This window comes from Bufo gargarizans, chromosome 7 (assembly GCF_014858855.1).
Source record: "Bufo gargarizans isolate SCDJY-AF-19 chromosome 7, ASM1485885v1, whole genome shotgun sequence".
NCBI classification, from domain to species: domain Eukaryota; kingdom Metazoa; phylum Chordata; class Amphibia; order Anura; family Bufonidae; genus Bufo; species Bufo gargarizans.
The window spans coordinates 92,716,594-92,839,814 of NC_058086.1; the positions used below are offsets into that span (position 1 = coordinate 92,716,594).

The window sequence follows — 123,221 nt, forward strand, 5'->3', positions numbered from 1 at the left end:
TGCCAACAGAATGCCTGCCGGCCCCATTAAGTATAATGGGGTTGGCCAGAGATCTTTCCGCATTCCGGCAGACAATGAAGAGGATCGGCTGGACACAAATCCTGCATGCTGCAGTTTGTGTCCGGACAATTCCCAGCATTGTCTGCCAGAACAGCCCAACTTGCCTAATGCAGACATTGATCCTCTTATATATTAACCTTGATATCTGGTGAGAAAAATGTGAGTTCTCACATAGACTTATCTAGATCTAGGGCTGACCTCTTGATCAACACACCGGTGTCGCTGCAGAGATGCCTCCTGCATATTCTAGTGCAGGGATCAGCAACCTTCGGCACTTCAGCTGTTCAGTCACTTCTATGGGAGCTAGAAGAATAGTTCAGCATGCTTGCATGCTGGGAGTTGTAGTTTCACAACAGCTGGAGTGCTGATCCCTGTTCTAGTGGGTATATAAGCTCATTCCTGCAGGCTTATTGCTTGTCAGTAAGTGTGATGAGTAAAAGACACCCTTCTTGTCTATGTGAATTTTAGTTAAAGGGGTTGTCCGATATAATTTAAAATATCGGGCAAGCTCTGCAATAGCTTAAAATAAAACATTATCTTATATTCCCCCCTTTCTTCAGAGTTGTTCTCTGCTGGTCCGGTTCTCCTGCTGCTTTTTTACAAACTTGCCAGTATATGCCACGTGACCACTGCAGCCAATCACTATTCTCCGTGGTCAGTGATCTGCTGCAGCGTTGACTTTCTGTACACCTGCATGTCACTGTGCACATTACAGGTGTACAGAACTGCTGAGGACAATGATTGTCTGCAGCGGTCACTTGTCATATAGCGGCACGTCCCCCTAGTTGCAGTTTGTAAATAAGCAGCAACAGGAGGAACAGATCAGTGCTGCAGAGAGCCACCCTGGGAAAACGGGTGAGTATAAGATGATTTATTTTAGGCTGTTAAAGGGCTTGTTTGAGATTTTCAATAATTATGGACACCCCCTTTAAGAGCTGAGAACTTTGTAAATATACCTTTAAAATGATTTGCTGTTCATGGTTTTTTTTCACAGCAGAACCCGGTCAGTAGAGGATGTGAGTGAATGGTAATTTGTGACTGTGCTCACATATGAAGTGGAATTCCTCAGAGATGTATCAATTTACCTATTTGAGACAAGTATTGCCCCTGGTCACAAACTCATTTTCAAATTAGATCTTTGAATCCTGAAAATACAGATATGGATATAATCTTACAGCCTGAGAATACTGCAGCTGTAAGCATCAGCTTTACATATTCATTTCTATTTCATTTGTAATTGCAATGAATGTTTTTTTTATTGCAAACGATAAAATGTAATTTTATATTAAAGGGCAATCAATAAAAAAGTCCCTTTTCTTGTATGCACCACTGGCTGCAGGATCCTAGGTCTGTTATCCCACAGTCAGATATCCACATGTTACCAGAGTTCTTCCCGATGTGGAACAGCTGCTATCCCAGGAACATTCCACACAGCGCCGTTCACTACCTTCAGTCTCCACTAGTCTGTTAGGCAGTGATGACCATTTCGCAGTGTTCGTCTGCGAACACATGCGGGCTGCCATCTTAACTCACAAGTCCGGCAATGCACAGGTAAGTCCTTACCTGTGCTGCGAGCCGGTCTGAAATCAAATGCGGTCACCGGGAGCAGGCAGTTCCGAGAACAGTCCGATGAAGGCCCCCGGCTGCTGTTCTCGGAACTGCCTGCTCCCGGTGACCGCATTTGATTTCAGACTGGCTTGCGGCGCAGGCACAGGTAAGGGCTTACCTGTGCATCGCTGGACTTGTGAGTTAAGATGGCAGCCCGCATGTGTTCGTTGGCGAACACTGCGAACTGGCCATCACTGCTGTTAAGTCCTTTTTTTTTTTTGTGCTTTGTCTCAGACTGGTATTCCTCGATCAAGAACAATACCGCATAGTGACGGCCCCAATGCACGAATTAAGCAAAACACGTTTATTCAGTCACAAGATAAATGCTTGTAAAATAGCATATAAAATGGGTTTCACTCCACTTCATCAGGGGCAGAAACTCACAACTAATCAAGCAGGGGGAGGTACTTATGTGTCTCTTCACCTATCTCCACCAATCACATCATTTTCTCTAAAACTTAAAAAGAGTCTGTCTCACTTCAGGAAATGGCATTTATCATGTAGAGAAAGTTAATACAAGGCACTTACTAATGTATTGTGATTGTCCATATTGCTTCCTTTGCTGGCTTGATTCATTTTTCCATCACATTATACACTTCTCATATCCAAGGGTTACGACCACCCTGCAATCCAGCAGTGGTGGCCGTGCTTGCACCCTATAGGAAAAAGGTCCAGTTTATGTGCACTACCACAGCCCAGGCCACCAGAGAGGCTGGCCCTTTTGCTATTGTGTGCAAGCACGACCACCGCTGCTGGATTGCAAGGTGGTGGTGACCATGGAAACAAGCAGTGTATAATGTGACGGAAAAATGAATCCAGCCAGCAAAGGAGGAAATATGGACAATCACAGTACATTAGTAGGTGCCTTGTATTAACTTTGTCTCCATGATAAACGCCATTTATCATGGAGATTGTCAGGAAGGAACATTTCTTCCAGACAATCTGTTATAAAATGCTTGTTCATCAGGTGAAATGACCTGAGGTGTGGACACCTGGGGCATCGTTTCGGGGCAGCAGATTGTGCTGTCTGAACTGCACTCTGCTACCAAGAAACTATAGAGCTGAATAAGGACAAGCAACAGCAGCAGCCATTGCGCCTCCTCATACAGTGGAGAGTTTACTAGACATGCTGTGCGGGGGTCATTGTGCAAGGAAAGAATAAATAAACTCTCACAGTCACCTATTGTGAATGGAGGATCCTGTCTTATCTGTCATTCTAATGCTGCCTGTAATGATATCACCTCTGTGTATAGATAAGCAGGTAACTGCAGTAAAGTGATCTCTACAGATCAAGAAGTGGCACCCATCATTAAAGGGGTTTTCCCATCACAGATGAAAAGGGGGAGAGTGGGGTCAAGCCACTATCAAGCTCTCTCCCCATACAAGTGAATGGGAGCGCACCGTACTTGTGTGGCCACCGCTCCAATTCATTTCTAGGGGGCCGAAGGAAATAGCCGAACCAGTGCTCGGCTACTTTCGTTGGCCCCATAAAAATGAATGGGGGCCGGCTGCGCATGCGCAGTGTGCTCTCCACCACTTTCCCCCCTCCGTTTTGGTGAAGCGATATGCAATGTTGTCTGTGATGGGAATACCCCTTTAAGCTAGCAGCAGATAGGGGTAAGACAATATAGCATTATGTGAATTATGTGAAGATATAAAACACATAAAGTAATAAATATTAATTCATAGTATAAAATAAGATACATGTGAAGTATTGTGCACATTGGCATCTCTACAATATTGTCTCTTCTTCCTTTCTATAAATTCACATCTGACCTTGATCTTCACGCGGATAACTTTTAGTTGATCATTTCTGTATGTTATGTTATTTCAGATACTGAATTGTGCTTTATCAGATAAGATATGGGACTTTTAAGTTAAAGGGAACCTGTCACCGGGATTTTGTGTATAGAGCTGAGGACATAGGTTGCTGGATGGCCACTAGCATAACCACAATACCCAGTCCCCATAGCTCTGTGTGCTTTTATTGCTTTAAAAAACCGATTTGATACATATGCAAATTAACCTGGGATGAGTCCTGTATGTGAGATGAGTCAGGGACAGGACTCATCTCAGAGTAATTTGCATATGTATCAAATCGTTTTTTTTCCACAATAAAAGCACACAGAGCTATAGGGATTGGGTATTGTGGATGTGCTAGCGGCCATCTAGCAACCCCTGTCCTCGGCTCTATACACAAAATCCCGGTGACAGGTTCCCTTTAAGGTCAGATACAGCTGAAACCTTTTGCTAAAATGCAGCGAATGTGATTTTTAGTGAGCACTGAGCACAGTGGGTAGGATTTTTCATAATAAATGATTAGAAGGCAGATTGTTAGAATGTGAAAGTATAGCACCGGACAGACTAATGATGCCCAGACCCTAGACCTACTATCTTTTCTACTATCACACAGTGATTTTCTACTTCAATATACACTCACCTAAAGAATTATTAGGAACACCTGTTCTATTTCTCATTAATGCGATTATCTAGTCAACCAATCACATGGCAGTTGCTTCAATGCATGTAGGGTTGTGGTCCTGGTGAAGACAATCTCCTGAACTCCAAACTGAATGTCAGAATGGGAAAGAAAGGTGATTTAAGCAATTTTGAGCGTGGCATGGTTGTTGGTGCCAGACGGGCCGGTCTGAGTATTTCACAATCTGCTCAGTTACTGGGATTTTCACGCACAACCATTTCTAGGGTTTACAAAGAATGGTGTGAAAAGGGAAAACATCCAGTATGCAGCAGTCCTGTGGGGCGAAAATGCCTTGTTGATGCTGGAGGTCAGAGGAGAATGGGCCGACTGATTCAAGCTGATAGAAGAGCAACGTTGACTGAAATAACCACTCGTTACAACCGAGGTATGCAGCAAAGCATTTGTGAAGCCACAACATGCACAACCTTGAGGCGGATGGGCTACAACAGCAGAAGACCCCACCGGGTACCACTCATCTCCACTACAAATAGGAAAAAGAGGCTACAATTTGCACGAGCTCACCAAAATTGGACTGTTGAAGACTGGAAAAATGGTTTCTTGAACATGACAATGAGTTCACTGTACTAAAATGGCCCCCACAGTCACCAGATCTCAACCCAATAGAGCATCTTTGAGATGTGGTGGAACAGGAGCTTCGTGCCCTGGATGTGCATCCCTCAAATCTCCATCAACTGCAAGATGCTATCCTATCAATATGGGCCAACATTTCTAAAGAATGCTATCAGCACCTTGTTGAATCAATGCCACGTAGAATTAAGGCAGTTCTGAAGGCAAAAGGGGGTCCAACACCATATTAGTTGGGTGTTCCTAATAATTCTTTAGGTGAGTGTATTTTGTGTACGTAGACAACAGATCTGCCCTGGCTTGATGTTCCAGTAGGCAATATCTGTAAAAGGTAATTACAGGAACTGTATTCTACAAAATCTGTGTGTGAATCTGTTGGCCTGGTTTATATAGACATACAGATATTTTATGTTACATTACAAAGTATGTTAATATGTTAAAATAAAATGTTATAATTGTAATAGATCCAGAGCAAAAGAGAGCAAAGTCTCATCAAAAAAATGCCTGAACATTTTGTATAAATGTCGGCAGATTTGTGCCTATAAAGCTGGCTGACCTGTTACATGTGCACTTGGCAGCTGAAGGCATCTGTGTTAGTCCCATGTTCATATGTGCTCGCATTGCTGAGAGAAATAAAGTTTTAATATATGTAAATGAGCCTCTAGGAGCAACAGGGGCGTTACCATTACACCTAAAGGCTCTGCTCTCTCTGCAGCTGCTGTGCACTCTCCACTTTGACAGGGCCAAGGAGTGAAAACATCATCAAGCTGCCAAGTGCACATGCAACAGGTCAGTCAGTTTCATAGGTACAAATCTGCTGAGAGGTGCCCTTTAAATAGAAGCTGTCACCAAAAAATGCAATGCAATCTGAAAGCACCATGTTATAGAGCAGGAGAAGCTGAGCGGATTCATGCATATACTTGTGGGAAAAGATTCAGTAAAAGCTGTAATTTATACATTTACTTCTCTGCTTTTTCTACTTCCTGTGAACAGCTATTGGTACAGGAGGGAGGAGTTACCAGTGATTGATAACACTGTGTGTATAGAGAGAGCTGTCAGCCAATGATGACCCCTCCCTCCTGTACCGATAGCTGTTCAGAGGACTGCAGATATAAATGCATGAATCACAGGTTTTACTGAATATTTTCCCACTAAAATATATATCAATCTTCTCAGCTTCTCCTGCTCTATAAAATGGTGCTTTCAGATTGCATTAGATTTTTTGGTGACAGGTCCTCTTTAAATGTTAGCTTCCAATGCGTTCTGTATAATGCTGCATCAAACTGGGTTGTACAGGAGAAGTTGCCAAAACAATGTGTACTGTGCACATAATACTGAGAACTCTTTGTCCACTTTTGCTAATTTCTACTTCCTTCAATCCTGCTAGACAAGGCACATTACAGCTTATCCTCCGCAGATCTCATAGGGGGAAAAGGGCTTTCTTAACCAGACAACTATCTAAGATCTATCTATCTAAGATCTATCTATCTAAGATCTATCTATCTTTTTCCTCTTGCCATCGTATGTGGAAAAATAAAAATGTATGAAAAGTGACTTTAGATAGTAAAGGCCAGACACCATTGTGTTCATGTAGCTTAAGGATTTGAGGAGTACTATCTCTCCTTGGGGCAAGCGCCTTAATCGGAGTGAGGAGACTTATAGGCCATTCATGCCCCTCTGGAATTCTGGCAAAAAAGGGATGGAAATTAGCACTTAGCAAGCTTTGCCTCTGATGCCACCAGATGTAAGTCCGCTATCCTATAAGTCAATGTTCGGCTCTTTAAATAGGCCTTGAGACATGACTCCGATATTAAATAAGCCAGGTGCTGACGAAAAGTCACAAAACTGGTGCACGTCCTGGCCGGAGTAGATTTCAGTTCTGGAGCAAGGACAGCAGAAGATGTGACAATTTTATTAAGATGTGTGCACCACTTAATACATTGGTTGGATCTTCTGTCAGTAGGGTTTTTAGTAAATTACCTACAAAAAGCTTTGAAAACATAAAAGAGTATAAAAATATTTTTCTATGAAAAGTTAATATTGCCAAATAATACCTAAACTCCATACCCCATATATCAGTGTAAAGCTGCAAAATGATTTTCCTATAATGTTCTGAATATTTACTGTTACAATAATGAACCTGTAGCCAAATGCTTCACCCAGAAAACACTTCCATTGTATTCCTGAACACACCGAGCAAAGAACCCCCATAATGTAGAGTCGAGACATGTGGGCCAAGAACGACACTACTTATCTAATATCTCTTAATGTATAACTCTGGGCTAGATGCTTAGTCTCAGATTAAGTGGTTTACATAAAATGTTATAATAACCAGCGCAAAAGAAACTAAAAAAATCTCATAATGTGGAAAAAGAAAAGAAGAAGAAAAAAGTTATATACAAAAAACGTAAAAGTCATCTGTCAGCAGATTTGTACTTATGACACTGGCTGACCTGATACGTGTGCACTTGGCAGCTGAAGGCATCTGTGTTGGTCCCGATGGTCATATGTGCTCGCACTGCTGAGAGAAATACGTTTTAATATATGCAAATGGGCCTCTAGGAGAAACAGGGGCAGCTATCTATCTATCTATCTATTTCATATCTATCTATCTATCTCATATCTATCTATCTATCTATCTATCTATTTCATATCTATCTATCTATCTATCTCATATCTATCTATCTATCTATCTATTTCATATCTATCTATCTCATATCTATCTATCTATCTATCTATTTCATATCTATCTATCTATCTATCTATCTCATATCTATCTATCTATCTATTTCATATCTATCTCATATCTATCTATCTATCTATTTCATATCTATCTCATATCTATCTATCTATCTATCTATCTATCTATTTCATATCTATCTATCTATCTATCTCATATCTATCTATCTAATATCTATCTATCTATCTATTTCATATCTATCTCATATCTATCTCTATTTCATATCTATCTATTTATCTATCTATCTCATATCTATCTCTCTATTTCATATCTATCTATTTACCTAATATCTATCTATCTATCTATCTATCTATCTATCTGATATCTATCTATCTATCTATCTATCTATCTCATATCTATCTATTTATCTATCTATCTATCTCATATCTATCTATCTCATATCTATATATCTCATATCTATCTATTTACCTAATATCTATCTATCTATCTCTTATCTATATATCTCATATCTATCTATTTACCTAATATCTATCTATCTATCTATCTATCTATCTGATATCTATCTATCTGATATCTATCTATCTCATATCTATCTATCTATTTATCTTATATCTCTCTATCTATCTATCTATCTATCTATCTATCTATCTATCTCATATCTATCTATCTCATATCTATCTATCTATCTCATATCTATCTATCTATCTATCTATTTATCTTATATCTCTCTATCTATCTATCTATCTATCTATCTATCTATCTATCTATGGCTCCTTTCACATCACCGTTTCTCCTTTCTGTTCTCCATTGAGGAGCAGGAGAACAGAAAGGATGGATTCTGCAGATAACTGAGACCTAACTGAGCGTAACGGAGCCTAAAGACCTCGTTCGGTGTCCACTCAGAACAGGATTTTTGAGCAGAGACGAAAGTCCTGCATGCAGAACGGACCCCATTATAGTCTATGTAGTCTTTAGGCTCCGTTACGCTCAGTTAGGTCTCGGTTATCTGCAGAATCCATCCTTTCCGTTCTCCTGCTCCTCAACGGAGCCGGAAAACGGAAAGGCGAAACGGTGATGTGAAAGGAGCCGATCTCATATCTATCTATCTAATATCTACAGGGAGTGCAGAATTATTAGGCAAGTTGTATTTTTGAGGATTAATTTTATTATTGAACAACAACCATGTTCTCAATGAACCCAAAAAACTCATTAATATCAAAGCTGAATATTTTTGGAAGTAGTTTTTAGTTTGTTTTTAGTTTTAGCTATTTTAGGGGGATATCTGTGTGTGCAGGTGACTATTACTGTACATAATTATTAGGCAACTTAACAAAAAACAAATATATACCCATTTCAATTATTTATTTTTACCAGTGAAACCAATATAACATCTCAACATTCACAAATATACATTTCTGACATTCAAAAACAAAACAAAAACAAATCAGTGACCAATATAGCCACCTTTCTTTGCAAGGACACTCAAAAGCCTGCCATCCATGGATTCTGTCAGTGTTTTGATCTGTTCACCATCAACATTGCGTGCAGCAGCAACCACAGCCTCCCAGACACTGTTCAGAGAGGTGTACTGTTTTCCCTACTTGTAAATCTCACATTTGATGATGGACCACAGGTTCTCAATGGGGTTCAGATCAGGTTAACAAGGAGGCCATGTCATTAGATTTTCTTCTTTTATACCCTTTCTTGCCAGCCACGTTGTGGAGTACTTGGACGTGTGTGATGGAGCATTGTCCTGCATGAAAATCATGTTTTTCTTACCTTGCAGACTTCTTCCTGTACCACTGCTTGAAGAAGGTGTCTTCCAGAAACTGGCAGTAGGACTGGGAGTTGAGCTTGACTCCATCCTCAACCCAAAAAGGCCCCACAAGTAGGGATGAGCGAACTCGAACTGTATAGTTCGGGTTCGTACCGAATTTTGGGGTGTCCGTGACACGGACCCGAACCCGGACATTTTCGTAAAAGTCCGGGTTCGGGTTCGGTGTTCGTCGCTTTCTTCGCGCTTTTGTGACGCTTTCTTGGCGCTTTTTGAAAGGCTGCAAAGCAGCCAATCAACAAGCGTCATACTACTTGCCCCAAGAGGCCATCACAGCCATGCCTACTATTGGCATGGCTGTGATTGGCCAGAGCACCATGTGACCCAGCCTCTATTTAAGCTGGAGTCACATAGCGCCGCCCGTCACTCTGCTCTGATTAGCGTAGGGAGAGGTTGCGGCTGCGACAGTAGGGCGAGATTAGGCAGATTAACTCCTCCAAAGGACTTGATTAACTGATCGATCTGCAGCTGTGGATCATTGAGCTGCTGATCCTCAATTGCTCACTGTTTTTAGGCTGCCCAGACCGTTTGTCAGTCACATTTTTCTGGGGTGATCGGCGGCCATTTTGTGTCTTGTGGTGCGCCAGCACAAGCTGCGACCAAGTGCATTTAACCCTCAATGGTGTGGTTGTTTTTTGGCTAAAGCCTACATCAGGGTGAAGCTGTCACACCAAGTGCATTTAACCAGCAATAGTCTGTTCATTTTTTGGCCATATACAAAATCAGGGGCAAGCTGCGCCTGTCACCAAGTGCATTTAACCCTCAATGGTGTGGTTGTTTTTTGGCTAAAGCCTACATCAGGGTGAAGCTGTCACACCAAGTGCATTTAACCAGCAATAGTCTGTTCATTTTTTGGCCATATACTAAATCAGGGGCAAGCTGCGCCTGTCACCAAGTGCATTTAACCCTCAATGGTGTGGTTGTTTTTTGGCTAAAGCCTACATCAGGGTGAAGCTGTCACACCAAGTGCATTTAACCAGCAATAGTCTGTTTATTTTTTGGCCATATCCCAGTCTAATTCTGTCACTAAATCCATACCGGTCACCCAGCGCCTAAATACTAGGCCTCAAATTTATATCCCGCTAAATCTGTCCTTAGTGCTGTAGCTGGGCGAGTTATTTAGTGTCCGTTCAAGCACATTTCTTGTTCTGGGTTGAAATACAATTCCCAATTTAGCAATTTCATAATTTAGTGGTTTCTGCTATATCAGAGCTATTTGAAATCTATCCCTAAAAGGGTATATAATATTCAAGGTGCACATTGGGTCATTCAGAATAACTTCACACACACCCGCTACTGTGTATTTCCAAGTCTAATTCTGGCACTAAACCCATACCTGTCACCCAGCGCCTAAATACTAGGCCTCAAATTTATATCCCGCTAAATCTGTCCCTAGTGCTGTAGCTGGGCGAGTTATTTAGTGTCCGTTCAAGCACATTTCTTGTTCTGGGTTGAAATACAATTCCCAATTTAGCAATTTCATAATTTAGTGGTTTCTGCTATATCAGAGCTATTTGAAATCTATCCCTAAAAGGGTATATAATATTCAAGGTGCACATTGGGTCATTCAGAATAACTTCACACACACCCGCTACTGTGTATTTCCAAGTCTAATTCTGGCACTAAACCCATACCTGTCACCCAGCGCCTAAATACTAGGCCTCAAATTTATATCCCGCTAAATCTGTCCTTAGTGCTGTAGCTGGGCGAGTTATTTAGTGTCCGTTCAAGCACATTTCTTGTTCTGGGTTGAAATACAATTCCCAATTTAGCAATTTCATAATTTAGTGGTTTCTGCTATATCAGAGCTATTTGAAATCTATCCCTAAAAGGGTATATAATATTCAAGGTGCACATTGGGTCATTCAGAATAACTTCACACACACCCGCTACTGTGTATTTCCAAGTCTAATTCTGGCACTAAACCCATACCTGTCACCCAGCGCCTAAATACTAGGCCTCAAATTTATATCCTGCTAAATCTCTCGTTACCGCTGTCCTGTTGTGGCTGGGAAAGTTATTTAGTGTCCGTCAAAGCACATTTTTTGTTCTGGGTTGAAATACAATTCCCAATTTAGCAATTTCATAATTTAGTGGTTTCTGCTATATCAGAGCTATTTGAAATCTATCCCTAAAAGGGTATATAATATTCAAGGTGCACATTGGGTCATTCAGAATAACTTCACACACACACGCTTCTGTGCATTTCCAAGTCTAATTCTGTCACTAAATCCATACCGGTCACCCAGCGCCTAAATACTAGGCCTCAAATTTATATCCCGCTGAATTTGAATACAATACATTGGGCCAAATAATATATTTGTTGTTGTGGTGAACCATAACAATGAGAAAAACATCTAGTAAGGGACGCGGACGTGGACATGGTCGTGGACATGGTCGGACATGGTGGGTGACGTGAAGCCTCATTCTCTGCTATGACATGCAGACTGATTCTCTGCTGTCATGAAGCCAGATTGTCTGTTACGGGACCTCTCTGCTCTGCCTGTGTGCTAGGCCTAAATATATGCCAATGGACTGTTGCAGTGGTGGGTGACGTGAAGCCTCATTCTCTGCTATGACATGCAGACTGATTCTCTGCTGACATGAAGCCAGATCGTCTGTTACGGGACCTCTCTGCTCTGCCTGTGTGCTAGGCCTAAATATATGCCAATGGACTGTTGCAGTGGTGGGTGACGTGAAGCCTCATTCTCTGCTATGACATGCAGACTGATTCTCTGCTGACATGAAGCCAGATTGTCTGTTACGGGACCTCTCTGCTCTGCCTGTGTGCTAGGCCTAAATATATGCCAATGGACTGTTGCAGTGGTGGGTGACGTGAAGCCTCATTCTCTGCTATGACATGCAGACTGATTCTCTGCTGTCATGAAGCCAGATTGTCTGTTACGGGACCTCTCTGCTCTGCCTGTGTGCTAGGCCTAAATATATGCCAATGGACTGTTGCAGTGGTGGGTGACGTGAAGCCTCATTCTCTGCTATGACATGCAGACTAATTCTCTGCTGACATGAAGCCAGATTGTCTGTTACGGGACCTCTCTCCTCTGCCTGGGTGCTGGGCCTAAATTTATGACAATGGACTGTTGCAGTGGTGGCTGACGTGAAGCCTGATTCTCTGCTATGACATGCAGACTGATTCTCTGCTGACATGAAGCCAGATCCTCTGTTACGGGACCTCTCTCCTCTGCCTGGGTGCTGGGCCTAAATTTATGACAATGGACTGTTGCAGTGGTGGCTGACGTGAAGCCTGATTCTCTGCTATGACATGCAGACTGATTCTCTGCTGACATGAAGCCAGATCCTCTGTTACGGGACCTCTCTCCTCTGCCTGGGTGCTGGGCCTAAATTTATGAAAATGGACTCTTACAGTGGTGGGTGACGTGAAGCCTGATTCTCTGCTATGACATGAAGACTGATTCTCTGCTGACATGAAGCCAGATTGTCTGTTACGGGACCTCTCTCCTCTGCCTGGGTGCCGGGGCCTAAATATCTGAGAATGGACTGTTCCAGTGGTGGGTGACGGGAAGCCAGATTCTCTGCTATGGAACCTCTCTCCAATTGATTTTGGTTAATTTTTATTTATTTAATTTTTATTTTAATTAATTTCCCTATCCACATTTGTTTGCAGGGGATTTACCTACATGTTGCTGCCTTTTGCAGCCCTCTAGCCCTTTCCTGGGCTGTTTTACAGCCGTTTTAGTGCCGAAAAGTTCGGGTCCCCATTGACTTCAATGGGGTTCGGGTTCGGGACGAAGTTCGGATCGGGTTCGGATCCCGAACCCGAACATTTCCGGGATGTTCGGCCGAACTTCTCGAACCCGAACATCCAGGTGTTCGCTCAACTCTACCCACAAGCTTATCTTTGATGATACCAGCCCAAACCAGTACTCCACCTCCACCTTGCTGGCGTCTGAGTCGGACTGGAGCTCTCTGCCCTTTACCAATCCAGCCATCTGGCCCATCAAGACTCACTCTCATTTCATCAGTCCATAAAACCTTAGAAAAATCAGTCTTGAGATATTTCTTGGCCCAGTCTTGACGTTTCAGCTTGTGTGTCTTGTTCACTGGTGGTCGTCTTTCAGCCTTTCTTACCTTGGCCATGTCTCTGAGTATTGCACACCTTGTGCTTTTGGGCACTCCAGTGATGTTGCTGCTCTGAAATATGGCCAAACTGGTGGCAAGTGGCATCTAGGCAGCTGCACGCTTGACTTTTCTCAGTTCATGGGCAGTTATTTTGCGCCTTGGTTTTTCCACACGCTTCTTACGACCCTGTTGACTATTTTGAATGAAACGCTTGATTGTTCGATGATCACGCTTCAGAAGCTTTGCAATTTTAAGAGTGCTGCATCCCTCTGCAAGATATCTCACTATTTTTGACTTTTCTGAGCCTGTCAAGTCCTTCTTTTGACCCATTTTGCCAAAGGAAAGGAAGTTGCCTAATAATTATGCACACCTGATATAGGGTGTTGATGTCATTAGACCACACCCCTTCTCATTACAGAGATGCACATCACCTAATATGCTTAATTGGTAGTAGGCTTTCGAGCCTATACAGCTTGGAGTAAGACAACATGCATAAAGAGGATGATGTGGTCAAAATACTCATTTGCCTAATAATTCTGCACGTAGTGTATCTATCTATCTATCTATCTATCTATTTATCTATCTATCCATATCTATCTATTTATCTCATATCTATCTATCCCTTTTTGCTCCTATCCTCATATGTGGTAAAACAAACATTTATAAAAAATAAAAATAAAAAAAGACTTTGGCTAGTATAGGCCAGACATCAAAGTGTTCACGTAGCCTAAGGCGACATAATGTAGCGCGCTGCTGAGGATGGAAAATCTGTGAATTTACCATTTCTTTTCATTAAAAACTTTCATTTACCTAAACCAATATGCAAATCAAAAACGAGTATTTTACAGTTGCTCAACATTGTTCTATGAAAAGTTAATATTGTCAAATAATTCTTAAACTCCATACCCCATATATCAGTGTAAAGCTGCAAAATGATTTGGGTTTCCTTTAACATTCTGAATATTTACTGTTACAATAATGAACCTGTAGCCAAATGCTTCACACAGAAAACACTTCCATTGTATTCCTGAACACACCGAGCAAAGAACCCCCATAATGTAGAGTCGAGACATGTGGGCCAAGAATGACACTACCTATTTAATATCTCTTAATGTATAACTCTGGGCTAGATGCTTAGTCTCAGATTAAGTGGTTTAACATAAAATGTTATAATAACCAGCGCAAAAGAAACTAAAAAATCTCATAATGTGGAAAAAAAAAAAAAAGAATAAAAAAGTAATATGCACTGTTGGAGAATTTCTGACTTAAAGAAGTTTGTGTGAACCCCTGTACATATATGACCTATTAGACCACCGGTATGTCATGGAAGGTCTGGCAGGCTCTGGCAGACCGGCCATTACCAAGTATTACACGGGACAGGCAATACCAAATGAGGCCTGAAGCCACTGGTAGTTTTTCTTACTAGGACAGCGATGGTCGGGGTCAGACATTGCAGACAGGTCATCCTAGGATGATGATATATTTATGGCAGATCCATCCAAATCCAATGCAAATTTGGATACCACATGTGTGACACTTTTTTGCAGCCAAGATGCGCAAAGGGGCCCAAATTCCAATGAGTACCTTTTAGGAGGGCATTTTTAGGCATTTGGATTCCAGACTTCTTCTCACGCTTTAGGGCCCCTAAAATGCCAGGGCAGTATAAATACCCCACATGTGACCCCATTTTGGAAAGAAGACACCCCAAGGTATTCCGTGAGGGGCATGGCGAGTTCCTAGAATATTATTTTTTTGGCACAAGTTAGCAGAAAATTATTTTGAAGGAGAAAAAAATAATAATAATCATTTTCCCCTAACTTGTGCCAAAAAAAAAAATTCTAGGAACTCGCTATGCCCCTCACGGAATACCTTGGGGTGTCTTCTTTCCAAAATGGGGTCACTTGTGGGGTATTTATACTGCCCTGGCATTTTAGGGCCCCTAAAGCGTGAGAAGAAGTCTGGAATATAAATGTCTAAAAAAATTTACACGTTTGGATTCCGTGAGGGGTATGGTGAGTTCATGTCAGATTTTATCTTTTGTCACAAGTTAGTGGAATATGAGACTTTGTAAAAAAAAAAAATGAAAAAAATAATACATTTCCGCTAACTTGTGCCCAAAAAAAATTCTTCTATGAACTCGCTATGCCCCTCAAAAGTGATTTTTGCAGTGATCAGACAAAAAAAAATTCTGTCACTGCGGTGGGGCGGACTGAACGCAAGTGTGCGCACAAGATCAGGCCTGATCGGGCGAACACTGCGTTTTTTGTAGAGCCTATAGAACAATTGTGGACAAGAAAAGGCATTTTCTATATAGTTCTGGCAATGTGCGTATCCGCAAAATGCGGAGAGCACATTGCCAGTGTCCGTGCTTTGCGGATCCGCGGTGTCCGTGTTTTGCGGATCCACGAATCTACGGATCCGCAAAACACATATGGATGTCTGAATGGAGCCTTACAGGGGGGTGATCAATGACAGGGGGGTGATCAGGGAGTCTATATGGGGTGATCACCCCCCTGTAAGGCTCCATTCAGACATCCGTATGTGTTTTGCGGATCCGCGGATCCGCAAAACACTTACGAACGTCTGAATAGAGCCTTACAGGTAGGTGATCAATGACAGGGGGGTGATCAGGGAGTCTATATGGGGTGATCAGGGGTTAATAAGTGACAGGGGGGTGGGGGATGTAGTGTAGTGGTGTTTGGTGCTACTTACAGAGCTACCTGTGTCCTCTGGTGGTCGATCCAAGCAAAAGGGACCACCAGAGGACCAGGTAGCAGGTATATCAGACGCTGTTAACAAAACAGCGTCTGATATACCTTTCAAGAGTTAAAAAAATTGCATCTACAGCCTGCCAGCGAATGATCGCCGCTGGCAGGCTGTAACAGCACTCGTTTACCTGCCGTTTCCTGTGAACGCGCGCTCCTGTGTGCGCGTGTTCACAGGAAATCTCGCATCTCGCGAGATGATGCGCCGGAGCGTCGAAGAGGAACAAAACGGCCGCCTCCGGACCGCAATCCTGCGTTAGGCGGTCCAGAGGCGGTCAAAGGGTGTCACCACCAGACATCTGAGAAGCTCTGTCAGACGTTCTTCAGAACCTCCTGCTTGAGGTTCCTTTTGTTTTGCTTTCGTTTTCTCATCTCGTTAGCCTCTCTCAGCTGTCATCTAGTTGCACTGATTGCATCCCTTTAAATCCCTTCCCATACTGCATCACTTTGCGGTTTATACAACTTCCTGGAGTGTGTGCATGCTGGATGCTACTACTGAGTCTTCTACAGATAAGTTTTGTTCATTAATTTGTGTTTTCCTGTTTGCTGGATCCCAGGTGACCCTGACTCCCTCCGTATCAAGTGTAGGGAGCCGGTGGTCGTGTCCCCTCACTATTATAGGGTGTTCAGGTGTTATACAGTCGAGGAACGAGGATATGCGATCATCTACCATTGAGATTTTTGCATAGGCTGAGCAGTTAGGGAGAGAGCCAGGTCTGTTGCAGGGCTTTCCCTTTGGTTCCTTAGTTTTGGATCCAGTCAGTCGGATCTTCATTTTGTGTCTTCTAGTTTTCTGTACACCTTCTGTGACAAAGGGGTTGTCCGGGTTCAGAGCTGAACCCGGACATACCTCCATTTTCACCCCAGCAGCCCCCCTGACTTGAGCATCGGAGCAGTTCATGCTCCGATGCTCTCCTTTGCCCTGCGCTAAATTGCGCAGGGCAAAGGCATTTTTTGGAGATCCGGTGATGTACCGGGGCTCTCCATGGGGATGCCAGGAAGCCCGGTCACGTCACCGGCACTGATGGGCGGGATTTAGCGCTGCCCTAGCCAGTAAAGCACTAAAGCCTGCCCATCAGAGCCGGCCAGGTCACTGAACACATTGCCGGGTGGAAGTTTCCGCCCGGCAGTGTGTTATGATAAGCAAAAGAGCCCTTGTCCTGCGCGAACTAGCGCAGGGCAAGGGAGCGCATTGGAGCATGAGATGCTCTGATGCTAGCCTCAGGGGGGCTGCCTGGGTAAAAATAAGAGTATGTCCGTGTTCAGCTCTGAACCCGGACAACCCCTTTAAGGCCCATTTACACTGACAGACAATTGCCCTATTTGTATATGAATGAAAGTTCATGTAAATGATTATTCCCAATAACTGGCCCATGTAAATGTGCCGGAGACCCTTCGACAAATGAGTAAACACTTGTTTGTTAGTTGATCTAATTGTTTAAAAGGCACAAAAATGTCTCCTTTGTCTGCAGCACATTGTCTTGTGTAAATAAGCGGCAAACAATGAAACCGTATGGGGAGCAAACAATCATAGTAACGATCATTCATCCCCATACAGCAGGTAAATGCAGCTGAATGTGGGGGCAGTGATAGGAAATGAATGTTGCTATGGTCAGTACCTGTAGTATCGGCCCATGTAAATGGGTGCATGCTCTCATACATGGTAGACTGTTGGAAAAGACATATCTAATACATATGGGTAGCTTAAATGTATGGCAGAACATAGTCCAACAATTTTAGCTGGATCTACAATCAAATATAGTATGGCTAGCTTTGGGCTGACGATAAGAACTATGATTTTTCATAGCATCCGCAGATTGGTTTATGGAGAGGTCCAGTTAGTACTGGCGAGTGGCTACACATAAGAAGCAGCCAAATACTACTAATAATTTCAATAAGTGACGTTTCGGAGACTTTGCATGGTGTGAGCAGAGCCCTCAGAGCAGTCATTCTTTAGAGCAGGTGGTATTTTATGGTCACCCTGTAGACATCTAACAAGGCTTTTTTCCAACATATTTTAGGTTACCACCATAGAGGAGGGATCACTCACACTATGACCTTTGTTGTGTCTAGTTAAACGCGATGAACCATTCCGATAAATGCGTGTATAAAGAGTTAATAAGCCTGGATTTACACTAGTGACTTCTCTACCGTCCACCTGAGAAAAGATTGAGTACACCTAAATGACCATTCATTTCTATGGCTGTCCTTCTACACTGCGATACTTACCTGCTCCCTGCAGCTCCATTTGGGCTTTGTGGCTCTCAGACTATCTTCAGCGGACTTCCAGCACAGACAGGGTCACGTGCACCACTGCAGCCAATTACTGGCCTCAGCAGTAATGTGTTCACCAGCAGCATGTGACCGAGCAGGGACAGGTCACTACTGATGCGGCGGTGCATGTGACTCTGTCTGTGCAGGAAGTTTACATGCATGGATCAGAAATCGCATTGCGACACCATAGACTATGATTATAAAAATTGTTGCGCGACAAATGTTGCAGTGTAGTTGTGCCCTATCTGTCGCGCGACACATGTTGTCGTGTAGACCTAGCCTTAAACTGCGGCAACAATACACTAAAGTGTATGGGGGCCTATAATGGTAAAAAAAAAGCTAAATTTAAAAATGGTGGATGTTTTCTTCACCTCTCTAATTGGGCCAAAGACTTCTAGGAAAAAGGAGCCTTAGGGTCCATTCACACGTCCGTTGTTTCTTTCCAGATCCGTTCCGTTTTTTTACGGAACGGATGCGGACCAGCTGCGTACCCATTCATTTTCAATGGTTCCTGAAAAAATTCGGACTGCACAATGTGTGCTGTCCGTTTCCGTTGTTCCGTTCCGCATGTCCGAAAAAATATAAAACTTGTCCTATTATTATCCGCAAAATCTGATCCTGGTACAATACAAAGTCAATGGATCCGCAAAAAACGGATGACATACGGATGACATACAGAAACATTTTCAGGATCAACGGATCCGCAAAAAACGGACCAAAATTCGGGATATAGAAAAATACTGACGTGTGAATGGACCCATAGAAAATATTTATATAGATAGATGTACAACCTGGGCGGCAATGGGTATATACTATATATATATATATATATATATATATATATATATAGTGGGACCTCCTGGAGCAGAGCACTCTGATATCCAGAATTAGATTTTGCAGACTGACATCTTGTTTGAGACCCCTCACCCCCTGACAATATGGTGTACAGAGGAGGACACCCTCCTGAATTCATGCAGTCACTGGAGAGGAGAGCTCTTGTGGTGAGATAACCCCTCTCCAGCATCTGCACAGATAATGGCGGTCAGGGAAGATTCCTGATAACACTTCCTTTATTCTGCCATTGACACAATTGAATTACTGAGGTGGGGGGGGGGGGAGGTCTGAGGTAACATGACAGGAGTGAAGCGCTGAGGTACTGCTTAACCCCTCACACGCCGCGGTCACTAGGAGCGCCCCAGAGGCTGAGCTCAATCAAGCGGACAGGAATCTCCTCTCAGCGCCCATCTGGTTAATCTCCATAATCCGCCTCACAGCATCGTAGACCACGCCCTCCCCGGCGCTGATTGGCTGAGCTGCAGGTCGCCGCTGGCCCGGCTTCCAGAGTGCGAGCACTCAGCAGCCTGTGCAGCGCTGGGAAAGAAGCCGCCTCTCCCCGCCGCTCACTTCTCATAGGCTGAGAGGAGACACAACTTCATGTTGTCCCGGGCAGAAAGTCTCCGAGTGCAGGGACCGCGCCGCTGACCGCCGCTCCCGGGGGACCTTCTTACCTTGCTTAGGACCGGATGGATTATGGGATGCTGACCATGACTCAGGTGAGGCACATGGGCTGCTGCAGCTCTCGGAGGGACAGGACTCTGCTTTCTCCCATTATGCTAATGAGTGTGTTGGGAAAGTGCAGGCTTTCCCCAGTGTTAGTAATTAATTCTGGGGAATGTCAGGAAGAGACTGGGATTGTATACTGGGAAGGGTGTTGAGCTCACTGGTCATGTAGTAAGTTGCCAGCATGCACAGTAATGGCTGTGAGTGTCAGCTCCTCTGGTCACCCTCCTTCTGTGTCCTTGGCAGTAGATGTGGCTTTTGTTATTTTGTTTCTGTTACTATGAATGATATGCACCTGGTTGGTTCCTAAGGTAAGTACCCACCTTCTCAAGTAAGTTCTGGGAAAGTACCCCCAAAATCATGATGAAGGAAAGTGTCAGCAAGCCTGATGGGGGATAAGAGACATGAGTTGTACCTCCTGGAGGAGGACAGGTTGAGAACCTGTGGTGTAGGCTGCCAGTGTCCCACCTAAACACTAGAACATGTTTGTGAATGGTCTGGAAGTATCAGCAGTGACCACCAAATGGAGATGACCTGCACTTGGTGATCTTCCCATACACAGGAGATAAAAGCTGGTCATTTCTGCTGACTATTGTTTGACCATATGCAGTGTGTGATCTGTCAGGTTAGAAGATTTGGGTCATGGATGGGCAGTTTGCGTAAATAAGTGTCTGCTTTTGGCTGACATGTTGTTGATCTGACTGTTGGATGATTGGTCGTTGATCGGACTCTTGTTTGTATGACCATCAACATTGCGTCTGTTATGCCAAATATAAATACAATGTAATCAAAATGTGTCCTTATTGATTACACTGTAGAGTGGATCTTCAGAACATCGTCCAATGTGTATGACATGATGTAGTTCACCATAAGTGGATCTTTAGGACTTGATCCAGTGTATATGACATGACATGGTTAACCAGAAGTGGATCTTCAGCACTTGATCCAGTGTATATGACATGACATGGTTAACCAGAAGTGGATCTTCAGCACTTGATCCAGTGTATATGACATGACATGGTTAACCAGAAGTGGATCTTCAGCACTTGATCCAGTGTATATGACATGAAATGGTTAACCAGAAGTGAATCTTCACTACTTGATCCAGTGTGTATATGACATGAAATGGTTAACCAGAAGTGGATCTTCAGCACTTGATCCAGTGTATATGACATGAAATGGTTAACCAGAAGTGGATCTTCACTACTTGATCCAGTGTGTGTATGACATGGTTAACCAGATGTGGATCTCCAGCACTTGATCCAGTGTGTGTATATGACATGGTTAACCAGAAGTGGATCTTCAGCACTTGATCCAGTGTATATGACATGAAATGGTTAACCAGAAGTGGATCTTCACTACTTGATCCAGTGGGTGTGTATGACATGGTTAACCAGAAGTGGATCTCCAGCACTTGATCCAGTGGGTGTGTATGACATGGTTAACCAGAAGTGGATCTCCAGCACTTGATCCAGTGGGTGTGTATGACATGGTTAACCAGAAGTGGATCGTCACCACTTGATCCAGTGTGTGTATGACATGGTTAACCAGAAGTGGATCGTCACCACTTGATCCAGTGTGTGTATGACATGGTTAACCAGAAGTGGATCTCCAGCACTTGATCCAGTGGGTGTGTATGACATGGTTAACCAGAAGTGGATCGTCACCACTTGATCCAGTGTGTGTATGACATGGTTAACCAGAAGTGGACCTCCAGCACTTGATCCAGTGTGTGTATGACATGGTTAACCAGAAGTGGATCTTCACCACTTGATCCCCCGTGTGTGTGTGACATGCCTTCCTATATACTGTGGGTTATTTTGAAGCTGTCAGGTCCTGAGATGTTTGGTTGTTCCTGGGAAAGCTGCTTGCATTCATACAATATAATAGACTGACCGATGAATGGTACAGTGTCTGAATACAGGGAGATTCTATCTAATGTGTATTGAGATGTATATGATTAATGCCCCCATTATCAGTCATTACTGGCGGAGCACTCCCTGGTGACAGCAGCGGTTATTTGGATGGAGAGCGTGAGCGGTGCCTCCATATGCACAGGCATATTAGTTAATTAGTGGCTGGGCATTCACCCTGTAGGAAGCCTGGCAGAGCTTATTGTGTGAGCTGCATGCTGGCTTTGATCGCTTAGGTGGTAAATAGACAAGCAGGGTAGCTATGGGAACCTCTGCTGTAGGTTTGTGGGAACAGAATGGACGCCGCCAGCAGACAATGAGCAGTTTGTTAACATATTTGTGGTGATGATCATCAAACCAAACAGAAGATTTATGTGACGGAGTCGCCACTGAAAGTTTGCTTCGGTCATTTGACAGCTCAGACGTTCTTTGCCTGAGCATCGGTTACTGTACTGATTTACACTTGTGTGAGAATAGTCCCTTTCAGCGAGGCTGTGCTGTCATCAAGCTGCTGAAAATATTCTCCCAGATCATAGGTCAAAGCCACACAGCCAGTTCCTGGAAATGCAAAGTGTCCCATATCCAGCATGTATGTCGTCTTCTATGGCAAGCTGTGGAAGGTCCATCACATATTTAAGACCTGTTATATACATAGGTACAGTCATTTCCTAGAAAGCAAAGCCCTACTGATCATGGATGATTTTTGTCAATAGACTGCAGCTCTGATTTATCAAGACCGACGTTTGCTACTGACCCCGTCACACATTTGCTACCTTTTTTTAAATCTGGTAAATGTGGTGACAAAAAAGGTGCAAAACTGACTATTTAACTATTTAATGCCAGAAAGCTGGCATAGGGGGGGATGATAATTTCCCGCCTATGGTCCTAGAAACTGGCCTTGGAGCTTAGACTGTAATCTACCATGGGCTCACTTTTCTGTAGTCATTATGAGCAGAGCACTCCATTAGCACTTGTGTAGTGGGCAGTATGCACCCTTTCATTCACTCCACCAACGGATCATATCTCTACAGGGATTATAGGCTTAAACATTTCTTCTGAAATGATCTGCTTTTTTCCAGGATTGGTCAATGAAGTGGAAAATAGATTGAAAAACGGAGTCAGTCAATATATTAGTAAACAGAGCAAAGCAGTGTACTACTACAGAGCGTGAACGTGCCATAATCCATATCTCTATCAGTAGTGATAAGTCAGGGCAAATGGTAGTATTTCCCTAGTCATCCGACTGGGTTTCTCATAGAATGACTTGTTCAACAAATTTCCAGCATTAAGTACTGGTGACTCATGCTTCAGTCAGATTATGCTTTAATTATTATTTAATGGGACAGATTTCTTGTACAATTCATTCTGATTGAGAATCTCATTCTAAGGCCTCTTGCACACGACCGTACGACTTTTTCAGTATTTTGCTGTCGGCAAAAAACGCATCCGCAAAAAATACGGATGACGTCCATGTGCATTCAGTTTTTTGCAGAACACCTGGCCCCTGCTAGAACAGTACTATCCTTGACTGTTATGCGGACAATAATAGGACATGTTCTATCTTTGAACGGAATGTAGAAACGAAAGGCATACGGACTACTTTCCGTTGTGTTTTTTTTTTTTTTTTTTTTTTTTTTTTTTGTGAATCCATTGAATTGAATGGGTCTGTATACAGAATGCAAAAAACGGGAAAAAAAACATTAGTGTGCAAGAGGCCTAACTGAGAAAGCCAGTCGGATGACTAGCGAAATGTCTTCAAGAGAAAAATACTTCAGGTCCAGATGCTCTGACTTATTACTACTAATATATAGTACCATGACCTGGATGAATGAGAACCTTCAGAGACATGTGGCCTAATTCAGGTTTCCAGCCAGGCTGGGTTAACCTTTACCTGGTGACTAGGATGAAGGTGAGACAAAAAGTCCTCTCTATTGATCATTGACCTTGCACACTAAACACAAATGTGAACGTAGCCTATTCATACTGAAGATGGGCAGGTTTCAAGAAGACAATGACCCGTGAATTCATCTTGGCTTGGTTGTGACCCCTGACATGTGATAAAGCCACCTAATTCCATGTTTATTATAGTAGTGTTTGTGGACTACATGGGAGATCAGTAATTTTATGATCTCTATCTCTAGATGGTGTTTGAGAGGAAGGGTGTGCGCTGGTTGTAAAAGATATATCGGGTGAAGTGAAATGAGTTGGACCTTGTTTGAGGTGACCTCTGGTAGAGCCATTATTTATCTGGATTCAGCAGACCACAACAATGAGATTGGTCAGATAGTAGCACCAATGATAGTGTTGTTTGGCCTTAGATGTACAGTGGTAATGCAGATGGATTGCAGTCACCAGCCTGTAGAGGTCAGACTTGAAGTATGCAATACACAGGATTTGGTCGTAACAGTTCCTCAGTATGTACTGGCCTGTGATGCTTAGAAGAATATGTATGCGGACCCCGATGGATTGTCCACATACGTCCTATCACTCATGTGGCTGTAGGATGAATAGAAGCTTGTATGTTACATTTGTTTTACAGTTTTAGAGAAAGAGGTCTTACGGAGCCTTGTGGACAAGTTCTCCTATAAGACCATGTATAAAGGTATCAACGTTCATGATTCCAGTCATTTGTGATAAATGTGTTATTATTCTATTCCACTGGTTTGTCCCAGTGACATTTAAATGTTTTATCTTTTTATTGTGCAAGAAAACTTTCTGCCCACTCCCCTCACACTACTGCTATTTTTACCGCCATTTTTTGTGTTTGTTTGTGTCTCTGTAAAGTTTGGCGCTATAACTTTGAAACCCATTATGTCCTTCAGATCCAAAAAAATCGCATTTTATTTGAGCTCCATGGACTCCAGTTCTGGTTTATTTTGTTTTGCATCTTGATACAGTTTTCTACTGAGACACTGATGAACCTTTTTGGTTGGTGACAACCCAATGACATAATATTCATTTACATAGCTCCACCATATTCCGTAACGCTTTACAGTTCAGAACAAAACAAAAGGCATCACAACGTAACTGGCTAATGTACAAATTAAAACACTGGGAGTGAGGGCCCTGCTCTCAAGAGCTAACAATCTATGAGACATCACCACATTCCTTTGATTCTACATCCGATCCGATGTGGCATGAGTACTACAGGAAAGACATCGTCACTGCCAGAAGTCAAGCTCTCCCCTCTGTATCGGAGGCTCCGTTATGGAGCTGGACAAAAAAGCACAGCATGCAGCACTGCATTGTGTGGTAAAACGCCAGGCTCTGTGACAGAAATCACTTTTGACACCAGAGACATTGTAGGCCGGACTTAATTTTGAGAATGTAATCCAGCTCATCAAATTGATTTGTCAGTGGTTTCTGACAACAGAAAGTTGCCCTAATAACACCAATTGAATCGCCAAAATGGTGATGTGGGTGGAACTAAATGAAGATACTGCACCAGGCCTCTCTGTTCATTCTCCAGGCAGTGCCAGCACCACAACGCTTAAGGGATGAGCGAATCTGTACAGTATTAGAATGTATTGGCTCCGATGAGCCAAAGTTATTACTTCACAAAGTCTTGTGTAATAACTTCATAAATTTCTACTGTAAGAAAACCATTTCCTGAACTCTGGTTCGGTTCCAAGGTATCAGTTTTCTGGCCAAGATGGGTTCCCGTAGAGGTGGGTGTGGAATTTTGACCGCTGATAAGCCCATGACGTGACTTGCTTCCTAACTTGACTTTTTCCTCATAAATCCCCTCATTTGAAGGGTTCTCACTGGTGACAGATCAGAGTTGGCTGAATAAACTGCTTGTCTGTCAGCTGGACACAGGGGCTTTGTCATTTTCATTGCAGGGGTGTTTGAGGAGGTGCTAGAGATTAGTAGTAATGCCTAAAAAGAGAATGAATAGAATGAAGCCACCCAGCAATCACTCAGCTCCTGGGGCTGGTTTCTACACAAAGATAATCCACATGTGGAGGGAAAACTAGGCCCGGGGCGTGCCGGTCAAAAGATACCTGCAGCCTGTATAAACTAAACGTAGCTCAGACGGCTCATTCTAGTGGTTTAAACTTATGCTGGGCTTTATACACAATTTAGTTACATTTGTAGGCTACTTTAAATTCCGTCTATTTACTGAGAAACGAAAATGAAAATTCCAAGGCATCTTACGACATAGCTGTGCTCTTCATTTTCTTTGCTTCTAGGCCAATAGTGATACTTGACACAAGTCTATATTACTTGCTGAGCACAACGTGTGCAGCTGTGTACAATACAGTCATTGATTTATTGCCGAGTTGCGCTAACATTACAGTGGTCCCTCAAGATACAATATTAATTGGTTCCAGGACGACCATTGTATGTTGAAACCATTGTAAGTTGCGTAATCGGTTCTAAGGCCCCAAAATGTGATCAAGGATAAGAGAAAATTAAGACTTAAGAAAAATAAGCAGATAATGAAGAGAGAAAAAGCAAGTCCTTACATATAACAGTCAGGAATAGCTGATAACTAGCAACTAATCCAGCTATTATACCAAAGAAGTGACCTTGATTGGTTGTATCTGAGTCTGAGACATTGTATGTTGAGTCTGGTTTCAACTTACGATGGGTCAGAAAAGACCATTGTATGGTGAAAATATTGTATCCTGAGGGATCACTGTATTTTATCAAATCCATTCGGGTGGGGCTGGGGGGCTCTGATGGAGAGTGAATTGACCTATTTGGCTAGCTTTATATTGCCCATTAAACTAGCCAATGCAAACAGTCGACAGACGGATTGTCGGGTGATCTGCAGCACAATACGTAGGACGATTATTAATCTTCCTGTGGAAATGGCCTATATGTACATGTGCAATAAGGGAAACTACATTGTCGGCCGTTTTGGTGGCAATTTCTGTACAGGGCTGCGGAATACGTTAGCGCTAAATAATGATAAAACGCATTTGTGATTATGCGGTCAGTCCTCTTATTGCTAACCCCCACCATCCTTTTGCCTCTTGAAGGCAGCTAGCTCTATTGACTTCCATGGGAGAGTTTTCTGTGCATCCTCTGTGACCTGTGCAGAGGACACTGTACAAGGAAAGAACAGATAAACTGATGGATCCTGTGTTACCTGTATATAGGTGATATTGGTCATTGTAATCGTGCCTGTGATAATGAGATGACTGCTGTAAAGTGATCTGAGAAGACAGTGGTGCCTATTATTCGGCGCAGTGGCATACCTTTAATGGAGGCAGACCACACACTATTTTTTTTTTAAGCACCTCTTCCACTTTTTCCGACCTAGAAGTCGGAGGACATGGGTGAGGCCAAGAGCAACTTCATTTTATTACACTTTATTTATATTTCTTAGTTTTAATTAAAAAACATGTAAGTTCCTCAATCTGCTGTGCTTTCCATTCTGTGTTGCTGGCAATGTCTGATGCACACATACTGGGAAAGGGGGAGGTCTAAAGTAAATTTGGGGGTGGGGCCCTATGAGATTTGTATATGGCCCTGCTTAGTGACCAGTGCGAGCACTGCAGGGTTTTAGGATTTGCTATAAAATATAGGTAGTGACATGGAAAAATTAAACGTAACCACCAAAAATTTGTATAAAATGTGTTTAACGTAAAAAACGTGATTTAAGCAGTAGGTCATTTTCCGATGACGTGTTCTCTCTAACTGATCTTGGCGCCATTCTTTAGGATGCTTTTATTGGTTTGGTGACTCCTTAGAAGATGGAGCGGACTAGCGGCAAAGATAAGTCCCCCGAGTAGATGCCTGACAAAGGCTGAGACATCAAGGCAAATGTTTTTATTTCTTTTCTCCGGGGTAAGTGCTGCTTAGTCCTAATTGTTGGAGTTCACAGGACCTGCTGAACCAGTTTATGTAGGCTCGTGAAGTGTGGCTGCAGGAGGAGACATCCGGCCCACACCAAATGTTCCTTGTCTGTAATGACTTCAGCTTCTATTTCAAAGCAGATTGACAAATGTGATTTGTGAGTCACAGGCAATGGAGGTGAAGCCCTCGCCCCGAAGTCGTATAGCTTGTGATGTTCAAAGCGTGGCGTTGTGTCATGGTAACGTGTCATTGCATTGATTTAGAAAGCTGTAGGTTTATTGTGACATCGCAAGAGATGTATTGGGTCTGATGTGGTAGATGGATTAGACTAATGGTAATGACACCTCCGTGAACACATTGAAAGTCTTGCCTTGCTGCCAGTTTCCATATCACTTTTGTCAATTATACTTTGGTTGTGGAATGAATGCAGTGGTTAGTGATTTTTATCATTTTTTGCGCCCAGAAAAATATCACATTTTTTATTTTATTTTTTAAACTTTTTTTTTTAGCCTAATACAGAGCGGAGTTCCGATCAGTTACCATGGCAACCAGGACACTACTGAAGCCTTGGTAAGCTCTCTGTTGCTGTGTGCACAAAGCACAGGGCAGCAGGGAAAGTGTGAAGTCCTATTCACCCTAATAGGCTGAATGGGACAAGGGTTCTAGCCCCTAGGGGGGCTAATAGTAAAAAAGAAGTAAAAAAAAACACACAAATACTAAGTTTAAATCGTGCGATTCGCCATTTTTAATCACCTTTGTACCACCAAAAAATAGGATAAGACTGTTGTATTATGGGCATACGTTCCATAAAATATGGAATGCACATGGCTTTTTGGTTGTTTTATTTTTTTGCAATACTTTTTTATGGTATCAAAATTGACAACCTTAGTCAGCCACAGCATATGGTAGGCCCAGGTCCAAACACCCCGGTTATGGTGCATATGACAACCGCTGCGTGCTCTGTTTGCATGGCAGGAGCAGTCTTGGACCTTCAAGGAGATAAGTAGCTGGATTCTCTCAGTAACAGTTTGCAGCTTCGTGCATTTGGCACCTTATGAAATCACCTTGCCGCCAAATGCAAAACTTCTTCTCCAGGGACGATTTTCTAGCTTACTTGGTGACCAGTTTTTTTCCAGCCATGATGATAAAGAAAAGATTATAATACTTGGTAAAGTAGGTTCGGTTACACAACATGAAACAGGTGGCTGCACAGTTCTCCGTATGCTCAATTTACAGAGAGGAGCCCCTGCATCTAGAAGGACTTGTTCTCATTGAGCGTTCAGTCCTCTGGTGGTGTGCGCCAGGTTGATCACTGTAGTTTTTGTCTTCCTGGATACAAAAGTGAAAAGGCGAGGCATACCTCAAAGTATGGGTTCTTGTACAATGGTATTGTGTGGATGACATGACAGTATAATCGGATGAATACATCATATGGTTATCATTCACCCAGTCAGGGCCGGTTCTTTAATTCATGGGGTCCTGTCATCGGTCTATGTCCACCTGTATAATATTCTGATGAGCCAGCATAAACCTGTAGGCGTTATGACTTGCAGTGCCATCTGCCATCCATCCTAGAGCTCCACATGCTAACACTGCCTGGCTTTCATCATATAATACTTATTTAAACAGGAACATTACCAAATCCTCTTAACTGAAGTGGGAGCATAAATTGTAGAACCCACTACATCCAGGCTTTAGTTGAACGTTGCGTTTCATAATGATTTTGTATCGCTGAGAGAAGGCGTTTTTCTTAGCATCTTTGAGCTACGTGCTTGCTTTGATGCCTACACCCTCACTGTTTCTGCTACGTTTTAATTTCCTTACAAAATACCATAGGCACAACGTGTCAAGTTTGGCTGCAGAATTGTCTTCTGTTTCCCATAAAACACCGTGCCTCAGAGCGACAGGGAAATGCCCTAAAATCGAGTGTTTGGAAGGTCACCAAGGCATACATATGATTCACTATGCTCGTGAAGGTTAATTTTAGACACTTAGGGGGTTGTTTACTAGGTTTGTGTGTGCCAGAAACTAGCGTAAAAAAAAGTCTCAAACCACCAAAAATTTTTAAGGTCTATACAGTATATAACAACGCATTTCTTTTAGCTGATTTCATCTGCTCTCCCTGCTTTATGTAATGTCATATTCCGCACTGTATTTCTATTGAAAGATTCTTTGGAAGGTCCATTTTCCCCTCAAATTTTTAAGACTACGACCAACGGGTCTGTGCACCACAGTCTGAAATGTACACCAACTTGGAGCTGGAGTCAGTTTTGGGCATTGTTTACGACATAAAATTGGCACCAGTAATTGTAAATGTGTCATGCTACTTAAGCCACACCCCTCCAACCCATACTCCACCACACTCTCCACAATGGCGGGTGTGGCGTAGAGGAGACAACAAGAGTTTTGCAAAACGGAGCTTGAATAAAAAGCTCTTTTTGACGCCCCAATTCAGACACAGGGGGCTTGATAAATCTCTTCCACTGTTTTTTGTATTGATTATAGGTACTTCGTATTTTTCACCCTATAAGACGCACCGGCCCATAAGACGCACCTAGGTTTTAGCGCAGAACAATAAGATTTTTTTTTTTTCATTAGATATCAGATCAGGCCAGCAATCAGACCCTCAATATTAATCAGACCTCGGCTGACGGCCCCAATCAGACCCCTAATGTTAATAAGACCCCAGTAAGACCTCAGATCAGACCCCCATGCCATGCCATTTATTATGCCTCCAGTATGAGCCACAGAACAAATAAAATAAAAAACCCACTTGCCTCTCCTGCTCCTGGCTGTCGCCGTTCCTTGCCTCCAGTGCGCTCTGTCTTCTTCCTCCGTCTTATGGGGCGAAAAATATGGTAATGTAAATTACTCAAGATCTTTAAAGGGGCTGTCTCACTTCAGCAAATGGCATTTATCATGTAGATAAAGGGGGTCATTTATTAAAACCGGCGTTTCAGACATCGGTCTTAAAGGGCTTCTGTCACCAGATTTAACCCTATCAAGCTAGCTGATATTAGCAATGTGCTAATGTCAGCTAAACCTAAGTAGCCTATTCCTACTTTCATCTATGCCCCCGTTACGGTTACAGCAGAAATCAAACTTTTATAATATGCTAATTAGCCTCTAGGAGCAGGGGGTGCGTTGTTCCTGCTCCTAGAGGCTCCGTTCTCCCACCTTTGTCGCCTCACTTCAGGTCCTGTTGACATGGCCAGGCAGCGCTCGCATCTGTCTGCCAGCCCTGTGCTCTGGTGAAATCTCGCACCATTCAGCGCAGGCGCAGTGAGGGAAAGACGCAGGCTGCCAGCTTTCTCACTGCGCCTTTCACCAGAGCACAGGGCTGGCAGACAGATGCAAGTGCTGCCTGGCCCTGTCAACAGGACTTGGAGGGAGGTGACAAAGGTGGGAGAACGGAGCCTCTAGGAGCAGAAACAACGCACCCCCTGCTCCTAGAGGCTAATTAGCATATTATAAAAGTTTGATTTCTGCCATAACGGGGGCATAGATAAAAGTAGGAATAGTTAGGTTTAGCTGACATTAGCACATTGCTAATGTCAGCTAGCTTAATAGGGTTAAATCTGGTGACAGAAACCCTTTAATAAACCTCTATACCTGTCGGTGGATTCTTTGGAGTTATGTAGAGGTGCCGGTCTCTTGTGCATCCACCCTGCTTCTAAATGTGAGATGGCTTCCAAACTGTCTTACATTTAGACCTTTTTCTACACCTGAAACAGTAGTAGAAAATGGAACATGACACACTCACTTTTTTGACCTGGTGTGAGCAGGGAAAATCTCCTAATATAGGTGTATTTCAGCTTCATAAATGACCCCCAAAGTTACTACAGTGCACTTACTAATGTATTGTGATTGTCCATATTAAGACCGTTGCTGGCTTTTATCCATTTTTGCATCACAGTATACTCCTATCCAGAGGTTATGACCACCATGCAATCCTGCAGCGGTGGTCGTGCTTGCACACTATAAGAAAAGGATAAGAAACCTAAGACTCTAAATCCACCAGAAACTGATGAGGGGCAATCACTCCAAAACAGCTGTCGTCAGATGAGGTGATGGCTAACTTATTATCCAAGTCATGTTTTAAGGCCTGTTTAAAAGGTCGAGCATTGACTTGTAGGATAACTAGCTTACATCATGTGACATCAGAGGCAGAGCTTTTGTATCCTTTTGGAAAGGGCTGATTTCCATATCTTCTTAGCGATTTACAATGAAGGACCAGATAGGTGCTACCGTTTGGGGGGTGTCCCTGTACTGTGAAGGGACATACCCCCACCCGGTAACAACCATCTGGACTTTAAATTGCTGGCAGTTTGCAATGCTTTATAATTTCTAGCAAGAATAACATTGGCACAACGTAGCCAATTGTTATTACAAGGGGATGCAAGTAGTTAGTAAAACACATGTCAGGAGAGGTGACAGGTCCTCTTTAAAGCAACAAAGCCACATCCCGGTCACTTACTGTATGTCAGTGTCAGAGACACGCTCCTCTAAATCCATGTCATAGTTTCGGGCATGGTCAGGTTTCCATGGAAATCATGGTCTCGGTTGTTCCTACTGAAGCGGTAAAGCTTCTGGTTCACTCGCACTGATCATAATGGCTTAGCAGTCAGCTCTGGGATCTGCGATGGTCGGCTGGATTGTATTGAAAAGTTAATGCTAGACAAGGTCCCATATATAAGAAATAAAAATGTGGACGCAGTTATTTTGAGCAGTCATCAGCATGCTGCCTATTCAGGGACCTGTGACTTAGAAATTATTATCAGGCAGTCCCTGGCAAATTCTGCATATTTTAATATTCTCATAGCAACCTGTGGTAGTCTGTATTCTGCAGTGGTCAGAAAAGAGACCAGAAGATGACTTAATGGTGGGGGTGGAGAAAAGTATCCACTCAACAAAACTATAGGCCACCTATATAAATGACTAGGTACCAGCTCAGTATCCAGTACCTGCTGTATTCTGCAGTGGTAGGAAACCCGAATATTTCTTCTGTAATATGTTATAATATGCTATTTCTTGCGATGTCCTTTTCCAGTACGTGTATGTAAGCTTCTTCTGCTGCTTACAGATGGATGACTATTGTGAGCCTCGTCCCCTTCAGCGCTGGTGTACATTTCCAACTGCTATAGGTTATTTGCATGATGTTGATCTTGTGGTGAGACTTTCAGGAGTCCACTTGTCAAGAAGTTCTTTGTGCTCTGCTGAATTGATCACTCAGTAGTGAATCACTTAGGCATCTCCATAATCTGCACGACGCATCTGGATAGTCAGAGGCAACCGGAAGAATTTGGGTGAATTATAAATCATAGGATTAATTCTTAAGCAACAGTGTGTTGGTCATATGATTTCAACTGTACATTAGATAGTTAACACCCAAGAGCTGCATGCTATGTGTATGGTAGAGCCTAATTCCACTGGACACCTCCAAATCCAACTGCATATACCTCCTTATTTTTCTTCCACCTGTTATCACATTTCAGTAGTCCAAGAATCTGGGGCATGGGAGGACCTTCACAGTGAAGAACTGCTTTAGCTGGGACATGGGGCATTTACTGCTAGAATAGGGCTTCTGTGGGGACAACAAGACAATTCTGTTTTTAGAATGTTGGCCCTGTTTATAATATATAGTGACACTGGAAAGCTTGGGGCCTTTTTGGGAAAATGTCCATTTAATTGCCTCAAACCTGTGACTAGCCAGGCTCCATTAAACGTTGCAGCCTAGAAGAAGACTGGCAGGTGTAGTTACAAGTGCTCGGTCTGTTTGGCCCTGATGCCACAGAAGTTGACATCAGTCGCACAGTAGTGTAGGAGGACATAGCGGTGAGAGTGTGGGCTATGGTCAGGTCTTAGATAGACTCTGATATTGTCATGACTTCAGCAGGTCTTCAGGATACTCTAGATAATATAGACACCATACAGCCACATACCTCTGAATCGGGGAGCAATTGCATGGATTGCATCTGCATCACATTGGCTCCACCTCTGGTGCTTGCTATTAGTTGGCTGGAACGCCTCTCCTGACTGCTGTTCTTCTGTTGACCGTGTTGCTACACCAGACTATGGCATATTTCAAAACTGCTGCTCTCCTACACCACATGTAGACACATGTACCCTAAACCCCCGATACAATTGTTACATTCTGAGTTGACACAGATTGTCCAGTGCTCAAGTACCGATCTTGGTTACTAAAAAGTAACTGCCTGTTTGGCTGCCATATTGTGTCCAAAGTGTCACTTGTATAGCGAGGGAGACAAATCACTCCTAGACCAGCATGAAGACCCACTTAAGCTAGAAGACAGTTGAAAGAAAAGCATCAGGTCCCAAATTTACAGATTATGAAAAATGTAGAGCTTTATTTCCAACCAATGTGTATGGTTGCATTTTGGTAATAAAACATTGCCTGAACCCCATCACAATTGTAGATATCTACTCTGCTACTGTGGTCATGTCTGGCTTGGGGACACATGACAAAGTCATATTGTGTTATGGTAAAGTGGAGGATGATATTCGTTTAGGTGGCTGGGGAACACTGAACATGGTGTATGCCTAGTGCAGGCATGGCCAACCTGCGGCTCTCCAGCTGTTGTAAAACTACAACTCCCACCATGCCCTGCTGTAGGCTGATGGCTGTAGGTACTCTGGGCATGCTGGGAGTTGTAGTTTTGCAACAGCTGGAGAGCCTCGAGTTGGCCATCCCTGTCCTAGTGTATTCATGCAAATACAGCTGTCATCATACATGCATCATGTATGTTATTCAGTGTATATATTTTGCCATTCATGCCATTTTTTTTTTTTTTTAATCACCCACCCACATATAGACGGAGGTTCTCACATTTCCTTGTAAAAGCCGAGCACCAATATCCTATTGTGTGTGTGTGTGTGTGTGTGTGTCTCTCCTGTATGCCTATTAAATTACCACCAGTGTATAAGACTTCCCGATCTGTGGGAGCCTGAATGTGAATGCAGTGTATGCCATCACCAAGAAGACGTCTTGTGTTATTCTTAGCATCCAATAGCTCCTTTCTCAGCTGGTATGCTGGGAGGCTTGTAGAATTTCAGAATAGCAGAATGCCCTTTTGTGAGGCTAATTCACCAGGCCATTAGGATGCAACATAACCATTAGGAATGCGTAGACACATGGGCACATACGTGGTGCTGCTTCGGATCCCACACACGTTTCTGTGATTCCTCTGACATAAGAGGTCAGAAAGCTTCACTGCTGTGGTTTGGAAGGTGCAGCACTAAGCAGGTTATTGATGGATTTGACAGTCGCTGGTGTGCTATAACAAAATGTTCATTGAGAGAAGCTCAGGATTTCTGCACAGTGGCTGGGTGAGGAGGACAGACGTGTCAGACTTGTTACCAGTGCTCCACACATGGTCAGCAGACTTCTTTTTCGTTATGGGTTTCTTTTGTTGGCCACTTGCGCTCCCATAAATTTCTATGGGGATTCCTAAAATACCCTAGTGCGCCGCTCATCTATTTTCAGCGGGCCAATAGGAACACCACCGGACCAGACTTCGTTTTCTGCTGCGTTTACGAGACCTGCGCCTATTAGACAATGGGGGTAGATCCAAGCCATATCCCCCATTGTCTGAGATGGGATTACCCCTTTAAGTTATTACAGGAGCCATGACCAATGTGTAGCTACTCCCATTGAGCATCACACTGCCTCTTCCAGCTTGCCTTCTTCCCATAGTGCTTCCAGGTGCCATCTCTTCTTAAAGTAAGTGACACGTGCACCCGGCTGTCCACCTAACTTAAAATAAAACGTATTTCAGGCCACTTTCTACCATTGCTCCATTGTCCAACTGTATCTCCTCTTGTATTCAGGCTACAGGCAGCCCAAATTGGTGCTAGAGCCTTCTTTTAATTGTACATCCCCCCCCCCCCCCCAAAAAAAAAAACACATCCTTTTTGCTCCTAATATTGTAATCACTTAGGGTGGGTTCACATCACGTTTTTCCCAATACTTTTACTGCATACAAAAAACGTATATGTTAAACGGATGCCTCAGACTGATGCCATACAGTGGCATCCGTTCACCATAACGTTCCATTGCAAAACAAAATACAGTTTTTTCTTCTTCTCTTACCAAACAAGATACAAGAATGTGGTGTGCTGAATTTTTGTATTCTTCTTCTTTTTTTTTTTTTTTGTAAGGTAGACGTCAAACAGAGGCATAAAGCGTGATGTGAACCCACCCTTACGTGTATCATCATTACATTCACACATAATTTTTATTTTTTTTGCCAATCAGCGCAGCAGCTGTTCTGGGTAAGAGATAATATTGTGGATGGAAAAATGATTACAATTAGGGCAAACAAACAATAGGGCCACTTCACTACAATGTCAGGACTCTTGGCAGCGCGTAGAATATCAGTTGTTTATAAGCTGTGAAATGCGTTTCCTCAAAAGAATTTAAAATGCTGAAATGGTGATAGGATCTGTCTCCTGCCGCCGGTCTACAATCTCCCACCTAATCTATTCTGCTGAGTGAACCACAACTATTTTCTTCACCTTTTAGGTTTTGATTGACGAGAGCATAGACCTTTTTTTTTTTTTTATTAGATGCTCTTTAAAATGAGTGAGGCAGGATGATTACTTTTTGCTGCTTTGTCTTGTAAAATATTTTGCTTCTGTGTGGTTCACAATGACCCGTTCCTAAACCACTTTGTAATTCCGCCGAGTGACATAGGTGGGCTGCCCAACTGAGGACACGGAACAAACCTTTTATAGCAAAGGAAGAAAGATTATGGAAAACATATACTCCATAAATGTAATATATCAGATCCATTGTATGACGGATCTGGCGTAGCGCCATGGCTTCCATTCATAGCGGAAGCCGTGATGCAGTTGTGGCCATAACCTCACTCCCTGGCTAACTGATAGTACATCCGTATCTCTTCCTTTTCTTCTGAGCTCTCTGGCTGCTGCTCTACTTTTTTTCTCCCTTCTCCCCCAGAGTCAAAAGTGTACTTCCCTAGAATCTAAGGTTTAGATATTGTGTCAAGTCAATCGTTAGTGGCGACAGAGCTTTTCTGTTCGCAAGGACGTTCCAATAGCAGTTCCTAAACTTTCCTATAAAATTTAGATGGCCGACATCTATACCTCATGATTCTACCCATTACATGCACACTAGTGTTGAGCGAACTTGTAGTTTCAAGTTCAGCATACTAGGTTCGGGTTACCTAAGAATTCCGTTATGGATTCTGCTACCATGGACCATAAGTTATGGTCCGTGGTAGCGGAATCCATAATGGATTTCTTAGAGAGCCCGAACCTTGTACGCTGAACTTGAAAACAAGTTTGCTCAACACTAATGCACACCCCACGAGAGGGGTAACATGCCCCACCCTTCATTCCCTTGATATCTGGCATTGGAGGAAAGTCGGGAGACCCCCCCCACCAAAATGAGTCTGGCTGGTGTGGCTGAAATCACTGGTACCACTGAATTCCCCCTTTGTATGGATATTAGATTGGCTGCAGGTTGTTCAAAAATGTAGCTGAATCTGTCAATGTCTACAGCCACAACACAAGGCACAATCTTCGGTGCAGCTTTACGTCGGTAGTAGGGTATTTCAATTCACTTTGAATTTTTGTGACCTCTATTCAGGAATTTTTGGCGTGTGTTGTGTTTATTTTTTTATTTTTTTGTGCTATATATAAACATACATATACATTGGCATTATAACAGGATTTTCATGTGACTGGTACAGCCATTTTCTTCCACGTGTATTTCAAGCAGAATTGAGGTTGATCTATGGGTTAATGTTCCGCCTTTTGCAAATAACTATCTCAGATGCTAACGGTTCTGTTTTATACATTTTCATTGGATTTCCTTCCTGCATACTTTTCCTGTTAACACAGCTCAAATCCACACTTGGGATGTGTGTCCCGTGTATTATGTTACCTGTGGCATGGCCATGGATTTCCCATGAAAAGTTTTTTTGTCTGAATGCCATTTGTCTGCCTATCGATTTTCTAGTTTATATTCCAAGCGAGACTGTAGCATTCCTTCGTCTAAAGCAACTGGCAGTGCAAGCGAGGTTGAACCATTCGTGGGCCTGTGCCAAAGCATTTCATGCTTGCATGGACATGCTTGAAATGCCTGTGCGCCTTTCTGAATATTTTACCTGCCGTTACCATATGTTATATGCGTTTCTAAAAATACTGCACATGTACAGTGCTGTGCCGACAGGTAAGCCTTCTGGTTTTATAAGACAAGGTGGATTTCATCTATAGTTTCTCTTTTCAGGTGTAAAACAGAACATTAGAGTTCCTCATGTGATATTCTACATTTCTACATTTTTGGCTTTATACAGTTATTTCAGCGGTCTCATTTTATTTTATTACATTTTTTTTTTTTTTTTTTTAAGAGGTTGTTTGTTTCTGGAAGACAGTGGACCTGTTTTTCTAATAACAGTGTCATCCTCATCTATGGACAGTGTCTGTCGCCAAGATCCATTGAAGTTAATCGGGCTGAGCTGCTATTACAGATAATGTCCATGGACAAGAGTGGCGCTATTTCTGGAGTAAGGCGGACATTTTTTTCTAAGGCCGGGTTGATCCGCCAGAAGAACAGAAAAAAAAAAAAAATGCATCCATTTGTGCATCCCTTTTAGGTCTTCTTCACACACACTTTTGTTCATGACTTTATTTTTGGTCAAAAAAAGCTGTTTTTGTAGTGTTTTTTTCAGACGTTTTTGCCCATATGCATGCCTGCCATTTTATTAAGAAATTATATTCCCCCCGTGATGTTACTTTCTCTGGAGAGCTGTAGGGGGAAAAAACAGCATTATAAGGAGGATTTGAGGCAGAAGTGGATGCAGGAAGGAGAAGTGTAAATCCGTCCTTTATATTTCCAATTCCTTTCAAATTTTTCTTTTGGCTGAAAAACCTGCAGGAAAATGTGCCTCAAAACCGCCTCCAAAAAATATTAACACGCATTGCACATATGTCTTTTTGAAGAGGCAATAAAAAGAAAATGGAAGTCGGTGAGAAAAAAAATACTAGGTAGTAAGGGAAAAAACACCAGATTAAGTGGTTGTTCCCATGAAAAAAAAAAAAAGCCAGTAAAAAAAACATCTTGGGGCACATTTACTAAGCATGTTGCATCAGAATTTTGGCATAAAATGTGTGAATGGCATTTTGATTTGCGCCAAATATATCAACTGTTTTCTTAAAAATTTGCGCCATAAAGAGTACATCATGCCAGAAATGAATTATACATGTCAATGTGGGCGGGGCTATTAAATTGGTTCATATTACACCTCATTTACCATTCTCTTATCTGGAGAAATGTCTCAAATAGTTGTGGGCAATTCAGCCAGCTAAGGCTACTTTCACATTTGCGTTCGGGGCTCCGCTTGTGAGTTCCGTTTAAAGGCTCTCACAAGTGGCCCCGAACGCATCCGTTCAGCCCTAATGCATTCTGAGTGGATGCGGATCCGCTCAGAATGCATCAGTCTGGCAGCGTTTGGGCTCCGGTCCGCTCAGCAGGCGGACACCTGAATGCTGCTTGCAGCGTTCGGGTGTCCGCTTGGCCGTGCGGAGGCAAACGGATCCATCCAGACTTACAATGTAAGTCAATGGGGGCGGATCTGTTTGAATTTGACACAATATGGCTCAATTTTCAAACGGATCCGTCCCCCATTGACTTTCAATGTAAAGTCTGGACGGATCCGTCTGCAGCTACTTTCACACTTAGAATTTATTTTACAATATAATGCAGACGGACATCGTCTGCATTATATGAGCGGATCCGTCTCAGACTGATCCGCTCTGAACGCAAATGTGAAAGTAGCCTTATGTGGTGGTGTTTTGTGTAAAAAGTCACATTTATGGCATAAAGATGCAACCTTTTTGTCAAAAAGTCTAATTTATTAAAAGAAAAACCGACTCGTCGAGGGAGCAAGTGACAGGAAAGTAATAAAAAAGGACGCATTTGAGATAAGTCGCAATTTACCAGTGTAAATGGCGCAGATATGCTTCAAAAGTCGGAAATATGTTTAAAAAGTCTCAAGTGTGGTCTGGTGGGGGTGGCACATTTTGGTTTAAAAAAGCTTCATTTTTTTAGTGCCATTGGTGTTAAAATGTGGTAAATAGAGAGAAATGGGCGGATAATCAGGTTTATATTTTAAAAGTCACATTTTAAGTGGTGTGCGCCTTTTGATATGAGGTGAAATAAATTACCACTTTTGATTTGTATTGTTAGAGTTTTTTGGCGCAAAAGTGTGCCACCTTGTGTTTAAAATTTCCCATAGGTGTCCGTTCAACATCTGGAAATTTTTTTGCCTAATTGATGCGGCACCAATTGCGCCCAAACATGCAAAATACCATCCAAGAATTTTAAGTGCTGGTTTTGTTTCCATTAGGCCTCTTTCACACGGGCGATATTTCCGTGCGGGTGCAAAGCGTGAGGTGAACGCATTGCACCCGCACTGAATCCGGAGCCATTCATTTCTATGGGGCTGTGCACATGAGTGGTGATTTTCACGCATCACTTGTGTGTTGCGTGAAAATTGCAGCATGCTCTATATTGTGCGTTTGTCACACAATGCAAGAATCCACAAGAAAGTGCAGATGAGGTGCGATTTTATTAAAAAAATTTCACGCATGGTTGCTAGGAGATGATCAGGATGGGGACTCGATCATTATTATTTTCCCTTTATAACATGGTTATAAGGGAAAATAATAGCATTCTTAATGCAGAATGCTAAGTAAAATAGGGCTGGAGGGGGTTAAAAAAAATTTTTGCAAATAATTTAACTCGCCTCATCCACTTGTTCGCGCAGCCCGGCTTCTCTTCTGTCTTCTTCTTTGCTGTCCAGGAGAAAAAAGACCATGGTGATGGCTCATGTGACGGACCATGTAATGAGCGCAGTGACGTCACCACAGGTCCTTTAACTCAAAGAAGAAAGAAGAGAAGCGTGAACAAGTGGATGAGGTGAGTTAAATTATATTATATATAATATTATTATTAATAATAATAATAATATTTTTTTTTTTTACCCCTCCATCCCTATTTTACTAAGCATTCTGTAATAAGAATGCTATTACTTTCCCTTATGACCATGTTATAAGGGAAAATAATAAAATCTACACAACACCTTTGGGTACCAAACATGGCGATTTTTCTCACACGCGTGCAAAACGCATTAGTGTTTTGAAAAATTGCGCATTTTCCCGCAGCGCACCCGCATCTTATCCGGCCCAAATCCATGACGCCCGTGTGAAAGGGGCCTTACAGTTGATGAGGGACACACCTTTCAGATCAGCAGCATAACTGGTTATGGTATGGTTTGAAAACCTTGAACTAAAGGCCCCATACACATTATTGTATTTTCAGCTGAATCCACCGAGAACTGCGTGTTCGACTGACAGTCTGTGTCTTTCCTGCAGCGGATTTTGTCAGGGTAGAGAAGAATCCGGCAGTGGCTTTCTCCCCTCTCCCCATTGAATACACATAGACATCCCCTTGGTGTTTTTTAACCATGTTGTGGGACTGCAGCTATACCATCCTATACATTAGGGCTGATGCACACGACGTATATATTTTTTGCGGTCCTTAAAAAATTGATCCACAAAAAATACGGGTGACATCCATTTGCATTCTGTATTTTGCGGAACGGAAAAGCTGGCCATCCATAGAACAGTACTATCCTTGTCTGTAATGCTGACAATGATAGGATATGTTCTATATTTTTTTTTTTTTTTTTTGCGGAATGGAAATATGGACATATGGAAACGGAATGCACACAGAGTAACATCAGTTTTTTTTTTTTTTTTTGCGCGGACCCATTGAATGGAATAGTTTCGCATACGGGAAAAAAAACAGAACGACCACGTAAAAAAAAATATATTTGTGCGCATGAGCCCTTACTACATGACATTTGGTTGCGGTAGCTAAAATGTGACACTGTTTTCCCCTGACTTCAATGGGAGTAAAGATATGTATTTTTATTTCTACATGTGGTAAGTAGATGAAGCAGTACAAAGAATGCTCCCTAAGCCTGTTAAGGGTGTTCACCGGCAATTAAGAAAATGAAAATACTTAAATGTTACTTTATTATAAATATATTCTCAAATGCCTTTCATTACTTATAATGGTTCGTTTTTGTCTGGGGAGCAATCATTGGGAGAAACAAAATGGCCGCTGTCCCATCAGTTCACACAAAACCTGTCCTGATCATACATGAGGACAAGGTACTTTACAGCACTGGGGTAATGAGCTGCCTCCTCCTCTCTACTTGTCAGGGATTATGATCCTGAATACAGATAAGACCTTTAGCTGAATCTTTGAGGAATTTAGTTCATGAGGAGACATGAAGTACAGAGAGGACGGACAGGACAGGCTGCGGTAATGTGTTTCTGTGGTAATGGAGACTGTAAACAAGTGCTGCTGCTCATTACCCACACCTCCCCCTCCTCTCATGTCTCCTCATCTTCTCCATTACCACAGAGATTCACCTGTATTCAGGACCATGGTTCCTGACAAGCAGAGCAGAGAGGAGGATGAGGCAGCACTATGGCTCATTGTGGTGAAGTAACTTTTCCTCCTGTGTGATTAGGACAGGTTTTGTGTGTACTGACAGGAATGTGGCCATTTTATTTCTCCTAATGATTGCTCCCTAGACAAAACAAGCCATTAAAACTAATGTAAGGTATTTGGGAATATATTATTATAAAATAATATTTACCGTTAAGTTTCCATTTTTTTTTTTTTATTCCTGGAGAACCCCTTTAAGAACACATGAGGCAAATCCGCATGTATCCACCATCCCTTTTCCACTTGGTTTAGCAGATTCCAGTTTTTGCTAAAGTTGCATTTTGCGCAGTGTACCCCAGCCTCCACAGACCTCAGATGGCGTTCTTCCCACATGACTGATCCTTGGCTCTTCTTGTGCAGATGTTGCTTGAATGTCGCAGATGCAGGAGCTTGTGTGTATCTTCCATAATGCATTATGCATTTTCACTGACAGAGCAGATTCATCCCAGCAATGTCTACTTATTTGTCAGGTTTATATATCATACACTACTTTTTATAGCTTGAGTATTTGTGCACATGGCACCTCTATATTGAAGAGCGTTTTAGCCATGGACAATTTTCCTCCATAAATGTTCAAAATGATGGATAATAAAACAGGGCTGTGGCGTCGGAGTCGAGGAGTCTGAGTCGGAGGCAATTTTGGGTACCTGGAGGTGGAGTGGGCAAAAAATAAACAGACTCCTACAGGATTTAAATTAGAATAAAAATTTTAAAAAAGTTTAAATGTCTCAATTCACAAAAAGTTATAATTAATTACCATATTTTTCGCCCTATAAGACGCACCTATTTTTATGGAGGAAAATAAGAAAAAAAATATTTTGAACAAAAAGGTGTGCTTTTGGTGGGTTTTGAACTAATGGTGGTCTGTGGGTGGGTGGCACTGTTATGGGGGCATCTGTGGATGACACATAAATAGCATCTTATCTTATGTGTCATCCACAGATCTCCCCCCCCCCCCCCTGTAACAGTGTCCCTGTATAGTGAATGGGGGCCGGCATCTGTTTCTGTAATGGCAGCGGGGCCCGGTGCCTGCTTCATTCATAAAGTGGGCGGAGCAGGCGCGTGACGTAGTGAGCTACGCTACGAGCGCCCGCCCGGCCTCGTGACTGCCAAGAAGTTTTTAAGATGATTGGAATACTTTAACAATACCCACAAGTTTGATATGATTATACTACAGTGAGCGGGGCCCGTTGTAGTAGAATACAGTGACTGCACCGGGCCCCGCTGCCATTACAGAAACAGATGTCGGCCCCCAGCCCCTCCTCCCTCTCAGCCTATTCACCGGACGGTCGTAGCATTCGCCCCATAAGACGCACTGCTATTTTTTCCCCTACTTTTGCGAAAAATACGGTACTTCTCTACTGTAAGAATAAAGGCCAATGCATGCAGTGCGCCACGTTACCGCAAAACGAACGCGTTAAGTGACCATGAAGAAGCATGCTTTTCATATGCTTCACTATATGGCACGCAACGCACAGTTAAGGAGCGGCAATACTTATACTTTCCATTGTGTTGTGTTCCGCTGTTACAGGGAACGCAACGCCCATGGTTAACCTAGCCCCTCGCTGATAACTGATTAAGTAAATAAGTTTTTTGCAGGGCTAGAGACACTTGTATAAGTGAAGGGAACGGATAGTTAATAGTTCAAGACTGAAGCTGTAAACCATTTGAAAAACTGCTGTCATTCAGCTAAGGCTATAAAAACTTGTAAACTCGATTGTTAACTTAAACTTTAAACATGACTATGGGATTCTACTAGGGAAATCATGTTTTACAATAAATGCCCCTTCCTGAATCCTCCCACTGCCCGATCTTCAGCAGAAGATCAGCACACAAAGGCGAATGCAGCAGCTTGACATTCGCATACTTAAATACAAAGGAGTCCTGAGTCGGAAGTACCAAAAACAGAGGCGTCGGAGTCGGACCATTTATCTACCGACTCCACAGCCCTGTAATAAAAAAACATAAGTATATCTAGTCCCACGTTTTAAAGGGTTTGTCCCATGAAAAATATTCTACAGCTTTTCAAACCAGCACCTGGATCTGAACACTTTTGTAATTGCATGTAATTAAAAAGTTAGTATAGCTAAACTATAGTATAGAGTTATTCCATATAATGTATCTGTATAGCGCCACCTGCTGTTGGTTTGTTTTTTATTTCTTTGTCCTACTCACTGAGATGGCAGCACATGCTCAGCTTTATCCTTCAACTGCCTGTTGAGCTGTAATAGGGAGAGAGCTGCAGCAGAAAGGACACTCCCTTGAGCTCGCCAGCTTGATATAAATCTAGCAGAGCAACTGTAGCAATGAATAGGGATATATCTGGATCCATGTGAGGTATTGGGCTGGACTTAGCTTTTTTTGAAAGAAATTGTCATGTACTATATGATGTCTGATTTTCATTTTATAAATTACTCATTAGATAGCCCCCTTTAATTACTGGAAATCACAGCTCTTACATGTATTGCTCCTTTTAAAGAAGCACTCCTCCAAAAATGTTATTCTCTTATTTGTTGGAAAGGTACATGATGTAAACTGTAGTGAAGCCAGTGACTGTATTTCTGAGTAGAGATCAGCAAAGCAACTTCGGATGCTACATCCAAAGTCGCTTTGCTAAAAATAATTGTTATAATGCTGTACGGAGATCCTTCTCCTTACAGCATTAGAATGTATGGGCTCCCATGAGGCGAAGTCCACGCGTGACTTCATCGAGTAACTTTGGTAATTGATTATTACAGTGAAAAACTTGGAACCAAACTCTGCTTCGCTTCCTAGGTACCACTCGGGGATCCAACACCCGGGACCCCCGGTGCGGCTAAACTCTGTTCACTTGAATGGAGCTTAGCCGCGCCCAGGCCAGTTTATACTAGTCGTGACGTCATTGGGCCTGCAGTAAACGGTGAGAAGGCCGCGGCACTCCTGGAGTGCCGCTGCCTTCTCAAACAGCTGATTTGGCAGGAGTCCATGGTGTCGGACCCCCACTAATCAGATGCTGATGATCTATCCTCTGCAGAACCCCTTTAACTTCACTATAGCTTGAGAAATGCTGAGATTTTCTCTCCAGAAAGTTGTGTGACGTTTAATGATTAACATTTACTGTCTGTCTCAAGTAATAACCACACATCACATAATATGGTATCATTGCCCATACAAGTGCATGGGTAAAGAAAAGGTCATCTGTGCTATCTTGCTGTGTACCCCGCTGCTTGGAGCATTCCTTTGTACAGTACGGAGCATGACTAAGACAGCAGATGGGCTACTATGCTAATGTAGCGTGCAAGGAAATGGAGATCCAGATTTTTCAAATATTTGGAGCACATTTCTAATGCTGGTCTGTCAACTAAATTAGAAATTAGTCAAAACCTGGTTGGACTCAGCAGACATCGAAAAATAGACTGAAGCTGCATGGAAAGTAGTCTGATTAAGGCCTCTTTCACACAGGCGTTCCGGATTTGCTCTGGATGCGTCGAGTGTGCATTGCAGGAAAACCACACAAGTAGGCACGCAATTGCAGTCAGTTTTGACTGCGATTGCTTTCCGATGTTCAGTTTTTTCCGCGCGAGTGCAATGCGTTTTGCACACACTTTGCACGGGTTTGGGTTAGGTGTTCTATTCATTTTATTATTTTCCCTTTATAATATGGTTATAAAGAAAAATAATAGCATTCTTAATACAGAATTCTTACTACAATATTGCTTGAGGAGTTAAAAAAAATATAATAATAATTAACTTGCCCCATCCACTTGTTCACGCAGCCGGCATCATCTTCTTTCTTCATCTTTCAGGACCTCCAAAAGGACCTTTTGACGTGATCGTGCTCACCAAGTGGTGAGCGTGGAGAGGTCCGCACAGGTCATGCTAAATGAAGATAGAAGATCCTTCTATCTTCATTCAGCAGGCCGTGCGCTGACATCACCGCTCTAACCACGTGGTGAGCGTGATTACATCATCAAAGGTCCTTTTGCAGGTCCTGAAAGATGAAGGAAGAAGACTATTCCGGCTGCGCAAACAAGTAAGTGAGTATTTTTTTTATTTATTTTTTTAACGCCTCAAGCAACATTTTAGTTTACATTCTGTATTAAGAATGCTATTATCTGCCCTTTATAACCATGTTATAAGGGAAAATAATACAGTAAATTGACTTTTATCAATTTACTAACATAATCTTCTAGCAACCATGTGTGAAAATCGCATTGCATCCGCACTTGCTTGTGATTTTCACACAGCCCAATTAATTTCTTTGGGGCCTGCGTTGCGTGAAAAACACAGAATATAAAACATGCTGCGATTTTCACGCAACACACAAGTGATGCATGAAAATCACTGTTCATCTGCACAGCCCCGTTGAAGTGAATGGGTCCGGATCAGTGCGGGTGCAATGTGTTCACCTCATGCATTGCACCCACGTGGAATTCTCGCCCGTGTAAAAGGGGCCTAAGAATGAGGCTACACTGCTATTTTGCTGCAACACCTATTTAAAAATTGCTGTGTAGCCGTCAAACTGAATGGGGCCGCAGCGCTAATTGCAAGTTACATTTTTTGCCATTTTGGGGTTGCAGTCATGGCAACTTAAAGGCTATGAACACCTTTGGGGGCAATTTCTTCATGAGTGCATTTTACTCTTTTGGGGCTAAACATTTTTTTTCAATTGGTCTTTATTAAAAATATTGAGCCGTTCTGTCACAAATGGTTAACTGTTTTCTACAGTAGCTGTGTGCATCCTACTTTCACTTTGTGCTAGTCATCTGATAACCCTTATCTCTAAATTAGGGCTTGTTCACACAAACGTAAGGGCTACGGGCCGTGCTGTGGACCCACCGCGATCCGTACATTCCGCAAAAAAATAGAGCAAGTTCTATCTTTTTGCGATGCGGAAGCATGGAATGGAACCCCAGGAAGCACTCCGTAGTACGTAGACTACGGATTTGCCGCATTTGCCGACCCATTCGTGTGGACCCTTCGTATGCGGTTAGCAATAAGTCAACGGAGGGGCAACGGCCATGTGAACGAGCCCGTACTAAGAGGTCATTAACACTTATTTAAGCTACATTCTTATTAGTATGATAAGGATTGATCTTTAATAAGTGTTTATAAGGTCAAGAGCAGAGCCCGTTAGCTCCCTGCCTGACGGAAGAGAGAGAAAATTCAGATTCTGTTAGTGGAGCATCTCAGCTCTGTACAGAGAAAAGGGCTCCATATTTTTAAGAAAAGACCAATCAAATTTTTTTTTTTTAAATCTCATAATGAGTACAACGCACTAAATAAAAATTTCCCCTAAAGGTGTAAGTAGCCTTTAAACCTCGGGCTGGGACCCCATTCAGTTCAGCAGCTGTATTGCTATACTGCATTCTTAGGATTACTCATTCTCCCCATTTTCCAATCTCAAATGAAGTCAGCTTAAATTTATACTAAACTGGCTTTAAATATGCACCACATTTCTCACAGTGGCTCCCAATGAATGACACATCTGGTGCAGGATTAGGCACTGTACACCACCTATTGGATAGGTTACTTTGTGCCAAAATTCTGGTGCAATTTTGGTACAGATAGCAGCATTGTAGGGCACTCCTTTTCTGCTAAACCACACTCACTTGAAGACTAGGCATGGTGAATTTTCATGATTATTTTTCGCATTAGAATAATAAAACCTAAATACAGCAAATTGTACCAGATTTTGGCGCATTTTAAGCTGAGTTCTAGGGGCAATCATATTACTAAAGAAGAAGAATAACAATTTGCATTAGTTAAGCAATTTTTTTGTTGTTTATTTGTTTAATGTATATTAGATTTCTTTACCACCTGCGGCCTGGTGCCCCGGCTGTCATGTCAAGCAGACAATGCAGCGTTTTTCCCCCATCTGATTCTCGGCATATTCGCTGACTTCTGCTGGACCCCATTATAGTTAATGCCGGATCCGGAGAACCGCAGAACATCTTGCTTCCCCGACATTTTATTCTATTCTTTATGATGGGAAATGTTGGTATAGTTGGCTGACAGCTAAACATGTATGCTCGACATAACAGTAAATTGTTCCTAAAACAGACATCATACCATCCAGCCTATGGTCGTGTGCACACAACACTTGATAACCCTAGTTCTAGCAAAGCTTGATAAGTGCTCTATTTGAGTGACAGGGCAGATAAGAACTGACTACATAGAGCCAGTGATGGTTTTAGTGTAATGCAGCCCAAATCATGGTGCCGGTTAGTGCAAACGTTTAGTTTTGGTGCAGATGTACCTGAGCCCTGCGTAGTTTCTTCAGTATAAGGTCCACACAGTTCTTCAAAAGGGAAGAGTTAGGACAACACCTGGTTAGATGTAGAAGGGAAATTGACTATTCTGCTGCAGGAGCAGTAAATATCTCAGCTTTTAGTAGTTTTACACGCTGGAGTTATATACAGCAGGCTATTTACACCTGGGCTGATGGATATACCACATATCCTTCATGGTGTGACCTTGCACACTCATTTCCAATCTTCTTATGCTTTTACGAAAGCAAAAAATGAGGCCAAACATTTGTGCCTCTCCTCTGCCTGGCCATGCATTGCAAACCGGGCACATCTGTGGTTGACAGCCGAATGCCCACAATGTTATTGAACCAGACTGGCAGCTCTTAATTGGGCAGCGGCCTCTGTGGGCACTTTCATTGCTTAATTAGACAAGATAATCACATTTCGGAATTTAGCTTTAATCACTAATATGGCTAAATATGCCTCAGTAGTGACGGGGGTAATGACGTATTTTACGGATAACATGAAGCGAGCAGTGGGTTGTTGTTAGCAGAATTTTCAAATACATCATTAGGTTTAATAAGGGAAGGTGGGCGCACTGGTGCCAAGTGATTACGAGTTAATTAAAGCACTGGCAAGAGCACAACTTGGAAGGAGACTTCTTACTGGGGTCAGTGGGAATATGCCGTCTGTTTTAGGATTCCAGAAAGGAAATGTGAAGCAAATGCCGTTCACAGCCTTTTAGAGTAACTCTCGGCGGTGTGATTTCTCCCACCTTTTCCTTGCTTTATAATTGTGTCCCCAAGTTGTTAAATGAGCTCACAATATCCTCCGAGCGGGTTAGCATATGTTTGTGTTGTCACCTGGAGGGCCCTATTTCAGATTGTCCTTGGGGCTAATGCACACCGCCGTATAACAACTATAGTAGTAGATGATGGCTCTAGTAACGCGGAGAACAGCCATTTGCTTTTTACAGTATGGTATACAGTATTCGTACTGTATATTTTTTATATATTTTTTTTATTATACACCAATTATGAAAAATATTTCACTGGACATTTTCTAAATCTGCGCTGGACGATTATCTAAAAAAATGCTTGGAATCATTTGGATTCTCTCATATCTGCTGCATGTCACTAGACCTGTGATATTGGTCTGCCTTTTGGCTGTTGGGAATGCTGAGCGGCCAGGAGCATGCTGAGAGCTGTCACTCGCCATCAGACGGCAGGGCGAATGCAGCTTTGTCCTGCTCGAAAGAACTGTTCTGCGTAACAAATTCAGGTTCTTGTTTATCCTTATCGCAGGATAATATCACCCCTGCTAAGACGGCACATTTTATTGCTTCCCATTTTGTTACCCATTATGTAGTTGACTTAAAGGGATTCTGTCCCCAAGTTTTAGGCTATAGAGATACGGACATGCACGGCTAGATCGCCGCTAGCATGTCCGCAATATACCTGTCCTATAGGGCTGTGTGCTGTTATTATCTTTAAAAAAGGATTTTAGAGATATGTAAATTTAGTCTTGTAAGGTGCCCAAGGGGCTGTACGAATCTACCTGGTGCCCAGCCACGCCCGCCTGTGAAGGAACCCAGCACCACCTGTGTCCTCCGAATCTCCTCCGCGAGATTACGGCAATCTAACGAAAGTAGGAGATTCGGAGGACATAGGCGGTGCTGGGCTCCTTCACAGGCGGGCGTGGCTGGGCTCCAGGTAGGTTCGTACAGCCCCTTGGGCACCTTACAAGACTAATTTACATATCTCTAAAATCCTTTTTTTTTTTAAAGATAACGGCACACAGCCCTATAGTATATTGCGAACATGCTAGCGGCGATCTAGCCTTGCATGTCCGTATCTCTATAGCCTAAAACTTGGTGACAGAATCCCTTTAAGCTGAATGCCTATATAGTAAAAAAATTAAAAAAAATTCACTTTTAGTACATTGTGGATTCATTTCTGGGTGTTTAGTGCTGGTTTGTAGGTAATAAGTTGAATACTCTAGAATGGCAAAAAATACCAAATTTTAAGGCAGCATACCTCTTAACAGCAGTTTCTTAGCTCCAAAGACATCTAAATAACGGAATGAATCAACTAATAGTTAACTTAAAAAGAAAAAATGGCACTGTTTTCTGTCTACAGCTCCTGTGCAGACAGATGTGTTTCACTGGTTGCAGACAAAAAAAAAAAAAGTTACCTTCCAAATGACCATTCACTTGAATGTGAGCTGGGCTGCAGTACCCACAGCGGATGGAGCTTTGTGCTTCTGCCTCCATCCACTGCGTAGTTTACAGCACCAGCAGCTGCCCAGAACTGTTGCATCCCTACCAATATGATATTGATGACACCTCCAGAGGATAGGTCATCAATATCTAAAAGTCCCTAAAAAAAAACCTTCCAAAATTGTACCAGAAATTAGACTTTTCTGCTGAGGTTTATTATATATATGTGTACATATTAATGCAAAAGTGACAGCACGAAGAGCAGGCATATTGATTGCCCCGTTTTTTGTTGGTTTCTTCTCATAAACTGGCAGCAATCTGACCTCTTCTCAGCTTTGTCTTGCTCTTGTTCTACCACTAGTTGCTGGTCAGATAATTCAAAAATGACAACCAGTATCTCTGGAAGGCAAGATTCACATATGCACTAAAGTAATCCGGCAGGCTGTTCCAGCAGAGACCTAGCCAGAGCTGTTAAGTACCATAGCCCATTGATTATAGTGGAAACTGGCTGAGATTCGGCCTCTCCCTGTCATAAATGCAGGGATTTTGCCGAACAAAAACTGAGTGCAGCGATTTTCGTTTATGCCAGAGAGTGGCTGGATTCTTTGTGGATTCCATTATAGTCTATGGGGTCTAGTGGACAGGTGGCACTATCCAGCTATGCCTGGTCAGAGAACTTTATCAGGCTGTTCTCTGCTGGAACAGCCTGCCAGATTGCTGTAGCCCAAGTATAAGAAACATTTATTGAGGAGCAAATTGTTGGAAATTCGATTTGGGTCCTATTCAGCCGAATCAGGAGTCTCATTTGATTTGGACCTGAATTAATTCTACCTGAATCAAAAGTTTTTGTGCTCTCTCTTGAATTCTCTTTTGACTCTAGAATCGTTTCACTCATGTCTAGAAACAATACCAAGCGTTAATATTCTGGTTTACTGATGGGATAGAAAGATTGAAGCTTTGCCCATACTATTCTCCCCTTAAACAAAGCACTATAGTCTGAGGACAGTTCTGCCTTTTTATCCATTTTCTTTTAAACTTTGCCCCCCACCCAGGGGGGTACCTGTGGAGAAATCCATTCCTATCATCTGGTCTTCATGTTTGTCTTTACTGGCTTCTGGTCCCCGACTGTCAACGTCTGCACAATGTGCTCACATGCTCTGCAGCAGCCAGTGACTGTCCTCAGCGGTGACGTTTCCTCAACCAGCATGTGACCTAGCATTGAGAACATATCACTGATGAGAGCACTCATTGGCTGCAATGGCGCACTTGACCCCGACCATGTGAAAAGTGACAGACTGGGACTGGAAGACCAGTTAAGAGAGCCCAGGAGCCAGAACCCATTGACCAGGAGTAGGTGAGCTCATTCTCCACAGGTACTACTTGCTGAGGGGAGGAGGGGCAATAAAAAAACAAAACATAACACTTGAACAACCTCTTTAATTGTGCTTGAAGATTATTTTTCCTAGAACTCAACATTGTTACGCCACCTATTGGCTATGTTATGAGAAATTGTCATGAGACTTCCATTACTGAGCAATGTTGTGTACTTTTTCTATACTGTTTTATTCTGTATCCTGAAATTAAAAGCTTTTTTGGCTTTATTCAGTTGGTTACATTGAAAGTAGGGCGATTTTTTTTCTTTCTCACATTTTCCTCATCTTTTCCTCTACGCAAGTGACTAAAGACAGCCCACAGCCACAAACTAGGCAATGTTGTTGGGCAACTTCATGACGGCTCCTTTGTAAGTTCACTTAGAAAACATGGAGATGAAGTAAAGGTCTGTAGAGATTAGCCGGGGGCTTGTTTTAGGAGACAAGTTATTTGGCAGAAGTTCTGCGATTGCTTAGTATGCAATGTTGCAACACCTAGCTGCCGATGTGTTCCTGCATTTCCCAATGTACTAAATGAAAGTGTTGATTACCTTGGTGGTTGGGAAGCTTTCTAAATACTTCTCAAGCCAATAAATTATTGTGAATATTTTTGAGGAGTTACATTATAGGCAATCTCCCAGTCTAAAATCTCGTTATGAATGGAGAATAGCTAGTAATTCCTACAGCAGATGTTGACAGATGTATTGTATCGGAAGGTTTCAGGTCACCACCATCAACAGCTCTTGTCAGATCTAAGGCCTGAGTCACTGAGCCAGTGCTGGCACGAGAGCACTGTGCTAGATGAGATGTCTAGCCTTGTGAATCACAGGGGAGAGGCAAATTAATAGAGCACAGGGACATAGTACTAGCGGTGCTCCTAGCGCTACGGTCAGCCCCCTGGTGCTCCAAGTAGGTAATTGGCATAAATATAAAAAGTCATATATGTGAGTGTTCAGTCTACAGAAAAAAGAAATATAGAATTTTGCTTAACATCTTATTATCATCTACATTTCTGGTACTTTGCAAAGCATTGGGATGTCGCACGAAAATCGACAACTGTAATGTGAACAGACCCTAAAATAAATAGTCACCCAGCTCTTCCATTAACGGTATATGTAATATAGTTCTAATTCCAACTTAATACAAATGATAATTGTCTAACAGAATTCCTTTTATATCTATACTCCATTTAAGAACCAGAAACTTTCTGATCTCTTGAGTTATGAAAAATACATTTATGCTCCTGCTGCTGAATATTAACTAAATCCAGTGGACGTCCCATGAAAGATTACGGAAAATCTCGCCGTCAGCTGAAACCAGGCAAAATGTCTGCTTGGTGGAGTGTAAATCATCTGGTCAAGTGGGGTTAGAGAAAGGGCTGCAGCGTCTCTAAGATTCAGGGAGTGCTTAGCCACGCTGAAGACATTTTTGCTTTTTCGCTCGGTTTTCATTTGGACAGCCTGGATTTTACTTCCCTGCAATTGAAAAGGGGTGTGCCGACTGTTTGCTTAGGTTCCTGTAAAGCTAGCATTCCTCTCTATTTACAGAGGATTTATCCCACAAGGGAGGTTAGCCAGCTTCCCAAAGTTAAACTTCATTTGGAAACATAAGCAAGCATGGATATAAACACGATTAGGCCTGTGGGAAAATGGTTTTCTGGTAAAATACAGTATGATTTGTTTCAGATGCTTGAATAAGATCCCAGCAAATATAGAATATGGGAGCAACCTTCAGCTTCTATTTGCTAGATTTGAACTACGCTAAAATTTTACAAGCAATTGATTTAAATGGTCATTTTTCACTAAATTGGTCAGTTTTACAGCCATCTAAAATATGCTGGTCTCAACAAATTATTCTCAAAGTTGATGCCAGACTGACTTTTTTCTTGGGTTTGTAGTAATTTTCAGGATATCAGGTATTGAAGTGTGGTTCATTCCTGTAATTTATATTAGATGCTGCTAGAGAGAAAACTCTTTGAGGGTAATTTTATCATGACCTGTGAACCCGTTTTCTGGCTTAAAAAAGTACACTAGTAAGCTCTATTTGGTGCTAAAATGTGTGATTTTCTGCTTCTTGCACCACTTTTCAAAAAATGTGTGACTGAAAATTGGCATAAAATATAGCTGAAATCTGTGCCAGTTTATAGCTGGTGTAGACTTCATCTTGTGGCACACAGACAGGCCAAAGTTACTTCAAATTAATAAGATGCGTAAGCTCTTAAAGGGGTTGTCCACCTCTTAATATTTAAATATAAAACAAAACGACTAAGATCGACAGGTAATAAAACAAGGGATACTCGCCCCTCACTGCCATTCAGACACCCGCTCACTGGTTTCTCCTTCTTGATCCCTTTTGACATGTGGAAAATGTTTGTTCAGAGAGTCACTGGCCACAGCGGTGACCCATCTATACTAATGATTGGCTGAGCGAGGCTTTCCAGGCATTTCCTATGTGTCACGATAGCACCAGGAAGTGGAGAACAGCGAGGACCTGGTAAGCATCGGACTGGGATCAGCAGAGAAACGGTAAAGTCAATATTCCTTATTATATTGTTTTACACTCATCTGAACTTTAACAACGAGCAATCGCCTTAGCCGACCGATGATAGACCATCATTGTTTGAAAAGAATTTGGCCGTGTTTAATATTTTCGTCCAATAGTCAGATGAAAGATCTTTTGTTGAAAGAAAGTTCTTGAACGAAAGATCTTTCTTAGAAAGTATGTTCAAGTTGTGAATGACCTTCACCGTCCCAAAAAATTTTGTGGCTGGACCTACCATGACGCTTTAATAAATTTAGTCAACAGCCTGTCCACTGAGACTGAAGACCATGCATCTGCTGCTATAATTTTTCCAAAGAAGCTCAGAACAGCCTGAAGACTACTTTAGCAGAAGTTGGAGCAGCAGATGATTGGTTGCTCACCTGCAGCTTCCTGTTGGGGAGGCAGAGACATGTGGCAGAGGTTTCTTTGCGACTGCAATTGTTCTGGAACATTACAGCGTCTGAGAAATTAGCTGTATCTCATACAGATGTAGTCAGCGGTATTTTGACACCTGCTGCAGCACGATGGTCACTTTAACGCAATATGTTGTATTACTCATATCGGTTTTTGTAGTGTTAACACATTAAGCCATTCAAACTCACTGGGCTACATTTGTACTTGCCTTTTTTTCAAACCTTGGGGCAGCAGTATTGCTGTACCTTCATAAACCCAGCTCTGCCTGGTGGATACCTGTAATCTGCCTCACTCAGTACCCCACTCTTAAGTGTTGCTCTTAAGGACTCATTGTGACCCCTTTTGTGTTATTTTTATTTTTTTCTGTTTTATTCACACTTGCATAAGGTTGTCACACTTAACTGAAAAAAAAGTGCCATGGCATCAGTGGGCGCTCCCCTATGAGGTAAGACCATAATTAGAGTAGGGCTAAACTGATGAAAGGCCCTCTTTAAGGCCGCATTCACAGTTGCATCGTGAATACAGTAGACTGATCCGACAGAGGATCAGGCCTCTGGAGCTTACCCTTTCAGCATTGCCAGACACGCCCATGTACTGCCATATCCCTATTGCTTATAATAGGTTTCGGTGGTGATCCGGCCGCTTTCCAGCATAAATGCCAGGTTTCGGCCGCACAAATACCTCTGCATGCGGTGGGTTTTGTCCGGTCGACAGTCTGCATCTATGCATCTAGCCTGCTAGAATATGAACTCCACTGATTTTGATGCGGATTTGTCCTAGATCCCACCCTTTGCATTAAAAACTCCACACCACAGGTTAGTTGCCATGCAGAAAATATCCGCACAGTGTACATGAATCGCATGTACTCACCTGGCACTGCAATACACTATGTACGCCTGTGGCCTTAAACCAAAAATTGCACCCTTGCTTTAGAACTGACTATTTCTAGTAGCGAACTGATGGCGGTAAAGTAGCTGGTGTGAGCAGTCGCTCATTCTAGGAATGTAAAGCAGCATGCCTTTGATCTTGAGCTCAGCCATAGTCAAATGTATCATTGACAGTAATATTGTGAACTATCGGGTGCTTTAGAAATCAGTGTGTGGCCTCACGTGTACAAGCAGAGCCCCCCTTTCATCTCTGAGATGTGTATATTATCTTTTCCTTGCTGTGAAGTGTTTATTACTGGCTGGGCCAGAGGCTTATTCTCCCACAGTGAGATTATCCAACCGTGTGTTGTGACCTACCTTCCCTGCATGAGCGGTTCTGTGACCTACCAACCACTCCAGTACTGGGGAATTTACTACGCTGGGAAGAAGGGGAAAAAAAACAGGCAATTTTGTTGGGCTCTTATGGTATGGTACTATATTTATCCTTGCTGGCAGTGCCACGACTTTCTTCCCCAGACATATTGCTCCTTTCATGAAAAGGGCATTGTGCTGTAACATCTGAATCAGGCTTAACTGTTTCATATTCATTGACTGCACAGAATTCCTCCCTGCCTCCATTGTGCAGGCTTGTATGAGCCCAGTATCCTCTTTCAGCGAGTCAAATTTGCTAAAATGATGCACAAAGAGGCCAGAGATTAGTAATGTATAAGGAAAAGTCTCTTAAAGGGGCAGCATTAATGTTAACCCTAGTATTGCTAGCAAAAAATAAATAAAAAATCCTTACTGAAATACTAATAGTTTAATTTAAGTTAATGCAATCTTTACACCCTATGTTCACCAGTGACCTCCCTCTCCAAAGTGCATGAGATTTCAAGAAATCTGATCTACAGATAAAAATCTCCATCATAAATTGATCCATGGAGTGGATTGTAGATCAGCGGCATGTCCATTTATGCTGTATATTTCCACTGCAGATCTCACACTTTGCAATGAAGAGCTTGACATCTGCAGCAATTCCGCTTCATAATGTCAGGAGGGTTTTATGCCCTGTATGGATGTACCAGTTGAGAATTGTTATCAAAACTGGTGCGAAGGAAAGTTAACTTAGTTGTCCCTAGCAGCCAATCGGATTGATCCTTCCATTTTCCAGACAGGTTCTGAAATATGAAAGATGGAATCTGAATTGCTATGGTTCATTAAGCCAATTTCCCTTTGCACCAGTTTTGATAAATCTCCCTGATTATCTTTCCTTTCTGACAAGTCTTTGCACTGGTTTATTTTTATTTTTTCTAGATTTATAGGTTTTAATGTAAAAACTTCTGGCTGGCATTCAAATACAAACCGGATTCCAAAAAAGTTGGGACACTATACAAATTGTGAATAAAAACTGAATGCAATGATGTGGAGGTGCCAACTTCTAATATTTTATTCAGAATAGAACATAAATCACGGAACAAAAGTTTAAACTGAGAAAATGTACCTTTTTAAGGGAAAAATATGTTGAATCAGAATTTCATGGTGTCAACAAATCCCAAAAAAGTTGGGACAAGGCCATTTTCACCACTGTGTGGCATCTCCCATTCTTCTTACAACACTCAACAGACGTCTGGGGACCAAGGAGACCAGTTTCTCAAGTTTAGAAATAGGAATGCTCTCCCATTCTTGTCTAATACAGGCCTCTAACTGTTCAATCGTCTTGGGCCTTCTTTGTTGCACCTTCCTCTTTATGATGTGCCAAATGTTCTCTATAGGTGAAAGATCTGGACTGCAGACTGGCCATTTCAGTACCCGGATCCTTCTCCTACGCAGCCATGATGTTGTGATTGATGCAGAATGTGGTCTGGCATTATCTTGTTGAAAAATGCAGGGTCTTCCCTGAAAGAGATGACGTCTGGATGGGAGCATATGTTGTTCTAGAACCTGAATATATTTTTCTGCATTGATGGTGCCTTTCCAGACATGCAAGCTGCCCATGCCACACGCACTCATGCAACCCCATACCATCAGAGATGCAGGCTTCTGAACTGAACGTTGATAACAACTTGGATTGTCCTCGTCCTCTTTGGTCCGGATGACATGGCGTCCCAGATTTCCAAAAAGAACTTCGAATCGTGACTCGTCTGACCACAGAACAGTCTTCCATTTTGCCATACTCCTTTTTAAATGATCCCTGGCCCAGTGAAAACGCCTGAGCTTGTGGATCTTGCTTAGAAATGGCTTCTTCTTTGCACTGTAGAGTTTTAGCTGGCAACGGCAGATGGCCCGGTGGATTGTGTTCACTAACAATGGTTTCTGGAAGTATTCCTGAGCCCATTCTGTGATTTCCTTTACAGTAGCATTCCTGTTTGTGGTGCAGTGTCGTTTAAGGGCCCGGAGATCACGGGCATCCAGTATGGTTTTACGGCCTTGACCCTTACGCACAGAGATTGTTCCAGATTCTCTGAATCTTCGGATGATGTTATGCACAGTTGATGATGATAGATGCAAAGTCTTTGCAATTTTTCGCTGGGTAACACCTTTCTGATATTGCTCCACTATCTTTCTGCGCAACATTGTGGGAATTGGTGATCCTCTACCCATCTTGGCTTCTGAGAGACACTGCCACTCTGAGAAGCTCTTTTTATACCCAATCATGTTGCCAATTGACCTAATTAGTGTTAATTGGTCTTCCAGCTCTTCGTTATGATCAAATTTACTTTTTCCAGCCTCTTATTGCTACTTGTCCCAACTTTTTGGGGATTTGTTGACAAAATTTTAATCAACGTATTTTTCCTTTAAAATGATACATTTACTCGGATTAAACGTCATCTACGTTCTATTACAAATAAAATATTGACATTTGCCATCTCCACATCATTGCATTCAGTTTTTATTCACAATTTGTTTAGTGTCCCAACTTTTTTGGAATCCGGTTTGTATATGGATTATATATTTGAGTGCCAGCCAGAAGTTTTTACAGTATTGCAATATTTTTTTATAAGACAATAGGGTGGGTCTGCTGGAGAGAGCACCTTTACCGTGTCGGAGCTGAGGTTGAGCCACTGGAAAACAGATTATATATATATATATATATATATATATATATATATATATATATATATATATATATAAAAATTTTTTTTTTTTTTTTTTTAGATTTATAGGTTTGTTTGCCATGTGTTAGTTTAGCCTAATATGGGGCCACTTTTATGGTGTTTAGACATCATTTGCACCTTAAGTGTATGTACAATGCATTGGGAAGGTCTTCTTTTTCTTCACATTTTGTTATGTTGTGGCCTTTTGCTAAAATTAAACAAATTCAAGTTTCCCCCCATCATTCTGCACTCAGTAAAGCTCGGTCAGGTGGGATGGGATCCTTCAGTAGACAGACATTTTCAGGTCTCTCCAAAAATGTTCGATTTGAGTTCAAGTCATGTCTCTGCTTTGGACACTCAAAGACATTCAGTTGTGTCCAAGCCACTCCTTTGTTGTCTTGGCTGTGTTTTTGTCTTGTTGGACGGTGAACCTTTAGCCCAGTCTGACGTCCAGAGCACTCTGGATCAGGCTTTTATTAAGAATATTTGTTTACTTTGCTCCATTCAGCTTACCCTCAATCCTGACCAGTTTCCCAATCTCAGGTGCTGAAAAACACCCTTATTGCATGATGCTGCCACCACCATGCTTCACTGTAGGGATGGTATTGTGCAGGTGATGAAGTTACCGTATTTTTCGCCCTATAAGACGCAGAGGAAGACAATAGGAAAAAAAAATTTTTCATTAGACCTCTGGTCAGACCACCATTCAGACCCCCAATGTTAATCAGACCTCAGCTGACAGCCCCAATAAGCCCCCAATGTTAATAAGTTCTCAGATCAGACCCCCAATCAGACCTCAGCTTAGACCCCAATGTGACTGACCCCCAATCAGACCTCAGATAAGAGCCCCATTGCCTCTCATCTGTCCCTCATTGCCTCATATCAGCCCCCATGCCTCTCACCAGCCCACAGCATCCCTATATCAGCCCCCATTGCCTCTCACCAGCCCCCAGCCACGTTATATCAGCCACCAAAAGTATTATCAGCCCCCATCAGCCTCCTATGGAATAAAATAAAAATACATTTTTTTTTTTCCTGCCTGGACGTAGGGTTGGGCGATATATCGGTATCACGATATACCGCGGTATTAAAAAAAAAAGTCGATATGGTGATATCGCTGTTTCCTAAATATAGCGGTATTTTGTGATGTCATAGAAGCGGTCTTCTAAATTGGCATTTATCGTGATATATATCGTTATTGCGATAAATTTCTTAATATCGTTATTGTGGGAATATTTTTGATATCGTCCAACCCTACCGGACGCCGCTGCTCCCCTCCTCCAGAGCGATCCTCTTCTTCCTGCCGCCGGCTGTGCTGTGAACTGGCGTGAGGTCACAGAGTGCCCTCACGCTTTGCGCAGCCACAGCACAGCCGACAGCCGAGGACCAAGAAGCGGTGAGTACAGAGCCTTCACCGCTTCCTGGTCCTCCGGTACTAATGAGCGATTCCATAATGGAAGCACTCATTCGTATTCGCCACATAAGATGCAGGGGCACCCCCCCACACTTTTTTGGGGGAAAAACGCGTCTTATGGGGCGCAAAAATACGATATATCTTTATTTTATCAGACCAGAGAATCTTGTTTTTACAGTCTGTGTCCTTCAGGTCCTTTTTTTGCAAACTCCAGGTGGGTTTCCATTTGTCTTTTGCTTATGAGAGGCTTCCTTCTGGCCACTCTGCCATAAAGCCCAGATTGGTGGTGTGCTGCAGTGATGGTTGACGTCCTGAAAGATTCTCCTATCTGCACACAGGATTTTTGGAGCCCAACGAGAGTGACCATTGAGTTATGGGTCACCTCTCTTACCAAAGCCTTCTTCCCCGATTTACTTATTTTGAAGGCTACAGCCAGCTCTAAGAAGAGTCCTGGTTGTTCCAAACATCTTCCATTTAAGAATTATGGAAGCCACTATGCTGTTGGGAACTTCCAGTGCAGCAGAAATTTTTTGTACCCTTCTCCAGATCTAGGCCTCCACACAATGATGTCTGAACTCTACAGGCTGTTCCTTTTCTCATCGTGGCTTGGTTTTTGCTCTTAGGCCTCTTTCACATGGCCGTAGTGCTCCCTTGGCTGTATTGCGGGCCGCATATGGTGGTTCCGCAATACACGGGTCACCAGCCTTGCGCATTCCGCATCACGGATGCGGACCCATTCACTTGAATGGGTCTGCAAATCCAGAGATGCGGTACGGAACGGAAGCACGAAACGGAACCCCACGGAAGCACTACGGAATCCTTCCGTGGTGTTCCGTTCTGTGCTTCCGTTGCTCAAAAATATAGAACTTATTCTATATTTTTGCAGAACAGACGGAACGTGGACCCCATTCAAGTGAATGGGTCTGCGATCTACATGCAGCTACCCCACGGTCGGTGACACACGGCTGTGTGAAAGAGGCCTTATATGCATTCTCAGCTGTGAGACCTTTTATATAGTCAGGGGTGTGTCTTTCCAAATCATTCCCAGTAAACGGAATTTACCACAGGTGGACTCAAATGAAGGTGTAGAAAGATCTCAAGATGATCAAGAGAAATAGGAGGCCTCCAGAGCAAAATTTCAAGGGTCATTGCAAAGGGTCTGAATACAAAATTTATACAAAAATTTATAAAATTATGTTTTCACTTTCTCACTAAGGGGAACTAAGAGCAGATCAATGGGGAAAACCTTTTTTTTTTTTTTTTTTTTTTTTTTATTTATTTAAGCACAAGGCCCCAACATAAAATTTGAAAGAAGCTGAAGACTTTCCGAAAGTATTGTATACTTTATATTGTAATCCATTGTAAAGGAGGGCGATTTTTTATTTTTTTATTTTTTTTGTATGGTTTCTTGTCGCTTTCTTGTACTACTTTCTTACTTTAGGATTTGCTTTATTAGTTGTGTATGTGGCCGTTAGTAGGTCCTGAATTGCTTAATATGTAAAGTATTTCTGCCAGTGGCAGGTCGGCTTCCTGCTGCATTCATGGGAACTGGTGAGTTTCATTCAGCTGTGGATTAATTACAGAGAAAGCTGAGCTTATCCTACTTTCCACATCTCCATTACCAGATCTTGCCCCCGAACAGGTTAGAGATGCTGTAGTGAAAGAAGCTTATCCTGAGCTGCCTTTCATTCAGCTTCAGCAGGAATCTGAGAAAAACCCTCTCTATCTGGAGCTGGACTCGGGCTGCTGGGAGAAGTTTTGGCGGAGGTGATTGGGTGGAGCTGGCTTTCCTGGCATTGTAACACAGATTTTCCTGTTGTGATCTAATGTCAGCAGTCTCACATTCACTTACCCCAGCTCAGCACAAGGATATGTTGTGTTCCAGTAGCAGTTCCCCTCAGGACCCCTGACCTGTCACTCCTGGGTTGCTCAGTTCCCCCATTTGTGCACAATGCTCCACTTACCAGAAGCATGGCGAGATCCATCGGTGAGTATTCAATTTGATATGTCAACATCAAAAGGTTTTCTCAGATAACAGATGTTGTGTCATTTTAAGCATGGCTGATCTAATACTCGGCTAGAATTACACTACATAAATAGTCTTTCATTTGAAGGTTAGCTCCTTCTCAGATTGTTTTGAATTATAGTAGTGCCTGGCAGGTTGGAAAGGAGGAAGGAACAGGTGGCGGGGCTGGGCAAAGGTTGGCATTGAAGGTAGATAGTAGTGCCAAGTGGAATTTTTTTGTTACTGCAGTTCAATCCAGAGTTGATTTTTTATTTTGTATTGTTGGGTATCTGTGTGCTCTTGTAGACTATGTATGTGCTCTATATACAGTAGGCTTTATGTGGTGACTCTTTTTACTTTATAGCCTATGCTAGTGCTCTTATGTGGTATCTCTCGAGTTCCTTATCTTATCCCATCCTCCCTGGTTTAATTCAAATGGAAATATGAGTAGCTTTAGGTTTTCCGCCTTAATGAACACCTTCACCATAAAATGCAGCGTTATCTGCAAGCAGCCTGTTATAGAGCAGAAGGAGCTGAGCAGACGGATATATAGTTTTGTGGGATAAAAACCTCACATGACTTAAGAGGTATTGACTGAAATTCCTGTTCTTTCTGTGCTTAGGAGTCTGGTAGGCGGTATTTCTCGGCTATTGACAACCTTCACTGTAGGAATGCATAACGAGATAACGGTCAGTCACTGATTAGGACTTCCCACTGGACTCAAGTCTAGAAAGTGCTGCAATTTCAGTCAGTAAATTCCATGTTATACGGAGTATGCTTCCAACAAAACGGTCTGCTCTGCTCCTCCTGCTCTTCATGTTCACTGTTACAAGTTCCTTTTAAGGCCAGACACACATGAACGAGTTCAATGCGAGTAAGGGTCCATTGACAGGTCTGTAGTCTATTGCGTATCCGCAATACACCCGGCCGGCACCCCCATTAAACTGCCTATTCTTGTCCGCACTTGCATTAGACCTCTTGCACACAAACTTAATTTTTATTCCCCGTTCACGTTCTATTTTTTGCGTTCTATATATACGGACCGTATACGGAACCAGCCTTCCGTATTTTTGTTTTTCCCATTCTGTTCAAAGATAGAACATGTCCTATTATTGTCCGCATAACGGGCAAGGATAGTACTGTTCTATTAGGGGCCAGCTATTCCGTTCCGCGAAAAACAGAATGCACCCGGACGTCATCCGTATCTTTTGCGGATCAGTTTTTTGCGGACCGCCAAATACTGAAAAAGCCATACGGTCGTGTGCAAGAGGCCTTATATTGATCTATAAAGCTGTGTGTCCCTGTGAGACCTGGAATCTATTGAATTACACTGACAGCATTATATGAGTGTAATTGAATAGATTCCAGGTCTCACAGGGACACACAGCTTTATAGATCAGTATAATGCTGTGAGATCCTCTCAGAGGAGTGGCGTTTGGAACGGGAACTCACACTGAAGTCACTTGTATGTGTCTGGCCTTAAAGGGGTTGAAATAGCATTTATTATGTAGATGACGTTAATACAAGCCACTTATTAATGTATTGTGAATGTCCGTACTGGCTGGATAAATTTTTCCATTATATTACACACTGCTCGTTTCAGTGGTTACGACCACCCCGCAATCCAGCATCGGTGGCCGTGCTTGCACACTGTATGAAAACGCTCTAGTCTGTGTTCTCCCACGTTCCTGGCCACCAGAGAGGATGGCACTTTCTATAGTGTGCAAGCACAACCACCACTGCTGGATTTCAGATACATTAGTAAGTGTCTTGTATTAAATTTCACTACATAATAAAGGCTATTTGCCGAAGTGAGATAACCCCTTTAAGGGGTATTCTGGTCGTGACAAGTTAACCACAGGTTAGAGGATAACTATTAGATCGACAAGGGTTCTGCAGCTGGGGCCCCCACGATCAGCAGAACAGGGACCTTGTACCCCTTCTCCTCCCCCCAATTTGACTGATGAATCAGGTGGGGCTTGTGCACTACCACTCCACTCATCTCTCTGAGATCTCTGGAAATAGCTGAGCACTGTACTCTGCTGTGTCAGTGCTGTCCGTTCGGGGTGCCCTAAGGGGAATGTGTTCCCCCATTCTCATTATTGGTGGGGGTCCCAGCGTTGGGGCCCCCCTGATCTAATAGTTATCCCCTATCCACATCCCTTTAATATGTGTTCAGATAGGTTGAGATCTCTCCAATGTTGAATACGGTAATTCTAGTCCTTTAGACACCAGGTAGTTTAGACGTGAGAATGAAGGCTGGAATATCTGCTTAATGTTCCACTGTCAGATCAGTGGAGAAGCCAGCTATATATACATTGTCACTGTGGGGTCTAGAACAAAGCCAGTGTGTGGTTCACAGGCCAAATAAACTGCAGCCGTCCGAGCAGAGGAAATTGGTTGTGTTTGAATAAAGCCTATTGATATTACCAGGATTTATTTTTGTTTAAAAAAGGTGTGACGCAGATTTCGGCCAAAATGGCGGCAGCCCTTTCTCTGGGCCAGCTGTGTTTACCTTCACCCAGATAATGGGGGGCCATATTCAAATGATTTGGCCACAGGCTGGGATGCAGTGGCAAATGGTTTATACAAGCATCACTAATTTCTTGTCACTTATTTTCCTGGTCACTTGATTATTTTCAGTGACCATATACCGTACTTACATTTCACTTACAACATATTGGATTACAAAGTGCGCTCACACAACCACCCTATTGTATGTGTTAAACTGCCCATACAGATATAAGGGGATCCGTCATTTCTCCTGACATGTCTATTTTTAATAAATGCATGATAGAACTCAGCATTGACCCATTACTCTGTTATTCCTCCTGGAAATGTCTGACTAAATTGACAGCTGGGTGTTACCATTCCTCTTGTCAATAGAGTGTGCCTCTAGGAGTAACAGGGCAGATCTCTGGAGAATATGCTCCAGAATTATTATATTGACTGGGGCGCAAATTTATTAATGGCCACCTGTCAGGTGCTGGATGTGGCCCCTGTGTAAGGGCAGCGCAGCGTAGTGACAGACACTCTGATTTCAGCTGTCTGTCTCTCATGAGTTATAGTGGGACACCTGTCAGTCCGGCTGCAAGGCGGAGGGAGTCCACCTGTCATCGGGGTGGCAGCTCACACGCTGCACAGATTATCATGCAATTACTCAAAAAGTACTTCAAATTAAAGGGATTTTTGGGGCTTTTTTTTAACTGATGGACCACGGATTTGGGTCAAATCGGAATTTTTGGGTGATTTCGATTTGGGCGAATTTTTTAAAATGACATCAGCCATTTTTCAGATCAGAAGACAGGAAAGATGTAGAAAGACTATCGCCTGACACCAGGCAATGTTTGTGTATACACCAGCAGGCATTTGCTGCAGAAATGCAAACATTTTTGGGCCTTTTTTTATTTTTTTTTTAAACATAAGTTAAAGTTATGGCGCAGCTTCTTTTTAAAAAGGGCTGTTTGTTGCCACCAGCAGCCATGTGTTTGCCCATAGTCGTATATGTTGCTCTAACTTGAAAATTGGTTGGTGTTAAAACAGCCTGAAATGAGTTGCACACAGTCCTAGGAGACCCCAGAATGTCATCCCCAACTTTTTAAGGCAATTGAAGCAATTTTATTCCGGTTGAATTTTAAGACATTCATTCACTCATTAAAATGGGTTTCCAAGACTTTAATACCGATGACCTATCCAGAGAGGATAGGTCATCAGTATATGATCGGTGGGGGTCTGACATCGGAGACACTCTGTTTGTGAAGGCACTGGTGCTTCTGTGAGCACCGTGGCCTTCTCTGTACTTGTCAAACACAGCGTTGTACATTGAATAGCGGCTGTGCTTCAATCTCATTCACTTCAATGGGGCTGAGCTGCACCTACGCCATGTGACCGACGAACATGTCGTCACGGGCCTAGGAAAAGCTGAAAGAAGGCCATGGTGCTACTGCGAGTGCTGGTGCCGTCTCAAACAGTGGTGATCTGGGTGTCGGACCCCCACCGATCAGATGCTGATGATCGATCCAGAGGATAAGGGTACTTTCACACTCGCGTTATTCTTTTCCGGTATTGAAATCCGGAAAAACACATCAGTTTTGTCTCAATGCATTCTGAATGTAAAGCAATCCGTTCAGTATGCATCAGGTTGTCCTTTCCGTCCCTTGTACGGTATTTAACCTGACAAAATGCCGCAGCATGCTGTCAAAATCCCGGAACACTACTGCGCTTGCTGGTATTAATTTCCATTGAAATGTATTAATGCCGCATCCGGTACCAAGTGTTCCAGGAATTGCCGGATCTGGTTTTCCGGTCTGTGCATGCGCAGTTCTTTCTAGCTTTGAAAAAAATAAATACAGGATCCGTTATTCTGGATGATACCGGAAAGACGGATCCGGTATTTCAATGATTAACTCTAACGGATCCAGAAAAAAAAAAACGGAAATGCCTGCCGGTCCTCTCAATGCTAGTGTGAAAGTACCCTAAGACCTCAGTATTGGGCTACGTCTACACGACAACAATAAGTCGCGTGACAGGGCACAACTACACTGCAACATTTGTAGCGCAACATTTTGTTGCACTAATGTCGCGCAACAATTTTTATAATGGCAGTCTATGGTGTCGCACTGCAACATGCTGCGACGCAACAGTCGCAGAAAAATCCATCTCGAATGGATTTTCTGCGACTGTTGCGTCGCAGCATGTTGCAGTGCGACACCATAGACTGCCATTATAAAAATTGTTGCGCGACATTAGTGCAACAAAATGTCACGTGACAAATGTCGTCGTGTAGATGTAGCCTTCAAGGCTTGGAAAACCCCTTTAATGCTTATGTATCTCCATCTAATTCTTTGTAGCTGTGTCTCCGTTTTGCTTCTCGCTGGCTGTATGACTATGTCTTCTCTGCTTTTAACTTTCCCTCACTCTTCCTTCATTGTGTAGGATTTTGATGCTGAATCGGTCTATTTTTAGTGCTGTCCTCTGTGAGATCCTCGTCTTTTGTGTGTTCCTAATAAACATCCTTGTTTTATCATAATGGGGATGATCTAAAATGAGAGTTAGCGACGTGAATAAAACTGAATGCTTTCCCAGCTTTGCACAGAATCTAATATTGGACAAAGGGGTCGGGAGTTTTTGAATTATTTGCTATGTTTATGCCATTATCTTACTGTAGAATGCTGTGCTTGCCTTGTGCTGTGTTATTCAGTGTTTGATCGTCCAGGTGGTGTCTTGTATTTTTGTATATATATATTTTATTTTTTTGTTAACTAGCTCTCATCAGGTATTTTGCTGGTGTTATCATTCATATAAACAGTCCCGTAACTGATCGCCCACATTCTGGCCTACTACATGGTTGCCAGAGGTACAAACTAGAGTCATATAACGTTTGATGAAGTCAAGCTGTATAGGAATAAGGCTACTTTCACACTAGCGTTCGGAGCGGGTCCGTCTGATGTTTCATCAGACGGATCCGCTCCTATAATGCAGACGGTGGCTCCGTTCAGAACGGATCCGTCTGCATTATAACTTAGAAAAATTTCTAAGTGTGAAAGTAGCCTGAGCGGATCCGTTCAGACTTTTTACATTGAAAGTCAATGGGGGACGGATCCGCTTGAAGATTGAGCCATATGGTGTCATCTTCAAGCGGATCCGTCCCTATTGACTTCCATTATAAGTCGGAACGGATCTGCTCGCCTCCGCACGGCCAGGCGGACACCCGAACACTGCTTGCAGCGTTCAGGTGTCCGCTCACGGAGCGGAGGCTGAGCGCTGGCAGACGGATGCATTCTCAGTGGATCCGCGCCCACTCAGAATGCATTAGGGCCAGACGGCTGCGTTCAGGGCCGCTTGTGAGCCCCTTCAAACGGAGCTCACGAGCGGACACCTGAACGCAGGTGTGAAAGGAGCCTAAGGCCTCATGCACACGACTGTATCCATTTTTGTGGTCTGCAAATTGTGGATCTGCGAAACACCGATACCTGCCATGTGCATCCTGGATTGTCCCTTCCACGGGTCCAGCAATATGTTACCAATGCTCTACAGTGTGCTGTCTGCATCATTGAAATTAATAGGTCCGCATCCGATCCACAAAAAAAAGTGTGCGGAGCCCAAATGCACGCTGTGTAGTCCAGAGGCTCCACAGTTTAGGGCTAGACAGTAAAGTGTTAAGCTCTGTGTTTCTCTACACTTTCTGGCAGTTGTTGAGTTTGGCAATTGATTTGTTGAAAGATGCATGCTATCAAGGAATGCATAATATAGAAAGGAATGTCCCATGTTTCTTTAAGGATGCCTTCCTCTGATGAGCAGATGTGTTCGTCTGTATGCGGATTTATATATATGTGTGTATCTCAGATTGCAGACACGCGTCTGAGCGGTGGCACAGAGCAGAAGCCCACAGATGCACTACGTGGGATTTCTTCGGTCTGTACTTTGGCACCACAAAAAAAATAGAACATGTTCTATTTTCTTGCTGTGCAGACTGAATCTTGCATATCGCGGACCCATTCAAGAGAATCCAAAAAATACTATTTATGGTCCGCAGCACGGACATAGGGTGCACACATTCGTGTGCGTGAGCCCTTAGACTAATGTTGGCTGTACTTTCCCCCGACAGCAGATGTTGGAGCAGGGTTTCTCAGCTCAGGTCCTCGGGACCCACCTACCGGTCAGGATTTGAGACTATCCCACAGAATGAGTACCTGTGGTAAGTCCTGATGCATGGACACTAATAATATCACCTACTCAATACTAAGGAAATCCTGAAAACATGACCGGCAGGTGGGTCCCGAGGACTGGAGTTGAGAAACCCTGTGTTAGAGGAAAGAAGGATCAGGCTGTCGGATCTTTTTATTAGGGGAACTAAGCTGCCGCCAGATTTTCCCCATGCATCTGTAAGGAGAGATCAGAAGGGATAGTTGTCGGTCAATGGCTTTTTAAAGTGTATGTCTACCCTTAGGCCTCTTGAGAACAAACAGTTTTGTATTTTTTCCCCTTCAGTTTTTGCGGATTCAGTTTGTGGTCCGTATGCGGAACCATTAATTTCAATCATTCAGCAAAAAAAAAAAAAGGAATGTACCCGCAAATAACGATCCGTGGCTTCATTCGAGTAAATGGTTCCGCAAGAAAAATAACGGAATGCATCCATATGTCTTCCGTATCCATTCCGTTTTTGCTGAACCATCTAGTGAAAATGTTATTCCCATCCCAATTTTTTTAATGTACTTACTGTTTAAACTTTATTGTATGTTTCCGTTTGTGATCCCCAAAAAAAACGGAATCCGAACGGAAGCGGAAACACTACTGAAACGGAAAAACTGATCCGTTTAAAACGGACAGCAAAACCATGTGGTCGTGTGCAAGAGGCCTTAGGTGTAGATACAGAGTGAGCTGTGCAACAGCAACTCCCTTGTTGCACACAGAGACTCATTTACATATGATTAAAAAGCCGTTTTTTCTGCAATAAGACCACTGAGCGACATGGGAGCAAGAACATTAGATTCAGTTGGCAAGGGCTCGCCAGACATGTAAGCTGGTTTTAATAAGATGGATTTGATGACAGATTCCCATTATATTAAGGCTGGAGGGAACTTTCTGTATATTTCAAAAGTATTATAATATACTAGGCTGTGATTTGGTTATTGCTTTCTTTATTTCCCCCAAGGTTCTCAAGAGCTGTGGATAAAAAAAGCCCTATTAATGTGTGAACTGCCTTGGATGAATTGCCGGAAAGTCATTGAGCAATGGGTTGTTTCCCAAGCTGTTGCTAATGAGCGTAAACCTTAATGACCCATAGTTTTGTATTTTTATGTTGTTGTTTTGTGTCGTCTGCGACTCATTGAGCACACAGAAAAACAGTTCATAAAGTTGACGGCGTACCGTGCTGCAGCTGTGCCGTCTAGAATTGTCCAAGCACAAGAACAACAAAGCCAATGTATGTGGCTCTCAGAGAAGGTACATCTCGTTGAGTGTGAAGCATCGTTTTTGCTTCTGCATCAGCGACTTGTCGACCCAAAGCAGCGATGAGCCCATGACGAGAGCAGAGGCAGGGAGAGCTGCAGAGGGCGACTCGACAAAGCCATTCCTCAAACTGGAAAGTGTAGCAGAAAATACGGTTCCAGTTATTTCATATTACGCTTGAGAGACGGCTTTTCTCACCAAGTCAGGCTTCTTAAATGTTCCTCTTCGACAAAAGATGATCCAGGTGTGAATGAACCCATTACTGACATACGTGTACTTTTTATTTTTTATATTTTTATTTTAATATGGGCTAAATTTCTCAATAGAGGCATCGCTGTCAGGTGGTTTAACACCTTATGTCTTTTTAAGACAGAAAGAAACATAAGTCGGTTTGTTTAGCATGGGGCATGGGTCTTGAAGAAAACCAAAAGCTTTGTTTGTCCGTTGTCTGATTTAATCACTCATAATTGTAGTATCGCGAAAAAGTTATTTGACAATGACGTAGCTGCTTGAGCCATTGTTCTTTTCCTATTCAGCCAGAAGTAAGCGCAAAAAAGAAGCTAATTGCTGGTAGATTGTCTACTGTGGACATTTTGGATTGTAATACTATCATTAAAGTTGACAACCCCCCATGGTTGACCTCTCTCGCCTAATCAAATTTTATATTGTGCTTTCAGATAGCTGATCAGCTTCCCTGGATTTCGCTGACGACACAGGAAAGCTTCGCCTGAAGATGGAAACACTGGAGTCGGAACTGACCTGCCCTATCTGTCTGGAGCTGTTTGAAGACCCACTGCTGCTGCCTTGCGCTCACAGCCTCTGTTTCAACTGTGCGCATCGCATTCTGGTCTCCCACTGTGCCAACAACGAATCCGTAGAATCTATTAACGCCTTCCAGTGCCCCACCTGCCGTTATGTCATCACCCTCGGTAAGCGCGGCTTAGACGGGCTCAAGAGGAACGTGACTTTGCAGAACATCATCGACAGATTTCAGAAGGCATCTGTGAGTGGGCCTAATTCCCCTAGCGAGACACGCCGAGAGCGGACATACGATACGAACAACAGCATGACTTCCAGCGAGAAAGTACTCTGCCAGTTCTGTGACCAGGACCAGGCACGGGAGGCCGTGAAGACATGCGTGACTTGCGAAGTGTCTTATTGTGATGACTGCCTAAAGGCAACTCACCCAAATAAGAAGCCGTTCACGGGACACCGTTTGATTGAACCTATCCCTGACTCGCATATTAGAGGGTTAATGTGTCTGGAACATGAGGATGAGAAAGTTAATATGTATTGTGTGACGGATGACCAGCTAATATGTGCCTTGTGTAAATTGGTTGGGCGGCATCGGGATCATCAGGTTGCTGCTCTAGGTGACCGATACGACAAGTTGAAGGTAGGAGCATCTTCAGTAAATGGTGAAGGAATACCTGTAGTCACCTGTTTAATAACTTTCCTAATTCAGACTGGTTTGGACGTACACTGGTACCAGTTTATTGATCCACCTTTAAAATCTATTAAGAAAGAACACATTTTTTTCACGGTTCAATATTTTTTATATGTATTATCTAAAGAAAGATTGGAATGTCTTTTCTGGCTTTGGTTGGCTAAAGTGAACAAAATTCATGGAAGCGATGAGCTGAACTGATATAAGTGAGAACAGGTTAAAACACTCCCGGTCTGTTCTTTTAAAGGTGATAACCTAGTTGAGAACCTGTACCGTCACTTATAGAACCTGTACTGTCACTTACTGTCACGGATGTGAATTGGCAATCATTTTCCATCCTCTAGCTGGCTACGGTGCATTAGCAGAGTGAGCTCCTCATTCATTCCTCTACAAACAGGTGGAACCTTCTAATCACTGCATTAGAGAGCGTAGCGTGCAGAGCTCTTTGTGATTGTTTAAATTAACGTCAGCTTTTTTTGAGCTGTAATTATTACATGAAATTACAGTAACACAATTTTTGTGTCATAAATAACTGTCTGGATTAGTTTTTTTTTTTTTTTAGTTTTTTTTTCCCGGGCATTGGGCTCTGCTAATTATTTTAATAGCAGATCATCCTTCATTAGACAGGGAACAAAGGGGGGCCTGTGCAATCTTCATTCTTTTCACACAGATGGAAAATAGTACAGTTTTTGTCATTATTCTTAGACAACCATTGCATGCAACATTAAAGTGTACTCAAAGCGCCGCTTTTCCGTAATTCTGACAAGTTCAGCTTGACCCTGTATATAGAAGCAATTTCTGCCATGCATTCGACATTCAGAGCCATCAATTAGAGCCTACAGGTGTCTCGAATGTACATGTTCGTGCTGTTTCGAGTGGGCTAGGAAAACATGTGTTGCTCATTTCGCGAGACCTGAATGTCTCACCAACCTCTATGAATAAATAAACTTGGTAATTTCATAGATAGAATTAGTCTGCTATGCTGAGGTAAATGCAGATAACCTCAGGGCTTGGAGAGGTGAAATAGATGTTTGGTTAGTGGTGGCTTACCCATTTCTTGAACAGACATAACCTATAAAATTCTGACCTGTTCGGAGCCATATGATTCCTGATCTAGTATTAGTCAAGTTTACAGACTATTGGATGGTTTCTTGTAAGAAATGAATCCTAAATGGAATATCTTGAAGGACTATAAGGAGTTCCTACTGTGCAGTTCAGAGACAACAGGTGCATAGACCATCGACTGTTGGACAGTGCTGGAGTTAGAAATAATTTGGCACAGGTTCCAGATTAACAGACTGTCAGTTTACAGGGGGCTGAGATGCCACATTTGAAGATATTTTTGAAAGGGGTCTGCTCTTGTTTGTGGATTAATAAATGTTTGACCCTCATTCGGAAGCTATAGTTCTCAACATCAGTATGAAAAAAAATGGATGTTATCCAGATATTTGGAAAAATACTAGTTGGTCTAATCCAGTACCCAAATTGCCTTTTTAGTGGCCAAACAATGAGTTTCAGACATGGGGAAACAACCCATGGAAGCTCCATTAGCAAATAACAAGGTGTGTTGGCTAATTTGCTTTTGGGATTAGCTGTTTTTGCTTCTGGGATTTGTCTAGCACTGGCTTAATATTTAAAGGGGCTTTTCAGGAGTACAATTTCGATGACCTATCACTAGAATAAGTTATCAATATCAGATCAGTGGTGAACCTACTCCTGTTTGAAGAGTCTCTTCTTAGGCCAGCGACATCATGTTTGTCGGGGACATGGCCTATGTGCAGCTCTGGCCCAACTAAGTGAGTGAGCCTTGGCGACAACGCCAAGCACAAACGCCATACAGTGTACCGCACTGTGTTCGGTATGCTGTGAGGAGGCTGCAGAGTTGACCGAAGCGCTGAGGCTTCTTCACGGACCACCTCTAATCTGACATTGATGACCTAGCCTGAGGATAGGTTTTCAATATTGTACTCTCAGAAAATCCCTTTAATCCAATATTCCCCAAAACCACCATGACTTTTTAAAGCATATGAGAAAGTTACTATGTGTTGTTTGACTAATGGCAACCTAATATATATTTTTGTCTGAATTGGAATAAGCCATTTGTGGTGTGTTCACACATTTTTGATGCAGGTTTTTGAAGCAAAAGTGAGAAGTGGATAGTAATAGAGTTATACAGTATACTCCAGGAGTTACAGAAACTTTTCATTGATCTAAAACCAAACAGTGAGATCCCAGCACCAATATTTTAGACGTGTTGGCAACATGAATCTTAGCCCTAACTGATGTCATGTATTGATCACTGTGGATGACAAGTGGTTTTGGGTGCAGTTGACTATTACAGTTTCTGAGAATTCTGCAGGACATGTTGATCAGAAGTGGAAATCGTCTTTGACATGGCAGCTGGTATTCATTGTCCGCAGGCTGTAGTCTGTCTGTGTGACTGGGCTTGAAGTCTGGAAATGTTAGTATTAGTGTCTTGGAGTCCTATATGTTGGTTCCCCGTTTATTATTATAATAATAATAATAATAATAATAATAGTATGTTACGTGTCCATTGGCATAAACCCTCCTCTAAATGATTTATTCACCTGACAAATTGTTCCTGACAAGACTGAGGCCTCCTAAATGTTGGCACTACTTGACCTGCACTGCATGATCTGGCTTCCTAAGGATAGGTAAAATATCTGCATTACGGTATTTCTGTAGTCCATTTTGGCAGAGGAATCGTATTTTTCCGTATCTGGCATAGGTGGACACTGCGGATCTGTACTCGGTATAATGTGGTCTGTTGGGTTTCCTGAATGAATCCAGGATTTCTGCCTGAAAAATACTGTTGCATGCAGTATGTTAGCTTTATGGATGTGCTCCTGTGACTTTGGCTGTGCTAGTCTGAATTTTCTTACAGTTGCATGCAGTTTATTTTTTTTCCACCAGAAAGCTATCATTCATGTATGGATCCCATAATGGTGAATAGAGATCCGGCAGACCAAGGCAATTCTGGTTCTGTGGTCCTCTCCTGGAACACAGTACTGCAATTCTAAAACGTACAGGCTGGTTTCACACGGGCGTTGCGGAAACATGCGTGATTTTTCCACGCGAGTGCAAAACATTGTATAATGCGTTTTGCACGGACGTAAGAAAAATCTGCATGTTTGGTACCCAAACACGAACTTCTTCACAGAAATTCGGGTTTGGGTTAGGTGTTGTGTCGACTGTATTATTTTCCCTTATAACATGGTTATAAGGGAAAATAATAGCATTCTTAATACAGAATGCATAGTACAATAGGGCTGGAGGGGTTAAAAAATGTTTTTAAAACAATTTAACGCCCCTTAATCCACTTGTTTGCGCAGTCCGGCTTCTCTTCTGTCTTCTTCTTTGAGGAATAGGACCTTTTGATTATGTCACTGTGCTCGTCACATGGTCCATCACATGATCTTTTACTATGGCGATGGATCATGTGACGGACCATGTGATGAGCGTAGTGACGTCACCACAGGTCCTTTTCCTGTGCACAGCAAAGATGAAGACAGAAGAGAAGCCGGGCTGCGCGAGCAAGTGGATTAAGGTGAGTTAAATAATTTTTTTTAACCCCTCCAACTCTGTTGTACTATGCATTCTGTATTAAGAATGCTATTATTTTCCCTTATAACAATGTTATAAGGTAAAATAATAATGATCGGGTCTCCATCCCGATAGTCTCCTAGCAACCGTGCGTGAAAATCGCGATTTTCATGCAAAGGACAAGTGATGCGTGAAAACCAACACTCATGTGCACATCCCCATAGAAATGAATGGGTCTGGATTCAGTGCGGGTGCGATGCATTCACCTCACGCATTGCACCCGCTCGGAAATCTCGCCCGTGTGAAAGGGCCCTGTAGGTGTATCTTTTATCACGTTTATCTCTAAGGCCTCTTTCACACGACCGTGACGGATTGGCTCAGGATGCGTTCAGTGAAACTCGCACTATTTTAGTAACATAGTAACATACTTTATAAGGCTAAAAAAAAGACATCTGTCCATCCAGTTCAGCCTGTTATCCTTCACGTTGATCCAGAGGAAGCAAAAAAAAAAACCTGTGAGGTAGAAGCCATTTTTCCCCACTTAAGGGGGAAAAAAAATCCTTCCCGACTCCAATTAGGCAATCAGAATAACTCCCTGGATCAACGACCCCTCTCTAGTAGCTATAGCCTGTAATATTATTACACTCCAGAAATACATCCAGGCCCCTCTTGAATTCCTTTACTGTTCTCACCATCACCACCACCTCAGGCAGAGAGTTCCATAGTCTCACTGCTCTTACCGTAAAGAATCCTCTTCTGTGTTTGTGTACAAACCTTCTTTCCTCCAGACGCAGAGGATGTCCCCTCGTCACAGTCCTGGGGATAAACAGATGATGGGATAGATCTCTGTACTGACCCCTGATGTATTAATACATAGTTGTTAGATCTTCCCTCAGTCGTCTTTTTTCTAAAGTGAATAAACCAAATTTTGATAATCTTTCAGGGTACTGTAGTTGCCCCATTCCAGTAATTACTTTAGTTGCCCTCCTCTGAACCCTTGCCAGCTCTGCTATATGTGCCTTGTTCACAGGAGCCCAGAACTGTACACAGTACTCCATGTGTGGTCTGACTAATGATTTGTAAAGTGGTAGGACTATGTTCTCATCACGGGCATCTATGCCCCTTTTGATGCAACCCATTATCTTATTGGCCTTGGCAGCAGCTGCCGGACACTGGTTTCTACAGGTAAGGCTACTTTCACACTCGCGTTTTGGCTTTGCGTTTGTGAGATCTGTTCCGGGATCGGTTTACATTCTAATGCATTCTGAATGGAAAAGGATCCGCTCAGAATGCATCAGTTTGCATCCGTTCAGTCTCCATTCCGCATTGGAGATGGACACCAAAATGCTGATTGCAGCGTTTGGTTTCAGTCTGATGAAACTGAGCCAAACTGATCCGTCCTGGCACACAATGTAAGTCAATGGGGACGGGTCTGTTTTCACTGACACAACATGGCACAATAGAAAACTGATCCGTCCCCCATTGACTTTCATTGGTGTTCAAGACGGAGCTGTTCACCAGAATTCCTAGGTCTTTTTCCATGTCAGTGTTAGCCAGTGTTTTACCATTTATTATGTACAGGTGACTTGCATTTTTCCTTCCCATGTGCATAACCTTACATTTGTCACTGTTAAACCTCATCTGCCACTTCTCTGCCAAAGCCTCCAATCTAAAAAACTGAAGGTTTATAAACAACAACAACATTGGTGAAAAATGCAACACTTGCTTCCGGATGCAATGCGTTTTTCACTGAAGCCCCATTTACTTCTATGGGGGCAGGGCTGTGTGAAAAACACAGAATATAGAACATGCTGCGTTTTTCACGCGACTCAGAACTGATGCGTGAAAAAAACCTCTCACGTACACAGACCCATTGAAATGAATGGGTTTGGATTCAGTGCGGGTGCAATGCGTTCACCTCACACATTGCACCTGCGCGGGAAACTCGCTTGTGTGAAAGGCGCCTAAGTCTTAAGCAAACCTGGTTTCTGCTCATTCCCTCTTAGCACAAGGCCAAGCCATGTCCACCAGAGTGAGACCTAATCTGTGTGTGTACCTCTCTGCTGAGTCTTCAGTGCACGTTTGGATAGAGACAGGGTTCATGTGACAGCACTTTGTAGTACCAGTCAAATCCTCCTATGCTATAAAGCAGGATGTGAGAGGGTGCCATGTTTTCTGAATAATGGAGAGGCATCAATAGCCCCATGGCAAATGTCAGTCTATCGGGAGACAACCCACAAAACAGTGTCTCAGGGGCGTAGCTAAAGGCTCATGGACCCTGGTGCAAGAGTTCAGCTTGGGCCCCCCTTCCTTCAGTGCTTTGTGGCCAGGGGCAGGGAAGCACATAGCCTTCATGCTGTCTGGCGAAAATTGAAACACCTCAACCTTCTTGACCTAACCCCATCCCTCCAGCCAGAGGTGTAGCTTGACCAGCATGGACTTTCTATAATACCTGGTGTCATCTTATGCATTATGCATTGCAAGGGTTTTTGGGCCCCCTCCAGCTCCTTGGCCCAGTAGCGACTGCTACCTCTGCACCCCCTATAGCTACTCCTCTGCAGTGTATTACGATGATGAAAAAGGGCTATTAAAAAGAAACTGTGCAATTTTTCTTATTGGAAGTAGAGAAGCCGTGTCTACAGGCGTTACGTAGTGTTGGAAAGATTGTGGTCTTGGACTGTCTGAACAACTAAGCGGTTCATCTTTGATGAAACCATTATTTTCCTAGAAGCCCAAGTCGCCCATTTCAGTCTTTACAGAATTCTTGGCACAGACAGCTGGGTGCCTCGTGCCCCAGGGAGCATGGCTATTTGTGAGTTGCAGACCTGACTGTACACGTGTGGCTTCAGCAAGAGCTACTTCCATTTTCTGGCAAGCGCGTCGAGTGGATAGTCATGTAACCTCTCACTGGGTATCTGTCAGACGGATGGCACAGATGCCTAGAGAGGTGGAAGACATATAGCCTGAGCACAAAGAACATCATCTGTGTTCCAAGATAACCCTGCTGAGCAGAGACTGCAGGGTGATGAACATGTTCCTCATGCCACTTAGAAACACATCCAGTCTGCAGAAAGCAGGACTTCTGACGGCAGTGGTAAAATGCTGCTACATCTGACAGCTAAATATTTTACACTTCCTACAAAATGTGTCGATGTCTCCATAGGCTTAGAAGACCAGGATTCCACAAGCATAGAAATGTCACACTCGCATGTATCTGTCGGCATCTGAGCAGCGCGTAATGCTGGCTCCTGCCGATTTATACATTGTGACGGATTGTCAGGAACAAAGATGCACAGCGTTCGGTGGGGATCTTAGTCACCCCCCCCCCCCCCCCTCCTCCCCTTTTCTCACACATAAAAATTTATGACAAATATCATTAGAATTTGGGAAATGATACATACTCTTGCTTAAAGGGTTTTTCCTATCCTTTGTATGTGATGGGGGTCTGATACCCGAGACCTCTTGCGATTGGCTGTTTGAGAAGGCACTGGTGCTCGCATTAGAGTTGCAGCCTACGCCATGTGATGGTACGTTCATTGGTCACATGGCCTAGGCACAGCTCAGGCCCATTGACGTGAAGGGGGCTGAACTGCGATAAAAAGCACAGCCGCTATACAAAGAGTACTACCCTGAGCGCCCCTGCCTTCTCAAACAGCTGATTGGCGGGGGTCCCAGGTGTTTGACCTTCACTGATTACATAATGATGACCTATTCAGAGGATAGCACATCAGTTAACAAATCATGAAAACCCCTTTAATTTCTTCATTATTTTTCTCTACATTAACGGCTTAAGTCATGCGGACTGGCTAATGTCAGTGAGCCTGAGCCAAGTGCTGCTTAATGTGTATTTCTCAAATATAGAGTATACAGTCATGTGAAAAAATTAGGACACCCTTTGAAAGCATGTGGTTTTTTGTAACATTTTTAATAAAAGGTTATTTCATCTCCGTTTCAACAATACAGAGAGATTAAAGTAATCCGACTAAACAAAGAAAACTGAAGAAAAGTCTTTTCAAGATCTTCTGTAAATGTCATTCTACAAAAATGCCTATTCTAACTGAGGAAAAAGATAGGACACCCTTGCCCCTAATAGCGAGTGTTACCTCCTTTGGCTGAAATAACTGCAGTGAGACGGTTCTTGTAGCCATCTACCAGTCTTCGACATCGGTCTGAGGAAATTTTACCCCACTCCTCAATGCAGAACTTTTTCAGCTGTGAGATGTTTGAGGGGTTTCTTGCACGTACAGCCCTTTTCAAGTCACCCCACAGCATCTCAATGGGATTCAAATCTGGACTTTGACTTGGCCATTCCAGGACTCTCCATTTCTTCTTTTTCAGCCAATCTTTGGTTGATTTACTAGTATGTTTTGGGTCATTGTCATGTTGCATGGTCCAGTTCCGCTTCAGCTTTAATTTTCTAACTGATGGTCTCACATGTTCTTCAAGCACCTTCTGATACACAGTAGAATTCATCGTGGATTCTATGATGGTGAGCTGACCAGGTCCTGCTGCAGCAAAGCAGCCCCAAACCATGACACTTCCACCTCCATGCTTCACAGTTGGTATGAGGTTCTTTTCTTGGAATGCTGTGTTTGGTTTACGCCAAACATGTCCTCTGCTGTTGTGTCCAAATAATTCAATTTTGGACTCATCTGTCCAAAGAACATTATTCCAGAAGTCCTGGTCTTTGTCAACTTTATCTCTGGCAAATGTCAGTCTGGCCTCGATGTTTCTCTTGGAAAGCAAAGGTTTCCTCCTTGCACACCTCCCATGCAAGTTAAACTTGTACAGTCTCTTTCTGATTGTAGAGGCATGTACTTCTACATCAACAGTAGCCAGAGCCTGCTGTAGTTCTCGAGATGACACTTTAGGGTTTTTGGAGACCTCTTTTAGCATCTTGCGGTCTGCTCTTGGGGTGAACTTGCTGGGGCGACCAGTCCTGGGCATGTTGGCAGTTGTTTTGAAAGCCCTCCACTTGTAGACTATCTTCCGGACAGTGGAATGGCTGATTTCAAAATCTTTTGAGATCTTTTTAAATCCCTTCCCAGACTCATAGGCTGCTACAATCTTTTTTCTGAAGTCCTCTGACAGCTCTTTTGCTCTCACCATGGTGCTCACTCTCACTTCAACAGTCAGGAGCACACCAAACTAAATGTCTGAGGTTTAAATAGGGCAAGCCTCATTCAACATGCAGAGTAACGATCTACTAATTATGTGCACCTGGTGTGATATACCTGTGTGAGATCTGAGCCAATTTAAGAGGGAATACATGTGAGGGTGTCCTATCTTTTTCCTCAGTTAGAATAGGCATTTTTGTAGAATGACATTTACAGAAGATCTTGAAAAGACTTTTCTTCAGTTTTCTTTGTTTAGTTGGATTACTTTAATCTCTCTGTATTGTTGAAACGGAGATGAAATAACCTTTTATTAAAAATGTTACAAAAAACCACATGCTTTCAAAGGGTGTCCTAATTTTTTCACATGACTGTATATGTAAGGCAGCACTCACCATTTGTCGTATAAAAATCCTTTATTCGTCTAAGCAGACATATACATGTGTGACAGGGGCGGACAAAGGCCGCGGCCATGTTGCGCTTCTTCTGGCCACTGACGTAGACACGTCCCACAGGTGCTCATTTTATGTGCTACTCTGCACCATTATCATGGTGATCAAATAATTTACTGATATGTGTATCTCGGATTTAAAAACAAGCAACAGTAATCAAACAACGCTACCCTAGATGTTCATTATTTTTAGAGGAAAACTCTAAGGTCACTCCTATCATTTAAGCCTAATGGACCTAAGGCTTTTGTTCAGATAATCCATCTCGCTTCTTTTTCTAACGGGCGGTGCCTGTCATCACCTTGTGGAAGAGGGGGTACATATTCAATACCTGCGCTTCCCTTACGTGAGTTATCAATCTTGGGCATCCTCTACCAGATTTTATCGAGTTCAAATGTTATCTGAACCTTTCATATATACATCTAAGGGTTTTACCCACATAAAAACGTCCACATTAACACATTACCAAATATACAATGTATGTACTTCTTCAAGTTATGAAGCTATCAACTTTATGGTATATACCCCCGAAAAGCAGGATTTTAGTACCTACATTATACCTACAGAAGGCATGGTTTCCACATTTAAAATTTCCTTTTGGTCTCCTCTCTTGTAGCCAATTTTTGTTCTTTTTTTCTACATATCTACTCCTCACCAGCATATCCTTTATGGTGTGAGTTTCAAATGTTTTTTTTTTTTTTTTTCAATCTATTTTTAGTGAACCATATCCCAATTACTTTGTATCATTTTACAAATATTTTCTGTCATCGGACTGTATCTAACGGGAAAGACTAATCTTTTTTGGTCTTCCCTATTATTCCCTTTTTCTTTTGTTATTCCCCTTTAACAAATCTTGCTGGGAGATTTTATCAGCTTTCTCCATACCTAATTCGAGTTTTTTTTGTTTGTTTCGGCTACCTTCTCTCCAACAGCCTTTCCTTCAGTTCTAAGGCTTGTGTTTTGTCCATCACTGCCGTAATCCCTGCTCTGTGCGGTATGCGAATATGGAGAGTTTCTACAAACTATACTCCCTTGCCACTGAAATTCCTTCAGTGCCAAAAGGAAGTCACTAGTGTCTCTCACATATGCAGGGGCATTTTTTAATACTGGTCTCAATAACCAGTCAATATATTTAGACAAAGGTTCAGTCGCCGACACTATATAGGGCGACCAGGGTGTCTGCTCGGCCACTTATGTATCTTAGGTAGAAAATACCATGAAGGCTTAGTGGGAAATTGAGGTATTTATTTTCAGCCATGCGATTTAAAATAACCTCTTTCTTCACATACTTCTGGACAAGATTTTTCAATTGGTGTTGTATTTCTATTGTCGGGTCACTGTGTATCCTTTCTTAGGTATTTTCATCTCTCAGTTGCCTCAATGATTCTTCAACATAGTACGGTCTAGACATGAGGACCACATTTCCCCCCTTGTAGGACGGTTTTACCACCAAATCTTCTTGTGCACGAATCCATATAAGGGCTCCCCTCTTTTTTTTTTTTTTTTTTTTTACTGATATCCCGTGCACAGGGCTATATAAGGGCTTTTATTTCTTTTAAAGGGCTTCTGTCACCCCACTAAAGTCATGTATTTTATTTTTTGGGCTACTTAAATTCCTTATACTGCGATTATATCAATATATAATGTTCTTACTCCTTTTCCTTCAGCAGTTTTTTCAAGAAACAGACTTTCATAATATGTAAATTACCTCTCTACCAGCTGGTAGCAGCCGCATCCTCCTTTCATAAAGACGCCGCCTCCTCATGTTGATTGACAGGGCCAGCGAACGCGCTCGTCTTCTGCCTGGCCCTGTCTGTGTTCAAAATCTGGCGCCTGTGCCGTACCTGTCTTCAGTCGGCGCAGGCGCACTGAGAGGAGGACGCTCGCTCGGCCGCTCCTTCCTCAGTGCGCCTGCGCCAGGTGTAGATGTGAAGTCATCGGCGCAGGCGCATTGAGGATGGATCGGCCGAGCGAGCGTCCTCCTCTCAGTGTGCCTGAAGACAGGTACGGCGCAGGCGCCAGATTTTGAACGCAGAGAGGGCCAGCCAGAAGACGAGCCCTGTCAATCAACATGAGGAGGGGGCGTCTTTATGAAGGGAGGATGTGGCTGCTACCAGCAAGTAGCCGCCCTACTTGCTGGTAGAAAGGTCATTTACATATTATAAAAGTCAGTTTTTTTTTTTTTAAAGAAACTGCTGAAGGAAAATGAGTAAGAACATTATATATTGATATATCGCAGTATAAGGAATTTAAGTAGCCCAAAAAAATGAATTTAATGGGGTGACAGAAGCCCTTTAAGACCTGTTGTTGGAAAATATCTATACTCCCACCAGCCGACAAAGGGGGACAAAACGTGGACCTCACGCCCCCTGTAAAATGATGTACATTTCCATCAGTCAGTTCCGTATCTGTTAGCAACTCAAAACGCAATGTTTTTTCATTAAATTTAGTTGAAATATTTAAATTCAAAGGGATCTATACTGACAGGTATTGTTTTCTATCGCTCACTCCTTGGGATACATTGCTAAACATCTTGTGTAAATGGAGTTTGCGTACAGATTTGAACATTTCGATCTCCAAGCTCACATCATCAAAGCGCTCCACTAGGCTGTATCCCTAGTATCCCAGCCCTATTTGAAGGACAGAGATACTGTCCGGCAACAATTCATAGTCCGTTAGATTCACAACAGTGCTTTTATTAAATTCCTGTCCCTTGACGGGATTTACTGTCTCCAACTACTTCCGAGTTGATTTTCTGGTGTTTCCTTGCTTCTTCTGGTGTTATTCCTGAAGGGTGTTTCCTAGACTCCAGGTCGGGTTGCTCGTTATGGTTAATTGGATCATCTGATATGCTTGAATCTGTAGTCCAATATTCACTTTTAGTGCGTCTTTGATATCGCTTTCTTTGTTGTTTTTTATTTTTATTCCAATCCAAATACCCTTCCTGTTTCATAGTCTTGTTTATCTCTTAGGAATTTGTCTCTTTTTCTTTCCTTCACTTCTGCTTGAGTAACCACCAACTTATTTAGTTTTTTGTCAAACATTTGCATCTGATTTTCTGTCAATCTACTCTGTAATTCGTTCTGCATTTTTGTTAACTCCTCCTGTACAGTTTTATGTTCCATTTCATCACGTATCAGGACCATTTCCAAAACTGACTGCCTTTAAGCTGGCCATACACATTAAACAATGTGTCATCCGAAAACGAGCCACTGTTTAAATCAACTTTTTACGTCTATTTTTAAATAAATTTTTTGGGTTATTTTTAATATTTCAAGTCACTACTTAAAAAAAAAAAAAAAAAAAATATCTAAACTCCTGCAGTTTTCACACTGGCCACTAATGCCACGTCCATCCTAGCATTTACAATTCCAGTATTCTGTTCTGACAAGGACATTGGCAATGCGCTCACCAGATCCCATTCGCTATGAGATCTGCCAGGTTTTTGGCATGTATAATTACAGCTGCACGGCGGAAAACCAGGGGATCCCATTACAGTGAATGGCATCCATATACCAGATCTAGCAATTCCAGTGTTCTCTTCCTTTGCCGGAACAGAATGCTAGAATTGTAGACGCCAATGTAGATGTAGCCTTAGCCAAATAACAGATGTCATTTCCTGTTCTTTTCAGATCACATTTCAGCAGTCATCTCATTATCATAACAGGCAGGATTACAGTAACAAATATATAACACCTATATAAAGATAAGACGATATCCACCGTTTATAATAGTTGATTGTCAAAGCTGATCTACTCCTTTGTAAAATGACCACTGCACAAGTAACAGAGCATGCCTACAAAACTCATCCATAGAAGTCAATGAGGTCCAGCCAGTCTATTGTGTCTGTGTAAAGCTTATCTCTAAATGCTGTTAACTAAGGCAAGATGGCAGCATCCATGATTATCTTCAGGAAATAGAATAAATCGGACTAGAAAAAAAAGGAACACGTGTCGCTGTCTGTCTGACTTGAACTGGCAGCAAATGATAGGTGACACATTCCCTTTAACAAAAAGTGTTGGAAGATATCTTGTTTTTCCATCAAAACGTTCTCTATGCTTCCGTGTCTGCAGAGCAGCGGGAGACCATAATATCGCACGTGCCAAGTGCTCGCTGATGTCTATCTTTGGGTCATGACATTTAATTTCTGTCTTCTCTTACCAGAAGTCCGTCTCCTTCCTGCGCAGCCCTGGCCGATCAGGCCGAGGCTGGAGTTTAATACAGATATCATTGTGACAAGCCAATGACTGGAATATCCCGTTTACATATTGCTTGGCTCACTTTTTCTCATCAGCTAAAGTCGGGAGGTCACTTTCACTCTAGTGAATTAAAATGGGGCGTTACTTCCCTTTTTTGTCTAATTTATTTCATTTTGTGACATGCACTCATTCCGTATTGGGGTTGTTTCTGCTGCATGTGCATAGATTTCTGAACAGTCTATTTAGATGAATGAGTCAAATACATTTTTGCGACAAATCTGCTACATATAATTCTACCCTCTTCTCTCCCATTGCTACCACGCTGTTCAGATTGTTGTCCCGGGACCATTTTCTGCATTGTCCAAAATTGATCATGTGTGAACTACTTGGACCTCTGCTTGGGTACATCTCATATTAACAATGTTTTTGACAGTTGTTTATCCCTTTTTCATTTATACAATGGGACTATGACAAAAATAGGATTCTGGGAAATAAGAAAATGATTAAAGGGGGTCTTTCACCAGGACACTTACGGTTGTAAACCAGACACAATGCCTTGTTGGGCTAGCTCAGCAGAATGTGATGATACTTTTACTTAGCGATCTGTTGCTTCATTCTGGAGAAAAGTACTTTTACTCCATATGCAGATGAGCAGTTAAGTGCACAGAGGGCGGGCCCAAGTCTCTGCATGCTCCTGTGCACCTCCTACAGCCTCTACCAGCCTCTTCTGATCCTGCCCGTCGAGAAGGAGAGGGAAGGGCTGGCAGAGGAAGCAGAAGGAGCAGGGATGCACAGACTGGCTTGGGTTCACCCTTAATGCGCTTGAATGCTTACTTGCATATGGATTTGACTATTATTATTTTTTCCAGGATGAAGGAACAGATCACTAAGTGAAATTTATTGTTACCTTCAGCTGGGCTAGCCTAGTAGGCGTTGTGCTTGGTTTAACAGTGAATTCCAACCAATTGTCTGAAATGCACTGATGGCTCCATGTACAGTGAGTGCATTTGGAAAGTCTTCAGAACCTTTCACGTTTCTTCACATTTTATGTTGTGACCTTGTGCTAAAACAAAAAAATATTACTATCTCTGTACTTTGCCTCATTCAGCTCTTCAACTCTGACCAGTGTCCCTGTGCCAGCCACTGAAAACATCCCCACCACAGTGCTTCACTGTAGGGATGGGATTGGGCAATGTCTAGTTTTCTCCAAACATGACACTTAGGACTGATGCAAAAAAGTTCAATCTTTATTTCGTCAGACCCAGACCAGAGAATCTTGTTTCTCACAGTCTCAGAGTTCTTTAGGTGCTTTTTTTGCACCTTTCCTGTGTCTCACTGGCCACTCTGCCATAAAGCCCAGAATGGAGGAATGCTGCAGTGATGGTTGACCTTCTTGAAGTTTCTCTGGAGTTTACCAGAGGTGGGGCCAATCAAGGTGTGGAAACATCTTAAAGGGAACCTGTCACCTCTACTATGCTACCCTCGCTGAGCGTTTCTAAATGTTCATTGTGTTACCCTAAACAGATAAATTACACTTTTAATTTCATTTGCAGACAAATTTCAATAAGTATTATGCATTTTTGTACTTCCCGCCTTTTTATGCAAATTAACATAAGTCATATCTTACTTGTGTGACCAGAGAAGAGTCATATTTTCAAGCTCTTGACTCATCTCAGGCTAATTTACATATGTATCAAATCGTTTTTTTACACAATAAAAGCACACAGAGCTATGGGGACTGGGTATTGCGGATGTGCTAGCGGCGATCTAGCAACCCATGTCCTCAGCTGTATACCCAAAATCCAGGTCACAGGTTCCCTTTAAAGATGATTACAAGAAATGGGAGGCCTCCAAAGCTAAATTTCAGGTGTCTTATCAAAGAGTCAGAATACTTTTATGTCCATGCAAAATTTTAGTTTTTTCCTTTTTGTAAAAAAATATTGCAGATATTTCTAAAAGTCTGTCAGCACTTATCACTGTTATCTCATTAGGGGATATTCGTACAGATTGATGGGCAAAAATGTTGTGTGTTTTGTTGCGGCCTCAAAAAAAAAAAAAATGTGCAAAAAGTGAAAGGGTCTGAAATATTGTAACCAACATAATGTGACATGCTGCCTGCACTGTGAAATGATCAGAACTGGTGCAACTGGTTTATTGGGACAACCCATACTTAAAAAGATGATCTTGTATCTGTAGTACATAGCATTTTTGATCTATGATCTATCGAGGCAGAGAAATGATGGTACCATAGGCACAAAACTAATATAAAAAAATCTGAAATTTAAAATCAAAATTGAGAAGCATTGTGATCACTTGACATTGACATTAAAGCACTTTTGTATCTAGTCTTGGGTTGAGCACAGGATATCCTTGTCAAGAATAATCAGGAAGAGAAGTGCTGGATAACCGATAAGTAAAGAATTGCACTGTGTGACTAGTCACATTGAACTAAAGCATAATCTAACCATGTGCTTTTATTTTTTATATTTGGTTAGTGTTACAGTTTTAGAAATTTAAATGGGTGGTCCAGTCTACAGACATTAATTAACGATTTTCAGGATGAGTCATCAATATCAGATGGGTGGGGGTCCGGCACCTCCACAATCAGCTGTTTTGGGCAGTTGTGGTACCAGGAACTATACAGTGTACAGAACTGAAGCTTAAGGCGCCTGTGTAGTCTCCACTGCTGGCGTACTGCAACTCTGCCCCATTCACTTCAGTAGTAAGCCAGCGAAGCCACCACATATTGTGCAGTTGATTATCCGGGGGTGGGTGACTTCTTATGCTCTATGATTCTCTGCTGTTTGTTTGTTCTGCTGCTTACTGGGTCTCCGCTGGTCTCTGCTTTCTGCTCTCAGGTCGACACACAGGAAGTGGCTAGTGATGCCTGCTCAGCCAATTTTTACCCCAAACATTTTTATGTGCATTTTTGGGGTACTCGTATGTGGACAACATGTCATTGAGAAGATTCTTAAGGTCCCTTTACACCTACTGATTTTAAGGGATAAGCATTTGTAGAAATCTTTGTTCTTGATAATTGGCTTGTGTAAAAGATGCCATCAATCAACTGACACCGAAAATCCTAGTTGCTGTGCAGCAGGATGTGCTGTGTAACCAGGGATCTGCTGTCCAGGAACAAGAGATCGCTAAATTGATTTCTCCTCCCCATACAGCGCAGGTGATGGCGCCATTACCCTTATAAGGCTCTCTTCACCCTACTGTCATCACTTGACTAGCCTCATGATGAGTCCAATTACTGATTGTAATGGATCATAGACTTGTATTGGGGTTTGCGATGTGCCCATTGAGAATCATGTGGTGCTGAAGACTTCACATCTATTGGTGATAAAAACACTGGACCTGAAGACTGAATGGGGAATGCCTGATAGATGAAATAATTTTCAAGGCTTCTGCAAGCTTTCTCTTTGCTGCTCGGTCTGGTAGAGTGGAGCACATGGGAATGGGATAGAAGTGAATGTATAATTTATTTATAGAATGCAACCATTTTACACCAGAAAGCTGTTACAATACACGGAGGGGATAATAATGCAGTAAAACACAGCTGAATAAATGCAGGTAAGAGAGGAGCATATGAAGGGCATGATATGCAATATACCCCTAGACCCTGGAGAATGGGCACACAATGCCTACGTAATACCTCTGTTGTTGTGTGGTAGTTTGAGACCTACCAATACATTTAGAATTTCTGCTGAACTTCTTGGTCTGCATTGTCTGGACAGTGAGCTCTTCAAGGTCGTTTTCTGGAGCTTCACTGGTTAACTTGTATGGCTTAAATTGATTATGACATATACAAATGAGTTCTAGGCTGAGCTCTTCACTGATGATCACTAAACATGAATTATACAAGAGATTGCTTAGCTGGGATATGTAACCGTGTAAACACATTGCAGCAACTGAATGAAGAGAATGCGAGTGCTTTTTAGGTCACCGGTGGATTTGTTTTTGACAGGTCTTCTAGAAATTTCTTAACATGCATTTAGATGCTGCAAGGAGCAGCCAGTTGTTGGGAAGGGAGCTTTCGTTCCCGACAGTCGGCTGCTCGCTTAGTGGAGGTGAAGCACTGTATTTACCTGTAGCTATCGCCCCCACAGTATGAGGTTGAGCGATGGCTACTGCTATTGCTCGGACCCTACAAAGTCATTTCTCCTGGGCAGCAGAGTGCTGTTCACACAGAAAGGTCTGCTGCCTGGGAATAGGGCTGAAACGATTATTCGAATAACTCGATTAAATCGAGTCAAAAAATTCATCGATGCAGTTTCCCTGTATCGAGGAATCATTTAGATCACGTGATCACGGAGTGGGAGTGAAATTAAGCGTCTCACTCACCGCTTCCGTGTCCTCCGGAGGCCAGAGAGGCAGGACTGAGCGGCCGGCACAGCTGAGGGAGGAGGAGGGAGTCTCTCCCTCCCCACTGTGCGCGGCTGCCGCTGAAGACCAAGTAGGAGGAGGAGGGGAGGGACTGAGGAGGAGGGGAGGGGAGGGACTGTGGCCACTGCGCCACCAATGAATGTGCCGGCCGTATCCCACAGGGTCCCCCTCCCCCCCCCCCATCATTGGTGGCAGTGTCAGTTCCGATCGGAGCCCCAGCAGTGTAATGCTGGGGCTCCGATCGGTTACCATGGCAGCCAGGACGCTACTGAAGTCCTGGCTGCCATGGTATGTTAGTGAGCAGAGAGCAGCGCATTATACTCACGTGCGCTGTGGCCGGCGGTCGCTCCTTCTCATAGGTCTGTGCGGCGCATTGCTACTGCTGTAAGCATTAGCAATCCGCCGCACAGACAGAAGAAGGAGCGACCGGCGGCCACAGCGCACGTGAGTATAATGCGCTGCTCTCTGCTCACTAACATACCATGGCAGCCAGGGCTTCAGTAGCGTGACTCCTGGCTGCCATGGTAACCGATCGGAGCCCCAGCATTACACTGCTGGGGCTCCGATCGGAACTGACACTGCCACCAATTATGGGGGGGAGGAGGGGGACCCTGTGGCCACTGCCACCAATGATTAATACTGGGGGGGGGGGTGCGTTATCAGAGACTGGGGGGGGGGGAGTGCAGTATCAGAGGCTGGGGGGGGAGGCAGATCAGAGGCTGGGGGGGGAGGCAGATCAGAGGCTGGGGGGGGGAGGCAGATCAGAGGCTGGGGGGGGAGGCAGATCAGAGGCTGGGGGGGGGAGGCAGATCAGAGGCTGGGGGGGGAGGCAGATCAGAGGCTGGGGGGGGAGGCAGATCAGAGGCTGGGGGGGGAGGCAGATCAGAGGCTGGGGGGGGAGGCAGATCAGAGGCTGGGGGGGGAGGCAGATCAGAGGCTGGGGGGGGAGGCAGATCAGAGGCTGGGGGGGAGGCAGATCAGAGGCTGGGGGGCAGGCAGATCAGAGGCTGGGGGGCAGGCAGATCAGAGGCTGGGGGGAGGCAGATGGAGAGAGAGTGGTTGATGGAGGCTGCAAGCACCACCTTGGCATGTATAAAGTTATTGGTTTAGAGAGGGGTTAATGAAGGCACCTCCAAGGTGCTTTCATTAACCTCTTCAAACCAATAACTTTATACATGCCTAATGCCAAGGTGCTTCCATTAACCCCTCCAAACCCAATGGGCATGTATAAAGTTATTGGTTTGGAGGGGTTAATGGAAGCACCTTGGCATTAGGCATGTATAAAGTTATTAACCCCTTCAAACCAATAACTTTATACATACCTAATTACGTACGTTATTTTAAGTAGCTTTTTCTTATTAGATTACTCGATGAATCGAGAAATATAATCGATAGAATACTCGATTACAAAAATATTCGTTTACTGCAGCCCTACCTGGGAACGACGATTGAGGTGTCCGCACCTCAGATCAACAAGAGTTTTGCCCGTTAATCAGGTAATATGCAGCACCTTTACACGGGCAGGTCATTGGGAACGATCATTCGTAGATAGCTGTTTAGACGCCAATACCTGCCGCACAGAATCGGTGATTTTTGGTACCGGCTGAAGGACACGATCACCCGATGTACAAGCATTTGCTTGTTCGTCGGGTGATCGCTGACCCCTTTTACATGGCCAGTTATCGGGAGCAAGCTTGTGTATAAACGCCTATCCTCAATATTCACTCTGTGTAAAAGGACCTTTTACAGTTTCCCTGAAAATCCGTCTGCAAATTTATAGGTTTTCTTCTACAGCAGTCTATATATTCTGTGCAATTTTATTATGGTGCAGTTCCACCAGAGGGAGATCATAGGTGCCAGAATATAAGGCTGATTTAGGGTCTATTCACACGACTACAAATGGGTCCGCATCTGTTCAGCAATATCAGGAACGGGTGTGGACCCATTCATTCTCAATGGGGCAGGAATGTATGCGGAGAGCACACTATGTGCTCTCCGCATCTGCATTTCCAGAGCGCGGCCCAGAACTTCCGGGCTGCGGCACAGCAAAAAAATAGAACATGACTTATTCTCGTCCGCAATTGCGGACAAGAATAGGCAGCTCTATGGAGGGTGCCGGTCGGGTGTATTGCGGATCTGTAATACACTACGGATTTGTTAATAGACCCTTAATGGAGAGGTTATAGAAACATATATGTAGAGTATGTTCCAGAAAAGCAAGGTTCTGTTTCCTGATTTCTAGTCAAATGCTGGTGATTTCGCTGTATTAGGGACTCACAATGTGTAGAAGATGTTTCACAATCATAAAAATACTTTAGAACCCAATACAAATGCAGAGAAGTCTTCCATCTCCTTCTCCTCAGCCGGCCCTGACCTGACACTTCCGTCCTGTTGACCAGGTAATTCTTGCTAGATATTCAGCTGGGGATTATTTTGGACAGGTGCCACAGAAGAGGATTTCCAGACGAATGGGTGTGGTAAAGGAGTATTCATGTCTGTGATGTAAGGGCTTGGTTGGGCCAAGTAGGTAATTGGCTACTATCCTGTTGACCATTTATCTTAAATCTACAAATGATAAATCCTGAAATTCTGAGTTCTGTAGGTCAGGCTGTGTCTGTCCAGCCTCTGGTACAAAGTACAGCTTTATTACTCAGCAAATATCCTGGCGAGTTTACTCATTTACATTGAATATCTATCTGGACTTTCCACCTGACGCTGAAGTGACCACTGGTAAATACACTTATCTGCTGGGATTTAGAAGATTGTCGACTTGATTTTAAAAAATGCAAAGCTGCCACACACTTATATTGCCTTAAAGGAAATATGTCACCAATAATTGTATCTGCTCGTTAAATCCAGATAGTGAAACACATCCTTTTTTTTCTAATCACTTGGTATTTTCTGGTTGAAGATTTTTAAATTCTGTTTCCTGATAGAACATGATTATGGGGCGGCCATCTTGCCTGAGCTGTTCTTAACAGCATTTAGAAAGCATTAAGAAAATTGCTTTTTGGCAGCCACATGGGCCATAGACACAATAGCCTCAAGGGGACCTCATTGACTTCTATGGGAGAGTTTTCTAGGCATGTGCTGTGACCTGTGCAGAGGGTTTTTTACAAGGAATGGGCAATCCTGTCTTATGTATACACAGAGGTGATGTCATTATAGGCAGGATTAGAATAACGGATAAGCAGGTAACTGAAGTAGTGATCTGTACAGACCAAGAAGTGGCGCCAATTATTAGGCTTAGTGGCCAGTGTGAAAACTGCAGGATTTTATGTTTTTTGTTAAAATATAGGTCTTGACAAGGAACAAAATTTTTTTATTTAACCTAAAAACATGATTTAAACAATAGGCCATTTTCAGATGACCCATTCCCATAAAGGGGGCCATACCCATTAGATAGAAGTAGGTTGATGGTTGAACAGGAGATGAACAAACAATCATCTGGTGAATGTTCATTTTGCACACACTGCCATACATGGTGCAATTGTCTGTATTATGTATGTATACCCCTTTTCATATGTACAGTGCTATGGAATGACTGGCGCTTTAATAATAAATATTAATAATACACACACCGGTCCATAAAGGCCATTGCAGTTGTTCAAACTGCCCATACATGTTCAATGAAACTGAGCAATGGGCGAAATATCTTTCTGGGAATGTTCTTTCAGAGAAAGATCTTTCGTCTGACTTTGTGTCAGAAGATTGTTATTGAATGGCTAAAGAACCATTCGTTGTTAAAGTTCACCCAAAAAAACGATTGTTTCAGTTGAAATGGTCCATTATGATCAACCGTAGACTGTGTATGGCCTCCTTCAGATCCAACATAATACTGCACTCAGACAGGCTAGGATCAGGGGGTGGACTGGCCATAGACCCTACAGGGAAAACTTCCAGGTGGTCCGATGCCCAGGGGGCAGACCAAGCCCCCTTCAAGTGGCCGACCGGCTACCTATCGATTTAATGCATTCTCAGGAGCGGCATGGATGGCAGTATATTGTTCTGCACTGTGTATTTGATGCTGCTGGGGTGGTATTTGGTGCTGCACTATGGTATTGCTGGCTCTGCCTTCTGTCATTTTTGATTCATCTACAACATGGGGCCACTTTTATTTATTTTTTCCAGGGCCATTCTTAGTTCTCAGTCTGCCCCTGCATAGGATGGAGCGATGAGGCCAGTGGCTGGGGGGTAGAAAAACTATTACCATATTTTTCTTTTTTACAGATTTAAAATCACATATAATGTTTTAAGAGTTTCCACTCAATGTATTTCCCTTATGTAGAATTACCTAGAGGTCCTCATGGTGTTCTTACATCAAAAGTCGCCATGTAGTAATATAATCCATGCAGAACACTTAAAAGATGAAGTTTATTTTTGTATCAATTTTGGCATTTTAAATGTCCCCAGGAAAACCCTAAACTTTCTTCTAAGACCTGCGGGAAAAGCAAAATTCACTACATGCAGGTCTGGTAACTTGATCTGAGTAAGTGGACTATTAGCGACCATTGTTCTTTAGAGGGAGGAAAAGCCAAACCTGGGGATCTTGATAGTGGGAATTCCTGTAAAATGTCAGAAGGCATATAGTTGGATCCCATATTAACTCTTAGATAAATAATCCTTCTAGCAGCCCAGCACAGTGTGTGTGCTTGAGATTTAGTGTCATGTAGCAAGGCTTTAATCTTTTTTTTTGGTACAAGTAGCAAGAAATTTTATGATCTTAGCTAGACACTTGTATCACAGTATGACCCTCTGTTATTGTAACATTTATGATCTATGTTTCTGAAGTATATTATACACAGAGTGCAAAATTAACCTAGAAACTACTGGACCGACTTCCAGTGAAAACATTCCCAAACAATGAGAGGAATATTAAATTCTAGCTAAAGAAACAGTGACATTAAACTATGTAATGCTGTGTGCACATGCCAAATCAAGCAGGATATAGAAGTATTAAGCCGGTAATACGTAGCTGATGTTTATCTCTTTAATTCTGGAATCTTATTAAAACTGTGGCCAACAGGTTGTCCAACTTTATAATCGTGTTTGCCAGACCAAACCCCGTGGACCTGTGAAGGAAAGGATACTTACCTGCTCCGCACCGCTGAGTTTCGGGGCATTTTGGTTAGCCACACTCCAGTTCCCTACTTGTCAACTTCAGGAGTGGGCAGAGGTCACGTGTGCCACTGCAGCTAATACATTGACGCAGCAGTGACGTGTCCCCAGAATGGAATGTCACTGGGTCACATCCACGGGAGGCGATCCACATTATTCAGATATTGATAACATATCCTGAAGATAGGCCATTAATATTTCACTCCCAGAAAACACCTTAAAATAACGAAGGGTTGATGACTGAGCAACCACTCAGTGAATGAACATCTGGTGAATGATCGTTTTGCAGGCAAAACCATACACGTTTTAGTCTGTTGGCTGGTACAATCATTGAAACTGGTGGGGTTCACTCCTCTGCAGGTCCCAGCTTTCTGGGAATCAACATCCTGGTTACGGGGCCGCACGTGACTGCTGCATCCAGTCACTGGTTGCACTGGTGACCTCGCCAACTGGATGTTCATTCCCAGAGACCTGGGGCATGTGGTGGAGGCTGTGGAACCATGGAGCTGGAAATACAGCAGTGGGAACCAGGAAAGTATGAACCCCACCGCGGTTCCACCCACTCTAAACGGGTCTGATAAAGTTTAAGTTGAATAGCCTCTTTAAATTTCACACTATCAATGATCTTTTTGGTTGGAATCGTATGTTTTGATCAACTGCATAAGTATGTATGGGTACATCTAGTCCTTGAGAATGCATAGGGCACATTGAATGGTTAGTCCCAAAAAGCCACTTGTCTGTCTCTGTAGGAGGAGGGGGTCATATGTAAAAATAACATGTAGGATAGAGCCTGTGGATCTAACTTGTGCTGTTCAAAAAATGCACAAAGAAAATCTACAGTATAACAACAAAAAATCAGAAAATCTTCAGTTTATTTTCTGTCAGAATACATGGCTAGAACCGTGCACAAAACTGTAGCCAGAGGTCTGACAGTGACTGCTACAGTATGACGGGATCAGATTCCGACAAACAACTGAAGTACACAGGCTCTTACACTCCCCTGGCCATCATTGTAATTCAGATTTCTTGTGCCAAGACAGATGAAAGATTTTTAGGGATCTTTGTTAAGAGCAGGCTATTCCACAGGTAACGGACAGGACATCATTATTTTCACACATGGCTTCCAACAAGGGCTCTAGTGTACTTGAAACTAAAGCTGTTGAGTAAAGTTACTGAGGCAAGTTAGTGTAACGGAAAGGTTTTCTTCTCCTCGGTCGTCTTCCCTTTCGAGGATATGATTCCATTCATGTTTGTACCTTTGAAACAGTAAACTATTCTGTAAAACTTCACACTGTTGAAATCTGTTCATAAAGGCCTTATCTACAGCGCCTCCCTCCAGAATTAGATAGATGTAGGTCAAATAATCTGCAGAGAGACTGTGCCACACATTTGTACTTTTCTTTGCTTCTTATCATCTGCTCAGTTTTCCAGGCTGCTAAATTTACTTAAATATATCCATATAGTTGCCAATAATAAATAATGCATCTTAAAGGGAATCTATCAATAAGGTAAATGTGAACAAGGCTCCGGTCCAGATGGATTACACCCAAGAGTTCTTATAGAACTTAGTTCAGTTATTGCTGTGCCCCTGTGTATAATTTTTTTCAGAGATTCTCTAGGGACTGGTATAGTGCCAAACGGCAAATATGGTGCCCATATTCAAAACCGGCTCTAGGTCCTCCAAAGGTAATTATAGACCTATAGGCTTGGAAAGTATAGTTTGTAATTGGATTGAAAACTGGCTGAAGGACTGTGTCCAGAGAGTTGTGGTCAATGATTCCTATTCAGAAAGGTCCCAGGTTAGAAGTCATGTTCTCCAAGGTTATTGCTGGATCTCCTATTGTTTATCTCCTAATTTATTTATAAATGGTTTTGAGGATGGGATTAATAGCACCATTTTTATTTTTTTTGCAGATGACACTAGGCTATGTAGTAGCGTGCAGTCTATGGAAGATGTTCAATCACTTAGAAGTCAGCTTGTATTTTTTGGACATCAACTTTGCAAATGAGATTTAATATGGATAAATGTAAAGTTATGCATCTGGATAGTAATAATCTATGTGCATTATATGTCCTAGGGGTAGGGAACCTCCAGCCGGAGGGCAGCATATGGCCCCCGGGATCATTTCATGTGGCTCCCAGCCCCTTTCAGAACATATAGTGAAAATGCTAACATGGGAGGCAAGAGAGGTGAGAACAGCGCTACATTGGCTTTCCTCACCTTCCCTGCTCGTCTTCCGGCCCCGCTCTGTGCCCTGACACATACAGCGCCTTGACATAGTGCACATCTACGTGCACTATGACCTGACGCTGTGCGCTGTCAGGTCACAGTACAGCGAAACTGGAAGACCACCAGGGAGGGTAAGTGAATCTGCCAAGTGGCAGCGCCGTCCAGAGCTGGAGATTTAAGTTTATTTCTTTAATCGTCTGATCTGAGGTCTGTTTGGATTCTGGGGGGTCTGATAGGGTCTGATCTGAGGCTAATTGGGGTGGGGAAGGTCTGACCTGAGGCTGGGGGGTCTGATCTGATGCTGGGAAGGTCTGATGGGGCTGATCTGATGCTAGGGAGGTCTGATGGGGCTGAAACGAGGCTGAGGGATCTGATGGGAGTCTGATCTGAGGCTGATGGAGGTGGGGGGCAGATCTGAGACTAAGAAAGGGACAAAGGCAGGGACAGCATGACTGACATTAATGCCAAATAAAGAACTAAATACATAGACTGCTATGTTTGGTCAAAATGGCACCTATACTATATGTAATATATATATAGTGCAGGTACCATTTTCTGCTGCAAAAATACACTGCTCTAGATTTTTTTTCAATTGAAGTGCAATTTCTGTAACTTACCCCTAAGTTGGTTATATGTTTGACCAAATATAGCAGTCACATTTTTAAGTTGAGAATTTTGTATGGCCTGCGAACGGTTACAAATATCCAAATGGCTCTCTGCAGCAAAAAGGTTCCCCACCCTGTCCTAGGGGATGTAACAATGACAGTCACTTGTAGAGAAGGATTTGGGTGTCCTTGTAGATGATAGATTAAATACGTAACAGCATACAATGTCAATCAGCTGCTTCTAAGGCCAACAGGATATTGTCATGGACTCGCGGGGCAGGGATGTAATACTACCACTTTACAAAGCGTTGGTGAGGCCTCATGTGCCGTTCACTTCTGGGCACCAGTCCATAGAAAGGATGCTCTTTAAATGGAAAAGTACACACTAGCAACTAAACTGATAAGTGGCATGGAGGGTCTTAGTTATGAAGAAAGATTAAAATAATTCAATGTATTTAGTCTTGAGAAGAGACTTCTAAGTGTGTGTGCATGGGGGGGGGGGGGGGGGATGATTAGCCTATACAAATATATATGCGCCCTACAAAAATATTCTGGAAAGGTTTTCCATGTTAAAATCCCCTCAAAAGACAAGGGGCCACTGCCTCTGCCTGGAGAAGAAAAGTTCAATCTGAAGAGGCATCAAGGATTCTTTACTGTAAGAACTGTGAATCTGTGAAAGGACTACCTCAGGACGTGGTCACAGAAGAAACAGTGGACAGTTTTAAAAATGGCTTAGATTAATTCTTAAAAGTAAATGACATTAAGGCCGAATGCACACGGCCGTGTTCTGCGGCCGAGAGCGGTCCGTGGTATGCCGGGTTGGATTCCTGTTCAGAGCAGGAGCGCACGGCGTCATTGGTTGCTATGACGCCATGCGCTTCATGTCACCGCTGGACTACAGTAATACACTATAGCAACCAATGACGCCGTGCACTCCTGATCTGAACAGGAATCCAGCTCGGCATACCACGGACCGCTCTTGGCTGCGGAACATGGCCACGTGCATTCGGCCTAATGCCTATGCAACTGTGTAGAAATTTGGGTCTCGCTTCCTATTCTAAAATTTTCATCCCACCTATGCCTTGGTTGAACTTGATGGACTTGCGTCTTTTTTTTTTTTTTTTTCAACCAAATTAACTGTAAGGTTATGCTGCCTTAATTGAGTAGTGACAGACATGCAGATTTCAGACGTGTGCCGTTCATGAGCTAAAAGTAAGTGGTTGCCAAGTACCATCATCATCATCATCTCAGTCCCCACCTGTAAAAAAGGCTACCGGAGTCATGGTTATTCATCATCTTCTAGTGTCCCAACCCACCAGCTGATATTGGGTAGATTTTTCCTTTGCATTCTCCCATAAAAAGGTGAAGGGGGAGAGGGGATTTCATGAATAACTGTGACTCTTCTCAGGCAGCCATGACTCCTTTTTTTTTCCTGGCCTGGTCTACAATGATTATGATTCTGGTTCTTGGCAAATAACATGGTGCTGAAATCAGTGTGTCTGTCACTACTTTATTCTGCCCCCCAGTGAGGTCAGCATAAGGTTGATGACAAGTTCCCTTTTAATTTTATTAACTTATTGCATATAGTGTTTGCATGTTCATCCTGTCCAGCCTTGCATGTCTGGATTGATTTCCTTTTAGATTTTCATTAAGTTCAAAATTATGAGACTACTCAAATATATACAGGTCCTTCTAAAAAAATTAGCATATTGTGATAAAGTTCATTATTTTCTGTAATGTACTGATAAACATTAGACTTTCATGTATTTTAGATTCATTACACACCAACTGAAGTAGTTCAAGCCTTTTATTGTTTTAATATTGATGATTTTGGCATACAGCTCATGAAAACCCCAAATTCCTATCTAAAAAAATTAGCATATCATGAAAAGGTTCTCTAAACGAGCTATTAACCTAATCATCTGAATCAACTAATTAACTCTAAACACCTGCAAAAGATTCCTGAGGCTTTTAAAAAACCCCAGCCTGGTTTATTACTCAAAACCGCAATCATGGGTAAGACTGCCGACCTGACTGCTGTCCAGAAGGCCATCATTGACACCCTCAAGCAAGAGGGTAAGACACAGAAGGAAATTTCTGAACGAATAGGCTGTTCCCAGAGTGCTGTATCAAGGCACCTCAGTGGGAAGTCTGTGGGAAGGAAAAAGTGTGGCAGAAAACGCTGCACAACGAGAAGAGGTGATCGGACCCTGAGGAAGATTGTGGAGAAGGACCGATTCCAGACCTTGGGGGACCTGCGGAAGCAGTGGACTGAGTCTGGAGTAGAAACATCCAGAGCCACCGTGTACAGGCGTGTGCAGGAAATGGGCTACAGGTGCCGCATTCCCCAGGTCAAGCCACTTTTGAACCAGAAACAGCGGCAGAACCGCCTGACCTGGGCTACAGAGAAGCAGCACTGGACTGTTGCTCAGTGGTCCAAAGTACTTTTTTCAGATGAAAGCAAATTTTGCATGTCATTCGGAAATCAAGGTGCCAGAGTCTGGAGGAAGACTGGGGAGAGGGAAATCCCAAAATGCCTTAAGTCCAGTGTCAAGTACCCACAGTCAGTGATGGTCTGGGGTGCCATGTCAGCTGCTGGTGTTGGTCCACTGTGTTTTATCAAGGGCAGGGTCAATGCAGCTAGCTATCAGGAGATTTTGGAGCACTTCATGCTTCCATCTGCTGAAAAGCTTTATGGAGATGAAGATTTCATTTTTCAGCACGACCTGGCACCTGCTCACAGTGCCAAAACCACTGGTAAATGGTTTACTGACCATGGTATTACTGTGCTCAATTGGCCTGCCAACTCTCCTGACCTGAACTCCATAGAGAATCTGTGGGCTATTGGGAAGAGAAAGTTGAGAGACTCAAGACCCAACACTCTGGATGAGCTTAAGGCCGCTATCGAAGCATCCTGGGCCTCCATAACACCTCAGCAGTGCCACAGGCTGATTGCCTCCATGCCACGCTGCATTGAAGCAGTCATTTCTGCAAAAGGATTCCCGACCAAGTATTGAGTGCATAACTGAACATAATTATTTGAAGGTTGACTTTTTTTATATTAAAAACACTTTTCTTTTATTGGTCGGATGAAATATGCTAATTTTTTTAGATAGGAAATTTGGGTTTTCATGAGCTGTATGCCAAAATCATCAATATTAAAACAATAAAAGGCTTGAACTACTTCAGTTGGTGTGTAATGAATCTAAAATATATGAAAGTCTAATGTTTATCAGTACATTACAGAAAATAATGAACTTTATCACAATATGCTAATTTTTTTAGAAGGACCTGTATATATATATATGTGTGTGTGTGTGTGTGTGTGTGTGTGTGTGTGTATAAAGTGGCCCACAGACATGTTTATCTTTTTATAAAACCTTTTTCCGCTGTGAGCCACCAAGACTTTCATCACCTGGGGAGATTTTTCCAGCCAGTATGCAGCAGAACAACCTGTTAGGCCAGTTTCACACTAGTGCTAAAATGATCCAGCAGAGGTAGAGGAACGACCTTGCAGAGTTCATTGCATCCGGCTTAGTCAGAAGGGGCCGGACCACCTCAACCAGCGTTTTATGCCGGAAACCCTTCAGGTCCCATTATAGTCAATGGGCTCCAAAGGGGAAAGGTAGTATTTGGCAATGCCAAATACGATGAACTCCAGCAGGCTGTTCTACCAGAACAGCTTGCCAGATCATTTTAGCGCTAGTTATTTTTTTTGATTGGGTGACTAAAATAATAGATGGCGGAGGTGCAGTAGACATCGCTTATCTAGACTTTAGTAAGGCTTTTGATACTGTCCCACATAGAAGGCTTATCAATAAAAGTCTTTGGGCTTGGACTCCCATATTGTTGAATGGATTAGGCAGTGGCTCAGGGACAGACAACAGAGGGTTGTAGTCAATGGAGTATATTCAGACCATCGTCTTGTTACCAGTGGGGTACCTCAGGGATCTGTTCTGGGACCCATATTGTTTAATATCTTTATCAGCGAAATTGCAGAAGGCCTCGATGGTAAGGTGTGTCTTTTTGCTGATGACAAAGATTTGTAACAGGGTTGATGTTCCTGGAGGGATACACCAAATGGAAAAGGATTTAGGAAAGCTAGAGGAATGGTCAAAAATCGTGCAACAGAAAATTTATTGTTGATAAGTGCAAGATAATGCACCTGGGCGTAAAAACCCAAGAGCAGAATATAAAATCAGTGCTACAGTCCTAACCTAAGTATCTGAGGAAAGGGATTTAGGGGTCATTATTTCAGAAGACTTAAAGGTAGGCAGACAGACAATGTCATAGAGCAGCAGGAAATGCTAGAAGAATGCTTGGGTGTATAGGGAGAGGCATTACCAGTAGAAAGAGGGAGGTACTCATGCCGCTCTACAGAGCACTAGTGAGACCTCATTTGGAGTATTGTGCTCAGTACTGAAGACCATATCTCCAGAAGGAGAGAAGAGCTACTAAACTGCTACATGGATTGCAGGATAAAACTTACCAGGAAAGATTAAAGGACCTTAACATGTATAGCTTGGAAGAAAGACGAGACAGAGGGGATATGATAGAAACTTTTAAATACATAAAGGGAATCAACAAGGTAAAAGAGGAGAAAATATTTAAATGAAGAAAGACTGCTACAAGAGGACATGGTTTTAAATTAGAGTGGCAAAGGTTTAAAAGTAATATTGGGAAGTATTACTTTACTGAGAGAGTAGTGGATGCATGGAATAGCCTTCCTGCAGAACTGGTAGCTGCCGATACAGTGAAGGAGTTTAAGTATGCATGGGATAGGCATAAGGCCATCCTTCATATAAGATAGGGCCAGGGGCTATTCATAGTATTCAGTATATTGGGCAGACTAGATGGGCCAAATGGTTCTTATCTGCCGACACATTCTATGTTTCTAGTATAAAAGGTGTGCCTCTAATTATAAATGCTGTGTTAAGTGTAGACATATCTAATGTAACGAATGGTAGGTAGCTACATGGCATCCCCAATAAACTCCTTTCTTCTGTCTGGTTGCCATGCAACCGTTTGCTCATCCTGTGTTGTTAATTGTAGCTAAAATGGCAGATCTGGGAGCTGTGGTTATCGTCATGATTGCGCCATGTTGCCTGTACGGAATCTGTCACCACATACCTACAAGTGAAGCTAAGTCTCTCTGTACAGGGAGTGCAGAATTATTAGGCAAATGAGTATTTTGACCACATCATCCTCTTTATGCATGTTGTCTTACTCCAAGCTGTATAGGTTTGAAAGCCTACTACCAATTAAGCATATTAGGTGATGTGCATCTCTGTAATGAGAAGGGGTGTGGTCTAATGACATCAACACCCTATATCAGGTGTGCATAATTATTAGGCAACTTCCTTTCCTTTGGCAAAATGGGTCAAAAGAAGGACTTGACAGGCTCAGAAAAGTCAAAAATAGTGAGATATCTTGCAGAGGGATGCAGCACTCTTAAAATGGCAAAGCTTCTGAAGCGTGATCATCGAACAATCAAGCGTTTCATTCAAAATAGTTAACAGGGTCGCAAGAAGCGTGTGGAAAAACCAAGGCGCAAAATAACTGCCCATGAACTGAGAAAAGTCAAGCGTGCAGCTGCCAAGATGCCACTTGCCACCAGTTTGGCCATATTTCAGAGCTGCAACATCACTGGAGTGCCCAAAAGCACAAGGTGTGCAATACTCAGAGACATGGCCAAGGTAAGAAAGGCTGAAAGACGACCACCACTGAACAAGACACACAAGCTGAAACATCAAGACTGGGCCAAGAAATATCTCAAGACTGATTTTTCTAAGGTTTTATGGACTGATGAAATGAGAGTGAGTCTTGATGGGCCAGATGGATGGGCCCGTGGCTGGATTGGTAAAGGGCAGAGAGCTCCAGTCCGACTCATACGCCAGCGAGGTGGAGTACTGGTTTGGGCTGGTATCATCAAAGATGAGATTGTGGGGCCTTTTCGGGTTGAGGATGGAGTCAAGCTCAACTCCCAGTCCTACTGCCAGTTTCTGGAAGACACCTTCTTTAAGCAGTGGTACAGGAAGAAGTCTGCATCCTTCAAGAAAAACATGATTTTCATGCAGGACAATGCTCCATCACACACGTCCAAGTACTCCACAGCGTGGCTGGCAAGAAAGGGTATAAAAGAAGAAAATTTAATGACATGGCCTCCTTGTTCACCTGATCTGAACCCCATTGAGAACCTGTGGTCCATCATCAAATGTGAGATTTACAAGGAGGGAAAACAGTACACCTCTCTGAACAGTGTCTGGGAGGCTGTGGTTGCTGCTGCACGCAATGTTGATGGTGAACAGATCAAAACACTGACAGAATCCATGGATGGCAGGCTTTTGAGTGTCCTTGCAAAGAAAGGTGGCTATATTGGTCACTGATTTGTTTTGTTTTGTTTTTGAATGTCAGAAATGTATATTTGTGAATGTTGAGATGTTATATTGGTTTCACTGGTAAAAATAAATAATTGAAATGGGTATATAATTGTTTTTTGTTAAGTTGCCTAATAATTATGCACAGTAATAGTCACCTGCACACACAGATATCCCCCTAAAATAGCTAAAACTAAAAACAAACTAAAAACTACTTCCAAAGATATTCAGCTTTGATATTAGTGAGTTTTTTGGGTTCATTGAGAACATGGTTGTTGTTCAATAATTAAAATTAATCCTCAAAAATACAACTTGCCTAATAATTCTGCACTCCCTGTAGATATGCACTTGCCCCCTGAAAGCAACGGCCTTTGTCCCATCCTGTTTGGCCCCAATTCTGAGAAACGAGCACTTTTAGGTTAATGAGGGCATTACCATTGCGCCTCTTTGGACCCGAAACACTGCTCTCTTTTTGTGCCAGCCGCACCCCCCTGACAGGGCCAGGCAGTATAGCCATCATCATGCCTAGCCCTGAAATCTCGTAGCTGCATGTTTGCCTGCGTCATCTGCGAATGCACAGAGTAGTTTCCATCCGCTTGACGAGCTTGTCTTGTACTACACATGCACTGATCACAGAGTTGAACGCGCGGGCACAATTACATCTACGCTGCCTGGCAGGGCCTGGAGGACACAGATGACATAGGTGATCGGAGCTTCGGCTGCAGCTGCAACGCTCTAATTACACCAAGGGGTTAATTTGCATATAATAAAATGCTAGTTTCTCAGAACGAAGCCACCGATCAGGATGGGACATTTAGCAGGCAATTGTACATCTACTGAGTGAGTTGGCGGCATTCCCTTTAACAATCTGGACTAATGTCTGTCCTATATATGCTCAGTCTGAATTTTGGTATCTCTTGTGAAGAACCAGTCACCTAGAAGAGAAGGATCTTCTCTTGAAGCAAAATTAGCTGAGTCACAACTGGCGCTCAACATTCTGGCGACAGACGCCACCGGCATTCCATAGCATTAGGAAGTGAAAATTACAGCCAGCGGCACAATTCTCTGTGGAGCACGGGATGACTGAACATTTCTGGGATTTATGACATTCCTCCCTCAGGCTGTGTGGTATGACAACCTCGGCCTACACTAGGTGGAAGAGGCATTTGCCTACATTATTGTAGTTGAGAACGGAAGGTTGCAGCTTATGCTTAATATTAGAGTTTGTGTTCTGGGCTATGTGAAAGCATGGTGAACCCAAGATGTTTCGTAGCTTTTATATAGAGAAACCAAACTGTACATTGTGATCAATTACTGACCAAGTACAATGTGGACCTCCCAGGAGGTCTTCATGGGTTTTGCAACTTGGTTGTCACTTTGGAAATGTATTGCCTCTGTTAACTTTTGATATTTACACATAACAACATGAATTTTAAGACCATAAAAGGGTTATCCTACAAAGAATTTTATAGCATTTTATATAATATCAACTAAAATACTGTATGTATTTTCCTCTGCTGAGATATTATAAATGTAAGCTTGTGTCCTCCGTGGTCTGGTGGGATCTCTGCTAGTGACTTTCAAGGCAGCGTGGAGAGATTAGCTCTCTTCCAGGAGAAAGACAGTCTCTATAGTGCCCCTAGTGGAGTGACACTGCAGAGACAGCTTTCTTTCTCTAGAGGTAAAGAGCTAATCTGCGTTCTTCTTTTCCTCAGGGAGCACAAAATGTATATGAGACAGTAAGGCCTCATGCACACAACTGTATTTTGTTTCAGTGTCCGATCTGTTTTTTTTGCGGATAGGATGCGGACCCATTCATTTCAATGGGTCCGCAAAAAATGCAGACAGCACACTGTGTGCTGTCCGCATCAGTATGTCCGTATCGTTGCTCCGCAAAAAAAATAGTGCATGTCCTATTTTTTTTTCTAGTTTGCGGACAAGGATTGGCATTAGTACAATGAATCCGCAAAAAAAACAGATGCCATACGGAACGTCATCCGTTTTTTTGCGGATCCGCAATTTGCAGATCACAAAACACATACGATACCGTCGTGTGCATGAGGCCTAAGTCCGTGAGGGCTGAGCGGCAGAACTACCCACTTGATGGAGCCTTCTGCTTCCAGCTCCGTCCAGTTGCTACAAACACCTGATTTTATAGGTGGCGAGAATCAGGCCCCCACCGATCTGATATTGATGACCTACCTGTTGGATAGGTCATCAGTATCTAAAAGGTTAATGACCCCTTTAAAAGAAACCCTGACAGACCCCACTAGTGATCCTATTTTCCTGTTGCTAGCGGCCCCCTCACAAAATAACAGATAATAATTTGCTATATAGTGACGATTGAGGAATAATATTGATAATAAAACAATACTAATTAATGTATTCAGCTTTTATTAACGTATAAGGCGACTTTCACACTAGCGTTTTCAATTCCGATTCATTGTCAATGGGGACAAAATTGAAGGGAACGGAATGCTCCAAAATGCATTTCGTTCCGTTTGGTTGCGCTCCCATTGCGGACAGAATAACGCTGCAAGCAGCATTTTTCTGTCCGCGATGTGGTGCGGAGCAAGACAGATCCGCCCTGGCACACAATGTAAGTCAATTGGGACGGATCAGTTTTCTCTGACGCAATAGAAAACTGATCCGTCCCCCATTGACTTTCAATGGTGGTCATGACGGATCCGTCATGGCTATATAAGACATAATACAACCGGATCCGTTCATGACGGATGCATGGTAACAGAAGCATTATTGCAGATCCATGACTGATTCGCAAAAAATCACTAATGTGAAAGTAGCCCAACAATACCGTTTATAGCACTATTGCCACGCCTGCTGAAGAGCTCCAGATTACATGTAAGATAATACAATGTGTGCATGCATATACAGTATGTATTAAATAGTGTGCATACTGAAGGGGAATATGTGCTAGCTTGCAGATCTTGACAAAATGTTCATTCTAAGGCCCCCGTCACACGGGCGTCGTTGGTGAGGGCCGGATGCGATGCAGGTGTGTTCAGGGAAAATCGTGTGGTGAGCGCGATGACGTCAGCGAAGGTCCTTTTGCAGGTCCTTCAAGAAGACCAAAGAAGAGGATCCCGGCTGCGCGATCAGGTGGATGAGGTGAGTTATGTTTTTATTATTTTTTATACTTTGCATTCTGTATTAAATAATGCTAATAATAAAGTAAATGGGGTCCCGGGTCATAGATCCCTCGTCTCCTTAGCAACAATGCGTGAAAATCACACCGCATCCGCACTTGCTTGCGGATGTGATGCGATTTTCACGCAGCCCCATTCATTTCTATGGGGCCTGCGTTGCGTGAAAAACACAGAATATAGAACATGCTGCGATTTTTTGCGCAACGCACAAGTGATGCTTGAAAAACAACGCTCGTGTACACAGCTCCACTGACATTAATGGGTCAGGATTCAGTGTGGGTGCAATGCGTTAACCTCACGCATTGCACTTACGTGGAATACTCGCCTGTGTGAAAAGGGGACTAATGGTAGTTTAGTCTCCTTATCTGGTTGTTCTGGCCTTTTTTCACAAACATTTTATTATCTATTTCATGAGCTGTCCAGTGATAAGATACATTAGGGTTAAGTCAGGGTCGAACTTGTCGCCTTTATCTGTGGCACCAAGACCACTTTTTGTCTGCAAAACCCTATATAACCTTGTGTATCTTTTGGTGAAGGACTGGTTTATTATACAGTTATTTTGCTTGCCGCACCACTTTTAGGAGTATTATGTGGTTGTTAAATCCCAATAAACAGCCTAAACCACAACCTCATATTCCCAGGAGAATCTCTCTCTGGTATATAAAATACTGAATGGAATTTTAATATATCACAGGGGATATTAAGATGTTCTTTGGTTTGATTCTATAAGTAATTTTAAAGTAGGCATATTTCTGGGACTCGTGGGTTAGATCCATGCTTGCCTATGCTCACACTTTGATAAGACTTCCATAAGTATAAAATGTTTTAATTTAGCATTTGGACTTTTTGTATGTATTACAGAAAGATTTTTCTTGGTATTACTAGAAAATTATTATTTACATCTTGATACGAGAGCTCTTATTGCTAACAAATACATCATTTCAGGTTCAGATACTCTTTTAAGAGAGACTACACACACCACACCACACCAGGGTTATATTTAATCTATTTCATTTAATGTTTGTGTCGTTAAAAGATATTGACAGTATCCACTATAACAGTGACCTCCACAGCCCCTCACCCCCTTAACTTTGACCTTTAAAGCAGCCTTCCCCTTTAACAGTAAGTTCCACAGCACCCACCCCCTTGATGGTGACCTCCACAGGGGCCTCCCCTTTTAACAGTGACCTCTACAATACCCGCCCCTTAACACTGACCATAGGTTTCAGTCCCCTTAACTGACCTCCACCATTCTCGACCCACTTAGCAGAGACCTCCACAGCGACTGCCCCTTTTAATAGTGGCCTCCACTGTCCAATCCTCCCTTAACAGTGACCTCCAAAGTGGCCTGCCCCTTAACAGTAACATCCACAGCACCCTCTTCTTTAACAGTGACCTCCACAGTACCCAGTCTCGTTAACATTGATTTCCACAATAACCCGCCCCTTTAACGGTGACCTCCACGGAGCTCCATTCCCTTAAAATGGGACTTCCACAACACCCCACCCACTTAACACTGACCTCCAGCAGGCGTGGACTAACCAGATCAGGGGGCGTGGCTGGGGCCTGGGAGTGGGGGTTTTAAGTTTGTCTTTTGAGGCTGGCCTGAATGACCACCCTACTTGCCCCCTGAACTGTGACTTCCACAGCACTCCGCTGCCTTAACAGTGTCATCCACAGCGCTCTGCCCCTTTAAAGCTGACATGCAGCAGTGAAGAAAAATGGCTGGGTTGTTATGGAAACCTGGTGTAAAACTGTGTGTATGTGGAGACTAAGGCCCTGCGAGCTTCTATTGGCTGATAAGGATCATGTGACCGTGTGTATGGCAATTGGGATATGAAGAGAAAGACCTGCAGGCTTCTATTGGCTAATGCAGGTCATGTGATGTGCCACATTTGCATTTTTTGGGGGGAAATATCTCAGGAACGCTAAGTCCTTGAGAGCTGAGACCCGGTCTAAAACCTTCACGGACACCTGATGTACCCGCGTGCTAAATTTCGTGATTTGTAAATGCGACGGTGCGGATTCCTTTTAGCGGACATACATGCATGCATACATACATACACTCAGCTTTTTATATTAGATATAAGTAAATGTATGTAAGGTAATAGTGATAATTGGGCAAATGTATATCCTTTTAGCAAATTAAGTACAAAGAATTAAAAAAAATTAAAACACAACACATAATTACTAATTACATCCACACTTCACCTAGAGTCCTGACTACATCCAGAATGAAGGTGCTTACATCACTGATTGAGTTAGCGTCACCTGACAGCGACACGTCACCTGACAGCGACACGTCATCTAGGGAGTCCGTTTCAGCTAAACTAGTAAGAGACTCGTCTGTGAAGGTTCTCATTTATTCAGGTCATGGTATATATCTGTAAAGAATAAATCAAGGCACCTGGACGTACTGTAGATTTCTTGAAAACGTTTCACTCGTTCTTCCAACGAGCTTTCTCAATTCTGAGTGATTGTACAAAAATTGTACAAAAATTCTGGGAATAAATATGTAACTGAATCCACATCTGGTAATTATACCCAGCATTGGGTCAAAGGTGTTGATTCCATTATCCTAATTGGAGTCAGTAGGTGATAAAGACTTCCCAGAAAAAGGTGTCAAGACCGCATTGTATGTGGCAGACAATAGATGTCGAACCCCCCCCCCCCCCCCCCACCTCTATTCAAGCTTGGCTTCTCCATTTTTACGTAGATGGCCTCCTTCACGCCTCGTTTGTACCAATCGGCCTCCTTATCCAAAACACGTACTTGACTGTCTTCAAAGGTGTGACCTGTTACTTTTAGATGTTAGTACACGGCTGAATCTTGACCATACGTTTTGGCTCTTATATGCTGAGCCATACGCTGATGTAGTTGTTGTTTTGTTTCGCCGATATACAGTTCTGAGCATTCCTCATTGCACTGGACTCTGTTACTTTTAGATGTAAGTACACGGCTGAATCTTGACCAGAGGTTTTGGCTCTTCTATGCTGAGCCATACGCTGATGTAGTTGTTGTTGTTTTGTTTTGCCGATATACAGTTCTGAGCATTCCTCGTTGCACTGGACTGCGTACACAATGTTGTCCATCTTGTGTTTAGGCGTTGGGTCTTTGGGGTGAACCAGTTGTTGCCTCAGTGTGTTGCTGGGTTTGAAGCAAACAGGAATGTGATGTTTATTAAAAATCCTTCTGAGTTTCTCAGACACCCCAGCTACATATGGGATAACCGTATTCTTGCGTCTGTCATGCTTCTCACCCTCACTGGTAGTCTTGGTGGTCTTTCTTCTCCTTCCTTCTGTTTTGACAAAGGCCTAAACTGGATACCCACAAGTTTTAAGTGCCCCTCTGAGGTGTTTGAGTTCCTTCGCCTTGGCCTCTGTGCTGGTGGGGATTTTCTGTGCCCGGTGGTGTAGAGTCTGGATGACTCCCAGTTTGTGGTCTAGAGGATGGTGGGAATCAAATAGGAGGTACTGGTCTGTGTGTGTTGGTTTTTGATAGACCTCTATTCCCAGTTTCCTTCCCTCGTCCAGAAACGCCAGTTTGTTGTTCTGCATATCTTCCCGCGTGAAATTGATGTTATGATCCACTGAGTTGATGTGGTCGGTGAAAGCCTGTAACTCTTGTTTATGAATTTTAACCCAAGTGTCATCCACATATCTAAACCAATGACTCGGTGTAATTCCCTTGAAAGTGGTCAGGGCTTTCCTTTCTACTTCCTCCATATACAGGTTCGCTACAATAGGCGAGACATTGTGTACGCAGTCCAGTGCCATGAGGAATGCTCAGAACTGTATATCGGCGAAACAAAACAACAACTACATCAGCGTATGGCTCAGCATATAAGAGCCAAAACGTATGGTCAAGATTCAGCCGTGTACTAACATCTAAAAGTAACAGGTCACACCTTTGAAGACAGTCAAGTACGTGTTTTGGATAAGGAGGCCGATTGGTACAAACAAGGCGTAAAGGAGGCCATCTACGTAAAAATGGAGAAGCCAAGCTTGAATATAGGTGGGGGGGGGTTAGACATCTATTGTCTGCCACATACAATGCGGTCTTGACACCTTTTCCTGGGAAGTCTTTATCACCTGCTGACTCCAATTAGGATAATGGAATCAACACCTTTGACCCAATGCTGGGTATAATTACCAGATGTGGATTCAGTTACATATTTATTCCCAGAATTGTTGTACAATTTTTGTACAATCACTCAGAATTGAGAAAGCTCATTGGAAGAACGAGTGAAACATAGAAACATAGAATGTGTCGGCAGATAAGAACCATTTGGCCCATCTAGTCTGCCCAATATACTGAATACTATGGATAGCCCCTGGCCCTATCTTATATGAAGGATGGCCTTATGCCTATCCCATGCATGCTTAAACTCCTTCACTGTATTTGCAGCTGCCACTTCTGCAGGAAGGCTATTCCATGCATCCACTACTCTTTCAGTAAAGTAATACTTCCTGATATTACTTTTAAACCTTTGCCCCTCTAATTTAAAACTATGTCCTCTTGTAGCAGTTTTTCTTCTTTTAAATATTCTCTCCTCTTTTACCTTGTTGATTCCCTTTATGTATTTAAAAGTTTCTATCATATCCCCTCTGTCTCGTCTTTCTTCCAAGCTATACATGTTAAGGTCCTTTAATCTTTCCTGGTAAGTTTTATCCTGCAATCCATGTACCAGTTTAGTAGCTCTTCTCTGAACTCTCTCCAAAGTATCAATATCCTTCTGGAGATATGGTTTCAAAAAATCTACAGTACGTCCAGTTGCCTTGATTTATTCTTTACAGATATAGTAAGAGACTCGACTGGGAAAACGCTATCTTTCGTATGCAAAGGTGTTCCTTTTATAGGTGACCTTCAACTGCCTTCATAGAGTCCCAACTTTTATACCGGCTGAATAAAGAGCTTCACCCCCTATTGGACTATAGGCAGCTTATGCAATCCGTAGCGGGCACTGTGCCTGATCTTATTTATCTGTTATTATTACAGACCTCAGAGCTTTCAGTTCCCTGATCTGCAATACATCAGAATCCCATAGAATGGCAACTCTAGGACACCTCTTCTCTTCTTAGAACTCTGGGTTGTGCCATTCCTCTGCTACTCCTCATAGAAACAGTGGGCTTTACCATTTCCAGTTACCAAAAGATATGTCCCTGCACACAGTTACTCTATGAGCACTGGTTAGACAGTGTCAGTACGGTAGGGACACACACACACCCAACTGGTAATGCCCAGTTTTCATTTTATTCATTAATTTCTAAAAGGAATAATGGAGGAATGGGTAAATCCAATAGATCTAAGAAAAGATGGTCTAAATTGCTAACACAGATATGTCAGGAGATCTAACTAAATATACTAGGTACGGAACGTAAAATGTACATGGCTTGGGAAGATTCATCTCCTAAAAGCACCCGTCACCAATTTCTGCCACCCCATCAGACACCCCCGGTGACCATTTCGAAGTACCTAAAGTACACTACGTGCAGAATTATTAGGCAAATGAGTATTTTGACCACATCATCCTCTTTATGCATGTTGTCTTACTCCAAGCTGTATAGGCTCGAAAGCCTACTACCAATTAAGCATATTAGGTGATGTGCATCTCTGTAATGAGAAGGGGTGTGGTCTAATGACATCAACACCCTATATCAGGTGTGCATAATTATTAGGCAACTTCCTTTCCTTTGGCAAAATGGGTCAAAAGAAGGACTTGACAGGCTCAGAAAAGTCAAAAATAGTGAGATATCTTGCAGAGGGATGCAGCACTCTTAAAATGGCAAAGCTTCTGAAGCGTGATCATCGAACAATCAAGCGTTTCATTCAAAATAGTCGACAGGGTCGCAAGAAGAGTGTGAAAAAACCAAGGCGCAAAATAACTGCCCATGAACTGAGAAAAGTCAAGCGTGCAGCTGCCAAGATGCCACTTGCCACCAGTTTGGCCATATTTCAGAGCTGCAACATCAGTGGAGTGCCCAAAAGCACAAGGTGTGCAATACTCAGAGACATGGCCAAGGTAAGAAAGGCTGAAAGACGACCACCACTGAACAAGACACACAAGCTAAAAAGTCAAGACTGGGCCAAGAAATATCTCAAGACTGATTTTTCTAAGGTTTTTTATGGACTGATGAAATGAGAGTGAGTCTTGATGGGCCAGATGGCTGGATTGGTAAAGGGCAGAGAGCTCCAGTCTGACTCAGATGCCAGCAAGGTGGAGGTGGAGTACTGGTTTGGGCTGGTATCATCAAAGATGAGCTTGTGGGGCCTTTTTGGGTTGAGGATGGAGTCAAGCTCAACTCCCAGTCCTACTGTCAGTTAATGGAAGACACCTTCTTCAAGCAGTGGTACAGGAAGAAGTCTGCAAGGTAAGAAAAACATGATTTTCATGCAGGACAATGCTCCATCACACGTGTCCAAGTACTCCACAACGTGGCTGGCAAGAAAGGGTATAAAAGAAGAAAATCTAATGACATGGCCTCCTTGTTCACCTGATCTGAACCCCATTGAGAACCTGTGGTCCATCATCAAATGTGAGATTTACAAGAAGGGAAAACAGTACACCTCTCTGAACAGTGTCTGGGAGGCTGTGGTTGCTGCTGCACGCAATGTTGATGGTGAACAGATCAAAACACTGACAGAATCCATGGATGGCAGGCTTTTGAGTGTCCTTGCAAAGAAAGGTGGCTATATTGGTCAATGACTTGTTTTTGTTTTGTTTTTGAATGTCAGAAATGTATATTTGTGAATGTTGAGATGTTATATTGGTTTCACTGGTAAAAATAAATAATTGAAATGGGTATATATTTGTTTTTTGTTAAGTTGCCTAATAATTATGTACAGTAATAGTCACCTGCACACACAGATATCCCCCTAAAATAGCTCAAACTAAAAACAAACTAAAAACTACTTCCAAAAATATTCAGCTTTGATATTAATGAGTTTTTTGGGTTCATTGAGAACATGGTTGTTGTTCAATAATAAAATGAATCCTCAAAAATACAACTTGCCTAATAATTCTGCACTCCCTGTAGAAGTACGCTGCTCTAATAGTTAAAACACGCTTGTTCTAAACGTGGAGCAGGTAAGCGGAGAAGGATTTACAGCGTCATAGACATTTAGTATAAGGAGTAGACAATTACTTCTCTCACGTTATTGTTTTATAACCTGCTCTCAAACATTCTGAATTTTGGCTTTTACATGATCGTCTGACAAGGGTAATAAGGTTATGACACGTTATATTATAATATGCAGTATATTTCATTACCTGTCACTAAGTGATATTTAAACTGAAGTAGGTCATTTATATTTAAGTATCCTGTGTCGTCTGAAATCGTAAAATGAAATTCCTTCCTGCAGGGCCTATAAATTTGATATATGAATCTGCTTTTTTGCTATCCATAGGCATGCTCTATGTAAAATGATTTAGCTGCAAAAATAAACAGTGTAGTTTACAGCACTATTCCTGCCGTCAGAGATACCAGAGCCCTAACACACTGGGGGGGCCAATGGGGGTGCAGGGGGCGAAACTCCATTGGCCGAAGATGAGATCTGTCAGGATAGGCGGATAGCCTTGACGCTAGTGTGAACAGAACCTAAAAATCCTATATAAAAATTTGAGAACAATCTAAACTACCTAAAAATATATAATTACAGATAATAATCTCGTGATGGTTTCTGTACAAATTTTTACACTAGTGATTATTATTAAACCAATTCTCCTGCATCAGTTTTACTTTATCTATTGGTAATATATGCATAAAAATAGTAAAAGAGGGCGCATTGGAGGTGCTAATAGTGTGTCCGTAAAGGTGTTTTGTGTGACATGAGAAAAAAATACCAGTAAGGGCTCGTTCACACAAACGTTTTTTGCGTTCCGTATACGGGCCCTCTTTTTGCGTTCCATATACGGAACCATTCGGTTCAATGGTTCCACCAAAAAACGGAATGTACTCTGTATACATTCAGTTTCCGTTCAAAGACAGAAAATGTCCTATAATTGCCCGCAAATCGCGTTCCATGGCTTTATTCAAGTCAATGGGTCCGCAAGAAAAACGGAACACATACGGAATGTACTCCGTAAGTCTTCCGTATACTTTCCGTGTTTGCGGAACCATCTATTGAAAATGTTATGCCTAGCCCAATTTTTTTCTATGTAATTACTGTATACTGTATATGCCATACGGAAAAAACGGAACTGGAAAAACTGAGCGCAAAACACTGAAAGCCATACGGTTGTGTGAACGAGCCCTAATTCAGTAAATCAGTATTGCCTCTTTTGTTCCCTCCACATATGTATTTAAAGGGTGTGGACACTTTTGGGGGGCAATTGCATTCTACTCAGTCTAGGCTAAAAGCCATTTTTTGAGTTGATCTTTATTACAAACAGTTTTTCCTCTATAGCTTTCACTTTTAGTACATCTACAGACTATCGCTCTCTGCCTCTCTGCGTATTGAATCCATCAGGGAGCTACTGTGATGGTTCAATCTGTAGCCATTAACTCTGAACTCCTGACAGCTTATAAACAACCGTTGTAGCTAGGGCTGCACGATATATCGAAAAAATAATCGAATCGCTAAATGCGATATGGCCGACCCGAAAATGCCACGATTATATATGAAGGGGCCCCGCGCACATAACTGGCTTTGTGTGTAAAGTATTTTACTACTGTGTGAAACAAGCTCTCTCCTATTGATAAAATGGCCAGCCTCTGTACTCACTTTCACGATGAATGCACTGCAGCGAACGGTAGCGTGACTGACGTCACTTAGTAACGCTCCTGCTTCCTGAAGTGGGAGGAGCGTTACTAAGTGACGTCAGTCACGCATCGGCCGGCCAGCTCGCTGCCGCTCGCTGCAGTGCATTCATAGTACTGTGAAAGTGAGTACAGAGGCTGGCCATTTTATCAATAGGAGAGAGCTTGTTACACACAGTAGTAAAATACTTTACACACACAGCCAGTTATGTGCGCAGTTTAGGACACATAGGGCCATGAGGGGGACCAGCATAAGATGCTATATGTGTGTCTTATGCTGGCCCCCCTCATGGCCCTATGTGTCATAGCACACATCCCCTATAACAGTGCCATCCACAGATCCACCCCATAACAGTGCCATCCACAGGTCCCCATAACACTGTCCTCCACAGATTCCCCCAGACTACTGTCCTCCACAGATTCCCCCAGACTACTGTCCTCCACAGATTCCCCCAGACTACTGTCCTCCACAGATTCCCCCAGACTACTGTCCTCCACAGATTCCCCCAGACTACTGTCCTCCACAGATTCCCCCAGACTACTGTCCTCCACAGATTCCCCCAGACTACTGTCCTCCACAGATTCCCCCAGACTACTGTCCTCCACAGATTCCCCCAGACTACTGTCCTCCACAGATTCCCCCAGACTACTGTCCTCCACAGATTCCCCCAGACTACTGTCCTCCACAGATTCCCCAGACTACTGTCCTCCACAGATTCCCCCAGACTACTGTCCTCCACAGATTCCCCCAGACTACTGTCCTCCACAGATTCCCCCAGACTACTGTCCTCCACAGATTCCCCCAGACTACTGTCCTCCACAGATTCCCCCAGACTACTGTCCTCCACAGATTCCCCCAGACTACTGTCCTCCACAGATTCCCCCAGACTACTGTCCTCCACAGATTCCCCCAGACTACTGTCCTCCACAGATTCCCCCAGACTACTGTCCTCCACAGATTCCCCCACATAACTATGTCATACCCAGCCATGTCAGCGGCTCATATGGGAAAATACAAGCAAATAGACCTCTAGCACAATTCCCTTTTAAAATATTGCATATTGTTATCGCAATTTTTAGGGCCCTAATCACATCGCACTAAATTCCCATATCGTGCAGCCCTAGTTGTAGCAATGAATGTTTAGGAGCGGTCAGGAAAATACAGATAAAAGCTACAGATCGAGCCATCAGAGCAGCTCCCTGAAGGATCCAGTGTAAGGCCCAGTGCAATAGTCTGGAGATGCAGTGAAAGTGAAAGCTATAGAGGAAAAATCTGTTGAATATTTTTAATAAAGACCAACTGAAAAAAAAAAAAATTTTAGCTCAAAATGTGCATAATCCAATGATTAAAAAAAATGCCTCAAATATGTCCATAGCTTTTAACATATCTCAAAATATTAACTGTCCTGTATTTTTGTATTTTATAGCAAAGCTTGGAAACCAACCTCACCAGCCTCATCAAAAGGAACACCGAGATGGAAATGCTGTTAGCCAAGCTTATTCAGACGTGTCAGCATGTTGAGGTGAGTTCAAAAATCCATCATTATAGCCATAGCATTGAGAAATACACCCAGTTGAGGATTATAATGACTTTCTTTTTTAAGAATGGTTTAGATCCTTACAAGGCAGAGGATTGTGCCTGTTGATTCTTGAAGTTTTGCTATTTTCTATTGTTGCACTGGCTGGAAAAAACATCGGAGACACTTAAAGGGGTTGTGTTAGAATTTTTCATTCTCCTGAAACTGTGCTATTCTTGTCTTTGGTCTTGACTAAGTCTGTTATTAACTTGTACAGGCTAAGCTGCAGTACCAGACATAGTCCATGGGCAAGAGTGGTGCTGTTTCTGGTTGAAATAACGGACCTTTTTCTAATCCAATTTCCTCTCACTATCTCTTTAGACCTGGGATGCATGGAGAATGTCACAATCATTTTACTATCGAGCTTTAATTGACTTTGTATGTAATCTTGTGGACTGCAGCTGTATTTTCTGTACTTGACCAAATACATAAACCAAAAAATGTCTATGGCCGTGAACATTGCACTATGAAAATGCAGTCTGTACATGTTATAGAGCAGGAGGAGCTGAGCAGATTGGTACATCATTTTGAGGGAAAAGGTTCAGTAAATCTTCTAACTTAGGAATCTAACCCTCGGCTCCTTATATGCCGAAGAGTCCAGTGGGCGGTCCTAACTGGCAACTATCTCTATATATAAGTCTATATCACTTATAGGACCACCCATGTGACTACTGAACTCAGATTGTGCAGAGATTTTAATGAATAAATTACATAATTTGCTCTTTTCTCCCCTCCCCACAAAACTATACATCAATCAGCTCAGCGTCTCCTGCTCTATAACATGCTTCCTGCAGATTACACTACAGTTTTATGATGACAGGAGCCCTTTAAAGAGGTTGTCCAAAGACAAATATTCAGCAGTTTTCAAACTGGCACCTTTGTAACGGCATGTAATATTTTTTTTTAGCATAGCCACTGAATTATTCAATTAAATGTATCTGTATAGCGCCACCTGCTGTTTTTTCTTTTACTTATTTCTCTGTCCACCTTTGCTGAGATGGACGCACATGCTCAGTTTCATCCTTCAAATGCCTCTTGAACGGTGATTGGGATAGAGCTGCAGCAAAAAGGACACCCCTCCTGAGCTTCCAGCTCGATATAAATCTAGCAGAGCACTTGGAACAATGAATGAGATGTTTGGATCCATGTAAGATCTAGAGCTGGTTCTAGCTTTGTTAGAAAGACATTGCCATTTACTATTTGATAGTCATGGGGTAGCCCCCTTAAGGACCAGCTCTTCTGCAGTCTTTTCGCAGGGATTTCCTGCCATTACATAAAATCCACCTAAACGCATTTAATTCATGATGTTGAAACGCTTTGATTCATGTCGGATATTTCCTGTTCAGGGTAACGGAGCAGAGTGGTTCCAATCTTAGAAACTGTCCCAAGCGTGCGTCTTACTTTTAATGCACAATGTATACAGATTGTAAGCTGCGGAAATTGGTTCCTCCTTGGGATTACTTTCATCAGCTGTGCTCCGTAATGATTTTTCCTCCGTACGTTTCGGCTTGTGATGATTATAGAACACTTGGCTTCTTGCGCATCTGCTTTTACTTTCCTGACAAACTATCACAGGAATCTAATTGAAACATCAAAATTTTAAAAAAATTGTGTTTTCTCCGCAGCAAAGCGTTTAAAGCACAGATACTTTGAAGTGGTTAGGTCTTCCGCCACCCCCACTCCCCCTTTTCTATGCATCTTTTTTGAAATTGTGACTGATGCTATCTAATGAGAAGCTTGACAGAGCCTGATCAAAGCGGAGGCACTGAGCTCTGGTATTATCCGACATGTGGAAGTGTCAGTGTCTTAATGGGGAAACCGCATTAAGAAGGTTGTTTTTCATTGCACAGGCCGCTGCATGGCTCAGCGTAGATTTACAATGCCAACGTGGCCGGGCTGTAAAAAAGCACCACTCCTGTCATTAAGTCATCACTAAAATCTGACGCTAGAGAAACTAAAAACAGGTATTCGGTGCGTGTCTGAGCGCCGGATTTCATAGCAAAGTCTGGATTTCTTTTCTTTCATCTGCCATGTATTAAATGCATTGTGCCGTAAAGCTGATTGTTGCTTTTGACAGCCATTCATAGGAACATCAAAGAGAAAGGAGTCGTTCAGTTCTAAAGAACAGCGACTTTGGGTATACGTTACATATGTGGAATTCTGGGAACATTAAGGAAAAGCCCCATTTGGTTGCAGGCTGCGAAGCAGAACATGAAAGGGGGAGGTCCTCTACATCCGGTTGTATGTTCTACGGTGCTAAGGATGCCTGGCCATTGTGGGCCTCTGTTCTAATTGGCATCAAGGCTTCAGAAATGAAAGGGGCAATGATGAAATCGACACCCATTTTTTCCCCAAAGAATTTATTAAATGTGCAGCCATGGCGGGACCAGCAAAAACGTATATACTCCATAAGGGAGCGCTTAAAGAGGTTGATTAAAAAAGGCAGGGATGCTATTTGAACAGTTAAAAAGAAAAAAAAAAAAGAGTGAGGAGGTTACATCTGTGAATCCAAGACCTCAAGTTCTCATTCCTTCACTTACAGATCATGTAAGGATACCTGCACATGTAGCAGAATATGCTTAGTTTTTCCATGCGTGGTATACTACCACCAATCTTATGTACACTTTGCAGATGTTTTAACCTGCTGTGTTGATTTAGAAATCTGCGTTTTTAGCTGCAGATTTCACCAACCGCATCTAATCCGCACAAAGAACTGCTGTTAGACATTGCGGCTTATAGTGCTGTTTGTGTGCAGAAACGCACAGAAAATTGTGCTGCTCTTCTGCACGTTGACCTGTGTTCCGGAACCCTAAATGTCCATAAAAGTTAAAACTCATCTCTCACACAGTATTATAAAGGCTGTGTGTTTCCTGTAATACAGTTACAGTATACTAGTATTTGAACTGATCGGAAATATCACCCCTTTGTAAAATACCTTTCTCCTCTTGTGTGACTTGTTGAGTGCAGACAATTGTGGTGACCGCTAAAAGGCTGACAGTGTAGGAAATAATTTTTATGGGAAATAATTCAGCCTGTGACTGTGAAACTAATAAAAAATAGTCTCTTTATGTTTCCCTTTGACATTTTCTTCTATTTTATCAGCTTGCATTTAAGGTTTATTTCCTAGGTGAAGATCTCACAAGTAGCATACTATACCGTACATTGATGGATAAATGTGTGGCCCAGATTAAACCTTGTGTGGCAGGAATTTTTGTTCTCAAGTGGCATGCTGGGGAACAGCCAGTAATACATGAGGAATATGTTTTTATGGCCCATTATAAAGCACTCAAATTATGGTTTTGTTTGTCCTTTTGGCAATGTTCCCAGAATTAAGGCTCCAGAGCCACCAGCGCTTTGGACCTAACATGACTCTCTACCGTACCACCCAGGTCTCTCATTGAGTAGTTCCTTTACATTTTTTGTTCCAGGTCAATGTATAAAACTAACTCTATATGTACTGCATGGCTTGTCTTTATTAGCTCTTAGGATTTAAACCTAACAGTCTATGAAAAATAAATATACCACAAATTGGAAAGGTCTTTGGAATAAAATATGTAATAAATGGCTGTGTCTGGTTCTTAGGATATCGTCTATCCTTAACTGTACCTACTTCACGCTTTCTTGGTCTTGTTTAAGTATTCAACATTTAATATGGTGACCTGCATTATAAATGTCTATAAACACCTCTTGACCTCCCATGTAATTGTCCTCTTATGGTAATGTTCAGTTGCCAAAATGGATTAAGTTTGATCAAACATGCCTCGGAGTCATCTCATTCACATGAATATTGTATGACGATTGAGTTTCACCAGGGCAGTGAATTGAATTATGTACTAGTGCAACCTGCAGACCCTCTCAGACAAAGAGGAATCTGTTTTGGATGAAATTTTATTAATGAAATATATGGAGATAATGGACTCTGTTTTCTTCAACTTTTTAGATTGATTTCCCAACAGGAGCTTTACAAATGTGCATAACAAAACTTTCGAGTTCAATCTTGGACTTTTTCCATACTCTCATAAAAATGCCCAAGACAACTTTTTGAACAAGCAGAAACCAAAGCTGGGCGTGCATATTAGATTAATGCTGGCCGAACTTGCTGAATTAGGCGAGACCTGCCAACCATTTCATGTATACAGGGGTGTCTAACTTACCCCAACGGCAATCATCGTTTCTACACAGCGTTAGAATTGTTCTGGCTGTTTGAGTCCTTACAACTTCTTGTAGCTACCTAAATATGAAGGATTTGCAAGGATTTGTCCAACCTGTTCTAATTTGATTGAAAACTTCTTGATCAAACCAAATCCTAAAATACCATTTACCTTAGCCAACACATAATTGATGGTCCTCTTCTTACATCCATTGGGTCACCAAAACTCAAAATAACGCACAGCATTCTCTTGCCAGAAAAATTGATGCTGATCATGGTTCGAAAGTGACTGTCACTGCATACATACTTAATTTAGCAGAAATGTTTTATTTTCAGTTAAAAACTTAATAATCCTTGAATAACTTTAAACATGAGTTAATAAAGTACTGTGAACATTTGAGCATGGAGTAGTCACTGTTATGTATATGTATGACTCAGTTGGTTATAGCATTCTTTGAGTGGACGTTTCTAATTCAGGACTTCATGGAAACATCTCTGCTATGCCGTTAAAATCTACTCTTAATACATTGTTATTATCAAGTCGTTATAGCTTAAGATGTCTCTTTGATGTTTGGGAATGGAGCGTAAAAGTCTCTGGCTCAGTTTTATGTTAGAGAAATAAACATGCTCCGTTGTTCTGACATGAGTCAATTCCCAAGGACATTTTCCATTTTACCACAATTGCTTGAAATGCACACAAACGTATCTTCTTTCCGTGTCTGTTCCGTATTTTTATTTTTTTTGCAAACCGTATGCAGAACCATTCATTTCAAGGAGTCCACAAAAAAAATGGAAGTTACTCCGTGTGCATTCCGTTTCCATATCTCCGTATTTCTGTTCTGCAAAAAATAGTCCTATGGTCCTCATTACAGACAAGGATAGGACCTGTTTTGTTAGGGGCCAGCTGTTCCGTTCCGCAAAATACGGAATGCACACAGACGTAATCTGTATTTTTTGCGGACCACAAAATACATACGGTTGTGTGCATGAGCTCTTACAGTCATTCACCTATGATAAGCAGTGAGACTGATCTCCACCATTGCGTTTATTTACTCTGAGATGGTTCAAAAAGATTAACCAACACTTTAGACAAGTTTATTTAAAAATGTTCTAAATGCCTTTCTAATATACTTTACTGTTTTACTAAAAAGCTAGGCTCCTGAAGTTCTGGGTGTCTTTTGCACTTTGGAAGTGGTACGTACACTCATGGGGAATGTGTGGCTGAAAACCACCCAAAGTTGGACATTCCCTTTAAGAAAGGATGTTCTTAATTATTTCTGGTCAAATACTGGCCAGGTGAATTATACTTGTGAATTATCCCCTTTTCACGGTTTACTTTTTAGGAGTTATAGCTTATGAACTGTACAATGTGAATTAATCTTGGGCATGACGCTACTATAAACAGGATTTTTATAGGCATGTCTGTGTGAAAAGAAGTGTATGCATGAGACATTACAATTGACTTACCCCCCACCTTCCCTTTCCTGCCAAATTTCCCAAAGCAGTAATTGTCAGACTCCACTCGGACAGATCTTTTTAACTCTGCAGAAAAGTGCAGGTGCTGTGCTACGGGCCTAACATTATGCTGGGAACCAGGAAGCAAGTTATTGTCCCCCAGGACAATGAAGGGAACGCATCAAAGCTGATTTTCCAGTGCACGTTATTCATGTGATAAAATGATTTTATGTCCTGCTGTAATAAAAACACAGCTTCTGCCGTGGA

The 123,221-nt window shown here is 42.6% G+C and overlaps 1 protein-coding gene across 1 annotated transcript; it reads left to right on the forward strand.

Annotated features, from left to right (window-relative positions):
* The first annotated feature begins 19,779 nt into the window (after positions 1–19,779).
* Positions 19,780–121,687, forward strand: LOC122944176 (E3 ubiquitin-protein ligase Midline-1-like). Its single transcript, XM_044302406.1, has 5 exons — positions 19,780–19,957; positions 71,032–71,750; positions 117,200–117,295; positions 120,452–120,592; positions 121,577–121,687. The coding sequence occupies exons 2-5, from the start codon at positions 71,088–71,090 to the stop codon at positions 121,685–121,687; spliced, it is 1,011 nt and encodes a 336-aa protein (XP_044158341.1). The 5' UTR covers positions 19,780–19,957; positions 71,032–71,087.
* Positions 121,688–123,221: the final 1,534 nt, after the last annotated feature.

Excerpts from the sequence above, each read along its gene's own strand:
- LOC122944176 (XM_044302406.1), top strand. The coding sequence starts at position 71,088 with ATGGAAACACTGGAGTCGGAACTGACCTGCCCTATCTGTCTGGAGCTG. Across the intron at positions 71,751-117,199 it reads ACCGATACGACAAGTTGAAG|CAAAGCTTGGAAACCAACCT; the intron begins GTAGGAGCATCT and ends TGTATTTTATAG. Across the intron at positions 120,593-121,576 it reads GGCATGCTGGGGAACAGCCA|CTACCTAAATATGAAGGATT; the intron begins GTAATACATGAG and ends AACTTCTTGTAG.